Here is a 138,352-nt window from a genome sequence, read left to right as displayed (position 1 = left end):
AGGCAGGTTATTCCCATGGATTTTGCATGCTTTTCCCAGCGTTCTTTGGAGAATTTCCAGACAGGATATCAGTACCCCAGCTGCCCCTGCTTCAAAAACCTTGCTCTGGAAAGCTGCCATTCGGAGCTGTGGCCGGCAGAGATCCCCAAGGCTGCCAGTCTGAATAAAGGTGCAGGAGGAAGGAAAGCCCATTCTTTTCCTGGAAAAGACAGATCCTATCACCTTTATTCTGGGGATCCTCTATAAGGGCCTGACCCTGCATGGAGTTGTTGAGCACCCTCCATTCCCACAGACCCCAAAGAACTGAGGGTGCTCAGCACCTTGCAGGACTGGGCCCTAAATCAACTGCATATAATTTTCTTCTTTGCATCCTATCCTAACTTGTTGTGCCTCATGGCCGTGGAGCTGTTAAAACAGCTACCATGTCCCACTCCAGAGGTGGCTGCATCTTAGTGGTGGGTGAAGGGATTCCTGTACCTTGGGGCTCACCTCTTGGATGACAGGTGCTGGTGAAAGTAAGGCCCTGAGAAATGAAAGGCTTCTCCATGGGTCTGGTTCCCTCTCACCTGCACTGGTGTAAACTGGAAGCAAATCCAACAGGGACCAGGCTGCCCGCACACCTCTCTCCCCACAACCAAGGCTCTCAGTAGGCTTGTTTCAACGTCAACACCATGCTGTGTTGCCGCTGGGTCGCCCCTGGGCCTGCCCCAAAGAGCAGTGAGATCATCCTAAGTATCTCTGCTCACATCCATAGAGGAAACAGGAAAACAGGGGCTTCCCCAGTCCCAGAGCAGATACAGCACAATCACCCATTGTTTTAAACAAGTGAGGAAAAAATGAACCCTGCTGCACTATGCTTAAGAGGCAGGGATCTAGGAGAAGCTTTTTCCCACCCCCTGGGACATGTTCACAAGTAATAGGGGAGGGAGAATTCCGGAGGAGAACTGAACTCAAAGCGGCCAACCCCAAACTCGTCTGGCAGGGTGAGATCGGCCAGTGCTTTGCTGGCTCTCTGCTCCTCCAAAGCATTGCAGGGAAGCTGTGATGGGGAGGGAAGGGATGGCTTGTGTGTGTGTTATCCCCTCTCCAGCAGCGTGTGCATCTGATGTGAGGAGTGCCGCTTGCCCTGAGCAGAGATCCAGCAGAGTTGGAAGCTGCACATGGATCGAGGAGCTGGGACAGAATTGCTAACGGGATGGAGCAAGGAGACTCATGCCCAGGCTGGAGCTGAGCAGCTGGATTTTCACGCAAGAATAATTCATAATAAATGGAGTTTATGGCCACTATCCTGCAGCAGATCCCTGACGCCCCTGGAGTTACACAGCAATATAAACCAGAGAGAATGACAGCTCTGGCCCAGGGGGATTCATTCAATGTAACCCTTTCAGCCTCGGATGGTTAAAACTTTGGGGTCCTAGTGAAAATCAGGGAAAGACGAGATTCCGTAGATGGGCCCCAGGAGCTAGATTCACCTCTCCAGGCAGAGCGTGTGCTACGAGCAGCGCAGTTCCATGCATCCTGCCCAGCACAGGATGGAGGAGCACAGGGCCCCTCACCAGGAAGTCCCGTCTTTGGTGCTTTGGACAATGCTTTGGTTTCCTCTGAGGATCTCATTCATCATCCATCAGGATTTGTTGGAAGTTCCAATCTCCGGCCCTTTGTTCAGGCTCATTCTTCCCATTCCTCTGACATCCCCCAGCTCATTCCAAGCATCCCTGCTGAGCTCTGCCCAGGGCGTGACCCGAAGGCACCCATAACCCAGACAGCTGGCTGCAGGCATGGATCAGGGCTCAGAATTTCATCAGGCCAAGATCCAGAGGGGCTGGTTCTTACCCCAGCTTTGCGGTCCACCAACAGTGCCCTCAATATGAGCAGTAGCTAGAGTGAAGTGTAGAGCAAGCTGGGTCTAGGCAAGTTTCCCCCCCAACAGCTCTTCCAGTGCCCCCTGATCCTGATACACTATTCCAGCTCTGCCTGTGCCCCATAACCATGCCCTCCACACCTCAGTGCCACTAGGGAGATGTTCTTCTGCAGATGAGGTATAGAAGTGGGGTCCTGAAGGCTTGACTCTTCAAAAGTAATGCTTATACTGAGCCCTTCTATTGCACGCTGCATCCAGGCATCTCAGGGCTGTATCAACATCCCCATTTTACAGTGGGAGAAACTGAGGCAGGGAGCGGTGACTTCCCCAAGGTCACACAGTAAGTCAGTGGCAGAACTGGGAACTGAGCACAGATCTCCTGATTCCAGAGCCGGCGTATCCGAGCTCCTTGCGAAGCTTCAGCCAGAGACAAGCGGCTTCATTTCTTGTCTGAAACAATTACACAGCGAGCTGCTGAACAGCTGCCCTGTTCCACCCCCAGAGGTGGCTGCATTGCAGAGGCAGGGTCAGTCTCACCACCCCTTACCTAGCAACATCTCTGTGAGCTGGGACTAAGGTTTACAAAGTGCTCGGAAGATGAAACGTTCTATGTACAGGGGGTGCTGAGAGCCATTGAACCAAATTGCAAACCCTGGGTAGGATGGAAACCACCTGAAGCCAGGGGGTGCTGCAGCACCCTCAGCACCCGTAGTTCCAGCACCTATGTCTATGTACGTGTTAAAACCAGGCGATCACCAGTCTGCCCAGGGAGTCCCAGTTTCCCTGCTCTCCTGGGGCTCAGCCATAGCTGCTGTGAGCTGGAACTCCAGCTACCCATCATGCCAGCTGAGCTCTGGGTCTGTTTCACTGGCCTGCTCACGTCCAAATGAGCGTAAATGACTTCTAATGAGGTTAGGGGAGGCTAATTATTTTGTTTGGCCTGGAGAACAGGGAGCGGTGAGTTCATTCAGTTCTTGTGGGTGGCTGTAATCGCGTTAGAGCTGTGCGGGGCACATGGGGTCGATGGGCTATATCCAGAGAGGCGGGCCAGGGGCTAGCGCCTGCTACTGCTGTCGATTCCTTTCCCAAGGCAAATCAGCGTGACCTCCAGCAACTGCCTAGCACGGCCTGCAATAAGCAGAGCTAGCTCAGCAACCTCTGAGTCAGGCTGAGAACTCGGAGACGTGGAGGAATTCGGGGAGGGGACTCGGTGCTGGGCTATAATGGAGGTGACACAAAGGAACTTCAGTGACAGGGGTTTCCAGGCAGATGGGATGCAGTCAGAGCTTAGCAACAGGGATTCCTGGATGCTGTGATCTACTTCTTGTGATGCAGTCATCAGCGACAGGGATTCCCAGACGCTGCAGCGTACTGGCGGACGGTGGGAATACAGTCAGTGCCTTCGAGCCGGCAGTTCCTTCGTGCTGGGATACAGCAGTCAGTACCAGGCTGTCTCTGCCCTAGAGCGGCTCCCAGCCCCCTCTCTCCGAGGGGTGACGCGCCCCCATTGGAGGAAGGAGGTGTCAGCACAGTCGAAGCAGCCAGGTGCCACCTTCTTCCCTCCCTTTCCAACGGAAGGATGGTGCACGCCTGCCCCCCTGGGCCTGGGCCGCAGCTACAGTGACCCCGCATTTGCTAAAGGGGTTTTGGCACCCACACAGACTGGGGAGTGGCGATTCTGGCTCTAGCACTGCCTGATGTCAGGAGGGACAGGGAGACTGGGCTGTGGGCAGGAGATGTGGCCATGGAGGAGCTAGGCACAATGAGCAGAGGGTCCATCACGACTGGCTCCCAGAAGAAAGAGGTGGGAGGGGGAGGAGAGGTAAGGAGACAGGAGGGAAGCAGGTGCAGCGAGGGATGGGCTGACATGGTGCCTGCTCGTCCCAGGACAACTCGTCTCCCACTTCCCCAGCTCAGGGGCCTGAACAAGTCAGCGAATGAACCAACAGAGGCTGCCTCAGATTTTTGAAAAAATTGTTAGAAATCCAAACATGACCAGAAATGCTCAAAATATCTCCATGTATCCCCCTCCCATGGGGAGCCAGGCCCCCAGAGCGGGCGTGAGCCTTGAGGGAACGAGACACACACAGCCGGAGAGAACCCAGGGAGGACACACCCATGTACATGCACGCACCCCCCCGCAGAATGCCACACGCAGGAAGAGAAGGAGCACAGAAGGGGTGGAAAGAGGATGTGGGGAACGCAAGGTGAAAGCCTGAGCAGCAGAAGGGAACCCTGGGGAGGAGGAGAGTGGAGGATCCAGAGGGACGGGGGTGAGAGAGGGTAGGTTTTGCTGCTCCAGTAATTAAGACAATGATCCTGAAGGTGACCAGCATTAAAAAGCGCCCAGGAGTTAACTCCGCGCTGTTTGGGTTTGTTCAGGGGCTGGCACAAGGCCTGGGGCAAGTGGCAGTGCTGGCTAGTGAAATCCTGGAAGCAGCTAGTGAAGGGCAGAGTACTAGGACAGGACACTGCTCATTTGGACAAAGCATTTCGAGATTGGACTCGGCCCGTCACAAGCCCCTTTCCCCTTTAGGATGGCAAAACACTTCAACAGCCCGGGCACATTTTGGCACTATCCCCGTTCCATAGCTGGGTAAACAGAGGCACTGGAAGAGGTGGCAAGTCCTGCATCAAGGTGACCCAGCACCAGAGCCACAAATAGAACCCAGGAGTCCTGGCTTCCAGCCCCAGCTGTAACCACTAGCACTTCCCAGAGGTGAGAGAACCCAGGAGTCCCACCTCTCAGTCCTGGACATGAGTAGATTATGCTCCCTGTCAATATTACCAGCAATGCCTCCTAATGCCTGGTACCTCTTGGCCAGTCTAGGGAGTGGCAGTGCAGAGCAGCTCCTCGGGCTGAATAGCTGCGGCCCCCGGATTGCTCATAGCCAGGAGTGCAGCCAGCTCCATGGATAACTTTCCCATGGCTCATCCAGTTCGCTGCTTTCCCCTTCCTTAAAAAGCATTGGGCTCCAGGTCTCGCACACAGAGCTAACGGCTTGTCGTCACCGGCTCCAAAGCCTGAGGAGCCTGGAATGCGTCTCCCGGGAAGGCTCAGGCTCCGTTTGCAGTTTGCTGTGCAACCTCTGAACCTGCAGTGGGGAGCAGGGGAGTGTTGTGTTGGGAACCAGGGGCTGGAATGTCAGCACAGTCCCTTGGGGTGAGCCTCTGGCACAGCCAGGGTGGCATGGGGCTTATTTTGGATACTGGGGAATTAAAGTAAAAATATCCTTCCCAGCAGCCAATGCTGAGCCTCTGCTGCCAGACCCAGAGACCGTGGGTTCTTCTGACTGCAGGAGCAGTTGGAAGCTGGCCATAAATGTAATGCTTGTGATGAGAAGCTGATAACATTGGCTAGAGCCAGGCGATGCCGCAGGCAGGCAATGTGCAAGCTCCCCCGCTCCCCCCCCCCCCGCTCTGTAAATACACCTCAACCCCCACCTGCTATTATTCCAGTCCTGGGTCCTCCACACATCTCTGCCAGCGCACCTCAACCCTGACCTGAAGCCCCCCTTGGTAGTCCAGGCCTGGCCTTCCACGCACCCCAACACTCCTGCTATTTTTGCTTCTCTAATCTGTCACTTCCAGTTGTGCCCGACAGGGCAGGGATTCTGCGACAAGCACAGACCTCCCCTGTGACTAGGATGAGAACTCACTACACTCATGTCGCTGGTGATCTTAACAATACATTAAACCCAGCTCTCCTGAGGCACATGCCTGATGAGTTAACACCCCTTCTACCACCCCGATCCTGCCACCCTCTCCCTTTCTCCTTCAGCTGGCTGAGCACCACCCTCTCACAGAGGAGATCCAGAGATTGCAGCACGCTGCTGGGATGACAATACTGGTGCCATGTGATCAGATACCATGGTGATGGGCTTGGTGTGAGAACCTGAAGAGAACAGAATTCCAGCTGGTCATCAAGCCCTGGCAGTTACCCACTAGTTCTGCCCCAGTCCCTTAGGCTGGGGTCACATGTTGACCCCCATTACTGGAAATCCAGCTTCCCCACCAGTCACTTTGCAGGCCTCTGATCACTGTTCTGTTGGGTCCCCCAGCAACACCACCAGCCTGAAGTCCAGCAAACAATGCAGCCTCCAATTCTGCTTCATCTTAACCTACTGGCCATCCAGACAGGGACCCATAAGCTGCAGAGTCCTTCCCCCCAGCCCAGCAGGTTCTCAGACACTGATCCAAGACGAGAGCGGCCTCTGCGGCAGCTCCCCACCACCTCATCCTCTCTCTCTCCTTTGTTCAATCGCTCTGCAAACCTGCCCCGGAGCGGTCATTGAATACAAGGAGTCCTGAGTGGAGATCACCCTTGGGACCCCCCATAGCAAAACACCTGGCTCGCTGGCTTCCCTGCAGCCCCAGACACATCCTCCTGCACCGCCTGACATTACGAAGGCTGAAAATATTCCCAAGCACAGTGGGAACGGCGGCAGCTGCAAACCTGCCTGAGCGGCACACAGGCCACCGAGGGGCTGCGCACAGCAGGGCAGAGCCAGTGCCACGCTTCGGTGTTCCTAGAAGGACGAACTTTATAACTGTGTGGCACAGGGTTGAGGTCATGCTCCATAGAACAGTCCTGCCGCCAGCTGCCCTCAGATTGCAGGGGGCGGCTCAGACCAGCATGCAAGCTTCAAAGCTGACCTCCCCCTTTCTTTATGTGCATCTGCAGAGCTCCCCATTTCTCACCCCTCCCCAGGACAAACGCTTTCTAAACTGATGCCCATGCCAGCAGAGCTCCTGAACAGACCCCACAGTAACAAGCCATCACGCCCAGGCCTCATGAGCACCCCTGTCAACCACAATGTAAAGCAACTACGAGCTTCATTTTTAGAGACAAGCCTAAACCGTTATCCCAGATCCAAACATCCCCAGATTGTACAGATAGGGAAATTGATGCATGAGAAGAGGATGTAACTTGCCCCAAGATCAATCAGCATGTCAGCAACACAGCTGGGAGTAGAACCTAGGAGTCCTGACTCCCAGACCTGTGATAACCACTTGACTACACTGCTGCCCTTTAATTACCTGTGGCGCTTTGAAGCCCAGGGAGGCTCATGCGAACCAGCAACAGGTTCAGAGAAAGCTACCCTGGGGCAGTTGTCCCTGGTCATGGGGCTAAGCTTTGCTCTCTGGTTGTTTTGCATCAGCATCTTGCATACCCTCTAATCCTCAGCCGAGGATGCTACATAGGGTGACCAGGTGTCCCGTTTTTAAAGGGACAGTCCTGTTTTCTGGGACTTTTTCTTATATAGGACAGTGGGTGGGGGGTAATAGGAGCCTGTTTTTTCACAGTTGCTATCTGGTCACCCTAATGCTACAGGAGTAGGGCTTGTCAGAGCTCAGGGCAAGGGGAGGAAACGCAGGACAGCACGTTAACAAGCAGCCCTGAGCTCGGGGTATCTGGTTTTAGCAGGCCGAATACATTCTGTTAAATCTATTAAAACCTGGCTTCTCCCAGAGAGCCGGGGCTTTGGAGAAAGAGCACCTGTGTAAACAGAACACAAACAGCTCCTCATCATGGAAAAACCCAACCCCAGCAGTGCCATGGGACAGCCCAGGCAACACAGGGGTGAAAATCACAGGGTTGGAGTGATGGGGGCAGCTGCTAGAGGTTTGCACGGCAGGACAAAACTGAAGCCAAGAAATTATTCTAGCACATGACATCGGGTCGCAATTAACCCCTTAGTTTCCCTCTGCAACATTTCCCCTCCCCCACATATTTTGCACAGGGGAGGGGCAAGGAATTCAGGGGCGAGAGGTGAAGAATGTGGAGAGACGATGCAAAATGTTGCAACACACGGATTCCCCCCCCCACACCTCCCCAAGCTGTATTCCAGGATTTGTTGTTTTTTGCAAGCAAGATTTTGCAGGATATGAGAGGTTGCCTGTGTAGTTTGGGTTGGTTGGAGACCACCTGAGGCTGACCCCAGTCACAGCCATTTGAGAGGAACTTTGTCAGCATCGATCTGTATATGTTAAAAATAATAATTCCTTCTTGTGTTGAGATGATTAAAAGCAAAGCAATTTTAACGTCTGCTTTGCTTTCTTTCCAGTTCATGCTTGCTGCTCAACCACCACCCCTAACGAGAGGCAGAACGGGCTCTTGATAGGGGCAGTGGGCTGAGAATTGGGAAATCAGTCCCATTAGGATTTGTATTGCACTTGCAGTGATAAGGCAGAGGCTCAGGATGGCCAAGGTGAGAGGCCCGTGGTCCTGAGGCAGCCTGGTCTGGTACAATCAGGGGCACCTCTTCTGTGACACGGCCATATTATGGCCATTACATGTGCTGCCGGGATCTGTGGCTGGGGATCCCAGGGCAGGGTGGGGGAAGGCACCTCTCCTCAGGGAAGGGAATAAAGAGGGGTAGCTGCCCTTGTCTTGGGGGAAGTAAAGGCGGGCTTTGGGGGTGGGAATAAATGGGGTGCTGCCTTTACTCCCTAGGGGGAATAAACGAAGACCCAGGGGAATGGGTCTTCGACACTAGTGAGGCCTCATCTGGAGTACTGTGTCCAGTTTTGGGCCCCACACAACAAGAAGGATGTGGAAAAATTGGAAAGAGTCCAGCGGAGGGCAACAAAAATGATTAGGGGACTGGAACATATGAGTTATGAGGAGAGGCTGAGGGAACTGGGGATGTTTAGTCTAAGGAAGAGAAGAATGAGGGGGGATTTGATAGCTGCTTTCAACTACCTGAAAGGGGGTTCCAAAGAGGATGGATCTAGACTGTTCTCAGTGGTAGCAGATGACAGAACAAGGAGTAATCGTCTCAAGTCGCAGTGGGGGAGATTTAGGCTGGATATTAGGAAAAACTTTTGCACTAGGAGGTTGGTGAAACACTGGAATGCGTTACCTAGGGAGGTGGTGGAATCTCTTTCCTTAGATATTTTTAAGGTCAGGCTTGACAAAGCCCTGGCTGGGATGATTTAATTGGGGATCCGTCCTGCTTTGAGCAGGGGGTTGGACTAGATGACCTCCTCAGGTCCCGTCCAACCCGGAAAGTCTATGATTCTATGAATGGGAGGGAGGCACCATTCCCTACCCTTGGTGGGGGGGGGGGTGTACCCATGGGAATAGAGGGGAGTTGTGACCCAGGAACTGGCAGAGGGCACTGTGACGCTTCTCAGGGCAGCCAGGGCTGTGAGTCACCTTGTTGCCACCTGCCTCCAGTGTGTGGGGTTCTTGCCTGTGCCAGCTGGGTGTTAGCTCAAGCACGCTCCTCTGGGCTACACCAGTCGTGTCTTTGCCCTGTAGGTTGACAATCCGCATACCCTAGCCCATGACTCCTTTCAAAGTGACCCGCTATGGTGTCCAGCCTCTGATCACTGGATACCCACAAAAATCCCAGAGCCTTTGTTCCTAAAGAACAATGTACCCCAGTTTATTAGTTTTACCTTAGCCCACCCCACCTGTATCATATGCAGCACTTGAGTTCAATGATAAAACAAAAGGAAATTTATTTAAGAAAGAACAGAGATTCAAATATAAACCAGCATGAGAGATGGGAATACCTGGTTACATTTAAAGCAACATCATTTCACTCATTCTTGATCTAAAATTTAAACTTCTTTAGACAGGGGGAGAACTTGTTAGTTATCTCCCCCGAAGTTCTCCCCCATATCTTCAACCAAGCTTAGCTGAGACCCACTTTTTCCGAAACCAACTCACTGCCAGTTTACTTCCTAGGTGAAGGATCCCAAGGGGTGTCTCCCAAATACACAAGAACAGACCTTTGATGTTCACTTGAACATCAGGCTGTCCCACACACCCGCTATTTACCTCTTCCTGTTAAATTTCCTCGTTTGAAGATTTCACAGTCCTTCATTAATATTCGCCTCAGACTGTAGATGGAGGCCCATTGTGAACCACACAATACTTAATTTACACGTAAACAGCCAGTGTAGTTGTGGCCCTGTAGATCCCAGGATATTAGAGAGACTAGGTGGGTGAGGTGATATCTTTTATTGGACTAATTTCTGTTGGTGAGAGAGATAATCTTTTGAGCTTACACAGAGCTCTTAGATTCATAGATATTTAGGTCAGAAGGGACCATTATGATCATCTAGTCTGACCTCCTGCACAATGCAGGCCACAGAATCTCACCCACCCACTCCTGCGAAAAACCTCTCACCTATGTCTGAGCTATTGAAGTCCTCAAATCGTGGTTTAAAGACTTCAAGGAGCAGAGAATCCTGCAGCAAGTGACCCGTGCCCCACGCTACAGAGGAAGGCGAAAAACCTTCAGGGCCTCTTCCAATCTGCCCTGGAGGAAAATTCCTTCCCGACCCCAAATATGGCGATCAGCTAAACCCTGAGCATATGGACAAGATTCACCAGCCAGACACCCAGGAAAGAATTCTCTGTAGTAACTCAGATCCCACCCCATCTAACATCCCATTCTTCAGGTCTGGGAAAGGAACTCCTAGTGTCTCAGCAAACTGCAAGGGGGGAAACAGATTGTTTAGCAAAAGTAGTTAGCACATATTGTAAGGGACCATTCAAGGACCATTCCTTTTCCTGAAAGGATACCTGCATAATACTTTCAAAAGATGAGTTTGGGAGCTTAAATTCATTACTCAGCTAGACAACAAAAATCATGGACTGAACATAGACTCTGGATTTATGGCTTATTACAACCATCTGTAACCCACTAACCCCCTCTTTTTGTCCGATGACTGCGGGGGTTTTAACGGACCACTTCCCCTTGAATGAGATTAACAAGGCCTGGGACAGTCCAGTTTGGAAAAGAGACACCTGGGGGGAGTGGTGGTGGGGGATATGACAGAGGTCTATGCAATCATGCATGGTGTGTAATTTACTCCTTCACATAACACAAGAATCAGGGGTCACCCTATGAAATTAATAGGCAGCAGGGTTAAAACAAACAGAGGGCAGTACTTCTCACGACGCACGGTCAACCTGTGGAACTCACTGCCGGGGGACGTGCGACGGGCGTTAAGTACGGCTGGGTTCAAAAAGAGCACGAGGTAAGTTCAATGGCGGATGGGGTTCACCAAGGGCTAGGAGCCAAGATGCTCAGGGGTGCAAGCCCGTGCTCCGGGCGCCCCGAAGGGCCAGAAGCTGGGAGTGGACGACGGGGGCGGGACCCCGGGACAATCGCCCTGTTCTGGTCGGGGCAGCGGAAGCCTCTGGCCCCAGCCACGGCCTGCCGACTGGGCCCTGGGCTGGCTGCTCCATGGGCTGGCCCAGGATGGCCGGGGGTGCCCGACACCGGCCGGGGGCCACGGGAGGTGAGCCCAGGCTCCGCGGAGCTGCCGCGGGGACAGAGCCCGCCCCTCTGCCCAGGGTAGGGCGCTGTCCCTTTAAATCCTCAGCCCAGAGCGGGGGTCTTAGCCCCACCCACCCAGCCGGAGCCAGCATTAGCCAATCGCAGGAGCCTCGGGACCCATAGGCCACGCCCCTTCCGTCGGAACGTAAACAGCAACCCCCCCCCCCGGAGTTCTTCAAACAGCCCAATCAGAGCGCGAGGAGGGGCGGTTCTCGCTGCCCATTGGCCGGCGTCCGGCCCTGCCCACTCAAGATGGTGGCGCCCATCCGCGCGGTGGGAGCCCCGGGACGTGGATAAGACTCACCCCCCGCGGGGGGTGAGGGGGGAAGCGATCCGGGGTGCCCCCCCGTGGGAGAGCGGGGTGAGGAGCTGCTCCCCCCCCCGCCGCGGTGGGATGGAATCGCCCAGCCGGCACTCCCGCGCCCGCCCCGCAAGGTCGTCCCCCCCCCCAGTCAGAGGGCCCCCACCCCTGCGGGATTTCACCCCCCCACCTCTGCTGGGACCCCTGCCTGAGCGCCCCCCCCGCCTGGTAGCAGGGGAAACATCCCCCCCACCCCCACCCCCCGCAGCCAGGACCTTGAAACGCTAAAGTGACCCCCACCCCCCCAGGCACATTTACCCACCAGAGGATCCTCTTCTCCTCCAGCTGCCTGGCAGGACCCTCCCCACCCCCTGGGAACCATCCCCATCCCTTCCGCTTTTCCCATCAGAGCCTGACCCTTCTCTTTTCCTCCAACCCAGCTGCTGTAGTTCACGCCGGGACCTCCCTCGTCAGGGCGCGAGCCATGGATCTAGTGTTCCTGGTCGTCAACGGCGTAGGGATGGCCCTGGATTTCTTGAGCCTCCTGCTCGATGTGAACTTCTTCCTGGTCTCCACCTTGGTCTCCGTGCTGGTCTGGCTCATCACGTTCGTCTACAACTTGCCCAGTGCACTGGTGGCTGGTGTGATCCAGTGCTGGAACGGGACTTTGTTCTCCTTGGTGTACCTGGTGGAGGCGCTTTGCTGCCTGGCCCTGGGCTCTGTGCAAACGGTCACCGGCCTGTTCCGAGGCTTCTGCTCCAGCCTGGAGAGTCTGAAAGTGATCGGGAACCTGTTCTCGCACCTGGTCCTGAGAAGCAAGGAACTTGTGCACCGAGGGCTCTGGAATGTGGTTGGCTCTGGCCAGTCGCTCCTGAGGCAGGTATGCGAAGTGTTTACCATTGTCATGAGCCTCCTCGCCTACTTCGTTAACAGCATCATCAACATCTGCCTGATCGGCACCCAGAATCTGGTGCTGGCCCTGTGGGACTCCATCATCGGCCCTTTCCTAAGAGTCACAGACCTCCTCTCTGCTTTCCTTGCTCACATGTCTAGCAATGCCATTGCCATGTCCATTCTCGTGTGGTCACCCTGCCAGCTGGCATTCGAACTCCTAGAGTCCATGAGCAAACTCCTGGTTAATGTCTTCTTCCTGAATCTTTATGGCCTAGTGTTGCTGGCCCTAATTGTCACAGTCAGCATCTTAGTCCTCAACCCTGAGCTGACAAGGACGCTGGCAAACCATGTGTTGGGATACCTGAATACCTTGCCTTCCTACCACCGCCTGCGGAGGGACATGTGGCGCCTCTATCAGATTGTGCTCTTGTCACTGGGGATGGTCGTGAGCTCCCATGCTTGGCGTAGGGTAGCAGGCTGGGGTCTCCAAATGGCCAACTGGAATGGAGGAGGCAGAGCAACAAATCAACAGGTCAATCAAGAGGCACAAGGTGCAGAGGCCAACCAAGGCAGGCAAGGGGCAGCTGCAACCATTCATAGGCCAGTTGCTGTTGGAGGAGCTCATCAGGGAAGACCAGGGCTGCCTGGGGCCAATCAGCAGGGTGCAGGTGGTGCCCGTCAGGTGCAGCAGCCGGCAGCCAGAGGACATGGGGACCAACATGACACAAACGTTGAGCAAGGATCAAATGTGCAACCAGCCTCTGGTCGAAATGCCACAGCAGGGCAGCGCCTCCAGCCACCAGGCGAAGGACCAAGCACATCACGAGCCAAAGCTCTGAGGAAAGAGCAGCTGAATGCTTCGGAGGAGGACAGCGAGGATGTCGCTTTGGAGAATGACCCGTGGATGCTCCTGAAAGAACAAGAAGAACGTAAAAAATGCGTCATCTGCCAGGACCAAAGCAAGACAGTCTTGCTCCTGCCCTGCAGGCACTTGTGCCTCTGCCAACAATGCACCGAAATCCTACTGCAGCAGGCCATCTACCAGCGCAACTGCCCACTCTGCCGACAGATGATATTGCAGACTCTCGACGTGTACTTGTGAGTTCGGGGTGTCGCTTAATCTACATTCCACCGGGCTTACCCGGTGTGCCAGCCAGCACAGGAGAATCCTGGGACCCTGGCTTCACGATGGTGTTACTTTCTGTGTCAGGTACCCGGCAGTAGTTCAACGCTTTCTATGCCACCAGGAGTTTTCCAAAGAACCGAGAATGGTACTGAAACAGAGAGAACATTAGAAGCTTGGTTTCACTAATATTATGGTGTAACTTGCTTGTCACTGCCACTGGAAAGCACAGCAGCCGGTCTCAATAATGGACTGAAAGGTTTTGGCAGTTGAACATTCTGTATTTCAAGGACTTTTGCCCGGAGTGCAGAATCTTCCTCTGTTGGTTCATCATACAGAGTATCCAAAGCAAGGCTTGAAAAAGGCTCCAGACACTTCCTAGCAAAAGTCTGCTATGAAAGATGAAGGCTGTGCCCTGGTAAGAAACTCAGCTGTTAGGAAAAAGCAAACGCTGGAATTCCAACCCTGCTATTAGGAGCAAGGCAGGCTTGGCTAGTGACTGCCTGAAAATCTTGGCATTTCTCCTCTTCTCTCAGCTGTTGAGAGGGAGCTCTTCTTGTTCCCCCTTACCCTCCTGCTTTCTTGTAGGGGGGCAGGAAGGGAGTTGAGTGGCTGACAGCCTGCAGCAGCAGGTGAAATTGACACGTTCCTGGTCAGTTTCACAGCAAACTACAGTGCTGTCTTGTCAATTTCACACTGGTGCCCCAGGCTCACAGGTCCAGATTCTCAAAGATATTTAGGCCTCAAATGCCTATCAATTTCAATGGGAGCTGGGCACTTAAATACTTTTGAGGATCTCAGCTACAGCCCCTAGTGAGTGGGCAAGTGCATCTTTCAAGCCTGATCCAAAAGACTGGCTCGTGATCTCCACAGCAAGAGGCCTATTTGGCTTTTGGTTGCAGAAGCACACCCTGTGCAGTCTTCAATCATTTCTTCAGAAACTGTCACAGTATTTTGGATCCTGGTGCCATCTGGGGTCTTGATTTTTTCTTTTTCCCCTTCAAAAGCTGGTAATGCAGGGGGAAATTACTAGGCTGTGGGATTTTTCCAGCTCATTTTCCCCACTTCTCTCAGGGCCCCTCCTCCTCGAGAGAGACTCAAGTTAGAAGCCAAATGTTGCTACTGGGGAGAACACAAACTCTTCCCAGTTTAACTTACCATAGAGTTGAGTCAGCACCTCATTGGATACACTGGCATGTAATTAGCACAGATCACCTATGCAAGATAGCACATTCCAGACTCCTTGCACGGCTTTTCTTTTTTTTTTGGGAGGGGGGGTGTTTGAGTGGGGGAGAAGAAAGCTGACTCTTTTTTCCTTTTGAAGATTTTCTTCTCATGAATGTGGTGCTGTTTTAACAGCCCTGGAGACTGAAGGCCTCCATTTATCCACAGAACAGGTCCAGCTTGGGCAGCAGCAATGCAAGCATCCACATTTCACTGTACCTCCCTCCACACTCAGAGGGTCCCCTTTAGAAGGGACTTGATTCTCCGTGGCCTACTCAACCCATGGCCTTTACCGAGACTGCTCTAGAGCCATCCCGCTGTAACTGTCTTCACTGTCTCCCAGACTGGGTTGGAATTGAAGGAGTGCTCTCCGAGGGGGGAAGCTCCAAATCCCAATGCTGGACCGCGGAGACATGCAGACTCTGGGGAGCAAGTACTTTTCCATGTGGGATGAAGCTGTGATTGCACATATAGGGGTTGTAATTTAGAGTGGGATTATATAGTGTTGAGTTTTACCCACGGCCTGAAATGTGAAACATATCATGAGATCTCCTTTGCTTGTGCACCATCCCCTTGCAGTGAAACTTAGCAGTAGTCTCTGGACTGGGAGGTCTGGAGGGCCTGTCAACATTTTGCCAGTAAGCGTAATTCCAAGAGATCAGCGAGCTGACAAATACATATTTAAACTAAAACCCTCTCGTGTTCCCGGATGCTTGAGATGGGTTATAAGAGTGCCAGAATCAATTTAATTGTCAGTGCTTACATTGGAAAGAGTCCCTGGACCACAAGACAAGAGGCTGAGGGCTGTTTTTCTTCTCTCTCAAGCTAATAAATAATTGATAGTTGGTCTGACCCCAAATGATGCCCTGTATTAAGGCCAGAGAGCATTTGGGGAGGGTTGAATGAGTTTGTTTACACTGCAGAATTCTACTATGTCATAACGAGACGTGGGCTAGTCGGTGTGAATGTAACTGAATAGTTATAAGCACTTCGTGGGACGTTGTTACAGCCTCAGGGTGAAATGCTGGCTGTGCTGATGGCAATGGGAAAATTGACTTCAGTGGGTGCAGGATTTACCCCTGGTCTCGCTCCGGCGTTAGTATATGAGGCGGCCCCTGCATGGAGGCCAGAACCGAACAGTCCTACCAAGGGTGGGGCACTGTGCTGCCCTGCAGAGCACGGCACACAACAGCCTGTAGGAAGACCCCCCGTATTTGTGTGCTTGACGGTCTTAAGGAGGCTGATCCAGGCGTTGGCGGAGAGTTTCAGGGTGGAGTTTCACCTGGCAGATGAGTGTGAAGGGTGAGATGCAGAACCTGTGAGCTTCTAACCTCAAGCTGCAAGGGAGCAGTGCTGCTACTGGGCCACTGACACGTAAAATGATGCAGCTTTCACTTTCTGATCAATAAAAAAAAGAATCCTAGACAAGCATTTGAATGGCTGCTGTGTGATGCCGCTGGCAAGGGGATGAAAAATATCCTTCTCTGCCCTTTCTGAGCGCCTTACACTTGAAATCTAGGGTGACAAAAGCGAGATGTCACGGAATCAACTTCTGCCCTCGCTTGTAACCCATGCAGCCAGAGATACAATGTGGGCCCTGCCTATTCTGACACACAGCCAGGCTTGCAATCCTCATGTTTACAATCTCTTACTTTGCTATTTTAGAAAAAAATTTCCTTCCCCCCAGCTGCAGTCTGTTTCAAATGTTGCTTTCCTCTCCATCTGGCCAGTCCCTTTCATTTTCTGCCTCGCCTCCATTTTCAAACACTGCAGGGGGATGTTGAAATCCAAATGGAGAATTGTTTATTTTCTAAAAAGAAAAGGAGTACTTGTGGCACCTTAGAGACTAACAAGTTTATTTGAGCATAAGCTTTCGTGAGCTACAGCTCACTTCATCGGATGCTGTAGCTCACGAAAGCTTATGCTCAAGTAAATTGGTTAGTCTCTAAGGTGCCACAAGTACTCCTTTTCTTTTTTCAAATACAGACTAACACGGCTGCTACTCTGAAACCTGTTTATTTTCTGTGAATTCCCCTGGAAATGCTCTGATTGATTTGTAGAGTTTGTATAACCCACCCCCCAATCACCACAAGAGCGTCTCAAAGCTCAGCAGAATGGTGGCTGTGGGGCTGGGCCAAAGCTCTTTCCTGGTGGTACGTGTGTTCTGTCCCTTCAGAAAGTGCTCCAGGGCCTTAGTGCTGATGGGCTGGGGGGAAAGACCATGCCAAATAACAAAGCTCATAGCTGCATTGCTAAAATCCCAAGTGTATTTGTGGTATTATTCATGCCACAAATTGCACAGGCACAATTTAATACAGTAGCACGGGTCAGCTGGTGTAAATGGGCAGAGAGCTATGCCCAATTCAGCCTGAGGAGGATCTGGCCGAAGAGGCTTCTTAGGCTCTTGGGGAGGTGCAGCGTCCGTAACTGTACGTAATGCTTTCCACCTGCTCCAGCACAGATGAGGCTATTCCACTTCTTCCTAACCATCCCCCTTGGACGCTGGAGGCAGGCAGAGGCCTGCGCAGCGAACCCGGCCCTCTTGGTAAAGTTAGCCAGACCCTCCCCATTTGTGCCTTCGTAAAAAGCTGGCTCCCTCACGGCTGCTCTCTGGCTGCTCTGCTTCAGGGGTTTATTTTGAGCGATTGCTTTTCTAACGCAGTCCCCTGAGGGAGAGAGTTTTGTATCGGGCTTTCTGGGGGACTTCTCTTCCCAGAGCTCACTGCTGCTTCCCTTCCTATCCAGTCTTTTTTGATGTTTTAAAAGTCAGTCTCTCTGCCTTTTTAGGGGCTGTTATTTGCTGTCCAGAAAAGCTGTGTGTTTTAAGGTTAACTCTTTGCACTACTAACCTGACTCTGCACAGTAAAGTCTCCTTTGCAAAAACCAAACTGCCTATGGCCCTGTTCTTGGGAGTGCTCCGATTGGGGGAGGGCCATCTCCCCACAGGGATACTAGTGTTGAACTTCATTTCCGCTCATCTCTGGCCCACTGGAAAAGGGGGAAAGCCCTGCAGCCAGAGATTGCAGGCTCTAATCAGCAGGGAACCTGCAGCTTTAGCAGGAGAGTTCTGAGCAGAAACGACAAGGGTGAAGAACAGGGTAGGACGCGGTGGGGTGGGCAGAGGTGGCTGGGGGGAGCGTGTTCAGATCGTGCACACAACCAGAGAGGGTGAGGAGGGGACCCTTCAGGGGTGTGGTCAGGCCCTAGGCAGATATGGGGATGGTGTGTCAGGGGTGTGCTTGGGCGTAACACACAGTTAACCTTCAACTGGGGAAGCTTGGCCACTAGCATGCACAAGTGCAGCTATGGCTAGTGTCCCCCTTCGCCTCCCACTTCCCAGTTCTGTGAAACAAAACGAGCAGGCAGTAAAAACCGGCTGAGTTCTGGGTCAATATCCCTGCCCGCCAACCTCTTTCAGAGCCATGTTCTCTCACTCACTGGTATCTGTTATTTGTATATATGTTCTTCTTGCAACCAGATCAGGCCTTGGGCAGTGCGGAGAACCCAGCCAACAGGAAAGTTTCAGCGTTTACAGGTCAGCTGGGTTTTGAGTTATGCTGTACGGAAGGGAACAGAAAAAATCTGAAATTAATTCATTTTTTTCTCAGCAGGAAAAAGCTTTCCCCTCACCCTCTCATAATAATTAATAATATAATAAAATAGTGGTTAGATTTTGCTCTAGCTTTCCAAAGAGAAATCTCCCTTTGAGCTTAGCCCAAGCACGGAAAAGTTCAACCCCCACAGAAGGCTTTGCAGAAATTTCTGAGCATGCGGAGACATGTGGCTCAGCATAGACGCCACCTTATCTGATACTCTGGGGGGCCTTGGGCAAGTTGCTTCCCTTCTCAGTGCTTCAGCTTCTCCAGCTGTGAAATGTGGATGATGATCTGGACCTACCCCCCAAGGGTGGATGGGAGGCTAATTTATTCATGCCTGCAAAATGTGACACTCCAGGGTATCTCTAGGAGGCACTATAAGCGGAGAGAGAAGACCCAGAAAGGAGGATGTTTCACTTATTATATGTCTAGGTAACATTTCCTTGTAACAATATGGAAGCCACAACTATCTGGCTTCCTATCAATTATGCTTTGAGGTCTGTGAAAGTACAGTGGCTGTTTAAAGTGTTATCCTTCACGTCCTGTCCTGAGTTGCTGGACGGATATGCACGGGTAAGCACGCTGCTTTTCACCCCAGAGGTGGTTGCATATCCCTAGTGGATGAACTATTCTTGCATATAGTTTGGAGCCACGAAATGGGAAGGAGTTCTGGCTTCCAGTTCCCTGATCTAAATGCTCGACAACCCCAGTCCCAGAGTAAGGAACATAATCCAGGAGTCCTGAAGCTCAGACTCCTCCACTCTAGTCAATAGAAAACACCCCCTCCCAAAGCAAGGACTAGAACCAAGGAGTCCTGGCTCTCAGTGCCCACTCCAGCCACTATGAAGGTCTGCGTTCCTTTGGGAGATGGATGTCTCTAATGCTGCCTCATCTCTCTGCAGCCCTTGTGTGGGCGAACTCCCACCCCCACCTCTCGGCACGTACGCAGCACTTCCTAGCTCTGAATATTAGCTAACTCATCCCCTCACCCTCTTCTTCGCTGGGGAAACTGAGACATTGCAAGGTTCAGCCCCACATTTTCCAGGGTGCCCACCATTAGTCCGAAACATGATTTCCAGAGATAATCCATGCCCGCAGTGCCTAATGAATTCAGGTAGAAATGCAAGGTGTGGGGGTGCTCAGCACTTCTGCAAATTAGGCACCCCAAAATAGAGACCCCCACATTTGGAGGCCACTGTTGAAACCCTGAGCTTAAAGGGCTTGCCCAAGGCTACAAGGCTAATCCACAGCAGAGCAGGGATTAGAGCGGCTTTGCTGAGGATCTGGTTATCTGTGCAGATGCTACCAGTACCGACCTCCCGAGCCAGCCGAAGAGTTGTGGTAAGGAAACATGCCATGCTGGAACCTGGCGGTGCTCTCTCCACCTGCCCTGCAGCTGCTGCTGGCCTAGCAGAGGGAAGTTATTTTTTGGCTAATATTCCTGTAGCCCATTAAGACTCGTTATTACACGCAGCAGAGAGCTGGGTTCGGAAGGCCGGCTCTTCCCCTGGGAGCCATCAGGCCTGTGGTTTTACTTACTCCCTGGCTGTTACAGCAGGCAATTAACAGAAAAATGCAACTGTACATTCCCCGCCGCCCTGCTCCCAGCGAGTCTAGGCAGATCGCAGGGTTATTGATACCTGCACTCAACCTTTTCCCTTAATAACTCACCCATTAAGTGGCAGCTCCTGGACTCGCTGTTCTGGCTGCTGTTAAAAATGTACCTTCCAGCCGGCTTCGTGTTAGCACAGGGCTAGTGAAATATTCATGGGCTGAGAGCTGGAACTCGGACCAGCCGAGGGGTGGGAAAGTGACCCTGCACTGTGATCCCTCAGCGCAAACAACTGTCGTGGTTTGAGCAAATTCCAGCCAGCTCTCCTGTGCCCCTTTGGGACAGTGAGACCTAGGTTAGCCCGGGGGATTTGTCCCAATTCTAGCCACCACTGCAAACCCCAGCATGGGCAGGCAAAGCTGCTATAGACTGTCCGATTTGCAGTGGTGCAGCTTAACCCGGTTCCAATCATGCCTGAGCCTCCCTGGTGCAAATCAGGACTTACAACAGCTTTGCCTATCTGCACTGAGTGTTTCCCTGCTGGAGCTGTACAAGAGCCTGGAATCTCCAGCCTGGAGAAAGCCTTGGTCTGGTGGCACGTGGGGGAGATCTGTTTACACCCCCAGGTCAGATTGTTCAGTCCTTGGAGTCCATCCTACTCCATACAGGGCATGGGTTAGTGGCTTAAGCATCAGGCTTCACCGCCCACACCCTGGAACAATAGCAGCTGGGTCCTTTGTCCAGCGGAGGGGGAGGAACAGAATTCCAGGTAGCCCTGGAAAGTGTTTGGGTGGAACCCTTAAAAATCCAGGCTCTGTGCAGGCATTCACCAGCAAGTGGCATTTATGGTAGGAGTTGGGGTCTTTGGCTAAAATCCACCACCCTGCACTGTTTTAATGTGCGCTGGCCACCGGGCAACTCCCCAGAGGCGGTTGCATTTCAGCAGGGCATTGATCCCTGCGTGCATAGCAGGCAAAATACAATTAATCCCTCCCAAAGGGCTTCCCAGCCTCTGGCACACTCCTGCACCTGGAGGTGGATCCAGAGCAGCCTGGAGACTCTTCTCATCCTCTGGCCTGGCAGCTTCAGCCCCGCCAGACTGTGGGGTCCCGAGCAGCCAGTGCTGGCTCCGTGGCTTAGAGTGGGGATGAAGCAGATGGAAGGGAGATGAGCTGGGAGGGGAGATGCCCTCCTGACGGGAACACATGTGGGAGTTTGAGGCTGGGGAGCTGGACATCTCAGCCTGCACAGCCCAGAGCCTGGCAGAGCTGCCTGGTGCTCACGTGCAGCAAGGGGCCTGGATTGCATTAGTGGGGAGGGAAGGAGGAAGAGGCTGGAGACCAGAGGAGGCGGCATTGAGGTACTAACCAGGGGACTGGGTTACTCCTTGGGATCAGGCTTGGGTCTCTGGCCTATACCTGGCCGCAGTGGAGGGCCCCATGGGTGGACTGAGTTTGGCTGGTCTCAGTCCAGCTCCTGGCTTGCACAGCACAGAACCACCAACTCTGCTGGCACCAACGGTCTCAGAAGGGCCAAGGAGTGACTGGGCTGCTCATGCAGCCTCTTCCACCAGGGCTATGGTCACGGGTCCCAAGGAGGGGATAGTAATTACAAGCAAACTCCACCTGGACGAGCCGCAGCTCATCTGGCTCCCATTGCCTGGGCGGTAGCCCCTCTCTTGAGCAGTTTCTGCCTTGTCTGGGCAAGATGCCATGGGGTCTAATCGTGGCCCCAGCTTTAATGAGATGTTGATTTCCATGCTCCAGAGACGGCGGCAGTGTCGGGAGGACAGACAGATCCATCTGCTCTCACCCCCCTGCTGCCTTTCTCCACAAGGCAGGTTGTCTCGTGCCCAGTAGGGAGGCTGGCTAATGATGCTGTGGGCAGCAGATGACAAATGGCAACCACCGGGGACCTTGGCAGTCGTGGGCCTGAGGCGTAGGGAACGAGGCGGGGCAGGAATGTCGTGTGCATGGAAGCTCTTTGATGGCACCGTCTGGCATCCCGGAGAAGGCTCCTTCAGCTGTTGATGGGTCAGAACGGCGAGCCCAGATCCAGCCTCCTTCAGCTCGGGATGTGGGAATTCAGATCCTACATCTGGATCTGGCAAATGGCCTCCTTGCTGCAAATAGCAAAACCAAACCCTTAGATGCAAACTTGGGGGTGTCCAGAATCTGGATTCAGCACCTGCAGCTAACCCCATGTCTGCCTGGGGCTGTGAAGGCAGCAGCTGCTTTTCCACAGCGATGGGACCCAGGGCGGCTGCAAGTCGCCTGTTTTGAGGAGAGCTCTGAGCAGCTGAACCTCTAGGACAGGGGTCCCCAGCTCGGGGTCTCAGCCAGGTGTCAAGGGGTCACGGCCACCCTCACCTCCCCATATTGCTAAGGGGAAAGGGGATTTCCAGTGGGAGGGGAAGGAGGTTTGGGGGGGTCCCAGCATGGAAAAGGTTGAGTACCACTGCTCCAGGGGCTTCCCCACCCTTCCTGTTTGCCCACCCTCAGCCCAACCGCCCCCTGGAAGTGAGGTTCCCTCCCCCTGCACCATCCTCTGCAGCCCCCCCAGCCCAACGCAGCAGATGAGTTCAGCTGCAAAAGAGGCTCGTCCATCTCCAAGAGCAAGCAGCTCCTGCCATCGATCCGTGGATCCATTTAGCCCCCAGGTGGCTCCACTTACGGAAACAGATCAAACCCAGGCAGGCATAAGTCGTAAGTCCACTGCTGTCCTCAGGCCGCTTCCAGGAAGGAGGTGCTGCTGCCAGAGCATTCGGATACCTGAGGCTCTGGCTAACCAGTCCCAGCCTAGCTTCTAGGGGACCCGGGGCTCTGCAGTGAGCACCCAGCAGCCCCCTAACACTCTGCAACCATCCCCCACCTCAGCACCAACTGCTGTGCTGCAGCCCCAGAGCCGGAGGGAGGGAGGGTCGGAGGCCCGTGCTGGGGCACCTCTGTGGCAGCACCCCGTGCCCGTCACATCCGGTACATACTCACTCTTCTGTAGCACCCACCCCCTAGGCTCTCAAAGCACTTTACATTAACCCATGGAGTCCCAGAGTGCCCCTTCCCTCCTCCTGCAAGGCACTATCCCCATTTTACCCATGGGGAAACTGAGGCAGAGAGTGGTTAAGGCCAAGGTCGAATGGTGAGTCAGTGGAAGAACTGGGAATAGATCCCAGGAATCCTGAATCCTAATCTCCAGCTCTGACCACTAGACCCCACTCTCTGCCAGAGACAGGCCTCCCAGTGTCCACTCCACCCGCTCTAACTACTAGACTGCACTCCACCACAACGATCTATGTCAGACACATCCACTGGGAGGGGTCCATGGCCCTTGGGAGCACTGAAAGCTCTGGGTTAAGGAGGGTACCTGGCTGCTTCTCTGGGGGACCAGGGGCATCTTAAATGAACATGAAACTCAGAGGGGGTGAGCCCAAATCTGGGGGGAGCTGTGAAGTCTCATAGCCCATAGGTTCCTGGAGCTCTGGTTAAAGGTCTCCCCAGCTGGTGTGTGGCCCCCTCCCATGAGGGCACTCGGGGCTGGAGAGCTTAGCCCTGGGGTCCAGCCAGGATTTTCAAGCATGGTCACTGATTTTGGGTGCCCACCAAGAGAGCCTAGAGCTGCTGGGCTCCCTTCTGTCAGCGGGAGCTGCAGGGGCTCAGCACTTACTCAAGATCAGGCCCAGGGCATCTCAGCCTGGGCTCCCAACTGGAGTCAGCTGGAGTCAGTGGCCACTTTGGAAAGCGCCTGCCACACATAGGGACGAACTAGCCAGGGCAGCCCCAGGAGCAGCCTCTCCCAGGGGATTCAATGGGCACTCCATGCTGGTTCCCACTGAGGGGAATATCGGGCTAGAATTCCTTCAGTCATGCCTCTGGGCGGCCTGGGAGGCCGGCTGCAATCTCCAGCTCCGGAGCTTCCGGGCCAGGAGTCCACAGCTTCCCAGCCCCTTGCACAGGCCTTCATTGGAAGGAAGCCCTCTGTTTGTTCGTGCCAGCCTCAGCCCAGAGCTGGAGGAGACGCACCTCTGGGGAGAGAGGGCAGGTCCATCCCCCTGGCCTGCTCAGCCCTTGGCCCGCTCCTGACTCAGGCCCAGTTAGCGCCAGTGGTTCTGCGGCTGCTAGGAACTGGACTGAGACTTGCCCAGCTCATTCCACAGGGGAGAATGGCTCCCAGCCAGGCCTGGCCTCTGGCTCATTTCACACCAGCAGCTAGACGGAGTGGCTCCAAGCTCTTTTGCGGGGAGCAGCCGCCAAAGCCAGACTTGCTCTCGCTAATGCAGTGAGCCCTTGGTCCTGCTGCCAGGGCTACGCTGCTGAGGCCTTCACAGCAGCAGAGTTGCTCGGGTCCTGTGTTCCCTTTCCGGGAGCTTTGGTCAGGGGCAGCCCAGGGGTCCAGTGTGGGACCCCCAAGACCTGCCAGGCAGCCCACCAGCCTGTACCCACAGGTGTTGGCTGCAGGGATTCTAACAAGCAGCAATTTCTATGTCTCAGGACAGACATGAGCCAAATGGGACCCTGAGTGACACCCATTCCTGTGAGATCCTATGCGGCCCATGGGCCTGTGATGGGGTGTCCACTCCACACAAGGCCTGGCCACGTGGGCCAGTTACCAGCTCAGGCTGCACCAAGGAGCAGAGCAAGAATTAATTAGGGATGAGGCTCAGCTGGACAGGAACAGGAGGGGCCCATATAAAGCCCAGGAGCTTGCCTGCTGAAGGGGCCTGTAGCCTCTCAGGGTGAGGGAAGGAGAGGCAAGCTGTAGCTTAGGGATATAGCAGTATGGTTCAGAGCTGTGCAGATCCTGGCTGCTTGTTGTAGGGTCCTGGGCTGGAACCCAGCGTAGAGGGCTGGCCTGCCGCAGCGCGGTGGTGCTGTTAAGGGGCCGTGAAAGAGAAAACTGCCCGGGATGGTGGGTCCTGAGACACTTTGAGAATGTGCCCCTCCTGGCAGGGGAAACTACAGTGACGTGGGAAGGGGCAAGTCGTGAAGTGGGAGCAGTCAAGTCCTGAGAGAGCCAGCCCCAGAGGAGTGATGGAGTGCCCCCTGCAGGAAGGGGTTTTGACCCACAGAGCTCATCCCCAGATATGGCCAGAAGGAGGCGCTCTGGTGGTGAGTCAAGCACCCTGTGACACAGTCCCCAGTCAGATGCAGGTGGCCCTATTCCCTCTTGCTGTGGGTTGAGGTTGAAGCCTGCCCCAAAGGGGCCTTCGGTCACCTAGCAGGGGATGTTGTGCTCCTCAGCCTGGGCCCCAACTTCGGCTTAATCTGCAAACCCCCCTGGGACTCAGCTGGACAGTGGGAAGGGGATGTTCAGCCCATGGCAGCCCCTGCTATGAGGCATCTGACAAGTCCCCAGAGAGAGCTCTCCTCCCTGGGATGGCTCCAGGTGCTGTTGCCCCCTCTTCCCAGCCTTCCTCTCTGCAGACAGAGGTGATCTGCCAGCTAGCATAGCAGAGGGACACAGACCCCTGGCGTTCATAGCTGGGATGGGGAAGGGAGAGACACTATTTCTGCCAGTACCTCTTGCTGGGGGGCCCTGGGGGTGGAGCAGCAGAGCGCTCCCCTATGGGCAATGCCCCAGTGCCATTCCCTCCAGTGCCTTCTGCTGGGGGGGACCTGGGACTGCAGTGCTAGGAGCTCCCCAGCACTGTCTGGCAGGGTTCCCTCCAGCTCTTTAGGGCAGTGTGTGCTGGCCTGGGGCCTTGGGGAGGATCAGTGGGGAGGTAGGAAGTGCCCATACCCTGGATAATGATCCTAGCCCCTCTCCCTATAGGCAGCAGCCCTGGCTCCTCCCCGCCCCCCATCCGTTTGTCCTGCTGCCTAGCTCCCCTCTGGGCAGGTAACCAGAGCAGGGGTGGCTTATTTACCTTGGGCTAATATTTCCTTGAGGCGCATTCTGCCTCTTGGCTCATCACAGCCGGGGACTCTGGGAGGCTAAGAGGTGAGGCCAGGGGGCACCCTGTTGGGCTGGCCCTATGGGGGACCCTGGCCCAGGAGTGGGGGCTGCAGAACAGACCAGGCAGGGCACAGAATACGGCTTTTCTGGTTAGGAGGTTAGGGAAAGGACTGGGGGTAGAGGAGTCTTGGGCGGTGGAGACAGAACCCAGCAGGCTTGGCTCACAGTCACCGCTCTAAGCACTAACCCATGCTCCTTCCCAGACCCAGTGTATGCTCCCAGGCTGCTTTCAGAGCCTGCAGCTCAGGGACATGGAGGTGGTGCAGGGCATGGGGTGTCTGTCTATGCCCAGAGCCTCAGGACCTGCCTGTCCAGTGTCCGGCTGCCGTCACAGCTGGCCAGCACCCTCCACGCCCAACTTCTATCCTCAGCAGGGAGGAACATGTACCACCACCTTGCTGCCTTCTTCCCACTCCCGGGTCTCCTGCTCTTAGCCCCCGACCCCAGCCCTCTTCCCTGCAGACTGGCTCCTCGTCTGACCTTCCCCCCTGCCCAGCTTTCTGGGCCTCTCTCCTCCCCATGGGGCCCTGCTCCTCGTCCCCAGGCCACCTGGAAACCTACTGCTCCTGGATGTGCTCATGGGAGGAGAGGGGTGCCCTCTTGTGGAGCTCTGAGGCCATCAATGACCGCAGCAGGGCGTAGCATGGGAGATACACTAATAAGATTTTGTTAGGGTTTCCCCAATTCATCCTTATTCTCTAACTCTCCCCTCAACCAACCCCAAAATGTACCTGAACCCTCCACAATGGCAGCAGCAGAGCCAGGACCAGAATTCAGGAGTTGAGTTCTAACTTTCTCCTGCTCAGACCACCTTCAAATCCCAGAGTTGGGAGAGAACCCAGGAGTCCTGCCTCCCAGTGCCCCATTTCTAATCACTGCAACCCTTTGACTCCTTCCCATGACTGGAGATAGAACCCAGGAGTCCGATCTCCCACTCATTCTATCCACTTGGCCACACTCCCTTGTCACGTCCCCCTTCCCAGATCACACTGTCAATGCCCCATATTAGCAATTTCTCCCCTGCCCCCCAACACTGCTCCCCTCCCTGTTCTGTGGGCCTGGCTCGTTCCTGAGCCCGAGTGGCTTCTTGGGAGGGTCTTTTAAATGACAGAATCAAACTCTGCTTTTTCATGACGGGGGGCATGAAGCATTCAGTCTGGTACCTGGGCACTGCACACAGACGGCTGGGTGCTGTCCCCTGCAATGTTTTAATACTCACCATCTGTTGGGGCTCTCTAGCACCGCTTAGCTTGGCAGGTCATGTAAAGAGCCCACCACCTGAGCAGGGCAGGCAGGCGAGAGGGGGATGAAATGCATTGCCTCTTCCCATGCTCTGCTCCCTGTCTGGGCAGCCCTGATTCTCAGGCTTGTGACCCACATGAGCTCAGGCTGGATGAGCACAGCTGTCCTCTCGGGGAGATCTATGATGCCTGCTCCCTCCTGGGAGCTCACAGGGCCCAGACTCATTTGCTGTCCCCCTTCCATGCTCTCACAATGGGAAGCAGTCCCCAGCTGGGCGCGATCCAGTGGAATTTAGAAAAGTAGCACCAGGGCTATCTTGGACAGAAGCGCAGAGGGCTCTTCCTTCCCTTGCTAAAAATAGGGACCTTTTCCTGAGCCAGGTCACAACATTCACACTGGAAATCTGCAAGGGGAGAGAGGGAAGGGAAGTGAGACAGTGCTGCCTCAGCAACTCCTGCCCCCAGGGAAGCAGTGAGGGGAGCCAGGCGTCACTCTCCGGGGGAGCTCTGGAGTTCAGAGAATGAGGGCACTGTTCCAGCTCCGGATCTCAACGCACCTCCCAACTCCACTAATCCTCACGGCAGCCCTCGGAAGAGGGTGAGCCCCGGGGGGCAGAAGGGAAACTGAGGCATGGAGTGGCAAAACAACATGCCCAAAATGAGTCAATATCAGAGCTGGGACTAGAACCCGGGAGTCCTGACTTCCACACCTGGCAGGTTGCTCTGAGAGGCGCGTAAGGCGCTGGCTGATACGCCCTGTTGCTGTGCAGAATGTGGGGTGTGTCGTAGCCTGGCAGCGGGGCTGCTAATGAACAGAATCAGGAGCTAGGTGTGGGGAGGGATAGCTCAGTGGTTTGAGCATTGGCCTGCTAAACCCAGGGTTGTGAGTTCAATCCTTGAGGGGGCCATTTAGGGATCTGGGGCAAAAATTGGGGATTGGTCCTGCTTTGAGCAGGGGGTTGGACTAGATGACCTCCTGAGGTCCCTTCCAACCCTGATATTCTGCTGAATTGATGCTTTTGCCCAAGAACCCTCCCAATGTGGGGAGCTGGTGCCCCCTAGGGGAGAGAGGGCTCTGTGCATCTGCCCAAAACTGCGCCAGAGCCAACAAAGCACAAGGGCATGGCCTTGCCAGCTTGGGTGCAAGCAGGGACAGCCTTTGCCTGCAGGAGCAGGCAGCGTTGACAAAAGTGTCTGTAAATGGGGCTTGCTGCTGGTGTCCCTCTGTCCTGACACTCAGAAAAGAGCTGACATGCTAACACCCTAACCTACCTGGGAGAGAAGACACAGGAACTGGCCCTCACACACATACAAGGAAAGACACAAAAAAGCGGACACATGCGAATGCCCTGATGTGCATACAGGAGCCAACACAGGCTAACATGCACTAACATGCATACAAGAGAAGATCCTAACACACTTAGTCTTGCATACAAGAGAAAACACATGACACTCGGTCATGCATTCGTGAGCTGATAATACAGACATGCCCTGGTGAGCATACAGATGATGCACACAAACATGCCCTGACGGGCATACAACATGCTAACAAGCTTTGATGAATGTCCAAGAACCCAAACATATGATCGTGTCCCGACATGCGTTCCAGAGCAGACACGCTAACAAGCTGATGAACAGTTAAGAGCCCATTTATTGAGGGTTCACAGGGAGGTCATATACACTGTGAGAGCGACGTCTGGGTGGCATGAAAGCAGAGTGGTCCCTGCTCCTAGCACAGATGAGGTTGGGTGACTTAGCTGGCAAACCTACCGCCTGTCAACCCAGCTCCTGCTCCACGTCCCAGCCGTGGCCCTGTGCAGGGTGTGCTCGGAGCAGGTCCAGCGGGTACTGGAGTCAGGCCACACGTGGTGTCTGCTTGTCAAACGGCAGCGCTCAGTGGGAACAGGGTCCAGTCCATTGTAACCGGGTCCGCCTGGAGCTCCCACGTTGGCTTCAATGGGGTTTCTTTGTATCCCCATGGGTGTAAGTGGGAAGAAGATCCGGCCAGATCCTCAGCCGGCGTACAGTCTTGAAGCTCCGTAGAGGAGCTGTGTGATTTACAGCAGCTGAGGGTCTGGGTCTGTGCATTGGAAGCCCCTGAAGAGCCTGTTTTTGCTCACAGCAGGGAGGGTGCAGCAGGGAGTTCAGTGCCCACGGCGCACCCAGCCCTTGGCATCTCTGCTGAGATGGGGCGAGTGAGCCCCACAGACACTAGGGGGGTTGTGCCGTGGATGCTGCCCAGTCCCGCTGGGATGCAGCGCTCGCACCACAGGGAATATGCTTCAATACTAAATGGCTACGGGCAGCGACATACAATAACCACGCCCTTGCGTCTACATTGCACAGACAGCGCGTCCCTCAGGGAGCCAGGAGATGGGCTGGGCTGAGACCTCCCAAACTTCATGCACCAGTGATAATAGGAATACTTAGCTCTTATGCAGTACTAACTAATGAATCCTCACAGCGCCCCCCACCCCCCCGGGGTAGGGAAGCATCATTATCCCCACTGTACGCATTAGTGGGAAGCGTCAATGGTGAAGAACCCACCATGCTTAGGCCACTGGACCCTGATGCCTCTTGGGGGTCCCTCCCCAGGGGACGTGATGGGGTTTGGGCTGTGCGCCGCGGGGACGGCACTCAATCGCTCCCCCCGCCCCGGGCAGCCCGGGTCTCAGGCGAAGACAGCTGAGTTCTGCCAGTAGGTGTACACCAGGAAGCCGGTGAAGGTGCTGTCCGTCTTGATGCTGGAGTAGAAGCCGAAGTAGTCGCCCACCCCGACCTGAACCCACACCTCGTCCTCCGGCTCCAGGCGCACCAGGGCGCCGCCTGACAGCGACGTGGGCTTGGGCCAGTTGCCGTAGAACTGGAAGAAGGAGGCCACCGAATGGCCGTTCTTCATGATGTCAAACTGCAGGCTGGTGCGGTACACGGTGGCGTGGACAGCGAAGTAGTAGACGCCGGGGATCTCACAGGTGAACTTGCCCGTGTCCGCGTCATAGTGGCCCTGCTCATTGATCAGCACCACGTCGAAGCGGATGGGCTGGTCCGCCAGGGGTGGGCTGCGTGACTCCGAGCGCTTGGCGGTGAAGGCTGAGCGGGGAGCCACCGCGCACTCCCCCTGAGCCCCCTTCTCCCCAGTCAGACCATTCATGCCGGGGCTGCCGCTGTCCCCTCGGGGACCTGGGACTCCTGAGGGCGAGGAGAGAGAACATTACAGGGGGCAGGAGAGACGCCCAGTGCACTGGAGCCACTAATAACCAGCCAGCCCATCCATCTCTGGATCTAATTCGTGATACACCCATCACCATGGGATCTGTGCCCCTGGTTGCATGTCATGGATACCAAACAGAGCAGACAGGACCTACTCCCCCCTCACATCAACTACATGGCATCTTATTTATTCCCCCTCAAAGGATAAAGACTGAGACCCAGGGACTTTGCACCTGGTGCTTAGCCCCTTTGGATCTATCTGGTTGGCTGGTTAACCCAACTGGTCTAGTGCGGTAGCCATGGGTCTGCCACTGGATCCTCCTTCATGGGGAGCTGGGCTCCAGTCCCAGGTGCATTCCCCAGCAGGGAGGTCTCCTTACCGGGTTGCCCGATCTCTCCCTTCTCTCCCTGTGTCCCGGCCGCTCCGTCCCGGCCGTCACGTCCATCTCTGCCTGGAAGACCCTGGCTTCCGTGGCTGCCGGGCGTGCCTGGGATGCCAGGCTGCCCAGAGCACAGGCTTGGGATCTTGTTGTCCTCGATCTGGATGGAACTGGCGATCAGCCCGAAAAGGAAGAGGAGCTGCTTCATCTCAGCTGCCATGGAGGGGCTGGGAGCAGAGTGAACCATTATGTCTCTAGCAGGCTGAGAGGTGGAGGCCCTGGCTTGACAGCTCTGATTAGGGTCTGTGGGCTGTAGGTTCCCCTCACTCCACAGCAGCGCTCCGACTGAGCTTGGGTACCAGAGACGCTGGACACCGGACTTGATGGACCAGCGATCCAGCCCAGAAGGGAGGTATGGGTAGGCCACGAGCCCAGTCAGTCCAGTCCAATCTGCCCCTCACCAGGGTATCTGGGAATCATGGCATGACAGGAGGGAGGACAATGGGCTAAATGGGCCAGGTGTGTGTGTTGGGCTGGAAGGGGTGTGTGTGTGTGAGTTGTGTGGATAGTGTTCTGTGAGCTATGCGGTGGGTATGTGCATGGTGGGTTGTGAGCTGGATTGAGGGGTGTGTATGTGGTGAGTTGTGGGCTGTGAGCTGTGGGCTGGGTGTGTGGTTGTGGGCTGTGTGTCATGGGTTGTGAGCTGTGGGGTGTGTGGGTGGTTGTGGGCTGTGTGTCATGGGTTGTGAGCATGGGGCGTGTGGGTAGTTGTGAGATGTGGGTGGTTGTGGGCTGTGTGTGTCATGGGTTGTGAGCGTGGGGTGTGTGGGTGATTGTGAGCTGTGGGGTGTGTGAATGGTCGTGGGCTGTGGGGTGGATGGGTGGTTGTGGGCTGTATGTGTCATGGGTTATGAGTTGTGGGGTGTTTGGGTGGTTGTGGGGTGTGTGTGTCATGGGTTGTGAGCCGTGGGGTGTGTGGCTGGTTGTGGGCTGTGTGTGTCATGGGTTGTGAGCTGTGGGGGTTGTGGGTGGTTGTGGGCTGTGTGTGTCATGGGTTGTGAGCTGTGGGGTGTGAGTGGTTGTGGGCTGCGTCTGTCACTTGTTGTGAGCTGTAGGGCGTGTGGGTGGTTGTGAGCTGTGGCTTACGTGAGTGGTTGTGGGATATGGGGTGTGTGGGTGGTTGGGCGCTCTGTGTATCATGGGCTGTGGGGTGTGTGGCTGGTTGTGGGCTGTGTACCATGGGTTGTGAGTGTGGGGTGTGTGGGTGGTTGTGAGCTGTGGGGTTTGTGGGTGGTTGTGGGCTATGGGTGTCATGGGTTGTGAGCGTGGAGAGTGTGGGTGGTTGTGAGCTGTGTGGGTGGTTGTGAGAGTGGAGCGTGTGGGTGGTTGTGAGCTGTGGGGTGTGTGAGTGGTTGTGGGCTGTGTGTCATGGGTTGTGAGCGTGGAGTGTGTAGGGGGTTGTGAGCGTGGAGTGTGTAGGTGGTTGTGGGCTATGTGAGTCATGGGTTGTGGGCTGTGGGGTGTGTGAGTGGTTGTGGGATGTGTGTGTCATGGGTTGTGAACTTGGGGTGTGTGGGTGGTTGTGAACTTGGGGTGTGTGGTTGGTAGTGGGCTGTGTGTGTCATGGGTTGTGAGCGTGGAGTGTGTGGGTGGTTGTGAGCTGTGGGGTGTGTGAGTGGTTGTGGGCTGTGTGTCATGGGTTGTGAGCGTGGAGTGTGTGGGTGGCTGTGAGCTGTGGGGTGTGTGGTTGGTAGTGGGCTGTGTGTGTCCTGGGTTGTGAGTGTGGGGTATGTGGGTGCTTGTGGGCTGTGGTCAAGGATCCTGTCTCTATTTCCTGCCCTCTAGGGCGGGGGTTCTCAACATTTTCCTTTCTGAGCCCCCCACCCCCCGTACAACATGCTATAAAAACTCCCTGGCCCAGCTGTGCAGCCACACCTGGTTTTCTGCACAGAAAAGCCAGGGCCGGGGTTCAGGGGTAGCAAGCAGGATAATTGCCTGGGGCCCCACGCCACACAGGGCCCCGCAAAGCTAAGCTGCTCAAGCTTCGACTGCAGCTGCGGGTGGCAGAGCTCAGGGCCCCGGGCTCCAGCTCTGCACAGCGGGGCTTCGCCTTTCTGCCCTGGTCTCCGGGGAGTCTAACACTGGCCCTGCTTCGCGGCCCCCCAGATGGCCCCGGATTCCTGGTTGAGAACTGCTGCTTTAGGGGTCCCTCTGCCCCGCATGCTGCGCTCTTTCCCCAAGGGGGCTCCTGCTGTGCTGACGGTGACTCCCACGCTCCTAACTCTCCCTTCACACGGGGCGTGAGGCCAGGACCCTTCCAGACCCGTGAAAAAAACCCAGAAACTGGGCTTGTTTTTGGCTTAATTGGCTTGTGAGTTGCTTGGTGGCTAGTTTTTGGCTTGTAGCTTATCGCTTGTTGTAGCTTGTTGCTTCTTTTTTTTGATAGGCTCCCGGCAAGCAGGGGCAAGGAGGGGAGAGAGCCAGGGGTGCACAGAGGGCCCACCACAGTCCCTGACTCACACCGGGGGGCGGGGATCTAGAGTGTTGGGGTTCTTAGGGATTGGCTTGTTTTGGCCTTGTTTTGAAATGGGCTTAGCTTGATTTTTGGCTTATTGTGAAAGTCGGGGTGCTTATTTACAGCATGAAAGTTGGCAACTGTGGTCCCTTCCCGGCTCCATGGTGCGTTACCCAGGGGCTTCAGCACCGCACCCAGAGGCAGGGTAGCGCCTCTCCCCGCCCCCCAAGGCTGTGGAGTGTGGGGACACCCTCCCAGCTTCTGCAGCATTACCACCCTCCCAGCGGGTCCAGAACCCAGCCCTTCCCCCTGCCTGCAAGGCTAGTATTCCCCTCGCTCCCCCAAGCAGGGCTGCTATCCAACTCACTTCAGCATTGGCCTCCCCTGCATTGCCACATACAGGCCTCTCCCCAGCCTGGCTCGGAGCGCCCGGGTAAGCGGGGATCCACTGGGGAGCAGGTCTCTCCCCTTCCGGACTCCTGCAGGCCACTTTCTCCAAATAAAAGGGAAAGAAGGAAAACAGAGCCTGCCGCTGGAATGTGTCATGACTGGAGTTGGGACCCAGCCGAGCTCCCGGGCCTGGCCGAGTTGCTGAGGGAAATCCCATGGCCCGTCTGGCCGCATAGCTACACCATCAACTTTGTTAGGAGCAGCTGGAGCTGGTTAGCTTTACTTACTGTGTATCCCGGCTCTCTTGCTGCGCCGGCTTTGCGTCCCCTTGTCCTGTGAGCTCTTCCTGACCACTTTAGCTCCAAGGAAAGGCTGTCTCTCTCCCGCACCCCTTCCCCTCCTTGTGTCTCTCCTCCCAAACTCCAAAGGAAATCAGTGACTTTCAGAGCCAAGAGCTACAAGAGGAGGGGAAAAAAATCCCAGTGTCGGAAATGCTGTCACCAGTGGGAGGAGGGCGGGAGAGACAGAACCACAGACCTGACTCGAAAAACCCCTTGACTTAACACATCACCCTGCAGGAGCTGCTGAGGGAAAGAGGCAGAGAAAGAAAAGGAGAGAGGGGAATGGCAGAACAGGGAAAGACAGGAAAAGTGAGAGGAGGGTGAAGGAGGTGGGTCACATCCTCTAGTTCACCCGAGTAGCCATGAATATGTCAGCTCCCCCATTCTGGAAGCATCAGGCCAGTCTTTGTGCTGTGGGGAGTGCTGCCATACCAGAAACCGGCTGGTTCATTTTTGTGGTGCTTTCTCTGGGCGGAGCGGAGCCCAGTGACAGGGCTGGGGAAGGAGGGGGAATGCGAAACAAGCCGAAAACCGGCCTCTTGGAGGGGAGCACCGGGGTGTCTGGGCCAGGCAGGTGTTTTGTGGAAGGTCTTGGAGGAGGAGAGGCTGTGGGTGTGGCAGGTGGGAGCGAAGACCAAAGGGTGTGAGGGCTCCCGCAATTCAGTCCTGCTTAGGGACATCATGAGACACGAACTAAACCACACACCCACGGACGGGACACACTCCACGCACCGATTGTTACTGTATATGTCACACACGCGAGCAGCAAAGACCACATGGCATGCACAAACACTACCCACAGACGCACCTCTAAAGCCACGGACCACACGCACAGACCCCTAATACTGAGCCACGCACCCATCAGCACAACACACAAACGTGGGGTGCACACATGCATGTGGGGGTCACACCCTCGCTGGCACAACACACAAACACTCTCCCCTACTAATGTGAAACACCGGCCAAAGCCTTGTGGTTCCAGAGGCCGCGTGAGACCTTTTACTTGGCCTGGGCTCACATTTCTCTCCGTCAGCTCCCCAGGTCGCTGCAGGTTTCTCCTTGGACAGCAGGCGAGCCGGACGGACAGCAGCAACGCTGGGAGCCCAGCAAGGTCCCTGATCGCTTCCGCAGGCCGGAGTTTTCTGCCTGGAGGCTGGCTGTAAAGCCCCCGTGCTCCCCTTCACCCAGGGCCTGGGGCTCCCCAGCTCTAGGGTATGCTGAGCTCTGGGAGCTGGGGCTGAGCGTAGCAGGAGTCGGTGCAGCTGATCTGCGAGTGCCTGCAATCCCAGGGAATAGGCCACGGCCAGCTCTGCAGGTGGATACAGAGACGCAATGCTGCCAGCAGGCCGGGAACATGGAGGAAACCACCAGGGCAGCCAGTACAGGTGTGAGTGAAGCTCTCTCTCCCCCATCGCTGGAGCACGGGACACAGTGCCTGAGGCAGGCCTTTGAAAGCTTATTTAACTCATTTCAGCTCTGAGCGGAGCCCAAGCGGCTCTCGCCCCAGCTCTGCCTGCCATGGGGTTGGGGGAAGAGGTTCTCCGGCCAAGGAGAATTCCCTGGGGAAGCAGCCAGCTAAAGACCTGTGTGCCCAATGGGTTTGTGTCCCCATCACTGAAAAGCCCGGCTCACCCCTAGCAGAAATTAATGACAGCGAGACTCTGTCCTGGTCTAGTGCTTTCAGCCGTACACTGATCCTCACAACCCTCCTGGGAGGCAGGTCAACTTCAGCATCCTTGTTTTACAGGTGGGGAAACGGAGGCAGGGGACAGTCATGTGACTTCTCCAGACAGTCTGCAGCGGAGCTGGGAATAGACCCCTGAAGTCCCAGTCCCGCTCTAACTGCTCGGTCACACTGCCTCCTTTTGGCAATTGCAGCAGAGGCTAAGAACTGAATGGGCCACTCTCAGAGCTAGAGGCAGACCCTCCCGGTAGAGAAAACACACAACTGGGCATTGGGCTGAAACAGTCCATCTGCCTGATTTCCTGACACCAGTAACAATTCCTCCACTGCCCCCCAGAAGTAAATAGAGTGAAGAATTCTCTCTCCCCCTCCTGCGGACATGTGCAGCAGGTTTTACTCTGGTGGGCTTTTTTTTTTTTTTACAAAAAGCAGCTTAAATATTTTGAGAGTTGCGGATTGCAGGGGTTTGGGGCTTGTTTCCTTTGGAGGGTGCTTACTCGGGCTTTTTTGCAATAGGTGACTTCAACACGAGGCTATAGTTTAAATGTGGTTGTAGGCATGGTGAGCAGTTTCAGGGTGATACACTTCCTTAGAATTTGAGAATCCTCCTATCCCTGCTCCCGTTCAATGAAGAAAACACACCGAAAGACATGAACTTTGTGGCCCGCCCCTTGACACATCCTATGTTCGAATTTTTTGTCCCACACCAGGATATGCTCCAGCGATTCAATACGGGAATGTACCACACTGAGGCAACAGAGAGCATGGAGGATGGAAAGAGCAAGAATGACCTTTTTAAATCATGGAAGTGCACACACGTATTATTTTAATATTTTTAATGTGTAACTTAATGTGTGCAACAAAACTAGAACTGCAAAGGATGGAATTTGTAGAAACACCCCCCACAGTCCTCCCTCTGAACCGGGCAGGGCTTGTTTGGAAAGGTGGTGCTGCTTTTTTTCTCTCGTGAGACTTGGCAACAAGGCGTTATTGCAATATGCAAAGGCAGAATGAGGTTGTGAGCTGTAATGTAGCACAGGGGGTGCAGTCACGTCTTGGTGCCAGGGGTTCCTGGGAGCTGTGCACCAGCGGGGGGAGGGCGCGGTCACGTCTCGGTGCCAGGGGTTCCTGGGAGCTGTGCACCAGCGGGGGGAGGGCGCGGTCACGTCTCGGTGCCAGGGGTTCCTGGGAGCTGTGCGCTAGCGGGGGGGAGGGCGCGGTCACGTCTCGGTGCCAGGGGTTCCTGGGAGCTGTGCACCAGCGGGGGGAGGGCGCGGTCACGTCTCGGTGCCAGGGGTTCCTGGGAGCTGTGCACCAGCGGGGGGAGGGCGCGGTCACGTCTCGGTGCCAGGGGTTCCTGGGAGCTGTGCACCAGCGGGGGGAGGGCGCGGTCACATCTCGGTGCCAGGGGTTCCTGGGAGCTGTGCACCAGCGGGGGGAGGGCGCGGTCACGTCTCGGTGCCAGGGGTTCCTGGGAGCTGTGCACTAGCGGGGGGAGGGCGCGGTCACGTCTCGGTGCCAGGGGTTCCTGGGAGCTGTGCACCAGCGGGGGGAGGGCGCGGTCATGTCTCGGTGCCGGGGTTCCTGGGAGCTGTGCACCAGCGGGGGGAGGGCGCGGTCACGTCTCGGTGCCGGGGTTCCTGGGAGCTGTGCACCAGCGGGGGGAGGGTGCAGTCATGTCTCGGTGCCAGGGTTCCTGGGAGCTGTGCACCAGCGGGGGGAGGGTGCAGTCATGTCTCGGTGCCAGGGTTCCTGGGAGCTGTGCACCAGCGGGGGGAGGGCGCGGTCACATCTCGGTGCCAGGGATTCTCAGGTGCTGTGCTCTAGCAGAGGGAAGCCCTGCTCTGAGCCTATGCAGAGATAGCCCCTCTGTGCCCTTCCCAGCGGACATCCCAGGCCTGGTGAGTGGCAGTGCCAGCGTTCGAGATCACAGGGGTGGTGTTCAGCCAGCTGCACTGGCCTGCGGATCCTCCCAGTGGATGGGAAAACAGGATGTTGTCTTTGGTCAGGAGAAGCTTGTTTGTGGCTTTAAGGCACAGCCAGCCTTAGTGGAGTGGTCAGGAGTCAGGCCAGGAGTCCAAACCCAGCTGGCAGCTCCAGCTATGGCCTGCCCCTGCTCCAGAGCAGAATCCACCTTCCCCTTCTTCGGGAGTGGAGCCCCTTCCACCCTCTCCCCAGTTCTTCCCACCCTCTCCAGCTTGGGGAGGGGTTCAGTATTTACAGCTGAGGGAGAATACCCCCACTTTGCTCTGGGTGAGATGGGCCCAGACTGATGCACAGCCAGGAACCCCATCCCCACTCACCCCTGAAATGGGAGGGGTTCGGATAACAAAGGGGCCTAGATCCTATCTCCTTGGCTTTTGGATCTCCCAAACAACCCCCCCGCTCCTCCCCTCCCTGCAGCCCAGCCCAGCCCTGTTATGAGCCCTACCAAATTCCCGGCCATGAAAAATGCATCATGGACTGTGAAATCTGGTCTTTTATGAGCTTTTACCCTGTACCATACAGATTTCAGGGCGGGAGACCAGTGTTTCTCAAATTGGGGGTCCTGACCCAAAAGGGAGTTGCGTGGTATTGTCACCTTACTTCTCCACTGCCTTCAGAGCTGGCTGGCCGGAGAGCGGCAGCTGTTGGGGGGAGCCCAGCTCTGAAGGCAGCGCCCCACCAGCAGCAGCATGTACCATACCAGGCCACCCTGACTTCTGCACTGCTGCTGACAGCGGCTCTGTCTTCAGCGCTGGGCTCTCAGCCAGCAGCTGCCCCTCTCCAGCTGCCCAGCTCTGAAGGCAGCACCGCCGAAGTAAGGGTAGCCGTACCGCAACCCCCCCTACAATAACCTTGTGACCCCCCCCCTTTTTGGGTCAGAGCCCTACAATTACAACACCATGACATTTCAGATTTAAATAGCTGAAATAATGAAATTTACGATTTTTAAAATCCTATGACAGTGAAATTGACCAAAATGGACTGTGAATTTGGTAGCGCCCTAGCTATGAGCCGTATCTGCTTCAGAGAGACAAGGGCTCCTGCTCTCACTCCCCAGCTCCTTGTCCAAGGACCCCTTAGGTCTCGGTTCCCAGTGACCCCTTCCAGTGATTCCACCCAGCCCAGGCATATTCCAGTGCTTAGAGCAGGGGATTCATACATGGGCTTCCCGTGGGTTCTGCTCCTGGCCTTGCCCCTGACCTGCAGGCAAATAATTTCCCCTCTCTGTGCCTCAGTTTCCCCAGTGCTGACCTGGGGGTAATATTGACCTGCCCCCCCAGGAGAGTGTGAAGCCAAATTATTATTTGAAAGGTTGTAGTTGCAAAATGCTGCAGCTGTTTATTAGACACACAGAGTCGTGCCAAGGGCATTGGAGCCCACGCTGCTCTTCTGGCCAGCACCCCAGGCACTGCCAGCCAAGTCAAGTGGAACACAGTGCACTGGGCCTTGCCTTAGCCTGTGAGTCTGCGTGGTGAGCTGATTAACTCTTTACCCTGTGTACAAGTGGCATTCGGGTAAGGTGGAAAGACAGCTGTCCAGTGCCAGAACTGGGCCAAGGAACTGAAGTGTGCCAATGGGTGCTATGTCTTAAGCTGCCGTGGCATTGGGGAAGTAGCCCTCCAGCCCCCTATTGCCCAGATGAGATGTCAAGTTAGAGGCTCGGGCACCGGAAGGTTTGTAAAACAAAGTGTGATGCTGGGGTAGGTGCCATTTCTTAAGGTGTTTTTTGTCATTCATCTACCTAGGTACTTCCATGGCCCCCGCCATCACAACAGGGCCCCATGTAGCTATGCTTTTATCCTTACAACCCCCTGGTTGTTAGGGAAGTAGCATTGTCTCCATTTTACAGATGGGGAAACTGAGTCACAGAAGGATTTGTTTTTTCTTTTCCCTTGGTCATGCAGGGGGTGTAGGACGGGGTGTATCGGAGGATGTGGTGGGTGGCAAGGCACGAGCCAGCGGACCCTTTGACACCACTGCAGGACTGGGGAGATGGGCCCAGGCATTGCTGTGGCTATGCAGTGTGGGGACCCCAGCAACCAGTCACTCGCATTCTGGGCACTTAGGGCCAGCCCTGGTGGCTCCCACAGGGGACTGTTATGGGGAATACCATGGGGAGTTATGGGGCAGCAGGCTCCCAGTCTCAGGGTGGGTGGTTTCTTCTCCAGCACCTTTATTTGGGGCTCCTGGGCCCACAGGCTCTCCCCGTGTCCTCAGGTCCCTGAAGGGAAACGCGTTGGAAGGGGAGGGCATAGCTCAGAGAAGGGTTCGAGTCCCCACCCGCCCCAAAGCCAGACAGGTCACGTCTCTGGCCTGGCTGGGGCGGGAAGTGCCAGCCCCACCCTTCCACTCGCCGGGCCCCACCTCCCCCTCACGGCTTGAAGCACTCCACGGGGTCGCTGGAGTCGGGGAGGACGTTGCAGTTGATGGGCCAGAGGATGCTGAGGAGGACGAGGGCTTGCTGGCAGCGCTGCTCCGCCGTCAGGCACACGGAGCGGCAGGGCTGCAGGACGCCCCCGTCCGGCGTGCACTTGGGCACGAAGAGGCTGCAGATCAGCAGGCGCAGGTGCTGGTAGCAGGAGAGCCCCATCAGGGTCTGCAGGGAGAGAGCGAGGCAGTGAGCACTACAAGGCCTGGGGTACCGATGGGGGCGGCTTCCCCGTTTATGGGTGCATTACCCCCTGGGCACTCTACACCGCTGGCACCTGATGTCCCCACCTTCCACCCAAAGCAAATTCTCCACCCAGCCTGCTTGCTTCCCACTGGGTTTCCCTTCCCGCCCAGCTGACACCCCCCCGGCCGGGCAGCACAGTCTCCCCCACGGCCCCCTGTGCTGGGCTCACCTTGTAGTCTCGGAGCATGGTGGCTGCTTCCTGCTGGTCTGGGATGGTCAGCCAGATGTTGGGGAAGGAGGTGGTGTTGTAGCTGAGACCCAAGCACACCTCCACTTGGATCTGCTGGCAGGAGGACTCTGCAGGGGAGAGGGCAGGTGATACAGGTGGCAGCTCTGAGCTGGGGGGGTGCACTGGCTAGGACGTGCAAAGAACGTTTGCAGGGCCCATGGGCTCCAAAATCTGGATCCTAGCCCAGCAGGTGCCTCAGAGTTGGTGGTCACATTAGTGTGTACGGACAGAGGTTCCCTGGGTGCAGAGCTGAGGCCTACCAAACTCATTCCACCTGTGACCTGAACCGGCTGAGGGAAACTGGAGGATAAAGTCCCCCCACCCCATAAGCCAAGTATTGGTCATTGCAGGAGCTTGGTTGGGCTAGGGGTTGTCACTCACCAAAGGAGGGGGGTGAGACACTAGTGCAGTTGAATTCATCGCTCCCATCCGGGCAGTCATGCCAGCCGTCACACACCGACTCCCGCGCCTGGCACTCCCCGTTTCTGCAGGAGAACTCCAAGGGGCTGCATGTTTCTTGGCGGATGAGCGAGAAAGATGTCGGAATGAGCGGATACTCGTCTGAGTACAGGGATGGGGCCTACATGCGATGGGCTGCAGTGTAACTATAGTCACCATGGTGACCCGGCGCTTGCAGACCCAACCGGACACACACGAGCAGTCAGCGACTGTAATTACAACGGGAAGCGGTGCCCAACTCCAGTGTAGCTACAATGTAACCATGGTCACTGGATCACAGACCCAACTGGACAGCGCTATCGTACTGTGACTAGAGCGAGTGTCCACGGGCCAGGATAGCTACAGTGGTATCAATTCACCACTTCCCGTACAGATGGGAACTGGGGCTCGCTGGGCCTCAGTTCCCATCTGCAGAACAGCACTGCTTCACTGGGGTGTGCACGGACAAATGCACTGAGGAGGAGCAAAGGTCCCCTGGGAAATACCTTGGAAAGAGGAAGCGGGGGAAAGGCAGACCTGGAGGGTGGAGGAGTGGACTCTCCTGACAGACACTGCTAAGATTTCTGGGCACTGCTGCTTTCTGTTTACCCCAGTGATTCCCCGGGGATGGGGCTAGGGAGGCGATCGCATTGTTCTCCCTTCGTAACAGCAATCAGCTACTTACTGGGCAGCAACAGGGAAATGACAGGGTGTCAGGCTATTCCCTTGGTAAACCCCCCAAGGCAGTTCCCCTCCTAGAAAAAAACGACCCTGTGATCAGCCTGTCTGAGGAGGTCTCTGTCCCCTTCTCAGGGAGGTGTGGGGAGATGGGATGATCCCACAGCTGGGGAGGCAGACCAACGGCCGAGATCCATGCTGCTTTCACCACATGTGATGCCCAGCTCCGTGCCAGCGATGAACCCACAGCTGAGCAGCACCCTGGCAGAGAGTGCACATGGGTCAGCTTGGCACCAGGACATGCCACTCAGAGATGGGCGACCCTGCCACCCAGCTGGAGGAAGACCGAGGGTGCGTTTCAGACCCAGGGACCTACTTTCCGTGGCGTTCCGGGCACGGTAGGTGGCAAAGAACCCGTCCTCCGCCACGTCCTCGTCTGCCATGAACAGGACGGTCATGACGTGTCGTGAGGAGGTCAGGACGGGCGGCAACTGGGAGCCACAGAACCTGCCGGGAGAGGAAATGTGATGGGAACGAGGGGGCTGAGGAGCAGGGGAGAGAGACCGGGGGGAGAGAGAGATGGAGAAAAAGAGGGGAGTGAGACAGAGAGGGAAAAGAAGAGAGGAGCAGAGATGGGGATGGGAATGGACGGTGTGTAGGAAGTTGTGACCGTGCCAAATGCCTCCAGAGACTTTTGCCCCCTCCCTGTGCAGCCCGTCTTCTTGCTGTGTGCAGAATATTGGCTAGTACCTTGGGAAGGCATTGATGCCTAGTGGATAAAGTACTGGACTGGCACTTGGGAGCCCTGGGTGCCCTTTCCCAGCTGTGCCACCGGCCTGCCTTGGGTAAGTCACTTCCCCACTGTGCGAAATGGAGAGAGTAAAACCGACTTGCTTCGTACAGCACCTGGAGATGTATGGCTGACAGGCAGCTAAGGCTGGGTCTGGGAGGGGCAGGACCTGGGTCTCTCCAGTGCTGGGGATGGGGGCATTCAGTCGGGTAGGAGAGAGGTTCCTCTTTCCCCCCAGGAGGTGGCTCTGCAAGGCAGCCCTGCTCAGGGAGTTCTGCCCCCCTCCCCTTCCCTCAATCTCCTGCCCCCCAGCGGCAAATCGCCGAGCTGCGGGCACCTGTACCTGCCCAGGAGGCTGAGGGCGTCCGTGCCTGCGCTGTCGTGCACCTCCACAAAGTCAAAGGTGCAGTCCTCCTGCGACTCCAAGCTGAAGTTGTGGAACTGCAGATCGATCACATGGCCCATGGGCACGGCGATCTGCCAGAGACACAGCTGGAAGAGACCGATGCCAGTAAGCCTGTGCCAGACATCCCTGCCCCGTGTCTGGATGGGGAACTGCCAGCTGGGCACAGACCGGGTGGGATGGCGTGGGAATTATTTCATGATATTTTGTATGAAGCGTGTGTGTGCCTCAGTTTCCCCTATGTGGTGTAATGTTAAGTAGGTGGTGCGAAAAGCTTGTTTTCTCTTTGCAGAGACCCAGAGATCCGGGTGTGTCTGACGCCTTGCTGCCTGCGGCCCCAGGCCCATGGAGAGTCCCAGAAGACAACAGCCACTCCAACTGGATGGACATTGGGCACCTAGCAACTAATGACCATGGATGCCAGCAGGGTGTGACCAGCAGGGGAACAAGGACAAAGGATCGAGGAGGGGCCGGGTGGGGTTGCTAAATGGGGGCTGCTGGAAATGGGGGAGACGTTCTTGGACTGGGATGAAAGAGGGGTCAGAGGGCTCTGGGCCGGACGCAGATGCTCTACGCTGTAACTTTCTGTTCCCTGTGCTAACCAAGGGCTGTCTACACTGTGTTCCAGACATCTAATAAACCCTGTTGCTGTTACAATTCTGGCTGAGTCACTGCAGTTTAAGGAAGTTGGGGGTGGGGGGGTACATGGATCCCTTTGGGTGCACACAGCTCCTGCAGGCGGACTCGCTGCAGGGAGCTCACGGTGGGAAGCAGGGGTGGTGAAGGCTCCGAGGTTCGGTCCCCGGAGTCGGGGAAGGCAAGTGGCTCACCCTCGTGAAAGAGTGTGACCCTAAGGGGGCTGGCACACTGAAGGGCTCCTCCCAGGGACTGTTCCAGAGCCGCACGAGAGCACCAGACCTGATCCTTGACACCGGGCATTAAACCACTGCCCACCTCTGGATGGAGGAGCTGCCAGGGTGGCCCAGACTGGGGCATTTCTGGCTCTTCCTGGTGTTCTGGACACAGTGGGGGACCCCATCCCTCTGTGGCTTGAACAGCACAGGGCCAACCTGACCACTCCACCTCTCTGGCCCTCCATAGCCCTGGTTCTCCTTTCTGATGCCAACAGCTGCATGGCAGAGGTTGGCCCTTGTCCTCTTGTGCCAGCTGGGCCACATGACACACCTCCCCGTAGCCTCCACTGCTTAGCACTCTTGCTGCCCCCAGCCCCTGGCTCCTCCCTCACCTGCTGATGCGGGTACGGCTGGGGGTGGCTTGGGGTGGAGAACTGCCCCTCCAAGCTGGTCAGCGACCCACCGCATTCTGGAACAAGACAGACACCATGGGGTCGGATCTCTGCTCTTACCCAGCTGTGACTGGTGCATGCTGGTTATTCTGCCGCCAGCCCTGTGACCCATGGGCTCTCCCCATCCCACCCCCGGCCCGGCACCCCTGGTGCTGTCTGACTCAGTCCTGGCTTTGCAGGGCTCCCCGCACCCTGCAGCATCCGGGCAAGAACATTTCAGCTTGTCCCTGCTGAGGGATTTGCTCTGGCCCCGCGTAGTCTGTTAGAGATCCCCCCACCCCACTCAGCCCCCAACGCATGGACTTTTCCTCCCATGGCTCTGACCAGGCCCCTCAGTCCTGACGCATGGCATCCCCTCTTTTTCCAGTCCTGGATCCCACCCACTTCTGCCAATGCCCCTCAACCGTTACGTGCACCGTCCCCGTGCTGTCCCAGGCCTGGGCTCCCACACTTCACCAACGCCCTGTCAGCCTGGCCTGCCTGCCAGCCCTGCAATGTCCCTTGGTCTGGACCCCCAACACCCCATTGCAACTCCAGTCCAGGGCCCCACCCAGCGCTGCTGCTGCCCCTCACGTTGGCCCAGGCCTGCCCCCCCCGCCCCGGCCCAGCCCCTGTGTGGCCGAACCGTGCCGGAGGCCACCCGGCTGCCCGTGCCTTTGCGTCTTGAGCTGCAGTTGGCTTCGTCGCTCTTGTCCGTGCAGTCGTGGAAGCCGTCACAGACAAGGCCCGGGTGGAGGCAGAGCCCCTGGTCGCAGAAAAACTCATCCCAGGCACAGCTCTCTAGGACAGACAGATGGACGAGAAAGAGGGGTGGCTGCTGAAAGCAGGAGCCAGCGGCTGGGCGAGGGCCTAGGAACCTGGCAATGCCCCTTGGTCAGCAGCTCCCTGCCCAGGGCCAGTGCCCCACTGCCTGTGGGTTCACAGATCTGAAGGCCAGAAGGGACCACTCTGATCAGCTGTATAACAGAGCCTCCCCCCGCCCTTGGAAGCTGCCCACAGGTGCCCAGGGCTCGGGGTGGCCCTGCATCAGAGGGCCCCTGCTGCCCTGGGAGGGTGAAGCCCCAGGGGTTGGGGTGGTTGTGTGTGGGGGGGCCGCACTCACTGTCACTGGGCATGATGGCACGGTAGTGGGCGGTGAACCCCAGGGCACCCACGCTGTTGTCCGAGACGAAGGTGACGCGCAGCCGGTTGGAGTTGGTGTTGATTGTCGGGGGCGCCACGTCCCCACAAAACCTGCAGAGAGCAGCAAGCATGTGCAACCGGTGCCCCCTGCCCCAGAGACCCTGGCAAGTGGGGCAGGGAGCAGAGGCAGGCACCTGCCCATTAACCCCTTGAGCCCATATGGCTGGGATGGCCTGGATCCTGTGGTGGGGGGAGGCTGGATCTGCCAGGGTGCCCTCGGAGCAGCAGGGGAGCACAGGACAGCCCTGCTGGGCTCCCTCCACTCCGTTCCTGCTGCGCTGCTCTGGGGGGAGAGACCCACAGGGCCAGGGCAGGGGGCATTTTTGGGCTTATGGGCATGTCAGTGCTGGCTGGAGGCAGGAAGGGTGGACAAGCTTCTGTCTCACAGCTCTGCCAGTACCCATCAATCCTGACCCAGAACCCTCTGCCATGCCAGCCCTGGGATGCCATGTCCTCCCGCCCCCCAGCTCTCCCAGTGCCCCTCAAGCCTGACTCACAGCCCCCTGCCATACCACCCATGGGACACCCTGGCCTTCCCAGGCTCCCACCCACCTCTGCCAGTGCCCCTCAGTCCTGATCCACAGCCCCCTGCCATACCAGCCATGGGACACCCTGTCCTGCCCCCCAGCTCTGCCAGTGCCCCTCAAGCCTGACCCAGAACCCCCTGCCATACATCCCTGGTCACCCTGTCCCCCCACAGCTCTGCCAGTGCCCCTCAGTCCTGATCCACAGCCTCCTGCGCTGGGCTCCTGTGATGACATGTACAAAGTCCGCACTGGATAAGAAGGGGTTAAGCTCTGGGCCTAGGTGGAGGCACCTGCAAAGCCTGCCCAGCTGGAGGCAAGGTATAAAAGGGAGGCAGCGGGACTAAGGCAGATTTCTGGGCTGGGGAAATGCTACCAGTACAGACCTGACCAAGGTTGCACAGCAGAGACTGGAGAGACCCAGTGAGCAGGTCAGAAGCTTTGTGGTTCTTTAACTTCCTCTGGGGAAAGGGGCTGTTGGTAGGAAGTGACCGGGGGGGGGTGGCTGCTTAGCACCCTAAGGTGCAGAACCTGGCTGCCCACCATTGGGCCCTGTATGGGAGCCTGGTGGAAAGGGTGGGCCTGGGCTCCTCTATGCACTCCAAAAGATGGGCCACCCAGAGGAGTCTTCTCCTTGGGGGAAAATCCAACTGGGGGAGCCCCTGACTAGCCAAGGGCTTAGAGCCTGTGTCCCCCAAGCTATGGGGAAAGCCCTGAAGCCTCTGTGGGTGCTGGAAGACTTCTCTGTGACTGGTGTCTCTTTGGGGACCCCCTGGAAAGGGTAGCCTGGATTGTGACCCAGCAGGGGAGCCACAGAAGAGGGGTGCCTCCCCCCACCTCAAGACAGAATTGTGACTGACAAGGGGATGTCGGGGAGGGAGACCACTTGCTACAGCCCTGCTTGAGTGCCAGGCAGCCCTGGGGGTGAGTGCCCCTCTCCACCCCACCCCCTGCTTTACCAGCACACCTGCCCTGGACCTTCTGCAGGCCCAGCTAGGCTGGGGCCTGGCCTGAGCAGAGGGTGCTGTTTGCTCTGGCAAGTTGCCCACCCTGGCAGATGAGAATCCAGAGCACCCACCCTCTGCAACTGACAAACCCATGGCCCAAAAGCTGAGGATCTGGTGGCTGATCTGAGCCTGGATGGGTGGGGCTATTGGGAGGGGGGTCTGTGATTCACCCAGCCTGGCAATGGGGTCCCTACCTGGATGTCCCTCCCCAAGGGGAGCTGCTGGCTGCTCCCAGCTCCTCGTACAGCTCCACCCTGTCGAAGAGGCACCATCTCGTGCCTTCCAGGCTGAGTGACTCGATCTTTAGCTGGATGGCCAGCCCGTCCTCCACCTGGATGCGCCAGACGCACAGGGTGTTGGGTGGGTAGGGGGCAGGGTACCTGGGGGAGCTGAGGGAGCCCTCGGGGCCCTTCAGGGTCCCCCCACAGGCTGCACAGGGAGACAAGACACATTGGAGAGGGAAGATTACAGTGGGTTGAGTTAAGAAGGGGTTCTTTCTCCATATCACCCCAGGATGGGGGGTGCTGTGGGGTGGGTGGGGCTCACTCTCTGTGCCCCCAGCCGTGGATGGGGGGTCCCCTCTCTGTGTTCCCAGCCTGGGTGGGGAGCTATGGGGTGGGTGGGGCCCCTTTCTGTGCCCCTAGCCCTGGGGCTCAATGCTTACCCTAGTCAGGGATGGGGATCCCCTCTGCTCTTAGCTGCTCTCCCCACTGCTCCCCCTTACTGGGATTAACATGGGGCTAGTCAGGGAGGTGAGGAGGGGGGCTGTGAATGTGGCTCCCTGTGGTCTCCCCGGACAATGGGGTCTCGGTTTGGGGTCTGATGCCCTCCTACGCTCAGTAGGGTTGGGGGTAGATCTCTGGGTCCCCTGGCCTGGGGAGAGGCTCTGCGAGGCCCCAGGTACTCACAGGGCTCTGGTGTAGTAGCTGGGGGCGGGTCTCTCTGTGGCTCGGTGGCGCCAGCGGGTGCTGTGGTGGTGGTGTGGTGGTGGTGGGCAGATGCCGTTGCAGAGGAGGGTCCGGCTGAGTGTGAGGACTGCAGCTCTGCTTCCACAGGGAGAGCCAAGAGTGGGGGTCAGCCACTGGAACTGGGGTCTCTGGGCAGGCAGCTGGGACTCTCTCCCAGGGATCAGACACTGTGGGGGGGGGGGGAGGCCTGGCCTGCAGCTCTCTCCCCTGCTTGGCACCCCAGATCGGGGGAGGGAGGGGAGCGGGGGCTCAGAGCTAGGTGTTTGGGGGCTGGGGAGTTTCTTCCCTCCACCCCAAGCTCAGTGGATTTCAGGCTGTCAGTGATTCCAGCTGGAGGGAGGACCAGGTGGGGCCAGGGTCTTGATGGGGTAGCAGTAGCTAACCCTTATTCCATTCCCGCAGGTGTGCTCCCAGCCCCACTCACTGCCCTGACCCGGGGGGGGAAGAGAGGGGGGTGTAAGCATGCTGGGCCCCCCACACCTGCTGTCCATCCACATGCCCCAGCTGCCCCTGCCCTGGTACTCACGGGAGATGATGATCCCCAGCAGCAAGGTGAGTAGCAGCAAGAGCAATGCACTCATCAGTGCTACGCAAAGCCAGGAGAACTTGCAGTCGGGCCTGTGCTTCCTGCCAGCCCTGCCCCAGAGCCGCTGGCCTGCGGGGGGAGCTGTGTGCACAGCGAGGGGTCACTGGTGAGCATGGCTGGGGGGGCCCCTCCTTCCCAGAGCCCTAGGGGAGAGGTCTGTGGGGCACCCAGCCCTGCCAGTGCTAAGTGCAGTGGGACAGGACCCCCAAGGCTGGAAGAACTGGGGAGGGGACCCTGTGGGGATACACCCGGCTCTGGGTACGAGCACAGGACCCCTGAAGCCATTCTTGGGATGCCCAATATTCCGGCCCTGGCAGCCAGTGGGCGCTGTGTTGGGTAGGACCTGTGGGTCACTGCTCACCCTCCGGTGCTTGTGGGTATACAAAGTGCAGCTGGAGGGCACTGGAACAAGCTGCTGTGGGGCACAGGACCAGCTCCTTGGGGTACACCGAGTACAGGGGGCCCCGCTTGAGGGCACTGGTGTGACCGTGGTGGCCCCCTGCCAGCCAGTACTGTGTGGTGCATGACTCCCTTGGGGAGGACCCTAGGGTCTGCTGGGCCCATCTCCTCCAGGCAGAGGGAGATCCCCTGCCTTTCCTCCCTGCTCCCCTCAGGGCCTGCCCACTCAGAAGGGCCCACTGGTGCTAGGACCCCCAGGGGGCTGGTACCGAGGCCATCCCAGGGGGATCCAGTGCTGCTCCCGTTCTCCCCCGCCATCTGGTGCGGAGTGGGGGGTGCACAGCCAGCCCCCTCGCTCTCAGGCTCGAAGATGGGATTGCAAAACTCCGTCTGCAAGACACAGAGCAGGTGGCTAAGGGGCTGGTGTGGCTATGGTGGGGGTGGGGCGTGTGGGGCAGCAGGGAGGTGAACAGTGCTTTGTGGGGTGGGGAACATGGGGCATGCTGGGCTGTTCATTAATGGGAGTCAGTGCCTTGCTGGGGGGTGGGTGTGAGCAAGGGGGCCAGCCCTGGGTGCTGGGAACAGGTGCACATGGCAGGGAGGGGTCAGTGCTGGGGAGAAGGAGGTATGGTGGGAGTGGGAAGTGAGGTCCTCCCCACACAAGGCAGAGCAGGTTAAATTAGGTCAATTAACCTCATAGGCTGCCCCAGGAGGAGAGCCAGGGCTCAGTAAAGCTGAGTGGAAGATGACCTTCAGGTGGGGTGGTCTAAAGGGAAGAAGCTGAGAGCAGAAGGGGCTGCTGGGGAAGCAGTTGCTTGCTGGGGGAGGGAGTTTGGGCAGGAATGTGGGGTGCATAGGAAGGAGTCCAAGGAGTGCTGGAGCCTGGGAGCAAGCAGACAGTGGCTGCTGGGCAAAGCGTTCCAGGGCTGGAACCTGGGGTCGTGGGCAGGCCTGGTTCCCTTCCCTGCTGCTGAGAAAGTGGCCCAGGGCCTGGCTGTGGTGCAGAAGGACTGTCTGGAATGGCAGGTGGGACAGTGGATCCAGGAGGGGAGGACAGTACAGTGACCTGGCCAGGGCGCGGAGCCACAGAGGAAGCCACGCGAGCCCTGGAGAGCGAGGTGGGATGCAGCATGAGCAGCTGTCGGTTATGGGGAGCATCAGACCTGAAAGGAGCAAGACTCCAAACATGCCCCAATGGTGAGTGAATCCCATGATGGGGGTCTGTACCAGGCATCGGGGGAGGGGGACTGCATGGTATTGAGGGTGAGCTGGGGGAAGCACATGGCACTGAGGGGTCAGGGCTTGGGAGGTGACACCAGCAGCAGGAGCTCTGGGCCAAGCGGGTTCAGGGCCAAGACCCCACACAGCTCCCTCCCCAGTGGCACCTGCTGCCACCTGTACCTTACTCTGCTCCAGCCTGTCGGGGCACAGTGTGATTTCAGTGAAGTCCTTCATCGCTGGGGGTGATTCCTGGCAGGATCTGGCTAGAATTGCTCCCCTGGTGCATTCCCCGCCCTCCGGATCTGGTGGGCCCTGGCCTCCTCCCTTGGCCCCTCTGCCATCGGCATGGCTGCTCCTGATCACTGCGACAGCACAAAGCGGCTCCTGAGAGGTGCGACTGGGGTTTGATCCTTCCCCTGGGACATCCACGTGGCTATTGCAGAGCACTCAGAGCTCTGGGTGAGCTCAGTCTGCCTGCTGCGGGGAATGTAAATGGCCAGGCTGGCTGCTTTAGCTGGTACCAAAGGTTGGAAGCCAAGGAATGGCTGTACTGGACTCCAGGGGGAGGGGGCTGGGAAAGCCACATGGGAGTGAAAGAATTTTAAAAGCATTAAAAACCAGCCCAAGCCCCAACCCCTCCTCCCACCTTAATCCAACTCAGCTGAGGATGCTGAGGTCAAGTCCCCTGGCATGGCAAACAGGAGTCTTAAAGGGACAGCACTGTTGAGCTGGCTTGGTTGGACTGGTGCTCCCCAGGAGCTGAGGACCCTAGTGGCTCAGGCAGCTAGATCTGGGATGCATGGAGGGGTCCCCCATCAAGTTGATGAGATGACCTGCCCTGCTTCCCCTGGGCTATGTGGTGCTGTGGGTAGGTAAGCGGCTGTCATGCTCCACCCCAGAAGTGGCTACATTGTGGCGTTGGCGGTGGTGGAAAGCACCCCTGTATTCACACCCTACATGCCACTGCACAAAATAGGCCTTGTGAGGGATCATTTGAAAACTAATAACTTGCTGGTTGATAACTTAATGTAAAGTTATGAAATCCCCTGTACAATGGCACATGTTCAAAATGCCACAGTCCTGCCTAGGCAAAGGTGTTAGACTGGTCTGGTCTGGCCCAAAGAAGGGAATGTGTTTACTTGTGTGCAAATTGAGGGAAGCAGGGTCCTCAAAACTGCAGGGGGAGGAGACAGTGGAACTAAAAGTTCTGTTCCCTGCCAACAAGAAGGGAAAGGTGCATGAAGCCTCTTTGCCCACCAGACTCCATGTTGCCTTCCTCACAGCTTGCATAAACTTTGCTTTGAGGCGTAACCTTCAGTAGGACCCACTCCTAAGGTTCCCTGGACTATAAAGGGGTAGAGAACCCCAAGTAATCTCTTTTGCCTAAGACCACCAGGGCCCCTGCACCTTTGGGCCTCTGGGACAGAGCCTGACCCAGGAAAGGGACAGTCCCCATCTTGTTGGAAGGCTGCGGGTGAGACCATCTCAAACCAAGCTTTGGACCAAAACTTGTTAGATTGTTAGACTTTTAGATGCGTGTTCACTCTTCTTCGCTTGTAGCTAGTTTCACCTCTTCTACTTGAATTCACTTAATCCTACCTTTGTTTTGTTTTTGATTCTAATCTAAAACAATCCAGTGCTGTGTGTAAACCAAACTGTTTGTTAACTCCAGTTAAAGCAACAAACTGAATGTTGACTCTTTACAGGGGCAACAAACATGAAGATCTGAACTGTTCAGGAGAGGGCAGGTCAGTGCAGAACACATCTTTGGGGAAAGCTGGGACTGGGAGTGTGCTGGAGTCACCCCAAGAGGAGTAACCAAGGCTGCTGAAAGCCAGAGTCTTGCTGGACCAGGCTGCAGCTCTATGTGGACGCTTGTGGTGTGACTAGGGGTCTGGTTGTGAGGGGTGCAGGGTGGGAGTTACAGCAGCAAAGCTGTGAGGCACCCAGGGTTACAGGGCATGTGATGACCCAACCCCTCACTGGTCTGGACTGCACCCCAGAGTGGGACAGTAAGGTATGCTGATGTAGTACATTCCTGAGGAGCGTCTCCAAGCCCCTGGCTTACATTGCTCTATGAAGCCTTAGCCATCCTTGAGGTGCACAGAACAGTGTCTATGGAGTTTTCTGTAATTGTATGTGGCCAATGTGTGCCTCAGTTTCCCCTTTATTTTTCATGGTTACTGGAGTTGGGGGGGAGATGGTCTCTCAGGGCAGGCTGAGACATAAGCATGGATGATGCCTAGCTGTCTGAACCTGAATGGGTCCTTAAAGGACTGGCGGAGGCTGACACCCTATCGATGGAGAATCTGAGAGGACAATGGCAAACCCTGTCACCAGGACATGGACACCTGGCAACCAATGCCCCAGAGGGAGATGGATTTCCCCACCTCTCTGCAGGGAAGCTGGGCAGAATCCCCCAGCTCAAGAACCAAGGATTGGGAAGGTGTAAAGGGGGGGAATAAAAGTTGTCTTCTAGAGGGCAGTTAAGTGCTCACCAGGGATCTGAGGAAGGAGATGATGGAGCTTGGAAAGGGGGGTATGCTACAGTTTGGCTGGGCTCTGGGCTAACCTGAAGGACCTTGAAGACTCTGGGCTAACCTAAGGACTTGCTGTGTTCCCGTTGACAAATAAACTTACTGTTTTGACCATGCTACTTGAGTCATTGCAAAGGCTGGGTGAGGTACATTAGGGGGTGAGGGGGGTCTCCAAGTCTCTCCAGGAGCATCTCTCAGTTGGCCTTGCTGAATACAGTGCCCGCTGTGAAGGAGTGCTGGTGCCCCAGAGATTCAGTCAAAGGAGGGGGTGAGGCTGCATAGCCTATTCTCTGCAGGAAAAGTGAGACCCCTTGGGGGTCTGTCCCCCCAAAAGGGGTTCCAGATAGAGACTGTTCCAAAGCTGGGGGTGGAGCACAGATCCTGTGGAGCTATTAGTAGGTCAGTGCTATTATCCCTGCATTGCAGGGGGGAAACTGAGGCATACATAGAAAATGTTAGGCCCTGAAAAAACCTAGATAAGTTCCCCCCAAGGTGCTGCAGTTAGGAGCCAATGTCCCCTTTTGAAAAGTGCCTTTGGAGCCATTGGCTTCCAAGGAGTGTTCTGCTCCTAAGTCACTTGCATGCTTTTGAAAATGATTCTCCTAGTGGCCATCACTGGGGCATCTGTGCACCTGCTTTGCCCAAGGTAATGCAGCCAGTTGGTGGCCAAGCCAGAAGTAGAACTCAGCAGTCCCACATCCTAGCCCTCTCCTTGGTTGCACTGGTGTTAGTGGGTGGGAATTCAAGTCCACCTCTTCTTTTATGCTTGTCTGATGGGTGCTGCCTGGAACCAAGCTGCAGGGTCAAGGACATCTTATGAGAGTGGGTGCCTGGGGTAGGGAGATGGAGCTGGGGCCTTCTCCCATGGTCTTGAGTCCCTCCCAAGACATGATCCTGGCCCTCAAGCTGCTTTTGCTCCCCTGGACAGAGGCCCCTTAGGGGCTCATGTGTGGAGTATTCATGAGATCTCCAGCGGTGGCCCCACCTGTGGCCTGGAGGCAGCAGGGCTGTCACTGTCCCAGGGGGTCTCAGGTCCTGCACTTCCAGTGGGTTTGTTAGGGGGTGAATGTGTCTGGGGGAGGAGCCTGGTTCTCCACCCCACAGCAGCTGGTGAGCATTCCCTTGCTCCCTCCAGGGCTGAGGGGAGCTCTCTGTCCAGGCCTTGGCCTGTCCCCCGTGCCTGCTTGCTGTGGGTGGCAGTTTCTGTCTAGAAATCTACCGTAGCCCCACTCTGAGCAGCTAGAGTGCTGCCTGGCCCAGCTCTCTTATGGCGTCCCCGAACTAAGGGCATTACTGATGCCACCAGTGCCCCATGGGCCTGCAGGGAAGGGGGCTGGAGCTGGATGTGGAGTGAGCGAATTCCCCTGGCTGTGTTTACCGTTGGCTGGGCTGGGTGCAGCGTTTCCCTAGTGCCTGGCGCCAGGGCCCAGCCAGTCACATTCCTGCAGCCCCTCAAGGCGAAGCTGTTTCTCTGTTACTAAGCAGTGGAGAAAGGGCTCATTGTGCAGGAGCTTTGGGGAGAGCTGAGCTGCAGGGGGAGAGCCCAGTACTTAGGGCTCCCAAGACTGGGGCGTGTTAATGGGTGGCGCGGGGGAGGGTTTACAGCAAAAGGCTTTGCTCTGGGCCTGGATCTCTGCTTCTCTAGCCAGCCCTGGGTCCATTTTGCAGTGGTGTCATAGTTCTCATTCTGTTTCATGCTGCACAAGCCAGGCTCCAGGGGGGCTGCAGGAGAAACTTGCTGCCTGCCTCAGGCCCAGCTTAAATGGTGGTCCCAGCTTGCTTTAGGCCCTGCTGTCCTGCTCTGGGGGGCAATGGGAATCTCATAAGCCCTCTGGGCAGCCAAGAGCTGTGCCCTGGCACAGAGGCCGGCTCTATCTAGCCCACTGCCACCAGTGAGTAGCCAGCGGCAGGAGGAACCCCCTAGCTGGCTGGGCTAACCTGGCCCGGGGGTGGGTTTCCACAGCTCATGCCCTTGAGCTGCAGCATTAGGCTGGGAGGAGTGCGGCCTGTCCTGCAGCGTTAGCTTGGGACGCACACAGCAAGGCAAAGCCTGGGGGTGGTGTTCAAGCTAAAATTTATTCCTGTACAAGTCTCCCTTGTACTCTATACTCTTCCGCTCACCTTGCTTACACAGTAAACAAGCAGTAACCAAACCAGCAACTCTGCTCTGCTCAGCCTCCCCCCAGCTGCTGTCTGGGCTGCTCCTGCAGCCACTCTTCCCCTGCAGCAGGTGCCCCCAGCCATGTTGAAAGGGGCCCTGGCTAAGCAGTTGGAAAATGTCCCTTTCAATCTAACAGTGTCAGTCCTCTTGGACCTGTTCTTGGGGCGGGACGCAGGCAAAGCAGCAAGGCTGCCCTGGCCGTGCAGTGCCAAGAACAGGCAAGGGGCACAATTCAACAGGGCTGTGGGGGCATCTCTGAGCGTGCCAGGGGCTAGCTCAGCTGTAGGGTCTGGTGGGATGCTCTGAATGTGGCTGGGGGGGAAGGGAGGAAGAGAATAAATTAGAGAAAAGACTAAAAAGGCCATTGAGATTCCCTGGCCAGTCCAGGGGAAGCCCAGTGGGGCTGGCTTCACGCCTCTGTGGGAGGGAGAGGCTGCTGCTCACCATTCCCAACTGCTCAGAGACCCCCCCCCCCAAAAAAAAAGCTGGCTCTCAAAGCTGCTGGCCCTCATGGCATAGGCTGGGCATGCCCCAGAGGATTATGGGAACATTACTTCAGCTCACATGCCCCTCCCTGCTCCCAAAACATTTTAAGGCACGGTTGTACAGCAGGCTGGTAAACCCACCCAAAGCGAGTCTCTCCCCCATCCCCGATGCTCCGAGCAAGGAGGCCCCCTAGGAAACCAGTGTGGGTACTGTGGACTGACAAGTCAATTAAAAATGAACTCAAGAGTATCCCCCCAAAGTGCTGAGAGGCAGAACAGTCACTCCAGGACCTGTCCTGGGCTCCCCGTGCACCGCCGGCCGTCATCCATGCAAACCCGGTCATAGACTGGCCAGGGAGTTTCAAATCAATAATTCACTGCCACGACTGCTCTATGGGCAGAGCCACCAGCCAAGTTGCCTCGGGCTATTGGAGAAGGGTGGCGGGCTATTAGTCCGGTTCGGAGGAGCAGCCCCTGGCTGCAGCGAGCAGGGTGGGGCCGAGCTGGAGAGCAGGTGCGGTGTTTCCATAGTGCAATTCAAGATGGGGTTCCCAAGCAGCAGGCTCCAAATGGTGTGGTTGCACCAGGATGAGATGGAGGCCCTCTTGGGTCCCCAAACCCCACTCGTGTCTGCCCCGGGGTGGAAGGGGGTGGTTGCTTGGAGTTAATGGGACAGGCAGGCTTCTGCGCCCCTTGGCATTTATTACACACTAAAGAAAAGAGCAAAATAAGCTAAGAATCCAATCCCCGCCCCTAACAGCAGGAATCGTCCAAACTGTCCAGCCCCCTCTGTGCCGGCATCCTCTCCGCTGTCTGTGCCGCCGGTTGGTCTGAGGCTCCACTTGTCTTCAGCCTCCGCCGCAATGGGCCCACGGGCAGGAGAAATCTATCCCCCACCCCCGGCCAGGGTGCTGGCCCCATTTTAGGGGTGGTTTCTCTTGCGTCTTGTGTTGTTTTTTAAAAAACGAACCGATTAATAGAAATCTCCGCCAGAGTCGTGGCCGTCCTGGGTCTTCCCGTCTCGGCGTGGCCATGCCATGCTCCCAGGGGGCCGAGCGGGGGGGCAGGAGCTACATGCGGGAAGACGGGCTGGCCAGCTCGTAGAAGAGCAGGTAGGCGTCGCTGCTGCGCACGTGGCTGGAGGACATCGGGGTGACGCTGTAGGGAGAGAGTGGCGGTCACGGCACAGGAAGGGAAGCTACCCCCATAGCAGCCCCCAGTCACCCCACAGCTACAGAGCTACCCCCACAACACCCAGAGCCTGTGCAGACCCCAGTCACCCCACATCTACAGATCTCCCCCAACAACACCCAGAGCCCGTGCAGCTCCCAGTCACCCCACATCTACAGAGCTACCTCCACAACCACCCTAGCCTGTGCAGTCCACAGTCACCCCACATCTACCTAGCTACCCCCACACTACCCAGAGCCCATATAGCCCCCAGTCACCCCACATCTACAGATCTCCCCTGACAACTCCCAGAGCCCGTGCAGTCCCCAGTCACCTCACATCTACAGATCTCCCCCAACACCCATTCCCCATGCAGCCCCCAGTTACCCCACTGTGACGTTGCACTCCATATGATTTTATGAAAATATGCTAATGAGTGTGAATCTAATGTAACTGGAATACACTTCATGCAAAAGGTCTCTTGTAAGGTATCATTACAAAGCTTATAATCTACTGAGTGTGGTCATCCTATTTGTATGAATATATCATTCCTGTATCTGAAACTAGGAATATAAAACATAACTCTGAGGTCCTATTGTAGTTATGCAAAGTGTGGGCCATTAATGGTGGTTTAGAATCTTGATGGGTTCCATCAGCTAGGACAATTGACTGCAGATGGCTCTGTTTACTTGCATGCCTTCCTGTGAGTCAGGCTGGGAAGAATGAAGGCTTGGGGGTCTCACGGGACATGTGACCATGTCACCTGGTACTGGAATCCATCTTAAACCTGGTGCTTTTCCATTTAGAAGAAGGGGTGGGGACCCAAAGAGACAAAAGATTCCCGCCTTGTGCCAAAGGTATAGAAGGGGGTGGAACAGAACAAAGGGGGCTGCAGTCATGAGAAATCCCCTAGTTACTACCTGAGTTGGAACAAGGCTGTACCGGGGAAAGGACTGGGCCCAGACTAAAGAGGAGTCTAGTCTGTGAAAGAAGCTTACTGGAACATCTCTGAGGGTGAGGTTTCATCTGTAATCAGTTTCTTAATGTATTCTTCTTAGACTTGCGTGTTTTGCTTTATTTTGCTTGGTGACTTACTTTATTGTCTGTTATTACTTGGAACCACTTAAATCCTACTTGTTATACTTAATAAAATCACTTTTGTTTATTAATTAACCCAGAGTAAGCCATGAATTCCTGGAGGAGCAAACAGCTGTGCATATCTCTCTATCAGTGTTATAGAGGGTGGACAATTTATGAGTTTACCCTGTATAAGCTTTATACAGAGTAAAACAGATTTTCTGGGGTTTGGATCCCACTGGGAACTGGGTATCTGGGTGCTAGAGACAGGAGCCCTTCTTAAGATGTTTTTAGTTAAGTCTGCAGCTTTTGGGGGACGTGGTTCAGACCTGGGTCTGTGTTTGCAGCAGGCTGGCGTGTCTGGCTCAACAAGACAGGGTACTGAAGTCCCAAGCTGCCAAGGAAAAGGGGCTCAGGGGTAGTCTCAGCACATCAGGTGGCAGTCCCAAGGGAGTTTCTCTGACCCAACCTGTCACAGTGGCGTAGTCAAGCAGGATCTGTGCACAGCTGATTGCTTTGAAATGCTGGTAGTGATTTTAAGTGAGGTTTAAGTGTGTTGGCTGGAGAACAGACAAAGTGATTACCGGTTAGTTATTTTCTGTTTGCTTATTTTGGGTAATGGAAATAGGGACAGAAAAGTAAGCAAAATAAGTAAGAGTGAAGATCAGAAGAAGCTAGAACTGCACAAGTTGCAAATTGCCCAGAAAGGCAGAACACTGGGTGCTGGGAAAACGGGCTCACAGGTAGTCTCAGCACATCAGGTGGCAGTCCCAAGGGGGTCCCTGTGACCGAACCCATCACACCCACATCTACAGATCTCCCCCCACATCACCCAGAGCCTGTGCAGCTCCCATTCACCCCACATCTACAGATCTCCCCCAACACCCATTGCCCGCGCAGCCCCCAGTTACCCCACATCTACAGAGCTACCCCCACAACCCTCCTAGCCTGTGCAGCCCCCAGTTACCCCACATCTGCAGATCTCCCCCACAACACTCATTGCCCATGCAGCCCTCAGTCACCTCAATCCACAGAGCTGCCCCCCACATCAGCCCACAATACCCATCCACCTCCCCACATGCCCATACAGACCCCTGGCCACATGGGAAGTGGGACGGGTGCCTGGGATGCCAAGTGCCAGGATTACCGGGAGTCGTTGAAAGTGTGCCACTCGCCAGACACTGGGCTCTTGCAGTAGGCTGTGTAGTGCCCTCCCATGGTGGTCCCGGAGTGATTTGAGATGGCATACAGGTTGTAAATGGCATGATCTGTAGGGGTGAGGCAGAGCAGAGCAAACCCAGCAATTAGCGAGGGTAGGGTCCAGCGTGCCCATCCGGACCCCTGCTGCTGGAATCCCCTGCCGGGCTGGTACTGTGCCCTTGGGATTCCACTAGCAAGGCACAAAGAGCAAGACCCCAAGGACTGGGCAGAAGAATGGGGGAGGGGGTGAGCCAGGACTCCTGGGTTCTATTCTCCGCTTGGGGAGGGAGAGTGGTCTTGAGTGAGCAAGTGATTGGGGGAGCCAGGATGCCTCAGTTCTGTTCTTAGCTCTGCCACTGGCTTAGTGCATGGCTTTGTGTGTGTGTCACGTCCTGTGCCTCAGTTTCCACACCTGAAATACAAGGCTAACGATACAGACATGTCCCTCGGGGACTGGGGAATTCGTCCACCACTGTCTGGTTCCCTCGAGGGTGTGGGGTAGAGGGGTGCAGCAAGGCAGAGCGTGCCGTGCAGCCTCTGCTGGGGCAGGACACAGTCCTGGGGAGACAGAACGTACCCACGCCCTGTCTGTGGGATGAGTGCACTGGCAACCAAGGACACGCAGCTAGTGGGGAGAGCTCCCTTGGGGTGGCTGATCAGCCACCAAGCTCGCTGTGCCAGGGCCCGATTCGAGGTGGCTGCAGCACGGGGAAGGTGTGCAGGCTGAAGTCTGTTGGGGATGACTGAGCTTGGGTGGCAATTGCTGGGCTGATGAGGCAATGGGATGGGTAAGTGGGAGGATCTAAGTGGGAGGGAGAAGAAACGGGAGAAGTTTAGAGGGGCAGCCTGGGTGGAGGAGAGGTGGCTGTGGGGAAGTCTGCTTTGCTGGCAGGCTGCAACCCACTCTCTTGACCTTGGTAAGTGAAGAATAAATCCGCACAGGGAGGAAGGGTCACGACTGGGTATGTGTCTGATCAAGGGCCAGGCCGGGCAGTGTTACACACTGGTTAGCGACAGGGGTGCTCCGTGACATGCCCCTGACGCCCAGTGGGATGCCGTGAGGGACGCTGCCCCAGCCCTGCCCCATCAGCTACGGGCATGTTGTCTCCCTGTGCCAGCGCACCCAGCCCCCGCTTTGCTCCAGGGCACTCACTGCAGCTCTGTGCGGCAAACTCCCGCAGGTCCAGGTCCTTCAGCTGGAAGCTGATGAAGGTGGTGAGCTTGCTGGTTCGTATCCTGGCCTCGGAGAAGCGCTTCAGATCTGGGGGGGTGGAGTCAAGGAAAGGGGGCAGGGCCAGGACAGATGGATGGGAGGGAAGCATGGGAGGAGATGTGCACAGAGCCCTTTGCCCTCTTGCGGATGGGCCCCGGTCTTCCTCTGGTATGTCCCATTCAGCAGAAGCTGGATCTGCTAATGCCTGGGGGTACGAGGTGACTCCCACCCATATCCCTTTGCCCCAAGACCCCCCACCCTCCCGCCCCATGGTATATGCCGCCTAGGTGCAGGGAGCTCCGGGGAGACTGATGGATACGAAGCACCAGGATCTTTGGAAACCTCTGGACGCTGAACTTCTTTGTGCACCTTGTCCTGGTTTTGCAACGACAGCATGTCTGGGGGAGACAAACCAGGATTAGAGGGGGATCCTGATAGCATCACCGGGGGGCTGAACCCAGGAGCCCTGGGCCGGGCCCGAGTGTGCTACCCGCAGGGGAACTTCAGCAAATAGGCCCACCGTCTAGCGGAAATGGGGCACAGCGGAAGCAAATCCAAGCCTATTCCTGAGCCAAGATGGTGCCCACCTTGAGGGCAGGCGGCCTCGTTCCCATGGGGTTGGGATGCGGGACCAACTGCTACAGCAAAACTGTGATGTGGGCAAATGGCGCAGTGCCGAAGGGTGATGATCTCTGTACCGCACCTCCTTATCCCTAAACAGCAGTCTGCCTGTCCATCTGTCCCTGCCCGTCCATCCCTTCCTCCCACTGTTTCCCCACCCATCCCTCCCTCACTGGCTTCTCGTCTCCATCCAGCACGTCCTCCTTGGTGAAGAGCCGCAGGCAGTCCAACAGGGTCACCTCGCCGTAGCTCTTCTGTGGGGAGCAAAGAGTGAGGGTCAGAGCATGCCCGGGCAGGCAGGATGGGGGGACGCTGAGCAGCAGGTGGGGGAGGGGGCATTACCTTGGCGATGGGCAGGGACAGGTCCCAGAAGGGGTCGAAGGCCGTGGAGCAGTAACCACACTCGCTGCAGGTCAGGGAGCTCTTCAGCTGCCCAACGAAGAGATCTGGGGTGGGGTGGGAACGAGAGGGGGTGAGAGATGCCCAAGGCACTGCATGACCCAGCCCTCACCCGGCAGGGCTCTGACCATCACAGCAACTGTGTCTTCTACTGATCTATCCATTTGTGTACTGGATGTATGGGGTCTGAGCCAGCTGCCTGCCCTCCGCTCCATAGACACTGCAATTCCCCTGCCCGCCTCCACTTCACTCCCTGGGCCTTGCTATCCTTCCATCCACTCCCTGCCCCCATGTCCTCCCCTCCCCGTACCCAGGCACTCACCTCCGATCCGGCTATCCTCCCTCTCCTGGTACTTCTGCCACATCTGCCTCCCTTTTTCATCGTCACTGCAGGGGACAAAGAAGAGACAGAGTGTGTGAGATGCCTGCCAGGGCCAGCGCCCCACCAAGCCCTGAGCTGCTTTGCAGTCTGCAGGCGGAAGCATGCCAATTAGGAGGGAGATGCCGGGAGCATGCTCTGCCCCCTTTACGGTCACTGGTCCAGGACTGATGCTGGAAAAGCTTCTCTGGTCCTGAACTCCACTACCGTGCCAGTGGGTCTCAAACCCTTAAAAGCATGGCATGCTGAGGGCCTTCGGGCTTTGCATTTAGTCCACTTGAATTTTAGTCCGACACCGCTGGAGCACTTGATGGCTCGCGAGTTGAGTGACTTAAGAGACCAGAGCCGTACCCCCATACATCAAGCCTGGGGACTCCATACATTTGGGATCTGTGACGTGCTAATTCCAGGGCTAGCAATGCTAAACCCTACAGACATCACAGCAGGCAGGTGTGCAGAATGCCGGGCTGTTACAGGGCTGCCGGCTCCCCCGAGCTTGGAACGCGTGGGAAGAAGGGATCCCCTCACATTAGCAGGGCTTTCTTTTTTCTTTTCTTTTTCTTTTCTTTTCTGGAGGGGACAGTTACCTGCCCAGTTTGGGATCTGCTGGTGATTTTCCTTCCCTGTGGCTCGTTTATTAGGCCCCAATCTCCCCTCTGCACCTGCAGCCCCCGTCTCCCCCCAGGCCTCATCACAGTTGGGTTCTGGTGTCCTGGGTGTTTGCTGCCAATTTGGTCCAGCCACCACCAATCTGAACTTGCTCAGAATCACCCCAAAGAGAGAGCTGGCCAAGGCAGGCCCCTGGGGTTGGGTTTAGCTGGTGAAAAACACCTCTGGGACTCCTTCTCCAGTTCCAGGCTGGGCGTGAGCCAGCTGGCAGGGAGCGTGGCTCCCTGGCGATGATGGATGGATGCTGCTCTGCAGAGGCAGCGTGCGAGAGGCACTAGTCTGTGCCGTGGGCGTGGCTCTCTCCTCACGCGCACCGCCTACTTACGGCAGGTGGTCCAGGTTGTCCAGGTTGGATCTGGGCCGCACTAGCACCTGGTTCACCTCGCTGTGGAGCCCATCGAGGAGGAAGCGCAGGAATTCCTGAGCGTCCTGCTGGCTGGAGTGGACAAGGAAGGGTAAGGAACCACTCCCTGGGCTCCACAAGCCCCCCACCCCCCGTCTAGCCTAGGCTGTGGCAGAGCCTTACTTGTAGCCGACAAAGCGGGGTGCGTATCTCTGGATCTGGGTCTTGAATTCCGAGGGGCTCACCACTTCGTTGGGGGACGAGGTCCAGAGCAGCTGGATCAGCTTTGCGAACTCTGCCAAGAGAGAGTGCAAACGAGGGTTACCAGGGCCTGCAGCTTGCTCCAGCCCAATCCCCCAGGTCCCTGGGGGCGTGTTCAGAACCGCAGCCCCGTCTACCGGCGGCTCTCCTCTGAGGGGGACTGTCCAGCTTCTTACTCCGCTGATCTGCTCCCAGCGCATATTCATGGCCAGATCTGCTGAGCAGAGGAGCAGCAGGAAACCTGGTCTGCTCTGCCTGGCCAGGGTCTCACGGAGGGAGCTGAAGCCTACACCTTGGGTATCAGCGGCAGAGCTGGCAAACCTGGAGGAGGAGTCGTCAGCCAGTCAGATTTAAAAAGGGGTCTTATGAATGAGTCAGCGAGAAACATTTTGTTGCCACATGTTAGATCTGGTGGTCATCAGCAGGGTGTTTGTAGCTGCTGGGAGTGGTGCAGTTATTCTATATCATGTCATGTTGAAACCTTAACCTGAAAAAATCATAAAATCACCAAAAAGGCCACAACTTGGAGAAACATGGTCTATTTTTTACCAAAATTTGGCAGAAAGCTTCTAAATTCAATTGCCTACGAACTATGTACTTAAAATAGTACTGTTGCGGAAAGTTTGGGGAATATTTAGCCCCTGGTGATATATTTTATGCATTTTCCCATACTTGTCTGCCTTTGGTTAAAGCAAAAGTCTGTAGTCACACGACAGTATGAGCTTGTTTGTATCATGTAATACATCAAAATATCTGTCATTATTTGTAGGGTGGACTGATTGGAGAAGACTTTCTGTCTGCTATTTTATGACTATTGGCTACTGCGCAATGATTTCTGCACCAGCAACTGATGTAAATACAGCGTACACCAGGATGAAATATTTTCAGGATATGTTCCACTCTCTGGGCCAAGACTGGACTTATGACGTGTATGATGAAGCAATGTATTGCAAAGCACAGTTGATTAAATGGAGGAATCGAACCGAATTTGACAGTGACCCCTCTGAGATGGGAGGCGTGCATCGTACAGTGAATTTCCTGGGTGACATAGGCAGTGTGATACAGGAAAGTGGGTTTGAAGACCTCCTTGTGGAAGCAAGCATCGATGGTGCTTCAGTCATCAGCCATGCTGTAGGAGCGAGAGCACATAACCGTGGTGTTAGAATCCAGAAACCTATGAAGGAAGCAATGAATCATTTGAAATGGGTGGCACTGGGCGATTCCATGAACAATGATGTTCTCCCAGGAGATGAGAAGAGACGCATCTTGGAGAAAGCTTGACCTTGCACGGAAGCATTTGAAGATGTGGACAAGGCACACAGAGAAAAGAGTGTGGAAGCACAGAATGCTCTGGCAGACGTCACGAACAGAACCCAGTCACTCCACCAGCTCATGGACACTTACGTTACCCAAGGGAAAAACTGTTGAGATACATTTCTGCTCTGGGAAAACTATGTAATGGATGTTGCCCAACTCCTGAGGGATACACTGCAGCAAAGAGAGGAGATAACAAGTCCTTGTCGCTTGAGACACTGGCAGAGATGATTGCACTTGAATTGCAGTGTGGTCATATGAACTATGCTAGATGGGGTTGTGTAAATGTAGCAGAAGCCAGATATATGTCCCATGCCAGCTGACAGTCAGGGTACAGAATACCAGACTGCTCCATGGCCATGTCATGCCATATACCACAGAAGCATGTGGCAATCACTCAACGAGGACTGTGAGAAGCATCTGCATCTTTGCACAAAAGATAAGGCGCTGACCAAGTGTTACCAGACTACACATTTTACGTTATTCGCAGTGATGTGTTTTCCCCGAGATATCTGAGAGACAAGGCAGGTGAGGTAATATCTTTTACTGGACTATGGTGAAAGAGACAAGCTTTCGAACACCAAGAAAACTTGGTCCAATCAAAGATATTACTTCACACACCTTGCCTCTGCACATTGTAAGGCAGCTGTAACATCTACACAAGGCAGATGTGTGGAATGCAGCCTTCAGCAGCAGATCTCCACAAAGAAGTGACCACAAAGGGCATGGCTACAGATGAAACTGCTGTCCAAGATATTATAAAACTTGTGACTGAAAGTATGACAAAACCTTTATGCACTGAACCTGGAACAAGCCCAGACCACAGGCAGCTACTTGTGAACACTGCAACATCTACTGTGACCCCACCTGAAACTGAAGAAAGTTTGCTTGATCACAGAGAACGGCACACAAGAAATGAAACAGTTTGTAACCAGGAGGCTGCAAAGGGGTGAAGGAGACGTCTTTGAGCCCATAAAAAGGCACAATCTCAAATCATTTGATAATCGCAACAAAACTACTGATCAAAAGAAGAAGCAGACCTGGGAACGGACATGTGTTGTATGTTGTCAAACATTCATGCTGTCAGTAGAAGTGACTCTACTTCAGCTTTCGGTGGCACGGCAGAAAGAGCTGGCTGACGACAGCCGCTGAGCTGGAGAGAGAAGAGAAACCAAAGAGGTCTTTTCTCCCTTTTAAGGTTCCACAGTAGTTCATCTGCCATTGATGGGCCTTCTCTGTTGGGCAGGACATCACACCTTCTGCACACCAGCATTTCACACGACCCGATGTCTTTCTCCTCATTCGTGATTTACAGTTACCAAGGATTACAATGCAAACACTTAAATATTACCTTATACCATTGGGTACAGATATTATAAGCGAGATTAATGCATGCAGCAATTTACAAACGTTTTATAAAATCTAAACACATTCTTACACTTCTAATGTCTGTTTTAACAATATTATCACACAGGTGAGTCAGATGGGTTCCAGCCAGGTATTTGTCAGTGTTCAGGTGAGACCGAGGGGCCTTGGCATAAGCTGTCACCTGGTCTCTCAGTGTCTATTCTGCATTGCCCACCCAGATCTCAGGGCTTGCGGCATTCACAAAGCACACCCATTCACACCTCTGTTGGACTTAGTGATGTCTGTTGTATGAATGCCAGAGCATCCCCACTGTCAGCAATCCCTCTTCTCCACTGGTCTCAGGACTACATGCCCCTGGCATGCCTGTTCTCAGCTCCCTTACCTCCCAGTGCTCTTTGCTTGTAATATGGACCAAGTATACTCTGTCTCCGCTCCCCTCTGTATCAGCACTGTGGACCAGACCCACAAAGGGGGTATAGATGTGGCAATCTCACCATTGCCCTGGCTTCCAGATGCCTAGAAAATCATTGGAACAACAATGGGATTCCCAATGCCTGAGTTAGGGGCTTGGGCTCTGTCTTGGAGGAAGGGGCAGAGACAGGTACCAAAGAATGGGATACATAAAAACAAGAATGACAGGCACAGAACTGCCGAAGCTAGCCACTGGGACATGCCAAGAAGAGGGGCGGTGCTAAGCCCTGACCCTTTTAGGCAGCTTGGGACCGAGATACATTTGTGATCTGCAGCCAGGAACCCCTCCTGGAGTAAGCTGACTTAGGTGCATGAACCATTTTGTGTCAGATTGATATGTACCTGCCGAAGATCACACAAAACAGAGTTGAGCAGGGGGGAAGGAGGCACAGGCCTTCTGTGTAGCTTTTAGTGCAATGATTAGGGTCCTCACAAGGGCTGTGGGGGACCCTGCTGCAAATCGCCCTTGTGCCTGTGCTAAGAAGAGATTTGGACAGGTGGCAAATGCAGCCCTGGTGGGTGTTCCCAGATCTTTGGAGTTCTGTGATTGGGGGTGGGGTGGGGTGGGGTGGGGATGCCTCTCTCTTGCCTGTGGAAGCTGTTCCACTTTAATTAAATGGTATTTGGGCCTCAGGCTGACCCAGTTCCCTCTGTAGGCTGATGGCTAGACAGTGCGCCTTGGGTGGGGGAGATGTGAGTTCAAACCTCCCTGGGTAGCGTTGTGGGTGCCTCCTTTCTTGCCTTTCAAAGCTGTTCCACTTGAATTAAATGGTATTTGGGCCTCTCTTTACCACAACTCCCTCGGTAGGTTGATGGTCGCAGTGTGTGCCTGGAGTGCGTGAGATGTCGGTTCGAATCTCCCCTGGATCTTTCTCTATTAGCGAGGGGGTTGCCCGCCTTCTTCTTGCCCATTGAAGCTGTTCCACTTTAGTTAAATGGGCTCTGGGCCGGCCTCACAGCTACCCTCACTCTCTAGTCCAGTGGTTAGGATACTCGCCTGGGTTGGGGGAGATCCTGGTTCAAATCCCCCAGCTGCCCGTTCAGCAGGGATTTGCACAGGGATTTCCTGCCTCCTAGGCGACCGTCCTTTGGGTGGGCCATCCTTGTCCGAAGCCCCTCTCTTTCTCAAGAGGCCGTTGTCTTCTTGGGACGGAGAGGGGATTCGGACAGGGATCGCTTGCCAGTGACTCTCCCCAGGAGGTGGCGGCCCCCAGTTCACACCCCTCAAAAGAGCAGGGGAGTGCCCTGGGGTCTGCCACAACCTGGGCGTGTATCCTGATCACGGTGGACAAGAGTGAGAGGGGGGTTTTACTGTAGAGCAGCATTTCCTCTTTAATAAAAAGAGCAAGAGGCCCTGTGTCGGGCCTCTTGCTGAGCTAGGAGGGGCCTCCTCTCCCCCACCAGAGGCCCTCCTGTCCCGCCGAGCGGGGATGCGAACCAGGGTCTCCCGCAATCCAAGCGAGCGCCCTAACCCCCGTACCATAGAGGGACTTGAGAGCTTAACTCGCCCCGGTTAATATATAGTTAAAGTGGAAGGCTGGAGCAGTAAGAAATTGAGCCTCCCCCTTCTGTCTCAAGCGACACCCAGGGGAGTTGAACCAGGAGCACACACACGCCAGGTGAGCACCTTAACCCCCATACCATAGAGGGCTTGGAGAGTTTTCTTTGCTCCGGTTAATATATAGTGAAAGTGGAAGGCTGGAGCGGTAAGAAATTGAGCCTCCCCCTCCTGTCTCAAGGAGACAGCCAGGGGAGTTGAACCAGGAGCACACACACACACCAGGTGAGCACCTTAACCCCCATACCATAGAGGGCTTGGAGAGTTTTCTTTGCTCCGGTTAATATATAGTGAAAGTGGAAGGCTGGAGCAGTAAGAAATTGAGCCTCCCCCTCCTGTCTCAAGCGACACCCAGGGGAGTTGAACCAGGAGCACACACACGCCAGGTGAGCACCTTAACCCCCATACCATAGAGGGCTGGGAGAGTTTTCTTTGCTCCGGTTAATATATAGTGAAAGTGGAAGGCTGGAGCGGTAAGAAATTGAGCCTCCCCCTCCTGTCTCAAGCGACACCCAGGGGAGTTGAACCAGGAGCACACACACACCAGGTGAGCACCTTAACCCCCATACCATAGAGGGCTTGGAGAGCTTTGTTTGCCCCGGTTAATATATAGTGAAAGTGGAACACTTGCGGGGCAAGAGATTAAGCTCCCAAGCTTTGATCTCAACAAACAGAAAGGGGGCTTGAACCAGCAGCTCACTACTTCTGGGGCACGGAGCCCAACCACAGGACTACCCAGGGAGTCACAGGGAGCTGTTTTCCCAATTCTCATGTAATATGTACTGAAAGTGGCCCACCTGCAACAGAAAAGCCTGAGGGAGAGCCCACATCCCACTACTTCCCAGGCAGACACTTAGGCCATTTGGTTGAGAGGCAAGTGCTCAACTCCCTTCTCTTTAAGAAGAAGAAGAAGAAGAAAAAGAAAAAGAAAGGGGATGGGAACCACCAACCTCCCACATGCTAGTCACAGAGTCCAACCACTGGACCACCCAACTCTGCTGGCTCTGCCTTTGCCCCAGTGAATAATGTAACCGAACGTGGCCCTCCCGCAACAGAAAAGACCGAGAGAGCCCCCACAGGGGAAAACCTCCGAGCCCAGCACTTAGGCCATTCACCTGAGAGGCAGGAGATCAAAGTTCAAATCCCTTCTCAGCAAGAAGAAAGGGGCTTTGAACCCACAGCCTCCCACTTGCTGGACACACACCACACCCGTCAGACTACAGCGGGCTGCTGGGTGGGCTGCTGGCCCCATGAATATGTCATGTAAGTGGAACAGCTTCAGCAGGAAAAAAAAGGCACAGGGGCCCAAGCGCCCCAGGAGAATCCCTCTTAGTCCAGAAGCTGGATACTCACTTGAGAACAGGGAGATGGCTGTTTGTTTAAGTCCTTCCTCAGCAAGCTGGGGGAGGAGTTGAACCAGCATCACCCACACACTGGGTAAGTGCCCAAACCACTGGACTACAGAGGGATTCATGCTGCAAGGCTGGCCAGTTACCACTTCATGAAAGTAGCACAGCCCCGACAAGCTACAACGAGCAAGGCTCCTCAGGCGGTCCTTTACTTCAGTATTGGGGCTCACGCTTGAGAGACTGCAGAGCCCTCTTCAACTCCCCGGCGCCCATCAGGCGGGGAGAAGGAAATAGACCCAGGTCTTCCCCTCCCAGGTACCGCCCTCTGCTTGCCAGCCACAGCCAGGAACCCCTCAGGTGACTTAGCGTGAGCTGCTTAGGGACCATTTAGCGTCAGCTGGTTAGGGACCGGCCCAACGCCCCACAAACCAGCCCAGGGGACGGAGGCGGAGGCCCCCTCGTGAAATTTTTAACCTAGTGGTTTGGGGCCTCGCCTGTGAGGGAGGTTGGTGGCGGGGGGCGGGGGGGCGGCGTGCATCAGGTTCAGCTGGGAAAAAAGGGACAGTTAAGGTTGGATCTGACAGAGGGCTAGCCAGTCATGACTGAGGTGGAGAATGGGAATCGGGACGTGTTATTTACCCCTTCATGCAACGCAAGAACCAGGGGTCTCCCGCTGAAATGAGCAGGCAGCAGGTTTAACCCAAACCAAAGGCAGTATTTGGCCCCGCAACGCACGCTCATCCTGTGGAACTGGTTGCCAGTGGAGGTGGGGGGGGCCAAAACTGTAAGTGGGTTCGAAAAGAAAGACTGAGAAAGTTTGTGGCGATTGGGTCCATCCGTGGCTATTAGCCAAGACGGTCAGGGATGCAGCCCCGTGGTCCGGGCGTCCTTCGCCCGCTGACGGCCAGCTGCTGAAAGGGAGGGGGGTGGGAGGCGACGGGATGGATCACATGAGAGTTGCCATCTTCTGTTCATTGCCTTTGAAGCAGCCGGCATTGGCCACTGTCGGAAGGCAGGACAGCGGGCTAGCTTGGCCACGGGTCTGATGCATTATGGCCATTCACGTTCTTAACTCTCCCCACTGCCGGACGAGCACAAGGGATTTGCGAAGGGCTCACCTACCGCCCGGGTGAGTGCCCTAGTCATTGGGCCCTAGGCTACAGTGACGGGAGCACTCTCACTTGAAGCTGTTACACTTTAATTGAAGGGCCCTGAGCCCAGTTAAAGGCTGCGGCTCCCCCTCTGATTCCGTGGTTAGGCTTCAGAGAGGGGCTAGGAAGCTGGCTCGTTCAAATCCCCCTTCTCCCTGCTGGGAAGGTTGTGGGGGGCTTTGACGAGCGCTGCCCTACAGGCTGTCTGTGTTCTGCGGTTCCGTAGCTCCAGTGGTGGGGGTCTCGTGATCCCTTCCTCTTGCCCATGAAGCTGTTCAACTTTAATGAAATATTATTTGGGCCAGCCAGTTCAGCAGCTTCCTGTGTAGTCCAGTGGCTACGCTACTGGTCTGGCTTGTGGGCGCTGTGGGTTCCAATCCTCCCTTTGTCTCTTGCGAAAACCTTTGAGACGAGATGGCTGGTGGTCCTGGATTGAATCTGTGGCGTCCCTTGCTTTTTGGCCCGAAGAAGGTGTTCCACGTTAATTAACTATTGTTCAGGCAAAGCGCCCGGCACCGCTCCTTCCGCGGTCCGGTGGTTGGGCTCCATGTGGGTGCTGTGGGTTCAATTCCCCAGGTCTGCTGATGCTGAAAAGAGCTTGAGATGAGCGTTTAAGACAGGCCTGGTCGGTCTTTGGGTACTGCCGGAGAGGGGCTGCTTCTCTCTTGCCTGTGGAAGCTGTTCCATTTTAATTAAATGGTATTTGGGCCTCAGGCTGACCCAGTTCCCTCTGTAGGCTGATGGCTAGACTGTGCGCTTTGGGTGGGGGAGATGTGAGTTCAAATCTCCCCTGGTGCGTGGGTGGCCATCTTTCTGGGGGTGCCTCCTTTCTTGCCTTTCAAAGCTGTTCCACTTGAATTAAATGGTATTTGGGCCTTTCTTTACCACAACTCCCTCGGTAGGTTGATGGTCGCAGTGTGTGCCTGGAGTGCGTGAGATGTCGGTTCGAATCTCCCCTGGATCTTTCTCTATTAGCGAGGGGGTTGCCCGCCTTCTTCTTGCCCATTGAAGCTGTTCCACTTTAGTTAAATGGGCTCTGGGCCGGCCTCACAGCTACCCTCACTCTCTAGTCCAGTGGTTAGGATACTCGCCTGGGTTGGGGGAGATCCTGGTTCAAATCCCCCAGCTGCCCGTTCAGCAGGGATTTGCACAGGGATTTCCTGCCTCCTAGGCGACCGTCCTTTGGGTGGGCCATCCTTGTCCGAAGCCCCTCTCTTTCTCAAGAGGCCGTTGTCTTCTTGGGACGGAGAGGGGATTCGGACAGGGATCGCTTGCCAGTGACTCTCCCCAGGAGGTGGCGGCCCCCAGTTCACACCCCTCAAAAGAGCAGGGGAGTGCCCTGGGGTCTGCCACAACCTGGGCGTGTATCCTGATCACGGTGGACAAGAGTGAGAGGGGGGTTTTACTGTAGAGCAGCATTTCCTCTTTAATAAAAAGAGCAAGAGGCCCTGTGTCGGGCCTCTTGCTGAGCTAGGAGGGGCCTCCTCTCCCCCACCAGAGGCCCTCCTGTCCCGCCGAGCGGGGATGCGAACCAGGGTCTCCCGCAATCCAAGCGAGCGCCCTAACCCCCGTACCATAGAGGGCTTGGAGAGTTTTCTTTGCTCCGGTTAATATATAGTGAAAGTGGAAGGCTGGAGCGGTAAGAAATTGAGCCTCCCCCTCCTGTCTCAAGCGACACCCAGGGGAGTTGAACCAGGAGCACACACACGCCAGGTGAGCACCTTAGCCCCCATACCATAGAGGGCTTGGAGAGTTTTCTTTGCTCCGGTTAATATATAGTGAAAGTGGAAGGCTGGAGCAGTAAGAAATTGAGCCTCCCCCTCCTGTCTCAAGCGACAGCCAGGGGAGTTGAACCAGGAGCACACACATGCCAGGTGAGCACCTTAACCCCCATACCATAGAGGGCTTGGAGAGTTTTCTTTGCTCCGTTTAATATATAGTGAAAGTGGAAGGCTGGAGTGGTAAGAAATTGAGCCGCCCGCTGCCATCTCAATCGACACCCAGGGGAGTTGAACCGGAAGCACACACATGCCAGGTGAGCACCTTAACCCCTGTACCATAGAGGGCTTGGAGAGTTTTCTTTGCTCCGGTTAATATATAGTGAAAGTGGAACACTTGCGGGGCAAGAGATTAAGCTCCCAAGCCTTGATCTCAACAAACAGAAAGGGGGCTTGAACCAGCAGCTTAGTGCTTCTGGGGCACGGAGCCCGACCACAGGACTACCCAGGGAGTCACAGGGAGGTGTTTTCCCAATTCTCATGTAATATGTACTGAAAGCGGCCCCCCTGCAACAGAAAAGCCTGAGGGAGCCCCCATATGCCACTACCTCCTCATCAGGCACTTCGGCCTTTCAATTGAGATTTATGTCATGTAAGGTTTTGCAGCAGTGGCAGCCTGTGTCGCATTTGTATCTTCACTGTAATGTGGTACAAAGAAGGCGCTCTGGAGATCGTGGGCTACAGGTTGTTTGCTAAGAAGAACAAAACAAGTGAGAAACTGCTCCCATCAGTGGCCTCCTTCAGGCAGCACCTGAAAAGTGCAAATTATCAGCTCACATGGAATCATGCAACAAGTTCAGTATCTTCAAGTGCCCCCTGTTACTCTCGGATGGGTGACAGACAGCACGGGTCGTCTCGTCCCTGCCATGGTGGTGGTGCTGCCTGCTCCAGAAGCCGCCCTGCCTGCCCTTTGCGCAGCGGGGCGGTGAGCGTGCCCCTGCGACGAGGAGATGTGACTGCCGCAGGGAAGATTTGCTGTGCTCCCCTGCATGCAGCTGTGACAGGGACGAGTGCAGCAGCAGAGTATTGAACTCAGCAGAGACCCTCGGGGCGAGCAGAAATGTTTCAACTGTCTGCATACTACTGAGACTATGTTTGTGAGTAAATATAGCTCGAAGGGGTGCTGCATTAGACCTTCAATAGCCCATTGTTAGATGTAGAGGTTACACTGAGAGCACATGCCTATACTTTGTTATTCACAGGATATATTCATACAAGACACTCCAGAGCCCTTCTGCAAAGTGTCCTTACTGTTTCTAAGGCGTTCACATGCATTGTCATTGTATTCAGTGATAGTAAGAAGATAACAATAGTTGCATCTGTGTGCTTTAGACATATGTCTCCGGTTGAGCAGACAACATCAAAATATATGTTTTATATTTAGGGGGTCGAGGTGTTGTTATCTGTGTAACTTATAAAAATAGCAGACAGAAAAACATTTCCCCAATCAGTCCATTCTATAAATAATGACAAATATTTTGATGTATTACACGGTACAAACAAACTCACGCTGTCCTGTGACTACAGACTTTTGCTTTAACCACAGGCAAACAAGTACAGGGAAATGCATACAATATATCACCTGGGGCTAAATATGTCCCAGACTTTCCAAAACAGTGCTATTTTGAGCGCATAGAAGTTTTCTGACAATTTTGGGCAAAATTAGACTGTTTCTTCGTGTTATGGCTGTTTTGGTGATTTTTCCGTATTGGATGCCTTGGAACCTTTAAACATCACGTGATACAGAAAAACGACACCATTTCCAGCATCTGCAAGCATCCTGCTGATGACCACCAGCTATGTGACTCACATGTGGTAGGAACAATTTTCTTCTCCTTGATGGGTTTACCCCTTAGTGCCCCAAATGGGTCCGGGCAGGTAGACTAGTGATGGTGTGGCAAAGGGGTCACCGAGGGCAAGGGCTGGCAGGGGATGTGAGAAGAAAAAAGCCAGCATGACTCTCGCATCCCAGGGAGAGTTTTGCAGGAAAATCTTCTTGTGCCCATGTGACACAGAGCCAGAGGCCCAAGAGGCCGGGAGCCCCGTTCAGACAGGGTCACTCGCCGGAGGGGAGCTGCACTAAAAGGCCAAGCTGTAGGCACCGGCTCGGCCCCCAATCTTCCAAAGGGACGGGCCAGGTGGAGCACTGGTATCTCCCAGCCCTGGCTGTGGGCAGCTGGCTCCCCTTACCTGCCATCAGCGCGGTGTGCATGCGGCTGTTGCTGTTGAGGTCCCGCACGTACTGGTTCTGCAAGCAGTAGTCCCGGAGCTCCTTCGTGTTGCTCAGACACTGCAGGATCGAGTTCATGAAACACTGCAGGGGAGGCAGAAGAGAAACTATGGCAACAGGAGACAGGACAATCCCAGCTGTGGGGGAGATCCCTGGAAAAGGGGCACCAGTACCAGGGGGCTGGGAAAGCCCACCTCAACCTGGTGTGTCAGGCCACATCACTGGAGGGCACTGGAGAGATGGATCATCTCATCTGATCTATGTCTCTAGAGCAGGGGCTCTTAGCCTTCTTCAGATGGGGGAGACTGCTCATTAGAACAGAAATGTCTGGGGATCCCCCCTCAAAGAGGGGGGTTGTAACTTTGCTGGACCTGTCTGCAGCCCCCAGGCTGAGAACCCAGGCAGTCTGTGCCATGCAAACCGGGGAGATGTGAGGGAGTTTGTTGGAGGGAGAAAGAATAAAATCAGCATGGTCTGGAAAGGCCACGTGGCTAATACCGACACTACTTCTGGCTCCTCCCGCTCACCTGCATCCAGACAAAGAACACAACCAAGGATGCTTCTACTTAGGTCCTGGTGTGGATTTGCAGAGACTGAGGCCTGCATTTCCCAGTCATAGAAAGCCGGGGGGGACCATCCTGTGTGAGAGGTGTCCCTTGGTAAAATCTCTCAGGAAGCAGGTGGGAGAGCTACTGGAGGAGGTGGCTAGGCTGAGGCGCATCCATGAAACAGGAAGAATTCATTGAAAACATGCACAGGGAGACCCGCAAGGCAGAGGAAGCAATCCAGCTGCAGAGGACTGCAATAGTGCCACTGGGGGAGGAGGAAATGGCTCTTGAACAGAGGGGAGGCTGGCTGCTGGCTAGTTCTGGCAGTGCTCCACCCCTGCTCCCAACCCACTGTCCATAGAGAGCAAAAACCAGTACGCTGCCCTGGTAATGAGGGTTGAGGAATCTCCCCCAAAGGTGGAGGAGGAGAAGCCATGACTCTGAGCAGATCGGCAGTGAGCACATGGGTTCTGGCAGTGAGGGTGAAGGAGTTGGGGGTGCAGGCGGTGTTCTCGTCAATCCTTCCAGTCAAGGGTAGGGGCCCGGGCAGAGACAGGCATGTCCTGGAGGTGAATGCACAGCTGCACAGTCATTGTGCTGCCAGGAAGGCTTCCACTTCCTCAGCGGTGGGATGATGGTAGCCGGGCAGCCACCCAGCTCCGGTTTAGAAGGGGTTAAAAGCCAGCCCTTAGGGAGGGCTGAGACTCAATCAGAGAAGGCTGCGAGGCAGCCAATCAGGGCCAGGCTGGGCCCTATAAAAGAGCTGCAGGGCAAGTGGGCAGTCAGTCTCTCTCTAGCTTTAGAGAGAGGTGGACCTGGCTGGCTGAAAGAGTACCTTGGACAGAGCAGTGCTGGGTTGTGCAGGCCTGGTGCCCTCCCAGGCTAAGGCTGGACAGGAAGGTACTGGGACTGCAGGGAAAGGCAGCAGATCCAACCCCCTTGCCAATGATGAGTGGCCATCACAGACTGCACTTTGCCCCTGGTGAGAGGGGGCTAGATGAGGACTGGCAGTAGACACTGAGACAAGGTGGGTATAGGGGATTGGGGTTCCCCTGGGAAGGGAGACCCAGAGAGTGGGGGCACTGCTGTGGGCAGCACCCCAAGGGACAGGGGCCTAAGGCAGGAGGGACACTGGCCAGCAGGAGGTGCTCCAGGGTTGAAAGAGCTAATTCCCAAGGTAACCAGCAGTAGGCACTGTACTGGTGAGTGCTTGATCTGTTGCAATGCTGTTCTGAGAAGGACTGCTGAGTTGAGATGGGGCCCAGTATCTTTGGATACAGACCGGCTAACCTAGTGAGGTGGGCTTTAAACTAGGCTCAGGGGGCAGGAGACAAAAGCCCCCAGGCAAGTCCAAAACCTAGAGACCAGGTGAAGGGTCAGAATTTGGGCAGAACATAGGCAATCACAGCAGGGACAAAGGACAAGAGGGGAAATAGAATGAATCTCTTATCGGTCTCTATGATAAAGAAAGATTTATGGTGATTAAACAGGAAGAACTAGAAATAATAATGAATTATCACATTTATGACCAAATAGGCATCATGAACTAGGGTGGGAAAATTCATGAGTGGAATATTGGTAGAGAAGGGTACAGCTTAAGGAAGGACAGGCAGGGAAAAAAGGGAGGTGGTGTTGCCTTGTATATCAAAGATATCTAGATTTCTCTGAGGTTGAGATAGAAGTGGGAGGCAGACCTGTCTCTGGGTAAGGACAAAAAGGGTAAAAACCAAGGCGATGTCATGGCAGGGGTCTATTTTAGACCACCTAACCAGGAAGAATAGGTGCATGAGGCCTTGTTAAAAGAAACTAACAATCATCCAAACCACAGGAGTTGGCGGTGATGGGGGACTTCAGCTACCCAGATGCCTGCTGGGGAAAATGAAACAGCAGGGCACAGATTATGCAACAAGTTCTTGGAATGCATTGGTGTTAAGGGTTTATTGTAGAAAGCTGGCTCCTCCCTATTAGACAAAATCAAAAGTGGAAGGCAGCTTGGGTGAAAGTGATCATGAAATGATAAGAGTTCATGATTCTAAGGCAGGGGTGGGCAAACTTTTTGGCCCAAGGGCCACATCTGGGTGGGGAAATTGCTTGCAGGGCCATGAATGTAGGGCTGGGGTTGGGGTGTGGGAGGGTGTACAAGAAGGGGCTCAGGGCAAGCGATTGGGGCAGAGGAGGGGTGCAGGGTGTACAAGGGGACTCAGGGAAGGGGGTGGGGTGCACAGTGCAGGGAGGGGTCTGGGATGGGGCTCAGGGCAGGGGGTTGGGGTGCAGGAGGGCTTCGGGTTCTGGCTTGGCACTGCTTACCTGGAGCAGCTCTGGGAACACAGCAAGGCTAAGGCAGGGTCCCTGCCTGCCCTGGTCCTGACCCCATGCCGCTCCGGGAAGCAGCTGGCACCATGTCCCTGTGGCCCCTAGGAAAGGGGGGGGGGGGCAGGGCTGAGCATGCTGCCCTTGCCTGTGGGTACCTCCCCCGAAGCTCCCATTGGCTGCAGTTTCCCGTTCCTGGCCAATGGGAGCTTCCAGGGAGGTACCCACAGGCAAGGGCAGTGCACAGAGCTCTCTTCTCTCTCCTCCCCCTCCCCCCCCGGGATGTGGTGCTGACTGCTTCTGGGAGCAGCGCAGGGTCCGCAGCGCCATAGGGGTGGCCATCCCGTGAGCTGGATCCAAAGCCCTGAGGGGCCGGATCCGACCCACAGGCCATAGTTTGCCCACCCCTGTCCTAAGGAATGGTAGGAGGGAAAAAACAGCAGAATAAAGACAATTGACTTCAAGAAGGTAGACTTTAGCAAACTTGGAGAATTGGTAGGTAAGATTCCATGGGAAGCAAGTCTAAAGGGAGAGTTTAGCAGAGTTGGCAGTTTTTAAAAAGACCTATTATTAAGGGCACAAGTGCAAACTATCCCCATGCGTAGGAAAGATAGGAAGTATGGCAAGAGACTACCCTGGCTTAACCAGGAGATCTTCTATGACCAGAAAATTCAAAAAAGCATCATACAAAAAGTGCAAACTAGGTCAAATTATGAAGGATGAATATAAAAAACACAAGCATGTAGGGACAAAATTAGAAAGCCAAGGCACAAAATGAGATTAAACTAGCAAGGGACATAAAAGATAACAAAACATTTTACAAATTGATTAAAACAGTGGTTTTAGACTGCCTAAGATTTCCAAAGGGGTCTGCACCTCAACTCAAAAATTTTAGGGGTCTGCAATTGAAAAAAGGTTGAAACCTCTTGCTTGTAAAGCAGTGGGAAGACCAAGGAAAGGGTAGGCCCATTACTCAGTGAGGAGGGAAAGGCAATAACAGTAAACTCAGCAGTGGCTGAAGTGTTAAATGCCCTTTTTGTTTCAGTTTTCATCAAAACAGTGAGCAGAGATTGGCCAACATAGTGAACATCAGTGTACATGGAGTAGGCTCTGAGGCTAAAATAGGGTAAGAACTAGTTAAGTTAAAATAGGGTAAGAACTAACTTAAACAAGTTAGACTGGCTTTTTTGCAGGTAGGCAGTCCTAATGAAATACATTCTAGAATACTTAAGGAACTGGCTGAAGGGATCTCTGAGCAATGAGCAATTAGCAATTTGAGATCTCATGGACAGGAGACATCCCAGAAGACTGGAAAAGCAAATGTAGTACCTATGTAAAAAATGGGGGGGGGAGGACGACAACTTGGGGAATTATAGATCACTTGTCTTAAATTTAGTACTTATAAAGATAATGGAGCAAATCAATGTGTCCATATCTAGAAAAGGTAATGGCCAACATAGATTTGTCAAGAACAAATGTCAAACCAACTACTATCCTTCTTTGACAGGGTAACAAGCCTTGTGGATGCGGGGAAACAGGAGGTGTGATAAAGCTTCTCCCAAACAAACTAGGGAAATATAGCTCAGATGAACCTGCTAGAAGGTTTGTGCACAACACATGAGGAGACGAGTTAGCAATGGTTCACAGTCAAGCTAGAAGGGTATACTGAGCAGGGTCCCGCAGGGGATCAGTGCAGGGTCCAGTTCTAATCAAGATCTTCATAAATGATTTGGAAAATGGCATAGAGAGTACACTTATAAAGTTCCCAGTTGATACCAAGCTGGGAGGAGCTGCAAGCCCTTTGGAGGACAGGATTCAAATTCAAAATGATCTGGAGAAATGGTCTGAAATAGGTGCCCTACTCAGCACTGTTAAGGCCTCAACTGGAGTATTGTGTCCAGGTCTAGGTACCACATTTCAGGAAAGATGCAGACAAATTGGAGGAAGTCCAGAGGAGAGCAACAAAAATGTTTAAATGTCCAGAAAAGTTGACTTAACAGGAAAGATGGGGGGGGGGGGGGATTGAGTTTTTCTCTTCTCAAAGAGAAGACTGAGGGGAGAGAGAAGTATATAAGACTCTTATAAAGAGGAGGGTGATGACTTCTTGTCCTGTCTTTAGTGGGTACAGAGAAGAAGCAATGGGCTCAAATTGCAGCAAGGGAGATTTAGGTTAGACATTAGGAAAAGCATTCTGACAGGGTAGTTAAGACTGGAACAAATTACCTAGGGAGGCTGTGGAATCTCCATCATTGGAGGCTTTGAAGAGCAGGTTAGACATACACCTGTGAGGGATGATAATACTTAGTCCTGCCTCAGCACAGGGGAATGGACTAGAGACCTATCAAGGTCCCTTCCAGTTCTACATGTCTAAGATTTCTATTCTCGTGGCATCTCAGCACCACACAGCAGCTGGCTCCAAGCCACACTGAGGCAGCAGGAGCAGAAAGCTGCTCCCATCTGATAGCGGCTGGGTGCTCTGGGATTGGTGGAGCAGTTCCATGTGAATGGGTGTCCACATGCCAACACCTTCCTGCACCTGTTGGCAGCCTCAGCAGAGGGCCCTGCTGCCCTGGTACTGCAGAGCATCAGATGGGCAAGTGACAGATACCTGGCCCGACTCAGGAGTGGGATGTGGGAAGTGAGGGTACCCATCTATACATGGTGAGTGCTGCTTGTACAGCTGGAGAACTTACAGCAAGCTCTCTGTAAGAAAAATGACTGAATGCTGGGGATGGGGCAGGGCCCTTTCACCCAGGTGTGGCCCCATCACCACCTCTAAAGCCAATTAAACAGGGCTGAGAGCCAGGCACACCCAGCACCACAGCTGGGCAATCAGCATGGGGTGGCTTTACTACAGGCCCCAGATCAAATTAATGATGCAGCACCTAGCACCTGCTGATGAGACACAGGGGAAGGAAGTTTCCAAACATGCCCTTCCCCTGGGGTTAATGCCTCCCCAGCAGTGAGAAGGCAAAGCACTGAAAGCAGGCACCAGGGTGCTCAGCCCCTTGGGATGGGTGCAGGGCATCCTGGGGCTGTCAGCCCATTGGGGTGGGTGCTAGGGATCCCTGGGATCTCTGCCCCTGTTGGTAGGTACTGGGTATTCCCAGACTCTCAGCTCGTGGGTGGGGGACTGCCTGCTGTCACTTTGGGTTCCTCTTTCTGTGGTGTGGAAGTGAGGGGCAGGCTCAGCGCTGGGGGATCTGCTCAGCGAGGCTGCTGCCGGAAATGGTTACAGAAGAGCTGTGCGGTGGGTGGAGCAGGCTGGGGGATGGCTGGCAGAACCAGGAAGGGAGTTCCTAGCATTAGCACAGTCTTTCCTGAGCAGAAACTGAGAAGGCCCTCTGTGGATCGGGTGCATGAGTCAGGGTGGTGGGGTGGGGCTGGGTGCCAGCCCCTTGGGTAATACAGGTCAGGGAAGGGCAGCAGCAGCTAGGCGTGAGTGATGGTGACTGGGTGCAGGAGCCTGACAAACCAGTCCAGCATTCAGGGCTCCCTAGTGGTGCAGCAGTCACATCAGGGACCATGTCTCCAGGGTGACCCCTGTGAGCATGTGGGGATGGGGCATGGTGCGAGGGGACCACTACCCTGGGAGGGAGCCCAGCAGAGATGCGGGGAAGGGACTCACCGTGTTTCCAAGGTTACGGAGGCCAGTCAGACCCTGCACTGTCTTGGAGTTCTGAAAAGAGAGAGCACCAGGGGCAGATCAATGACAGGGCTTGGGCGGCTCTCAGGCAGTCAGTCTAAAACCCTTGGCAGACAGTGGGGAGCAGTGACCAGACAGCTGGGGGGCCATACCCTCTGTAACCCTTTCTGCCCATCTGAGCATCCATGTGAAGATCTAGGCTAGGAGTAAACCAACAGAAGCCTTCTCCAGATGCTCATAGACTTCTGCATCTCCACAGCCTCCCCGGGCACAGGCCAGTGTCACTATGTACATGTTACAAATGGGGAAACTGAGGCACCAGGCAGGGTAGACACCTGGCCATGGCCAGGTAGAACTGGGAAGGAAACCAGGAATCCTGACTTCTTGTTCTTTGCTCAGGGTACACCTCCCATTTAAAACAATACTTCAAAGAGCACCTTTTGCTGAGTCTGGGGAGCATCCTTGGCACCCACACTTCCACCCTCAAGGTGGGACTTTAGCCCTCATGGCAGCATGACTGATGTTTTTGACTTGAACTGGGACCGTACAGAACATTGTTGCAACCAAGGCCCTGTAGTAGCCCCAAATCTTTTATAAAGGGGATAAAAGGAGGTGTCTAAGACAAGGTTATGATTATGCTATGTGTGCATGTATCATTTTTGTATTTAAAGATGTAAGTATTGGCTCTATACTGTCTGTATTTCAAACTTAGCTATGCTTCTGGGTGACACCCCAGACAAGTTGGTGTCAGCTCTGCCTAGCCTGCTTGATGGCCCATTAAGGACCATCAGCTGTACAACTAACCCACTGAGAGGAGGCAGACACGCCTTGCGACTCAGCAAGGTGCGCAGGGACCTGCCTATGGACACAACTCTGAGGTTTTTCCAGGCCATGGGATGGACAGCTTGTCTTTGGGACACAGACCACATGGCAAGAGACTAAAAAAGCTGCTGCAGCTCCTCCATCTGGTCTTCAATCCTGCTTCCTACCTCTGGAGGGACTTAGCTACAAACAGAACCTCTAAACAAAGGACTGATGACCCATCCCAGCTGTGGATGTTCTCCAGAGCCTTGATTTGAACCTGCAGTTTATTCCATCATTGTTATAAGCCTGAACCAAGAACTTTGCCATGACTGTATGTCATTGATTTCATTTAACCAATTCTAGCTCTTGTCTGTAGCTTTTCCCTTTTATGAATAAACCTTTAGATTCTAAAGGATTGGCAACAGCGTGATTTGTGGATAAGATCTGATTTGTATATTGACCTGGGGCTTGGTCCTTTAGGATCAAGAGAACCTTTTTTCTCTTACTGGGTTATTGGTTTTCATAACCATCTGTCCCCATAACAAGTGGCACTGGTGGTGACACTGGGAAACTGGAGTGTCTAAGGGAATTGCTTGTGTGACTGGTTTTACCCCACTGGCTAACCACAAGTTCTCACTGTCTAGATGGTTTGGCTTGCCTTACAGGTGGAAAAACCCCAACCTTGGGCTGTAACTGCCCTGCTTTAAGCAATTTGTCCTGAATTGGCACTCAGTTGGGTCCCACCAGAACCAGCATTGTTACAATGACCTGGGCCCTGCCTCCTAGTGGTCATTGGGATCCAAGTGCCAAACTCCCCAGGGGACCATGTGAGTAGAGGAGCCTGGCTGAGTGAGCAGTGTCTCTATCCTTCTCTTCCCCTTTCTCCCCAATGGCTGGTGAACATACAGGGTAAAAGCCTACTACTTCTACCTCCTAATGGAGTTACTCCTTCAACTCAGAGGCTGTGCATTTGGACCTACATTCATTCCCAGCTAACAGTATGGGTGAGTGGTTGATACATGAACACTGAGGATGTTAACTGCCCCAATGGTCCTGCAGAGACCCCCCAGGAGAAACATTCCAGCCTGCAGTGGGATGAGTGGGGTAAGCCATGAAAGGTAGAGCATCCGCCCTCCCCTTAAAAGCCCTGCCATACCACAATTCACCCCCATGCACATGCAGACTACTGCGGCTACAACTGGTGGAGAGGGGTCAGAACTGGAAGCGGGGGCTTGGTGGGGCTCAGATTAAATGGGACCTGACTCCTCTGCTCAGAGGAGCATGGCCAAGCTGAGCTCAGCTGCAGCTTCCCCTGAGCACTCAGCCTTTCCCCAACCCTTGGGAACCAGGAGCGGAAGGGGCCTGTGAGAAGAACAGTGCTGCCCTGCAGGGCCCATCTTGCCCTGCCTCCAGCTTAGCGCTGCCTGGGTGAGGGGCAGGGAAAGTCAAGTTTTCTCCCTGGAGCTCATTAATTCAGGATTCCTCAGACCCTTGCTGCAAGGGCACAGTCCAGAGATTCCTCCAGGCACAAAGCCAGGCCCAGCTGCAGATGGGCCTTGGGCTCAAAGTCCCAGCAGCCTTTCCTCTGCTGTCTCCCACCCCCTTAGCACCAAGAGCTCCTGGAAGCAGAGCTCTGTATGCCAGAGGCAAAGGCAATCCCCACACAGCTGATCTCTGGCCCCTGGATTTCCAATTGAGTGCATCCTTGGAGGCCAGGATGGGGGTGGCTGGAACATACTACCGTCCAAAGAGATCCCCTTTCTAGTGAGGAAGGATGGCCCAGTGGTTAGACACAGGTTCCCAGCTCTGCATCAAACTCCTGGTGTGACCTTGAGCAGGTCCCTGGGGGTGGGGCCACACTATGGCAGGGAGTTAGCCCCCCCACTCTGTGTCCACATTGCAGCAGGGAGCAAGAGAGTTAAAGTGGGATTCCTTGGTCCTGACCAGGCTGTTGCTGAAGGACCAGTGAGTACAGTGGCACAAAGAAGCCCAAGAGGAGGAACTTAAATAGCAACCAGCCTGTGCCATCACTGCCTTTCTTATTGGTTAACAGCTGTCATCCTATGAGACCCAATAGGAAGTATGCCCCTGAAAGTAACAGCAAGGGGGTGGGGGTCCCAGCCTGCTCAGCCCCTGCAGCGTAGCCGGATGAGGGGATGGGAAGCTAGGACTCCTGGGAAACTCTTGCTGCACCCTGCATACTGGAGCTGAGCCATAACCCCCCTGGGACTGACCCCACACATCATGTAGGAGACAAACTCCTTGTGGCCAAGAAGCAGTGCAGCTGGCACTAACAGAGGGCATCCGTGCCCAGAGAGCTGTGGGCGGGATGCCCATTGCCTGTAATGCTGAATTAGAATGTGAAACCAGCTTCCTGTCACTACTTTCACCCACCCAGCCTGAACTGGGTGCCCTGTTCAGGCAGCCGGAAGAGCCCCACTCAGCATGAAATGCTCCAGCTGGGTGAGCATCAGGCAACCAGACCTTTGGACTATCCGGCTAAAGTACACTTGCTGAACTGCAGCCCAGCCAACTCTGCCACTCTCCCTGCTGCCCAGAGGGACAGCGCTGTGAGCTTCCTCATGGCAGTGCCCTGACCCTATCAGCTAGGAAAGGGCCATGTGAGTTTGCTCCAACTGGTAGGTCTCCAGTAGCATGAGCTCCCTTTTGACAATACCCCGTCACCCCCAGCTGGAGCAGAAAGGCAGCTCTTGCAGAGACAAGTGACAGACTCCAGCAGCTGGGCAAGTTCAAACTGACATGCATCCTGACCATCTTACCAGAAAGAACAAGAGAGCAGGGGCGGGCAGAGAAACAGGCTGTGCTGGGACCAGGAGCCAAACCCATGGGAGCAGAGAACTATGGGATCGAACAGATGAAACAGACATGGCAGGGAAAGGACTTGAACAAGGCACTAGAGTCAGTTGCAGAACTGGGGATAGAACCCAGGAGTCCTGATCCCCCATACTGCACTGTAAGTGCTAGATACCACTCCTTCCTGGGGCAGAGGCTAGAATCAGGAGCCCAGACTCCCATCCCTGTGCTCTCACCGCTAGCCCAGCCTGCCCCTGCAGGCAGGAGGAGAGCTGGGAGCCTGCGCGTGTGAGGTGGCGGAAGGCTGGGCTATGACTCTGTAGCTCTCCAGACACCAGCAGCATGCAGTACCCAGGGGGTTAAGGAAGAGACTCTCACCCCCCACCCCATGTGAAGCTTAATGTCAGTGACGTTACCCCCCCAAGCAGTGAGAGCACTGTGCCAGCAGCTCCAAAATAGCAGCGGCTGGTGCGTGTGTGGGAGGCCCCAGCAACAGCCCAAAATAACCCAGCTACAATTACACATGCTGCTTAGTGACAGCGCAGGCGTCACAAGCCAAGTCCCCTTGGGGAGCGGGGCCAGGTCACCCTTGCAGGCTGCCCATATGCAGTCCCTGCCCACTGCCCTTCAGGCCCTGCCCTGCTCACAACCAGGGCGCGTGGGCAGGTGACGGTGGATCCAAATCTGATCTGAGAACAGCAGGATCCTCCTCAGCACAGAGTCACCTCGCCAGGGCTCCAGCAGTGCCATTGCTGCCAGCTGGGGGCCCCCAGTGATGTGAACTTCCCCACAGCAGTGCCCTGTCACTGCCAGCTAGGGGGCTGCAGTGATGTAATTCTCCCCACAGCAGTGCCCTGCCGGTCCCAGGCACTCCTCACCCTGGCTCCAACCCTCTTTAGACACTTTAACCATTTCTCTTTCAGGGCAACTCCTGCTCTGGCCCTGAAGCACCCAGCAAAGCCAAGAGCCCCTCGCGATTAGGCCCCAGTGATGGGCTGTCTAGTGAAGACACCACTACAGCTGGAGAAGCGAGGAATACCCATGTCTGGGCTCACCCCTCCCTTTGTCCCTGGTGGATTGGACTGGCTGGCTGTCCCCTCCCTCCCACTGCTGAGAGTGAGCTGAAGTCAACACCTGCTAAGTAGCATGATAAATGGGGACAAGCCCCAGGGCAGAATCCACCTGGGATCTTGCCAGAGGCCTGCTGTGCGGCTACTGTGCAGGGAAGCACCAACAGGCGCTTCTTGCTACTTCAGAACTGAATGCTGATAAATTGGTGCAGCCAATCTAACTCGCGCCTGAATCAGCTGCAGGAGACAGGCCACGACATTGCCTGACACCAGTATGCAGCCTCCTGGCTGCTCTCCTCAGGTAGCCTCCAAACCCTGTGAGCTTCCCCTCAGCAGTGCCCTGACTCAGTGGGAGCTGGGCACCTGGTGAAGAGCCCAGAAAGCAGTGACTGATCTGGCAGATAGTTATGGAAAAACTGACAAGTGGCCTCCTGGATTATCATACAGGAGAGAGGAGGTGAGGGGAATGAGCGAAGGGAGCGAGGCATGCATGCTGGCTGCCTCAGGTCATTGTAACGCTGCAGGAATTTGGCTGGGTCTGTGCCCTTATCAAAGGGGACTGATGCAAGTGGCAGGGACAGGGGATCTCCCATCCTACAGCCACCAGGGCCATATAATCACCTAGGTGGAGTGGCCGGGCCTGGACGTGTGCTCTGGGGAGGAGCTCAGGGGGTGACAGCCCAGGGGGAGCACAGACGGAGCTCATTTATCAGCTAGGGTGTCTAGGCTGCTGGAAGAGCCCCCTGCCTGGCCGGGCCTCTCCCCACAGTCCGCTGAGGCCCACTTTCCTCCCATCAAGGTGCACTCCCCATAAAGTCCCTCCTGGCTCCAACTACGGACCATCCCCGGTTGCTGCCCAGGAATTTGTCTCCCTGAAATCACGTGGGCTGGCTTTGGCCAGCTTTCTCTCCCCTGGCTCTGCCCCTCAGCACAGGGGCTGGTGAGGCGGGCCGTGGGTGCAGAGGACGAGGAGGGAATGACCAGCAGAGAAGGCTGGAAGGACAGGGCGAGGGGAGCAGGCTGCGGCTCTGGTTGGGGTTGCATAGGGATGGTTCTCTCCTGCTCTTGAGCTCTCCTTTGGGGCCCTGACATACTCCCAGCTTCCCCAGCCGCACGGGCTGAAGCTTGCTCCTCTAGTGCAGACTCAGGAACCAAGAGCGCCCTGGGAGGCGAGCCGAGCCGAGTGCTGCTCCCCGGCCATGGACAGGGAGCTCGCACAAGGCGAGCGGCACTCGCACTGGCACGGGAGTAGCCAGCAGCCTCTCCCCCCACTCCCCACAGTGCCTCCTGCTGGGGAAAGGCCAGGACCAGAGTAGCTGGGAGCTCCCCTCCACAGCCCACACTGCTGCCCATTCTGTACTGGGAGACAGACCGCAGATGGAGCTGGAGTAGCTAATGTCCGTGTGCTGCGAGAGGGCAGCTTGCGGGAGATCAGCCGTGCCCCCGGAGTCCTGACCTGTGGCCCCCTTGGGCAGAGGCTTGACACTGCTGGGGAGTGATGGTACAGCATGCGCTCCTCCCCCATGATTTGATGCTGGCTAATCCCCCTCCCCGGCCCTGGCCTTTATTTAGGACATGGGCACGGCCCGGACGGGTGAAATCGAAGTGAGGGGCATGGACAGCAAAGGCAGAACCCAAGATGCCCCCGTGCAGGGTTCACTGGACTGGAGAGATCAGCCAGGACTGGCTCCCGTCTCTTGGCTGCAGGACACTCCCCCCGCCCCCACCCCGGTCTCTTTAGCCCCTCGGGTTTCCCTGCTGGAGCAGAACAGCGGGCACAGCGGCCCCAGCAGCACACGGGGAGCCACAGCGATGGAGCCACACCAGGGCAGGCGACTCTTACATAAGTTCCTGCAGCCTCACACCCCCTTTGCTCTCTCCATTCATCCCATCTAACCGAGGAGTGAACCTGCCCGGAGCCTCGGGGGCTACGGGTCCTGGCCAGAGGGGCCCCCGGGGTGCCCAGAGGGACTCCTCACACAATGGACCAATGTCAGCCCTGGTTACACTTCACATGTATGGCCCAGGATTCTGCTTGTATGAAAGGGGACACTGAGGCACAGGGAAGGGGAAGAGACGTGGCCAAGGTCACACAGTGAGTCAGAGCTGGGAAAAGACTCCAGGAGTCCGGACTCTCACTCCCTCCCTGCTCTGGCCACTAGACCCCACTCCCTTCCCAGAGCCAGGGACAGAACCCAGGAGTCCTGACTCCCAGTTCCTCCGTGCACTAGCCATGAGACAATACTTCCTCTCCCAACAAAAGCCAGAGAAAACTGACAAATTCTTTTCTGACAAACTAGCCTGCAGCCGTCACAAACCCACAGCAGGGCTGATGTCCCAGCACAATAGACCCTCGCCCCCCTGACAGCACCCTCCCTCCGGGTCAGCCTTGAGCCGGGACCGGTCTGGGGAGGGCAAGGGCAGCTACAGGTGCATTAGTGTTAGAAGAAGGTCTGGGCCCTTTGGGATCAGCTGCAGGTGCACAGAGGTTCTCCTCCCAGGCTACCTGTTGCTGTCACAGGTAAGGCCCAGAGGTGCAGCCCTGCTCCTTGCCGCGCTAGGCAAGCGAGTATCCCCACCCCGTTATGGGGTAGGGGCAGGCTGGGACACAGAACACAGCGAGTCTGGGGCAGAGCCGGGAAAAGAACCCAGGTGTCCTGGCAGGAGCCTGCTGGTCTCACTACTAGTCCACCCTGTCTCTCACCCACACAACAGACCCGGCATGGGCAGCCAACAGAGCCTAGGCTCTGGGTGGCCGACCCAGCATGGCCAGCGCACCACCTGGGGGCAGGTGCAGGAGGGGGCGCCCTGACCCCGACAGCATTTAACACCATGCCAAGCAGGGGCATTGCCGGCAGCCTCCCCCATCCCCTGCCAAAGCTAAGGTGCAGGGCAGTGCCCGGGGGGGGGGGACGCAGGCCACCCCCAAAGATAGGACAACACAGGGCGGGCAGGGGGGGTCTCTCTACCTTGGTCTTGTTGAGAAGGAGCCCCACGAAGGTGGAGACCACCAGGGATCCCGGCACGGAGGTCCTGCTGGGGCGCAGCTCCTTGTGCAAGCCGGGGAAAGCGGGGGGCTCCTCGGGCACGGTGACGGTGTAGGAATTCCGCATGCTGCCCGGCTCCCGGAGTCAGAGCCCGGGCATCGGCGCGGCGGGGGGGGGGGGCAGCTTCGGGGAGATCCCCCGGTGTCCCGGGCGTGGAAAGTTTGTGCTGCAGCCAGGGGCGCTGGCTTGGCCACGGATCAGCACGGCCAGGGCCAGGGACCTGCCTGCCCCCCCCTCAGCTCGGCGCTCTTCTCCCCGGCTCCCGGCGGCTTGCAAACTCCGCTGGCCCGCCGGCCCCGCCCAGCCCGGCCCCCGCCGCTCCGTGCAAGCCGAGCTGCTGACGGCACCGGGCGGGCTCTGACATCAAGACGGGGGAGGCGCATCCAGCTGGCTCCGGCGGCCCCCACGGGACGGGAAGGGGTAGCCGAGGGGGGCACGCGTGGGGCGGCTCTGCAGGGCTGCAGCAGCCCTGTCGCGCCCCGGGATTGAGGGTGAACGGGCTCCAGGCTGCGGAAAGCTTCTCCGGCCGCCCGAAAGCCCTGCCCAGCGCGCTGAGCACTATTGGCTCCTTGTCCCTCTGTCTCCAGCGCCTCGCTCCTGTTTTCGCCTTTGATCCGAAGCTCTCCGGGGCAGGGACTGTCTTTTTGTTCCGGGTTTGTACAGCCCCTAGCACGAGCTGGGTCACAACTGGAGCGCCTAGGCGCTACCGTCATGGAAAGACACACTGAACTGGTTTAAACCAGCGGCTTTCAACCTTTCCAGATTACTGGACCCCTTTCAGGAGTCTGATTTGTCTTGTGTAGCCCCAAGCCTCACCTCCCTTAAAAACAGGTTTCAGAGTAGCAGCCGTGTTGGTCTGTATTTGCAAAAAGAAAAGGAGGACTTGTGGCACCTTAGAGGCTAACCAATTTATTTGCATCCGATGAAGTGAGCTGTAGCTCGCGAAAGCTCATGCTCAAATAAATTGGTTAGTCTCTAAGGTGCCACAAGTCCTCCTTTTCTCCCTTAAAAACTAATTGCTTACAAAATCAGAGCTAAAAATACAAGAGTGTCACAGCACACTAGTACTGAAAAATGGCTTGCGTTCTCATGTCTACCCTATACTTACAAAACAAATCAACTGGAATATAAATATTGTACTTACATTTCAGTGTACAGTGTATAGAGCCGCGTAAACAAGTCATTGTCTGTAGGAAATTTTAGTTTGTACTGACTCTTGTGGTGCTTTTTCTGTAGCCTGTTGTAAAACTAGGCAAATCTCTAGATAAGTTGATGTACCCCCAGAAGAGCTCTGAGAACCTCTACGGGTACTGTACCCCTGGCTGAGAACCACTGGCTTAAACCAGGGCAACTCTGAGAATTAAATAGACTAGCATCTGACTTAGAGCAATTTTGCCAGGGTTAGTAAACATAGTTTTCTGACACGGGAAAGTGACCCCAATATAACTTAAAATGCGAGACTTTAAACCATTTTGTTAGCCTGGTGCCAAGGGCCATGTAGATCGTATTAGGATTTAAATGAGGCTTAGTGCAGTTTAGTTTATGTCCGTTAGCAATAAAAGAAGCCCCTCTTCTATTGAACACCCAGCTTTCTGCACTAGTTTAATTGGACAGGTTGAAAAGCTGATTCAGGACAGTCCGGTGCAACTTTTCCATGCAGAGGAGTCTTGCAAGGAGCAAGTTAAAGTGACAGAATGGATATAAGAGTGGCCACACAGAGGTTTGTATCCATTTTCAAACCAGTGCAACTTGTGTGTGGAGACAAGCCCACAGGGGGTATAGTTCTGCTCTTGGGGGACTCCTGTTTTAGGGCTTGGCAATGCTCGGACAGCTGGTTGTGCTAACAGAGACTCATGAGATGGAGCTGAACTGCTATTTCTCAGTACATTTTTGGTCTCCATATTTTTTGTAATTATTTTCTAATTTTCTTTCTTTTTTCCGCACTAGTAGGAAACAAAACCCAACCCGAATCCTCACGCTATTTATTCCCTTTTTAACGGTCACCGAACCTGTGATTCAGAAATAAAACTGTAATATTGTCTCCAGCATGTCCATGTACTACTGTCCTCTGCTGGATTAAATCAGAACTGCACAGCTGTGTGCCATAGGCCCAATACTGCTTATAGTGAATGGGGATTCTCCTTCGGCTCAGAAAGATGGGCCTGGGCTAGCGGGAGGAATGGGGTTCCATCTTGACTGCTACTGTGCACTTCCAACTGGCCACAGATTTGCTACATTTAGCACTTGTGCAAAATAGGGCTCAATCCTGAAGCTGTTACTCAAGCAAAACTGCCCCAGGCCCTAATGGGAGCTCTGGCTAAGCAAAAACAAAAGGTGCAAGCTCTCCTCTAATCTGTGTATAAGGAGCCCATCACTATGGTATCCCACGAGAGCCGACTGTGAGGCAGGTAAATATTATTAGCCCCATTTCCAATCTGGGGAAACTGAGGCACAGGGAGGAGCAGTGACTTGCCTGAGTTTCTGCAGCGAAGGCAGTAGCAGAGCTGGGCAGAGAACCCAGGTGTTCAGACTGCGGGGGCATGTTCAGGAACACAGCTCTCTCAATCACAGTAATACAGTTCTGTGTTACTCTGTTAACTGACCAACTGCCAGGCGGGTGGGCTGATAGATAGCACAAGGGGCTGCATTTACATAAGAGCGCCATGGATCAGGTGTCTTTACCTTCTGTTCTGGGTAAATTTCCATTATTAGCCTCAGCATGTTTTCCTCCTGGGTATTTGGAAGAACAGATTGACAGTTTTTGCCCAGCACTAACTGGCTTCCAAGCCTCCAGCTGACACTAAGCAGCGTGGCTCACGTGAGCGGCCCAAGTCCAGCACGCGGGCCGGCCTCCTAATAACCACACTGGGTGAAGCACAGAAGTCACCCCCCTCCAATTACCCCACTCCAGGAGTCAGGGATAGGAGAGGCCCAGGGTGGTAGTTATTTTAATGCTAATTGCTCCAAAACCAAGGTAGCCTCCTCCATCCCCAGATTGAGGCTTCTGCAGAAATGTTCTGGGGGAGCTAACTATAGGTTGGAGGATGAGAGGAGGGCACTATTTCTGGCAGCTTTAAAAATACCCAAGGCAGCGCCTTGCAGTGTTCATCTGCAGGGGACTTAGATTTCCTCATCGAAGTGTGACAGTCATTTAATTTAACACTGTGTGTATATACACACACACAGTATACTGTACACAGACACATACGCAACATGGACACAAATGCCTACCCTCGCTCCCAACTCAAAGCCGACAGTGTATACACACACACACACACACACACACACACACACAGTGCATACGCAAAGGCCTGCACTCCGCACCCCCTGTACGTAGGCTTGGCAGAATTCAATTATTTTTACATCATTTCAGTGGTACTGTCAGTTTCTTTTTAAACTTCTAAAATTTTGTATCTGTTTCAATTGTCAAAGTTGTGGGAAATTATGGGGAGGGGAACAATAAGTATTCTATGACAGTCGACGCTGGGTTTCAGAAAACCTGTCCATTTCAATGACTATAGATTGAAATTTATTTTCATCAGTTTGTGGGTGTGTGGTGAAATCAATGTTTGCCAACAAAAATCTAATCCTTCCAAGCTTAAGTATACTGTCTACACCCCCCACCACCACATGTACACATGCAGTGTACACACATTCATATGCATAGTATATAGACACTCACCCTATATACACACAAACTGCCTACACAGGAAGACGCACACAAACAAAAGTGTACACTGTATACATACACGCACGCTGTATAAACAGATGCACACCAAATCACCGGGAAGACCAGGTCAAACCCAACCATGCAACGTGAAAGCCAGACTCCGAAGGATTCCTGTGACAGAGGGTCCAGCCTAGCAGGACTGTCCGTGCAGCGTGACAGCAAAGCTGGAGCGGACCCACACTAATACAAACTGGCAGATCACGCATCAGACATGGAAAATGGGAGATGGCGCAAAGCCAGAGAAGAGTGACCATGCAACCAACGAGCCAGGGGTGAGATCCGAAGAGAGGAGGCAGGGGTGCTACATGGCGGAGCTGCCTGTCACCTGCTCAGGTGAGTGCAGAGCGGGAGACGAACCCCAGACACCCTGAGATGGCTTGTGCAGGGAGAAGAGTCAGTGGAAGCTCCAATCACTCCCACGGCAGCTGGTTCACCCTCAAACTCCCCGGCGACGTCCCCATGAGGGCATCAGGGTATGTGTGTGGGGGGGGGGCGGGGGAGGGATGGCAGATATTTTCCAAGCAGCCCCAGAAAGCAGGGGGCACATAAGCCCCAGCTTTGCCCTCCAGGCCATGCTCGGAGGGTCAGCCAGTTGGCTCTCAGCCACCCTAGTGTTTTCTCTGCTCTCCCAAGGGCAGAGGATTTGCCTGGTAGTGCCAAGCCCGCCCTCCCCCTGGCCAGCTCAGGCCTCCCGCTCTAGATGCTCTTGCCTCTCTTGTGTTACGCAGGTGCAGAGAGCACTGACCCCCAAGTTGGGCCGGAGTCACCCACCAGAACTGGGGGGAGCCAGGCAGGGCGCCCCCAACGGAGCTCTGGGAACCATTCTGGGCTGGTGGTGCCCAGGGGCCAGGCTGCTCCAGCTCAGCAGGTCCCACAGCATGACAGGGGTCATTATGGGATGGAGCGCCTGGGGGTGAATCCTTTACCCTCCTGGCCCCAACTCACACTGTGCAAACTCACGCTCCCAGGCAGCTTCCCACGCTGCCGGCAGCTCTGCAATGAGCCATCAGCTGCGGCGACAGCCCAAGGCCAGAACCAAGGGGCGCAACCCACCCCCTTCCCCAGAGCTTGGGGCCGGTTCCCCTCCAGACCCAGGTCCAAATGGACCCATCTCCCATCTTAGCAATGCAAAGAACAAGTCAGTAAAGAGACACCACAAACCTGGCTCAGGGGCTGGGGAATAGGACATGTGCCCTTTCCCCTCTAGCGGGCACCAGCTCCAATCTGGTTACAGGTGGAGAGGACTGGTTGGCTTGGGCGAGTGGGGCATGGGATACGGGACCCTTCCCCTCCAGGGCACTGGTGCCAGTCGCAGCTGAAAGTTGTTACTCATTGCAGGGGACAACCTGTGCCGAGCAGAGCGGCCGCTGCATCCCCACAGTTTCATGCTGTCCCATCCCCCCCACCCTCAGGGGGTACATGAGGGTTTGCCATGTCCCTCGCTGCCAGTGGGGTAACAGGAGCCAGGGCCATAAGCACACAGGTGTGGCGGCTGCCGGAATCCAGAGAAAGGCCCCTGCGACTCAGCTGACGACAGGCTTCCCGGAAGCCGGGTTATTGATCGAACGCAGCTGGGCTGTGTGTGATCCCAGAGGGGAGCCGAACCCACAGCCCCAGGAGCTGTCGCAGGGGGCAAGACGGGGCGGGCAACATGCTGACCCCATCGTCCCCACTCTCCCGGGGCCCTGGTGCAGCTCCCAAGCAGTGACCTTCCCAGGAGAGGATGCCAAGAGCCAGCTGGCAGTAAAAGGCCAATGGGTTCAGGCACTGGCTGCAGGCCAGTCCCAGGAGCTGATTGGGACGGAAGCGTGAGCAGCTGGCGGCAAGTTTATGGGTGGCTGCAGCCACCGGATACTCAGCTCACCTGATGTTCTGGGCAGTTAATGGGGCCGCACAAGTCCGGGAGCTCTACCAGCACAGCTGGGAAGCAAAAGGTGCCCTGCCCTCCGGGGGAGCGGACTGACTGCCTTGCCCTTTCACCCGAGACTCCCAGAGCGCTGAAAGGATGTTCCTTCAAGAAGCTTCACAGCTGGGGCCAGGTTGCTGTCCCCAGTGGCAAGGTAAACGGAGGCACGGAGCACTGCAATCACATGGTCAGGGGCAGAGATCAAGACTAGAACTTAGGAGTCCATACTGCTTTACCACTGGACAACACTCCTTTCCAGAAACAAGAACAGGATCTGGGAGCCCTGACTCCCATGCCTCCTGCTCTAGCCATTAGGCCACACTCCCCTTCCATCGCCAGGAACTGAACCCAGGAGTCCTGACTCCCAGATTCTTGCTCTAATAACTCCTGTGATCTTTGCTTTCCACCACCCAACATCCTAAGTAGCCCAGGCTGAGGTTGAGGGGGAAACAACCCAGGGCCCGTTTAGCCAAGGGAGTGCAGTTTCAAAGACGCGACGGCTCCAAAGTGACCGCAGGTAACCAGCGTGACCCACGCCTCCCGGTTAATGGAGCAGAACCGATCGGAAACCTGGGCCGGCAGCCTCTCCTATCCCTCTCCACAAGCCGCTTCCGGCGCTTTGTGTTTGTGGTTTAATTATTATTTATGATTTTGCTTCTTGGCTCGGAAAAAAAAATAAGACCGGAAAACAGAAGAGAACATTAAACTATCAGTGAGCACTATAACCTCCGGCCAGGACAGCTGCCTCCACACTGCACCTCCTGATCACCCCCCGCCCCGATTAGTACCATCTACACTGCCATCATGCCTACGCCCCAAAACCTAGAGCAGGGCTACAGCTGGGCACAACTTCCGATCAAAACTTTTTTGGGTGAAAAATGCAGATTTGGGTCGACCGAAACAGTTCACAACTTTGTGTCGATTTCGGGATGTTGTTGCCGGGGGGGGGAGGAGGGGGGGAGGAGGGGTGGGGAGGGAGGAAGAAAAAAACAGTGGGGAAAAAGATTCCCAAAAAACCAAAGTGTTTTGACCTTTCAATTCAAAACGACCTTCACTTTATATATATATAAATAAATAAAAACGGGGATGGGGGGGGAATAAAGCCCAACATCAACATTTAAAAAAAAATGTTTTTTGATTCACGGAAAATGTCATTTTCGATTTAACTTGAAACAATTCCCCCCCTGGTTTTTCAGACTTGCCAGCGAACAGAAAAATCCATTGCTCATACAGCTCTAACCAAAAGCTTTGCTGCTCTGGAGAGGCTCTGACTCATCGCCGGAGGTGGGCCAGGGTCCGGCTAAGGTCACCATTAAGAACGTACTACGTGTTTTGTTCTAACCCAGTAAACACTAAGGCACTGCCTGGGAAAAGCCGATTGGGATCACAGAGTGGGAGAAAAGGGTGCTCAGGACCAGGGTGACAGAGGGAGTCCCTGGATCAGGATGGATTGTGACAGGCATCTGGGGCGAGCCCAGGGCACAGGAAGGAGCCTGAAGACAGACTTCTCCTGCCCACCATGCCCGTGTACATGAAAAAGCAGACGTAATCCCATTCCAGGCTCCGGGGAGGAGGTGGGAACAGCCTACCTGCAAAGCGCAGCAAATGGGGAATGACACTGCCTGCAGAGGACATCTGATGGGGGGCCTGCGGGGGACCCAGTCAGGCCTCTGAAACCCCCCCACCCCAGTAAATGATCCCCCACAGGGAGGGGAGAGGCCCCCACAGCTGCCGGATTGTGTCACACACTGCATAGACGGTGGTTGCAGGCGTGAGGCCTAGGGTCCCGAGAGACAGGTCGGTCAGTGCCACATGTAATCCATACCCCATTGCTAGGAGGGGAACCCAGAGCCCGAGTGCAGCCCACTGAGTCAGGAGTTCAAACTTCCCTGACCCTCTGTTCTAGCCATCAGGCTGGGTGCTGCAGCCTAGCGGACACCCCAATGCTGCTGTGCGGGAGATGTGTTTGGAATGAGGGGGGGTGGGGGAACGACACCTACTCCTCCCCACACCAGCCATGAATGTAGTGGGAGCTACAGGACTGCCAGGAGAGAGGGAGAGCTGGGTGCGTGCGGTGACAGATCAGACAGACGCTGCTCCTGACTCTCTGCTACCTTGTCTTGTCACTGGCACCTGTGCAGAGCAGGTCCAGAACAAAGCCACCCTGCCTGGGCCCCCATGTGCCAGTGTCAGCAATTACATGGAGCTGGTAGACCCAGACCCAAGTGCTCTGCAAAGCATCCAGCCCCAAGAGCAGCTGCGCTCTCCCACCCCCCGGCAGACGGACCGTGTGTGGCCAGCCACGTGTTGGAGCCTGCAGGGAGGCGACTAGAGCCCGGCGTCAGGATTTGCCTTCCCCGCAACTTGGCCAGTGGCTCCTCCCAGCGCTGGTCGTGTCCGGCTGCACCCCCTCCCATCCTGCCCCACAGCTGAGACTGGAGTTCTGAACTGTTCCCAGCTACACGGCGGTGGGGGAGATGGGACAGGAGAGGATAAATAATCGGCTTTTATGCTCTCAAGGGCCTCACAGGTGATAAACGCAAGGATCCCTCACCTACTGTTGAATGCAGCTGTCTCTGGGGTGGACCACGGAAGGCGGGCACGCAGGGATTTTGGCCAAGAAGCACCGGGCAAACCTGTGGCTCTCACACAAAGCTGCACCAGGGAGGAGCAGGGCTTTGACGTGCTGGCCCCAGAGTCCTGCGCAGGGAGGGGACTGTGTGTGATTCCCTGGGGAGGAGAAGGGCCAAGCTGGCCCTGCCAGGGTTCACCCCTGTGGTTCCAGAGATGCTGGGGAAGCCGTCCCCTCTGGGAGAAAGGGCAGTAAGAAAGAGGGTAAGAGCTGAAATAAGAGAGAAAGTAATGGTGGGAAAGTCAGACACAGAGACGGCAGGATTAAGGAGGGGTTAAGCCTGTTATGTAATGTCCCTGGTGGGGACCTGCCAGCGAGGGCTGGAGAGAACCTGCCCCAACTCCGCTCCCCAAGCCAGGCTCCTGCACATGGCAAGACAGGGTCAGTCTGGGAGGGGAAGGAAAGAGCTGGGGAGGGGGGGTCTCTCCTATTTCTGTGCATGCCAGGGAAATGCACAGATCAGTGCAGGCACCCCTTGCCCTCGAGCAAGGCTCAGCCTCAGCCTGAGGCAGGGAAAGGGCTGAGCCCAGCTGAGCATGGTGCCAGTGGGCAACACTGCAGGGGAGACTGGCCCTGGCAAGCTGCAGCCCTGCACGCTGGGGTGTGAGCTAGTGTTGGTGTGCGGGGCAGGGCTGTACACGCGGTTGCTTATGCGAATGCCTCAGCCAGTGCCCGCAGTGCAATGCCTGGACGAAAGAAATCAACAGCCTGAAAACCCTCCTCTTGCCACTCAGGGGTAGACCACCAGGCAGGAAAAGGGGAGTCCCCCAGACTCCTGACCGCTCTCGTCCACTTCCAAGCCTCAAGGACTGGGGCAGGACAGCACAAACCTGGGTTTGCATCTGTGCAGGGCAAGAGCACTTCAGCGTCCCCACCTGCCTGACCAGGGATGTATTGGGGGCTGCTGGAGGCCCCACAGAGGAGACAATTCCTGGATACAGCTGGGCATTTTCAGGCAGCTTCCCCAGTCCTGCCCCCGCCCAGATCAGCCCTGGAGCCCAGACACTCTCGTACTCAGCCATGACCTGACGCCTACGGCTGCCCCATCCCATGGTGTAAGACAGCCTTGGGGCAGGGGGACGAGCCGACGTCCCAGCAGCAAGAGGGCTCTGAACATCCCAGGCAGGGGACTGAGCCACCTGGCTGCAGACTCACCCACCAGGACTCTGAAACCTGACCCCCTTGGCACTGCAGCCCCACGGACCGGCCCTGAGCTTGCCTGACTCCTGCCTTGCCCCGCCGCAGCCAGTTCCTTCCTGGTTGGTTGTATAACCACTCGGTGGAGATCAGGCCCAGAGTCTCCACTGAGCTGCTCCAAGGCCCCAGGGGCATGCACACCAGGGTTAAACACCTCAGAACACTTCCAGTGGACAAATAGCCACTGACATCAGCCAGTGGCCTCTCAGGATGGACTAACCCACGGGGGCATTGGCTAGCAGCCCTCCGTGTAGGTCCCAGTCACATCACAGCCTCAGTACTGTACGTGCCTCCCCTACGGGGGATAAGCTAAGCACTAAGGCCCAGAAACCAGTGGGATTGGGAGCCTCAATACCTTTGAGGATCTGGGCCCAAGTGCTTAGGGTCAGGGAGCTGGAGCAAAGCGGGTCCTCATCTCTCCCCCGGCCCAGCTGGTGGTGGCCGATGTCGAAGGCTGATCTCTGTGGAGCCCGGGCAGCTCCTGTCTTCCTACTGGGGCAATTTTTGGTGCCTGTTACCACTGCCAGGGGCCGGGAGCCGCACCTGCTGTGGCAGGCTTTTGCCTGGTATCTGCAGTGAGAGAACAGGAGGGATGTGGTTGATGGGGCCGCCCCAAGCAGCTGGATTTTGTTACTGCTCTACCCAAAGCAATTTCCCCTCAAATACAGATGTGATCCCCGAGTTTAGAGCCCTGGCCCAGCCGCTGGAATTTAGGGCAGGGTGGGGGCCAGGGGTGCACAAGATTCCCCCCTCCCCACACAGCTGATTCTCAGGATCTCTCTCCACTTGTCCAGCTCCTTCTACAAACCCACAGTGAGAAAACAGAGCCCCCTGGGCAAGGGGGGCAGAACTTGTATGAAAGCAAAGCAGCTTGAAGCCAGTCACCGTCTCTTAGCCCAATCCCAAGGCCCAACGGCAAGTCCCAGGCCTAGGGCCCTTTACTCAGCCAGTCTCGCTTCCATTGGGGAGGAAGGGCAGAGAGGGACAGAAAAAGCGACCAAGGGGCTGAGACGAGATCTTGGAATGAAATCCAAGTGGAAAATTACCAGTCTGGTCCCATGTGCTCACATGATGGGCTGTAGGCATGGGAGGCTCAACCCTGGGCTGGGGCTTTGGTGACCCGACATCTCTGATCTGTACCCAGGGTATTAAATGCCCCACTGCCCGCTTCACAGTTCACCAGAAACCAGCAGCCAGGGAAATGCCAGAGAAGGCTGCTGCTCCCTCCCTGGCTAAAAAGCCCCTTGCCTAATGGTGCCACTGAATGGATCCATTGTCCCATACAGCCCAGGGCATCCAGCCGAGGCATCTCAGCAGAGAGGAAAGGGACTGGATGTTCCCAGTGACAGTCACATGGGAACAGATCCGTCGAGAGAAATTTGGGTCTCTGGTACATCATGTTTGCTTCCTATTTCACTTAATTTACATGCACGTTACAGAGGTTTGGGGGCCCCAGTACAACAGTCCGCCCATTCTCCCTCTCATCAGCTCTGCATGGGAACCCTGTTTTCTGGCCCAGGTGCCCAGCCCCACGGCCTCTGGGATAAATAGGGCGCAGGAAGCTCCAACATGGCACAGCTGGGAGGGGTGCGGTTGGGTTCTGGGAACAGGACCGTGTCCCCATCTTGCACTGTACAGTAACTGGCACACACCAAACCAGCCGCCCCAGATGGGCGTCTCCAGCTGCAAGCGCTGCCCGGTCCGTGTCACTGGAGCGCCTTTTACAAGCAGGGCTGATTTGGGTGATTCGTGACAGCAAAGAACGGACTGGGCGGGGGCCAGAGGCAGCGGGTGCAGGTGTGGTGCAAATGTCTCACATGCAGTCCTGCCCGGCTGCATCTCCTGCCACGCCAGCCCTTGGCGTCCCACGCACAGCTCTGCCAATACCCCTCCCTCCTGACCTGCCCTCTCCCCAGCCTGCTGTGACCACCGCTCCAGAGCCAGCGGTCTAGGCTTCCCGAACACCCAGAAACTGGCAGCACAGACCCGCTACCGGTGGGATGATGAAGGGGTTGCTGCAATGGCACAAGGATGCAGCATCAGGGGAGCTGATGCCCCCTCTGGCAGCAGCAGAAGGGGATGGGTTTGACCCCCCAGCTGTCCCAGGGCAGCCACAGTGCGAGGATGTCTGGCTGGACTGGGTCCCTGGAACAGGACTCCCGGGAGAACCCAGCCCTGCACAGCCTAGGCCAGAGGGGGAGGCTTGGAAGCCAAAGGGTGAGCTGGCTACGCAGCTCAGTGCCCCTAATTAGGTCTCTGTGTCCATCTCGCATTCTCTCCCAGGCTCCAATCCCCAGAGTTTACATAACAGGTATAATTGTTTAATATCAGCTTTGGCACGCGCGCACACACAAACACACACACGCAGCATGTCAACAGGCAGCTGAGAAGCGCTCAGGGCACGCCTAGAAATCTCTTGGGAGTATGTCACGGCAAGAACCCACGGCCCCCTCTCTGTCCTGCCACCTCCCAGGGATCTGTGCACAGGGGGGGTGAGTGAAGCTGGGGCTCAGGGGAGGATCCGCGGGATTCTCTCCATTCCGATAGCAGACCCTAAGGCACCAGGGGCTGCCAGAAACTAGCCACCCCGACCAGGATCTGGGCCGCGTGTGACGAGCTAACAGGTTTCATGTGTAGCACCTGGCCAGCAAGAAGCAGGTGCCCTATTACAGATCACAGCTGCCCCAAGCACGCTCTGTGCCCTGGGACGGAGCCCACAGACCTCAGGTCCCACCCCTGCAGCCATGGGCTGAGTCCTTCCCGTGGGTGATGAGAACCAGATCAAAGGATTGAAGGGGGTGGGGGCATTGGCACTTCCCCCACCCCCACTTCCACCTGTGCCCCCGGGTACAAACCCCTCCTCATTGTGAGTGAGCAAGGGATGCTGTGAGCAGACCCCAGCCCGAAACCTCACTGGGATGAGCCAATCCTGCCCATTCCCTCTACTATTGGAGGGGAAAAGACACATGAGGGGGCTTGGGTGGTTTAAAGCCCAAAGGCACTGCAAATCCAGCCCACCCCTCTCCCGAGGGAATGTGAATCTGGGGGTGCAGCTTGGGATCAGGGACTTCCCATCCTGCCCCCCCCGCCGCCGCCCCATAGACAGGGTAGCTCAGTTTCTATGCACCACCCATTCAGTCCTTAGCCTCACTGCCCAGACTGCCAGTAAGGGGGCCGGGCAGTGCCAGCAGTGAGGTGGTTTCAGTGATGGGAACTCGACCGAGCTGATGACTTCACAGCACACGGGGGTGTTTGTGCGGTATCTTTGCACCATTTGATAATTCCACCTAGCTCTTCTTGAGCACGCTCATCAGCAGCTCTCAACGCGCTTTACCACAGGGGTCGGTATCATTCTTCCCAAGGCACGGAGAGGTTCAAGTGACTTGCCCAAGGTCTCCCAGCAGGCCAGCGACAGAGCTGAGAATAGAAGCTGGGTCTCTCCTGAGCCCCAGTGTTCCACCCACGAAGGCACAACACCCACCTGAGCCAGGCCGGCTGGAGACCGCAGTTCACAGAGACCCAGGGTGGATCAGCCATGGGCAGCGGGATGTTTTGTTCCAGCCCCATCAGCGAGTCCAGCCGGGCTCACACCCACTCGGCCGCATGCCTGTGGGGCTGCATCACCCCGAGTTGCCCCCACCCAGCTATAGGCTGAGCTACAGCTCAGGGGGGGCATGCACAGCATTTGGCTCCAGGTGTGGCTTCTCCTCAGTGTCTGTGGGGCTCAGGTTTGGGGGGTGGGGAACAGCTGTGAAGCTTGGATCAGGAGGTGGATTTGGTTCAGGCTGCTCTATTCTTGGGCCTCCTCCCAACACTTCACCTGCTCTTCCACCTGTGCCCCATGGGCAGCCTCTCTCCTCCCTGTCCCTGCTCCCCATCAGCAGCCCTACGAGGTTACTTGCCCCCCGCCCCCAAAACAGGAGATCCCCGCACCGAGCCGGCAGCACCTACCGAGGGGTCCCTGGCTGGGGAGTCTGTCCGGCTCTCACTCCTCTCCCATGGCTGGCTGGGGCAGCGGCTGTTGGGCCGGAGCATAGGGGTGAGCACTTCTTGGGTGGGACTGCGGGAGCAGCCGGGGGTGCGGTTGCCCTTCCTGCTGCAGGACTCCAGGTACTCCTTGACGTAATCGGAGCGGCTGGCGGCCTGATACAGGCTCTGCAGGGCACAGAGCTCCTGGCGGTTGCGGGCGAGGAGTGGGGTGTGGGTGGGTGAGTCCAGGCGGTAGGGTTCGGAGGTGTGCAGCCCGGCGAACTCCCGCGCCAGGTCCGAGTGGCTGCTGGACTTCTTGCGGCTGAGCGTGGACGGTGTCGCCATGTAGCTGGTGGGGCTGCTGGTGGGGCTGGTGTAGGCGTAGCACGCTCCCCCGCTCAGGCCCCCGCTGCCCAGAGGCCTGGCCAGCATGCGGCCATAGCCCGGGCTCAGCCTGATGCTGGACTCTGGGCACAGCGCCAGACGGCCCGCATCGTAGCTACTGGTCGGGGAGGTGCCCGAGGTCCGCAGCCGGCTGGAGGGCAGATAGCTGCTGGGGGGGCTCGGCTTGAAGCTGACCTTGTCCTTGTCCGGGTAAGAGGCGACAAAGCTAGAGCCATAGGAAGAGTAGGAGCCGTAGCTGGTGGGGGATTTACTGTAGGAGGAGGCGGGGTAGCGGGAGGTGTCTCCATAGCGCTTCAGCGGGGAGGAAAGCTGGGACATCCTGGAGACTGGGGCTCTGGGGGCACCGCTGGTGGCATTGACTGCAAAGCAAGAGCACAGTGGGCACCTTGAGTCCCTGCCCCAATGAGCACCGCCCCAACACGCTGCACACACCCTGCCCCAGGCTTGGAAGCTGCCCTGGGGACAGACAGGGGCTAGAGACCTGGAATCCCCCCCTCCCCCACATATTGAGAAAAGGCTGGAGACCCCCTTATGTGCCAGCATTCGGGGCAGGAGACCCCTGCTATGGGAGCCTGGAGGTGACTTGGCCAATGTAGCTGTGGGAGACTTAAAATCTCTGGATGGGAGAGACAAACATCCCTCTCCAACTGCCTGGGAGAAAACCCCCTGAGCCGGTCACCGGAGGGGCTGGGATGCACAGGGGCAAGGCCCAGCAGGCCCCACAGCGGGGACGCACCAGCTGGTTCGAGCCCTGTGCTGGATATGGCTAAATCCTATGCACAGCAGCGCGGGCCCACTCCATGGCAGCGGGACCTGGCTGTGTGAAGCCAAGTCCATCAGGCGCCCCGTATCCTGAGGGCTGGCAAGGGTAGGAGCATGGGGTAGGCTCAGGAGTGGCACAGCTGGGTTCTAGAGCGGGTTATGGCGGGTGGGATGGAAAGAGGGATGTACTTGTGTGGGGGCAGACAGCAGAGAGGGGCCAATAGGGGGTTGGGATCCAATCCAAACCAAGCCCCCTTCCTAAGTCCCCAGTGCTGGGGTGGGGCAGGCGCTCAGCACAGAGGGCGAGTGGAGCAGACTGAGCCACGCAGTCCCCACAAACATGAAACCCACTGACCCCACGGCAGGGAAGGAACCACCTTTGTATGGGGCTGCATTTTAGACCCACTTTGCGCTGGGGCCAACAGCGACCCAACGTGCAGGGCAGGGTCACCCACTCAGAGGATGATGAACTAGGTGACGCCATAATGCCCCAGGCCCTTTATGTAACCTGCAGCAGGTCAGGGAGCATGTGTGTGCGTGCACACATCTGTCTGCGTGTCACTGTGTGTGTGGAATTCCTTCCTGACCTCATTCGACAGTCCATTTAAGCCTTGGAGCATGAGTGTGGCTGACAGATTTATGGCTTCTCATGTTATCATTAGCCCAGGACAGCTCAGCCTTCCCCGCTCCCCTCTCCAGTACAGCCACAGAACGTGACTCGATATCCTCTGAGGCTTAGAGCTGACACAACCACTCATTACATTCACTGATCCCAACCAGGTTCAAATCCAGCCTGGCGGGGTGGTGACCGAGAGCTGGTCCCGGCTGACAGCCATTCCGTAGCCACATGGGAAATGAGTTTGTCAGGTCTCAGTCCAGCTCCCAGGGGGACATAGCGCACCACCAGAAATGCTGCTCACTGACCCTAGGTGGGCGGACTCAGCAGAGAAACTAAGGACTGAATGGGTCGTGAACCCCCCTCTCATTCCCAACCCATCCCTAGCTTTGAGGTTCCCCCCAGAATCTGTCACCAAGACCCCAATAGGTCGGGAGAGATGGTGGGGAAATTCCTGGGATGCTTGGCAGCACCCCCACCCCGATTCCGGAGCACTCACTCTGCCCCACCCACACAGGGGAGGAGGGGACAGAGGGCGGGCAAGGATCTCACACATGCTGGGGATGCTCTGTCCTCTCAATTAGACTCAAACCCAGCGACCACTTGCCACAGGGGGTGCTGCAGAGACGCGAGCGAGTGACAGGGACAGATGGCAGCAGAGAGCAGGAGCCTAAACAGAAAGCAAGGGCCCTGGATTCTCTGCGGCTTTGTTTACAGCAGCCAGTGCCCTGCACCGCACAAGGCAGAGGGGCCTGCTTCTGCCCAGGTGAGCAGAGCTCAGGGTAGGAGAGGTCACCCTGTGCTCTTCTCCGTAGAAAGTTTCGGGAGCAGGGAGAGATTTTCCCAGCACGTCCTCAGAGCCCCACAACTCAAAATGTTTTCGGAGTAACAGTAATAACAGTGCCTTGCTTTACCGAGCTGGGATTATTCAGAGATGCTTCTAACTCACAATGCTTGGATCTGAATCTCTCCCAAAGTTGAGGGAGGTTTGGGATGTCAGGCACATCTCTAGTGTTATCACCTTTCCGCAGATGGGGAAACTGAGGCATGCAGAAGGGCAGGGACCCGGTCATCTGCTGGGTGGGATGCTGGCAACGACCTCCTCCTGGGGCAAAGGCTCGTATGCCAAGGCTCCCGGAGCCCTGAGAAGATGAAAGGGTGTCATACACCCGCCAAGAGTCATTACTGCCAGCCTGGCAGAGAGATGAGAGGCAGCCCACAATCCATGCCGCCCGCCCTCCCTCTCCATGGCACTGGTTTCACAGCTGGGGTGTGTGTGTTTGGGGGAAATGTGACTGAAAGGGAGGGTGCTTTCTCCTCCCTGTCCCATGGAGGGGCAGGACAGGTGCGGCTGGGATCTGCGGGAATGGAAAGAGATAAGGGAGAGAGAGCTGGGAGAGAGAGAAAAGAGCAGGGAGGAAGAAGAAAGTGCGGGAGGTTCAGGGCTGGAGTTGTGAGCCTGTTCCCCAGTGCGAGGACTTGCGGGCTGGAGCCACTCAGCCCAAGCTCTCTGCTCCGCTGCATCTGACCCTGCTGAGACCTAGCTGCTCCCATCAATAATTTAGCACCACGCACAAACTGCAGGCTGGAGCCAGCAGCCGGGGCCAGTTCCCCTGCCTCTCCCCACCCGCCTGAGTGAGCCAACCTGAGCGGGTTTGTATGGGGGATGATTTCATCAGCTCAGACCATCCTCCCACCCAGGCCTGCCCTGGGGCATTGGTATTCCAGAGACAGAGTCCTGGGGCTATTCAGCAGCTGCCAGCTCCACTCTCCAGCAGCTGTGCCATGCAGCCGAGCTGGCTGGAGATGCCATCCCAGCCTAAGTGGCCAGAGGCCTGCAGGAGAGCAGTAGGACGGGCGTGCTGAGCTGGGGGGAAGGGTGCTACTGGGCTGACCTGGAAGCCAGCCTGGAGAGTGCAGAGCTAGGCGGTGATGGCCAAGCCCCAGCTGCTGCAGCAGCTCCATGGACAAGGCAGCTCTCAGGTACGGGAAGTTTTTGCCACTGTGGAAGCCAAGGGTCTAGCTAGGACTGTGCATTAGCATCATGGGAAGCTCAGTCTGCAGCCCTCTTGGGGATGGCAGGGGGCTGCACCTCCAGGGGGCACCAAGCACCAGCCGGGGCTGCCCTGTCCCAAGGATCTGGCCAGCTATGCTCATCTCTGGCCTCAGCATCGGGCTCCATCCACAAGCCAGCAGAGAGCAAAGAGGAGCTCGGATCAGTCCTGAGCAGAATGCCTCCACTGGGCCCAGAAAGCGCAGGGTCCCATGGAAAGGCAGGGACTGGGTCCCCCTCCTCCCATGGCTCCCCAAGCACTGCACAGACAGGAGCCCCATTCTACGCATGGCGAAATGCAGGGAAGTGACTTGCCCACGCCCACCCAACGAGTCAGTGGCCGAGCCGGGAATAGAACCCAGGAGTCCCGAGTCCCAGTACCTAAAAGCACACTATACACCGCGGTCAGGTGGGAAGAGGCCGTGTAGGTGTGAATGTCACATGTGCCAGGGGCTCTCTCCCCAGGGCACCCCCTGGGCCTGCCCACGTTCACCCCATCAGCTGCCCAGAGATATAAACAGATCCAGCAGGTCATGAATGGCCAGTCGTAGAAGCCGAGGAACTTACAACTAGCAGCGAGGAAGGGGCCCCTGGGCCCAGGCTGGAGTATGGCCAGCACAAGACCCCCCCTCACAAGCCCACCAGTGGCACTCGGGCCCCTCCAGAGGAGACACCCACGACAAACACCATCCAAGACTTGGGTAAAAGTCCTGCCTAGCTCAGCCAATCGGCTTCACCCCCTAGACAAGCTGGGGCTGCCTCGCAAACAGGCCCTAACCGGGTGGGAACTTTGCTCCTGGAATGGATCCATTGGGTCAGAAAGCGGCTGGCACAGGGCCCAGGGGGACATTACACCAGACGGGGCTCTGGCTGGTCCCCAACCGGCTCCAGGGATTTACGTGGTGGTTGGGAGGCAGAGGGAACTCCCAGGACGTCTCCTCCAGCCCTGTCACTCCCTCTCTTTGCTTGTTTTCCTTCCCTTGCAGGACAGCGGCTCACATGGCTCAGAGTCTCTAGTCACCAGGGAAACCACCCTCATTCAAAGCCCTTTCAAGGCGAGCTCTCCACACACCTGGACATGCTCCAACCTGACGCGCTTGCGGCAGGGGACAAGCACAGACATGCTGTCCTCTGCTCGGCCGCGGGACGTGGCCCACACCCCTCATAAGCCCCAAGCTTGCGCAGCACCTCGTCTCGGGGATCTCAAAGCACTTTGCAAAGCCGTTCATTTGGGGTGCTCCCCCATGCCCAGGAAAGGAGTAAGTTGCTCTCACACCCCTTGCACGGGCAGCCAACGAGGCCCAGGGAAGTGAGGTCACCGGCCTGGGGACACACAGCAAGTCACTGACGAAGCAGACTCTAGAGCTTAGGAGGCTCTAACCACTACAGCACACTCCTTCTCGGAGGCAGGGGTAGAATCCACGAGTCCGGACGCTAAACTCCGTGCTCTCACCACTAGACAGCCCTCCCCCACTCAGAGCCAGAAACAGAAGTCCCGGCTCTGTGCCCTAACCACCAGGCCCCAAGGCCTCCCACGTACAGCTACATGAAAGACACCTTGTCTCTCTAGCCAAACCACTCATGGGGGAGAAACTCACCCAAGCTTCTGCACCGAAACTCCCAACCTTGCCCAGCAGATGCCTCCATCCCTCCCAAGCCTGGTCAGTTGGTGAGGTCATCCCCTGAGCAAGTGCTGTGGAGAGACCTCGGGAAGCCACACTCCATTTAAGGCACCCTGCACAAGCTCGGCCCTCACGACCATGTGTGTGGGTGTGTCCCTACACCCAGCGGCGTAGGGGAGCACCGTCTCGCTCACCTGGCCTGGTCCCAAGGGGCGGGGCCATTCCGTTGGGAATTGAGAGAGTCTCAAGCTTCAAAATTCATCTCTAGATTCCGAGCTCCCTCAAATTCTGGGGTGTCTAGGTCCACTTGCGATTATGGCTCACCCCTTCTGCAGCATTTGGGTCCCTGCCCAGGAATCAGCACTAGCCAGTCCCTAACCCTGCATCCCAGGCAGTATGAGATTCAGCCCCGGAGGCCACATCTCCAAGTGCACACTCACCCTACCCCGCTGCACCCCCCCAAGGCAGGGTTTCGACCGAACAGAGCTGCACCCTTCAGCCCCACCGCCGCTGAGAATATGCACTCCGGATTTTCCACTGGCAGCCGAGTGAAACTGAGCCGGGGCCGGGTGTGAAATTGGAGTCAGCCGGAGGGAACGTTACAGATCCACAGGGAGATGAGCCATTTCACCTGCTGTGCTAACCTAGTTCACTTGCTCCCTTGGTCTGGGCTCAGCAACGCCACAGGGAACTGCCAGTCACCAGCGAGATGAGTTTCCCAGCCTCAGCCCAAGCAGCCACGGAACACAGACCCTTACAGACCCAGGAGCACCCCGTAGTCAGCCCCTGCACACAGGCCTGCAGCAGGCTGGTCTGGCACACGGAACCACTTCAGATCCAGTCCAGAACTAGCCCCACTTGTGGAAACACTTCACCTCCGATCCGGGAATTTACCTGAGATCCTCATCCCCATAGTAAATTGTCTGAGGGACCTAGCTGCTCTAACCCAGAACCTTTGGTGAGCTGTGAAGCTCCATCCAGGTGCACTGGCCCCCTGGCAAGGTTGCCAGCTCTCTTGACTTCCTGCTCTTTCCACGCAGTAGTCATCCCAGAGTCAGTAGGAAACTATTTATGAGCAAAAGCAAGCCCAGGTGCACAAACCTGTTAGGCAAGCAGGCCGCAGGGTGAATAATCCCCCTGCAGGCAAATACTCCAGTGAGACGCCTGGCTCTTCCCTGCCAGAGCTCAGCCCCTTTACCAGGAGCAGCAGGAGGCCAGATGGGCTGGGCTTCCCAGCTGAAGCCTTCATCTGCATAGTGGAGATTTTGCTTCGAGGAATGCAGGGATGGCTACAAAGATGCCAGCTGCACCTGACAGAGGGGCACCGGCACAAGGATCTGGTACCATCTAAATGCCATGAGAACCCCCTGCTCCCTGTCCAGGCCGTGGGAGCCCAGCATAGACCCCCACCTGCTCCCTGGCCAGGCCGTGGAAGCCCAGCATGGAGCCAGCTCAGATTTTGCAGGGCTGAACCCAGAACAGACTCCTCAGTGCACCACCGGTATAGGCCCTGGCACAGATCCGTGCAAGGCAGGGACTGTCTGGCCATGGGCTAAGCTTCCAACGACTGCATCATTCGCTCTTCCCTGCTGCGCCCATATCTCCGACATCCATTTCCGCCTCTAGCCCCTTCCGTTTCGAAAGCCCCTTTCATGCCAGAGACCCTGCCAAACTCTCGCAACTCTGCCAAAGCCCATGGACGTGCATAGGGATAAACGAGGGGTAGGATTTACCCCTTCGGCATGCCAAGGTCACTTCCCTTGCCCTTAAAAAGCAGCCACCTCTGGGGTGGAACAAGCAGCTGACCTACAACAGAGAAACTGCTTTTAGAAAGAACACACTATGCCTTTGAAATGAAAGGGGTAGGGGGCTGTGAGAGTATGGGGCTGTGAGGAGAGGGATTCAGGGGAGACCAGGATGGATTATTACCCAATGACACAGGCTAACACCTCAAGGCTTGCCAAATGTGCCAGGAGATCTTAGCAGATCAGAGGGACCAGCTCCCTAAGGTTACTCTTCATGGGAAAGTTTTCTGTGTGCAGGAAAGAAAGTCCTGCCCCATAGGACCTCTTCTACCCACCCTACCCCAGGAGGGTCCCTGGGCTGCTTACCGTCTAGGACTGCCACCTTTACAAGAACTGCCTTCCCTGTGGGATTCACAGGACCACGTCACACCATCCTGGTGCCCAGGGCTGCAAGAGACAAGCCGAGCGCACCATGAGAGCCGGGAGAGGAGAGCCGAGGTGCAAGAAACCGTGTGGCTCTCTCCAGTGGCAGCGCTGCCCTTGCACGTACAGCACCTCTCAGCAGACACCGGTGACTCAGCCTTCCACCGCCCCCGCGAGGCAGGGACACCCCGTCACTAGCCCCATTGTGCAGCTGGGGAAGTGGAGGCACAGAAAGATGAAGCATCTGGGCTAAGCTCACAGGGCGAGTCGGTGGCAGGGCTGGGACAAAGAACCCAGGAGTCCTGGCTTCACATCTACCGCTTCCACCACCCTGCTCACTCTCCGGTCTATGTTAAAGCTCTAGGGGAGACTAGAGAGCCAGGGCACAGATCCTGCCTCCTTCCATCGCCCCAGACCGCCCCCTTCTCCCCATTACCTTCCATTGTCTCCACATGGGACAAGGATGTGATGAAATGGGACTGTTCTTAATGGTTCCTCTGAATGGTGTGGGGGTGCCTCAGTTTCCCCTAGGCAGTTCTTAAGTATCTAGGGGGTGGGATAAGGGTGTGTGATCATTGCAGAGCCCTAGAGGGCAGGTGTGTGCAGGGGTCTGGACACAGAGAAGGGCCGACACCCTGTTTCCTGGCAACTTGTGGCCTGGCCCTTCCCCCCTGCAAGGTGAGAGCTAAAGGGGTTGGAGAAGAAAGGAATCAGGTGACCTCCTGGCCCGGGAAAGGGACAAAGCCCAGAGGAGGAGGGACTGGAGAGAGTTTCAGTTTGGGGCTGGCTGGGGACATGGAGTGAAGTGCAGACGGGGTTGTCTGGCTCACGGCCCCCAAAACGGACCCGGCTGAGGGGTCCTGTTCTCTGCACCTACAAGCTCTGTTTTAGACCATGTTCCTGTCGTCTAATAAACCTCTGTTTTACTGACTGGCTGAGAGTCCCGTCTGACTGCGAAGTTGGGGGGCAGGACCCTCTGGCTTCCCCAGGACCCCGCCTGGGTGGACTCGCTGTGGGAAGCGCACGGAGGGGCAGAGGAGGCTGACTGCTCCGAGGTCAGACCCAGGAAGGTGGAAGCCGTGTGAGCTGTGTGTCCTGCAGACAGGCTGCTCACAGAAAGGAGACTGCCCCAGAGTCCTGCCTGGCTTCGTGGGGAGCAGTTCCAGAGCATCGCCTGGGGACTCCGGGACAAAGGACATGTGGGACGGGGAGGGGAGGCTGTGCAAGTCTCCCCCTGCAGCGGGGGAGACTCTCTAGGTACCACGCACAATGCAGACGACAGTCCCTTCCATGAGGACTTTGTCCAGGCCAAGGAGACCCCTTCTGGACACCAGCCAGCTGACGCTGGGTCAGTCAGACTGGTAGCTAGAGAGAACCGCAGGGTCTGCCTGCGTCCAGCAGCTGAAGCCCCTTTATACTATTGTCATTACACCAGAACATCCCACAAGGGAGCCTTCCTAAGCCCTGTCCAGGAAAGCTCAGGTCAGCCCCAGCCTGTTCCTCCACCCAGACTGGGGGCTGAGCTCCCCCTGGGAGTCCCGTGACCCCAGCCCCTGTCGATGAGGGGCCTGGAGACTACTTCCAGGGCAGAGGAATGGGGGAGCCAAACACTGGCCTCTCCTTGGAGCAGAGCTGGCCAGCTGGGCCTGACACAGAGGTGACCCTGCGGTCTTTGCAAACCTGCAGCATTGGAATGCAGCAGCCAGAGGGAAAACAAATACCCACAGCAGCTCATCTCAGAGGAGCTGCAGGGCAGGCCCCCAGAGGGGCAGCGCCTGGGCCAAATGTCTGCACAAGCCCTGGAGACTGCACTCCCCCTTCAGAGGGGCCCCTCCCTGGCAGGCTGAGGAGCATCAGTAGCCCACTGCAGGACAGCCTTCCTTTTGGGATGAGTTGTTTAGTGCCTGGAGGGGGGCGGGAAGGAGCAGGGAGTCCCCCAGACCAAGCCAGGGGTATGTTATGCCAACAATTCCTCCAGCTGGTTTGATTTGTCCACTCTAAGGGTGGCCCCAGAAACCTCCTCCCAAGATCAGCGTGGAACCTAGCCCGGCTGGCGAGAGTTGCCAAAGGGATGCAGTTTGTCAACAGATAAGAGAACACGCTTAAACCCTCCCACGCTCCCTGCCAACAGCCCACGCCCAGCCCTCCGCCTGCAGGGCTCCAGGGGGAACGGCAGTGACGCCAACAGGCTGCAAGTGATTTTGGTAGTGGGGCAAGTGACAGCCCTGGACTCCGGTCAGCCACAGAACAGGGACAAGGTGAGTAGCAACGGGGCAGGCTTCCCACCTATGCCCCTCCGGCCTGCCCTAGAAATAGGTGCTAGAGCCCAGCTCAATTCCATGCTTTGTCTTCTCTCTCTGGCCCCCATCACTCACGACAGCGTCTGAGCACCTCACCATCTGCACTGCATGTAACCTCACCACACCCCTAGTGAGGGCGGGCAAGTGCTGTGATCCCGATTGTACAGATGATGACAATACCCAGCTCTTGTCAGCCGTAGCTCTCCAAGCGCTTTACAAAGGCGGTCGGTATCATTATCCCCATTTAACTGATGGGCAAACTGAGGAACCAGCAGGGGAAGTGGCTTACCCAAGGTCACCCAGCAGGCCAGCAGCAGAGCTGGGATTAGACCCAGGTCTCCCGAGTCCTGGTCCAGTGCCCTACCCACAAGGCAACACTGCTGAGTAAGTGACTTGTCCAGAGTCACCCAGAAAGTCTATGGTGTAGCAGGGAACTGAATCTGGGTCTCCCAAGTGCCAGGCTAGTGCCCTACTCATTGACCACCCTTCCTCTGTTGTAGATGCTAATGAGCATCCATTGCAACCGTGGCTGTCAGCACAGGGACTTGCCCACTGAGAACAAGGCAGAGACCCACCAACTCTCTTCACATGTGTCACCTAACAGCTGGCAGTTGGTGTTAACTCTGGCAACCTGAGCTGGATCTGAGTTGCTGACGACCTGCCTGCCCCCCGCCACATCACCCTAGCACCCAGCAACCTGGTAAAATCCAAGTTATGAAGCCCCCGGCGCGGCCTCGGTTAAAAGTGGCGGAATGATGGAAGAGAAAAAACCTGCTGGCGAAGAGCTCCCTGGACAGCTGATGGGAGCAAACAAGAACATGAGCGGAGTCGATTATTCGCCCACCACGTGCTTCAAGATCTACGGAGGAAGAGCTCGGTATTACCACCATCGGCCGGACGCTTGATTGACTGACAAAGCTCAAGACTTCAGTTACAGCTAGCGAAGTTAAAGGAAAAGGACCAAATTGGCGATGTGGATAGAACATGGCCAGAAAGGCTGATCCCGGCCCCAGGTCCCCAGATCTTAGCTTCCAGACAACGGAGGCACTTTGCTAAGTCCACCCTGAAGTTTCTCAGCTTGTATTTTACCCTCCCTCCCGGGACCCTCTAACCCTGTCCTCGAGTTTCCCAGCAGCTCCATACGCACCTGCGTGTGGGGCAGCAAGACTGAAGGGTAGCGGCTTGTCATGGGGTGACGCCCTGGCTGCTCGGATGGGGTCACCTCAGCGTCCGCAAGGCACTTGCCCTACAACAGAAGCGAAGGAGAAAAAAGGGATTGCAAATAAACAGTAGCGACTAACCTGTTAGCAGCCGTCCAGGCTGTCTCAGAGCCAGGCTTCTCCAGCGGGCATGGGGGGGGGCAAAGTGGGGAGGGATCTGGGTGAAATGGCCGGAGGGGCAGAGCCTAAAGGCTGGGGCTGTGTAATCCACTGCAGAAATTCTCGGCTCAGGTTACCGGCTAGATAAATATAGTGTCTTATCTGACCTCACAGGGAGCTGGAGCCCTCCTCTCACATTCCAGCAGCGGGGAGGCTTAAAGGGGCAGCCGGCAGAGCGCAGCCAGAGGGGTTCTCATGTGTCATGGAGGCAGGGCCAGAAGAGGGGTGCTACAGGGAGGAGAGGGGGGAAAGGGTGGCGTTCTGGGGCAATGGGAGAAGTAGAGGCTTTGAGGGTAGGAAAAATGGAGGTTTGGGAGGCGAAGAGAGATGGTGGTAAGGGGTCGAAAGGGAAAGGGGGTTCTGGAGCAGGGGAAGGGAAGAGGGGATCAGGTGTGAGGGGGAAACTGCAGAAGGGGGTTCTCGGCAAAGGGAAGAGAGGGGCTGGGCTGTTACAGGGGGAGGGAGGGGCTGGGGCCAAGGGAGGGGAGATAGGATTCCTGGAGATAAGAGGGAATGCCCCACAAGGCTCTGGGGCACCCCAGAGATGCTGCTCTCTGGCCCCCAGTCCAGCCCCCAACTGGTGGGAGGAGAAGCAGCATCCTCCCAAGGGAAGCAGTGGACTTCTCTCCCTGGGGAGTGGAGGAGAGAACACAGGCGGGACAGATCTCAGCCACGGTCCCATTGCACGCCTGGCAGGCCCCCTCATCCCACAGTGCTGAGTGGGTACAGGAACTGACACAGAACAGATGCCTGGTGGAGACAGTTAGGAGGAGCCCAGACAATGCAGAGCCCTACGCTGACTTCAAGGGGCAGGGAGTCTGCATGGCACCTATGGGTGCCTCTGGGATCCTCTGACCAGCTATGAGAGTGCCACCCCCTGGCCATTGGTCATGGGAGCTGTCTCGGCCCTGCTCTACCTGGCAGCGGTGGGACAGCCCACTTGGGGGACAGAGATAGGGCCAAGGAAGCCATTCACCCTTCTGCCCCTTGAGGGCTCTTCAGGGTGAGGGATGCAGGGGCTCCACGGACACAGAAGAGCTGGGGAGGTGCCTTGCAAGAAAATCCAGGGTTAAATTCACCCTAGCTTAACTCCACCCTAAGTCAGCTCCATGTGTGAATTGGGTCCAGCTGAGTCTACTCCAGAGCATTGGAAGGCAATGACTCAGTCCCCACCTCTTATGAGTAACGAGGCAGGATGCAATTAAGCCACCACTTCCCTCCCTTCCCTGCTCATCTGTATGTCACAGCCCAGGCATGGCTGTGGGAAAACACTTGGGCCAGTTTTATCCCTGGTGTAACCTCAGGAAGGTCAACGGGATGAGGCCAGGGATCTATTTGGTGCTTTGGTACACCTGGTGCTTTATCCCACACTCAGCCAGCCTCCAGCAGCAGCCACTACCAGAGCCAGATCCTTCTTTGCGAAATCCTGAAGCCAGGTGGGCACCTGAAGACTGGATCCCCAGTCTCACTCCTTGAGATGGACAACCCCCCTCCCCCCAGAATAACCCAAATCTTCAGGTTATTTTCAAAGCAGCTCCACCTTGAGCAGGGAAAATGTATTCCTCCTCCCAGTGTGTTCAGAGAGCCTCGTCTCTCTGGACCCAGCCAGCTTGGCAGCCCTGGGGCCGCTGGCAGGATGGCCCCACTCCCCACAGCCTGGGGTAGGAAGCTGGAGGATCCGGGTCCAGCCCTCCCAGCAACACATCTTCCTGGGGGCCACAGGGAGCATTTGCATGGTGTGCACACGCACACACACGGCGTGTTGGCATGGTACAAGCGCTCACACGCGGCGAGGCACAAGTGCTCACGCAGGGGGAATGCAGGCATGGCTCAGGCACACAGATCACAGGTGGCACTCATCTCGGGTCAGGAGGAATGACGCAGATCAGGTACATGCTCCCACACCTCCCCTGCCCCATAGCCCACGCAGGCACTGCCTTATTGTTTGGCACCCCCTAGGTCCCCCAGGTGGAGCCAGGCACACCTAGATCTCCCCAGTCGGGCTGGCACTGATGGGAGCAGCCCTGGCACATTCTCCTGACTCCCACCCAAGCCTGTGGGAGGAGGGGCAGGTATGGGACACACCCCTACCACAGAGATGACTCTGGCAGGGGGGGAAGTGGGAGAAAAGAGACATTTTCTCAGTTAGGCCCAAGCCCCACACCCTCCACTTATACAGAGCCCAGTCAGGGGCTGGCATGACCCACAAGGTGCTGGGCCTGCTCAGGTGGTTTTCAGGGCAGGGGATGGGGGGGGGTCATTCACACAGCCAGAACACCGGTGGGAAGTAGAGGGCATTGTCCCACTGCCTGGGGGGCAGGGAACCCTTACAGACACAGAGCCTTATTCTGCCCAGGGGGGCCAGGCACCCCCTAGATCCCCCCCCAGGTGGGGCTGGCACTGCTCGAGGGGGGGGCAGGCACTCCCTAGATCCCCTCCCCAGGTGGGGCTGGCACTGCTCGGGGGGGGCAGGCACCCCCTAGATCCCCTCCCCAGGTGGGGCTGGCACTGCTCGGGGGGGGCAGGCACCCCCTAGATCCCCTCCCCAGGTGGAGCTGGCACTGCTCGGGGGGGGCAGGCACCCCCTAGATCCCCTCCCCAGGTGGGGCTGGCACTGCTCGGGGGGGGGCAGGCACCCCCTAGATCCCCTCCCCAGGTGGGGCTGGCACTGCTCGGGGGGGGCAGGCACCCCCTAGATCTCCTCCCCAGGTGGGGCTGGCACTGCTCGGGGGGGGGCAGGCACCCCCTAGATCCCCCCCAGGTGGGGCTGGCACTGCTCGGGGGGGGGCAGGCACCCCCTAGATCCCCTCCCCCAGGTGGGGCTGGCACCGCCCAGGGGGGCCGGGCATCCCCCGCACACACGGAGCCCCGGGGGGCTGGCCGGGCGCGCCTCCCGCACTCACCGGGCTCTCGGGTGGGGATGAGCCGGAGCCGGCCGCTTCCGTGGAGCAGCTGGGGGCCCGGCCGAGCCTGATGTCACAATCCGGGCGCAGCTGACGCGGGGCGGGGAGGCTGCAGCTGCCGGGCGGCGTCCCTCGCCCAACTCGCCCCGCGCGGCAGCGCGCAGGTGGGGCCGGGGCCAGGGCCGGGACCCGCGGGGGGACAGTCAGCCCCTGGTGCTCCGCGTCCCCTGGAGCGGGGTGCGGTAGATTCCAGACCCTGGACCCCCGGGTTTCCCTCCCACCCACGGCTCTGCGGGAGAGGAGTGTGGGGCAAGGTACTCGGGCCCTGGGTGCTGCTCCCTATAGGCTGGGGGGAGATCCCAACTCCTGGAGCTCTGGTCCCCTCACGGGGCTGCATCCCAGCCCTTGGGCGCTGCCCCTATAGGCTAAGGGAGACAGGAGAGGAGGTTTCAGAGTAGCAGCCGTGTTAGTCTGTATCCACAAAAAGAACAGGAGGACTTGTGGCACCTTAGAGATGAACAAATTTATTTGAGCATAAGCTTTCGTGGGCTACAGCTCACTTCATCGCATGCAGAAGAGGAGATCCCCGTCCCTGGGTGCTGCTCTGGGTCCCCCTGTAGGCAGGGGATAGTCCCAGCCCCTGCCGGGGTGTGTGTGTGTGGGTCGCCCCCAGGGGACCCCCTGTGCCATTCTACCAGCCCGAGCCCTCCAGCTCTAGGGCCCAGGTGGGGCTGGCAGCGGGAGCGCCAAGGGGCTGAGTTCTGGAGCTTCCCAGCCTGAGAAAAAACAGTGCTGGGAGCGAAGCTGTCCCGCACCCCCTCTTCCTCGCTTTCCAGACAGGGCGTGCATCGCTCCCTTTCATCCCCCCTGCTACTCGGAGCATGTTGGGCCCGCGGGGCTAGCCCTGGGAGCTGGGCCAGTTCCAGAGCACAAACCCACCCGCCGGTGTGAGAGACGATTTTCTTGTAGCAGTACAGACGCTAGGACACACAGCTAAGCAGTTCAGATTGTCTCCACTAGAGGGCAGGCTGCCCCCAGCCAGCTGTGAGGGCTGGCCCTTACGAAAGCAAATTCAAAGCCCTTGAAATCAGTGCTGAAATAAAGAGGCAGGCAGCTGCGAATCCAACACACGACCGAGGGATTTATTGTGCAGACAGAGGCTCTTTTGTTGTTCTTCCCCCTTCCCCTTGAACAGCATTTCTCCTACACCAAACTGTGGAAACACTACAAATGTTCACAAAACAAGACTAGGACATGCCAGTGTGGGTTGGCTGGGTCTGACACCCCCCCCCCCCACCCCACATTGCATTCCCCGTCAGGTCACGGCTGGCTGGTGGGAGATGTACACGGAGAGATACCTGAGCAGTACATCTGGGTGGGGTAGTGCACTGCACAGTGGACAAGCAGGGCGCGGGGTGTCTCGGAAGAAAGCAGCTCACCTTAGCCAGCCACCGGGGCTCTTGACACTGCAGAGGCCTCAAGCTCAGCACACACAATCGGAGAGAGGGGCACGTTAGGATTATCTGGGGCCTGACCCCATCCCCACCTCCAATCACCATTAGCCCTTCCAGTTCCACCAAGTGAGCTCCCAGTTCTTGCCCTGGTCAGTTCTGATGCTTATGATCTTGGCTTCCCATTGTCTCACCTGTGTGGCAGGGGGCTCAGTGGGACCTCTGCTCCCCAGTCCCACAGAGGTTGTTTTAGCCCACCCCTGGGTGAGATGCCTTTGGTGCTCCGAGAGAGCTATGTAATACCCTCTGCCATCTAGCCTGCCCCTGCTAGGTAGGTGGGCTCAGGAGAGTTTCTGCCCTGGTAAGTCCTGGGGCATCGATCCCCAGCTTGCTGGAGGGAAGACCTGGTCCAGACCCTGTCCCAAGCTGGGGATGCTCTCTCAGCTTGGGGTCATTTTGTGGTTTGTGGTGCATTAGCTCCCCCTACAGCTAACCACCATCCAAAGGAAACACCTGCCTAGGCCCTTTAGGCTCCTAATGAGAGGCAAGGCCGTGTTAAGGGACAGGCCTGCACCTGAGTCTGTTAACCTGCAAGGGAGGAAGGCTGCAGTGGGAGCAGGACTGGGCTGAAGGAGGAAACCATGGTCCAGTCAAGGAGTGGAGCCAGGCACGCTGGTCTTGCTAGTGCCTTGAGTCAAACCCAAAGGGTGGCATGCAGGGATGAGAGCCTGTGACTTGAGGGCAGCCCCAGCTCCTGCAATCTCCCCCTGATCCCCAGTGGGAGACAGCTGTATGTGTTAATGGGGGTATGTGCCCAGAGCAGCTTTGACTGGGGCCAGAGTGAGAGGTGGCAGCTGCCTAGGCCCCCTTCCCTATCGGTATATTTCCTCTCTCCCCCAGGATGGTGACTTCTTCTCTGGGAGCGAGCTGTCCTAGTTCTAGGATTGGCAGTCAGGAAAAGACTGGCTCCTTTAAGAGCTAAGGACACTCTCCCAGAGTACAGGATCCCCCCGTGACATGAGTGTCTCTTCACCCCCCACATGCTGGGGAGGAAGGAATATGCAGCTGCTATCTGGATCTCCGCCCAGGGGACCACAGCCTGGAGATCACGCCAAGCAGTGCAACTGACAGGCACTAACTCAGCAAGGGGTCTCCCTTCACAGCACACAACTGTCTTCACTGAGCAGGGTGAGCTAATGCCTAGGGAGCTCTAGGCCTCGGCACACTGACGACTTTAAAGGGCTACAGCCTCAGTTTCTTAGTTCAGGATTAATAAAAAAAAACCCAAACAAACCCCAAAACAACCAACTCCTATAGTAACTGCCATCCCCTGATCTTACGGTGAGGACATGAGCCCAGCAGAGCGTGGATGAGTGATGGGCAAGTGTTCTTATGCAGGGCTGCAGATGAGCCTCTGTCCTAAAAACCTTCTGCACCCCTTGCTATTTCAGTGCTGTGCCCCCCCCAGCTCTCTATCCCTGCACCTCAAATGTGAGACCTTCAGCACCCTTTGCTGTCTCCGTAGTAGGGTGTCCTTGTTGTTCTCAGCCCCAAGACTGATCTGTTTCAGTGCTGGCCCTTTCCTATGCAGGTGAAGCAGTCATACCAATGATCATGGCTTTGTGCAATACGGAAGTGTTGGCTGCCAAAGAACAGGCTGAGAGCCCACCAAATTCATCTCACCAGGCAGGATTCAAACCCAGCTCCCCAGAGGTGAAAGCTAGTGCACCGTACTCTATCCCAAAGCTTCCCATTTGCCTGATGTTGCCTAGGTCAGGACAAGTCTTTACACTGGGCAACCCCGCGTTGCTGAGTGAACGTCTGTTCTCCAGGCTGGGGTGGTGGCCAGGACTCCCCAGTTGGTCCTCTAACTCTTTGACCCTCTCTCTTTTACCAGAGTCAGGTCTGGGGGGCCTGCTGGCTTTCCCGCCTTGAAAGACAAAAAATGGGACAAGAAAAGCTGCTCCCTCGAGGCTACAGATCCCCCTGCCACCGGGGCAAACAAAAACAAAACTTGCTATGGAAGAAGCTGCACCATCTAGCAGAGTGCGAGGGAATGCCGCCATGCGTCGGATCCTTTAATACTGCTTAATACCCCCACCCCAGCCCCCAGCGTGTTTCGGACATGTGGTGTGATGGCGTGGCAGCGCGGGCTCGGTAGATATACAGATATAGACAGAGATATACACAGAGAGAGATTTCCTTGGTTTCAAATCGTTCATCGTCTTCTCTTGCAAAGGGCCACGTTTGGGCGGTGGGGCTCAGCTGGGCGGTTCGATCACTCCTTCCCTTCACAGGGACACGAAGTCCACAGCTTGCAGGAGCGGCAGGGACAGGAGCAGGAGCAGCAGCCACGAGGTGTTCTGAATCAAGAGGCTGACGCCAGCACATTTCTCCAGCTTGTCTGCCAGGGCAGGGGGAGGGGAAAGAGAGAAGAGGCAAAAATGAGATCCCTGGGGAAAGAGGACTGATGGGGTGCTGGGAGCCGGCACACCTGGGTTCCCTTCCCGGCTCTGCCACGGACCAGCTGGGTGACCTTGGGCAAGTCACTTCCCCTCCATGTGCCTCTATTTGCCCTCCCACTCTGTGTCTTGTCTAGCGAGACTGCAAGTTCTTTGGGGCAAGGAAGCACTTCCCACTGTATCTGCCCAGTGCCTGGCACAAGGGGGATTCTGACCTTGACTGGGACCTCTAGGTCCTACTCCAGTACAAACGAGAATGATCAAGTCAGTGCTCCATCCACTCCCCTGTCCTCTCTCTGACAATGGCCAGCACTAGCTGCTTCAAAAGCGGGCAGAAAGAACCCCTAGGGGACAACTAGGCAAGATCCTGCCCATAGGGAAGTACCTTCCTGACCCCAGGCCGAGAGGTGGGGTGTGGGGTGCTTTGTGGCGCTCTGGGGTGGGAAGAGTCCTCTCTCCAGCGGAAAGCTGACAGACGCTATGTTCCAGGTGGACAGCCTTGGAGGCTGGAGTCCCCTCCCTACAGAACAGCCACAGGATGGGCAGAGGTCGGGCTAGTTTCCCCTAATGCTACCCTGCTGATCTGTCCTGGGGGCCAATTAATACCAACTATGATGGGTTCTTTTGGGTGACATTAGCAACTGTCCACTGAGACTCACCAAACTCAGCATACGTGTGGGCCACCGAGCAGCCAGCAGATGGAGACAGTTCTACAGATCTGAGCTAGGTTTGAACAGGCAGCCGGAAGGCACAAGGCTCCGATCTGGCCCATTCCCCAGCGCAGGGCTGGCCTTAAGATTTGCAGGGACCAGTGGGAAGCTGGATGGGTGGGTGCCTCTGACAGACGCCTGCAAAAGGCACAGAGCACTGGAGGGTGAGAAGGGTTTGGCTCCAGGCAAGGATGTGTGCGTGAGGAGGGGTGACTCCGTTGCTGGCCCTGCCCTGGCTGCAGTTGGTTGGAAAGTACATACAGGCCTTTATCTAAGAGGAGCATTGGGCAAAGGGCTCAAATGGTCAGAGGGCATCAGGTGGGCCTGTGAGAATCAGTGCCCCTTGTGTACTGGAGCCTTGGCCCATCAGTAGTAGAGCCTGGAGGACAGAGGGTGGTGCACCGTGCTAGGTCAGCGAGAAGCCTGGGGTGGTAGGGTCCCCTCCCCTGCCCACCTTTGATGACGGTGATGTTCCTTATCTGGTTGCCGGTGTAGTCACCAGTGATCTTCAGCTCGCAGATGTAGGTGCCCTCGTCTGCGGTGGTGAAGTCGAACAGCTGCAGGCACAACAGGTCCTTTGACAGGGTGACATTGGATCGTGCCTTGAGGCTGTTCTCGGGGACGTTCAAGGTGGTCTGGATCACACGCTTCCTGTTGTCCTTGAACATGCTGAACTCGTAGGTCAGGGGGTTGGCGGTCTTGTTTTCGTAGCGGCAGTCCACGCGCAGGTTCTGGCCCAGCAAGCAGGCGCTCAGTTCCTTGATCTTCTGGCAATGGGCAGCCTGCAGCACTGGGACAGGCCAACAGGGTCAGGGGAGGTGGAGCGGGGCTGGCGGGGGGGAGGGAGGTGAAGGCAGGAGCACCCCTGCAGCTACCCCTTGCTCCAGTGCATGCAGCAGTAAATCCACATGCTATGGAGACACGGCACAGTTCCTGGCTAAATCACACGCACACAGGGCTAGAGAAGCCAAGACCTGCTGCTAGCAAAATGAGGGCTGAGCTACTGGAGACTCTCCGTTCGCCTGCAGCAGTAGTTTGGCTTTTAACCACTGTGGTTGTGCTGCTAGTGAGTCAGCTCTCTCCCCACAAAGCCAGTGCATTCCACGGTGGGGTCACTGCAAAGTAGGACAGATAATAGCACCCCCCGCCCCCGTGTCCCCGGTAGGGGAGGAGGAGGATTCAGCTGGCCTGGCTTTCTCTGGAGTGAAGCATTTATTTAGAAGCTTACGTCTGGTCTCTCCAGCTAGCGCCACTTATGGCGCACGGCCACTAGATGGCAGCATCATTGCACCCCTGGGCCCCTACCTGTCAGGAGGACAGCGACGCTGATGGTGGGATTCATCTTTCCGCCCGCTGTGCTGGGGCCGTCAGCGGTGGAGAACGGCGAGGGGGGCCTGAGCAGGAGGAGAACATGCTGGTTAGTGGCCCGACAGGGATCTGTGCGACCCTACGTGCACACCCACAGACAGGCGCGTGACCACGCCCGGGCGTGCCCATAAATGCATACGCAGGCTGTTTGCCAAGCAGAAGAGGGCACTGTACAGTCTGGGGGCAGAGTTAGAGACATTCTGCGCTGACACCAGCAGGAAGGTCACCCAGTCTGGAGAGGTCTAGATCCCAGTCAGCGGGATACTTTTTTTTGCAAGACCAGCAGCAGGGGCATGCACAAAGGGGGGAGCAAGCAGGGGCAACCCCTCCCCCCCAGTAATCATCAGGGGCACAGAATTCCAGCCCGGGGCCACGGTGGTGGAGAAAGTGAGCTCCTTCCACCCCAGGGCGGCAGGGAGGAAAGCGAGGGCCTGTGGGAGCCGGGGAAGGAAGAGCAAGCTCCTGCTGTGAGGGGTGGGGGCACAGGATGTGTCCCCGCAAAAGGGGTCAAAGTTAAATTTCTGTGCACGCCCCTGACCAGCAGCGAGGAAATACCAGACTGATTCATTCACCCTGAGTGCTCCGTGGAATTCTTAACTATCTGATTTTCTTCCACCCAGAGAACAGCCCCATCTGTGCAGTCTTTGCATAAAAGGGCTTCCTGCAAAGTACAGCTTCCACAGGGCAGGGACCGCTCAAGTCTCATTTAGTCCCCAGGACACTGGTCCTTCTGACGCCTTTGACTTTCTGCTGCCCCTACGCATTCGATAGACTCTGCTTACCTCTGGCAACTCCCAGAGATATCCTGACCCACCCTAGGCACCAAATCCTACTCCCGCCCGAAGTGCAAATGAATCCCAGGGGTATGTGTGTGGTGGATCAGCGCCTAAACGGGGCACAGATTGGCCCTGGGCGGCCGCATTTGGGCTCCTTACAGTCCCTGCTCCTCTCTTAGGCTACTGTCTTCAATGCAGCGATATCTCTGCTTAGCCTAGGTCCAGGGAGAGCCGCCACTGCGCCGCCCACAGCAGCTGTGTGAGCAGCCGATGAGTGGGCCAAACTCTAATTAGAAGCAGCGTCTCCCTTGCATGGGGACAGGACTCAAGCTGTGGATAACACTGAAGTCAGTGTTGCAATGAGGACAAGCCCCTAGCCTCACTCATCTTTTCCAGACCCCTCTGCACAAAGGTGGATTAGTGGTTTGTGGGGCCCTGAGCCGGAGCAAGTGGGGGCCCATCCCCACTCCTTCCACCTGCATTCCCCCCTCCCACCACTCTGGCTGGGGAGCAGGGGCTTGCCCTGCCCGCCGGTCCTGCTGGGGACGGGGGTTGGGGCGCAGCGGCTTGCCTGTCAGGTCCGCAGCCCGCCGCTTTCCACTGCGGCACTGTCACAGGAGGAGCTGCTAAGAGATCGAGAGGCTGAGAGGAGGCGGGGGATGCGAAGGGAGCGTGTCTGGGCTGCGTTGGGGGCCGGCAGCCCTAGAAATGTGTGTGTGGCAGAGATGGGGAGAAGGGGGCTGTTTACCGGTGGGTGAGAGTGTGACAGAAAAGGGATGTGGGTGCAAAGGGTGTGGCTGTGTGTGCTTGCGGGGGGCAGGGCAGGAATGGAGCAGTCCTGACCCAGCTCCCCAGGGCCTGGAGAATGTAGGCAGCTCTTCCCCGCTTCCCATGTTGGTTTGAGTAAGGCCCAAGCTCAAGATATGTGTGTGTGGGTGCGTGTGTGTGTGGGGGGGAGTCCATTCACAGACACCCTCCCCGGTTTGCAGCCCCCGATCTGGAAACATGCAATGTTCCTTGATTTAAAAACCAGACAACTCCCCCGACCCCTTCTCATTTAGAAAAGAAAAAAAATTGTTTAAGTATAAAAATTCTCCTTATTCCTTCCACCAGCAGCCATATCCTGAGCATGTGCAGCAAGGTCCCTCTGCTTCCCCTCCCCACCCCCGGGGGCCTGAAAACATCCCCCCACTCCAATGAACCCAGCCCCAGGGACTCCATAGCGTGGGGACCACAGATGTCTTTGCTCCTACAGCATCTGTCATCAGCAGCTCTCCAGGTTTTCTACTGCGGAGCGTAGGTATCACCTGCCCCATTACACAGAGAGGGGATGTAACCACCAAGGTTACATGGCCAGTCAGCAGCCAGGCCAGGAAAAGAACCCAGGAGTCCTTGCTCCCAGTGCCCTCCTAATTGCTAGCCATTCCCTGCCAGAGCTGGGAAGAGAACCCAGGAGTTCTAGCCACTAGTGCTCCTGCTCCAACCTCAGCCACCACCCTGATGGGCGTGGTAACAAAAACTGCTGACTCCAGCCCTGCCCACACCCACCTGACACATCCTGAGCCCCGCACGGGGAGAGGCTGGGCTGGGTGCTGATGGCCCACGGGCTGTAGCAGGGGAGCACAGAGCTCAGATTCCGGCAGGTAAGTAAACCAATTTCCAATGTCAGTGAACTCTTGACATGAGGACTGGCCTTATTAGGCAACCTCCTGCCCAGCAACTGGCCTCTGCTCGCCAAAATATTGACACCCCCCCCCATCGCCCATGGGGCAGCCTGAACTGAACCCCAGCGGCAGAGAGACTGCACATGGGCTGGCCCCCGGAAGATCTGCCATGGGGCGTGTGCAGGGATGGCCACCGGCTTGGCTGAGCGGACGACCCCAGGAACCTCGATGGTTGCAAGTTGAATGCAATGTGTCCTCTGGCCCCCCCATGGCTGTCCCCGCTCCTGGGGGGTTCTAGTGACCCCCAAGTGAGTGTGCTGCTGATTACAGGGCCTGGTTTATTTTTATTTCTGTTCCAGCGTTTTCAGCGCCCCCCAGGCTGTGCTTTCTGGGATCCTGTCTGCTCTTGTCTCATCCGGCGTGGGAGCAGGGAGTCGAGTCACCAGAGGGGAGGAGGTGGAGAGGAAAGAAAGGATGGGGGAGGAGGAAGGCAGCAGGGGTGGGCTGAGAGGGGCACGGGGCAGAGAGGCGGGGAAGGGGTTCCCTGTCTCATCCCGAGCCCCTCCCAGAATCTGCTCCCACGCCCTGATCTGCAGCCAGACCATCCACCCCCCCCCCACCCCACCCTGCTGGGTCACCCTCTATCTCCCTCATTCTACCGGCTGCTCCCCCCCCATACCAACGCCCCAGTATTTTGCAGTCATGCCCCCTTTTCCCGGCGCGTCGCTGCAGCCTGCCAGAGCCACTGCACCGTTCTGCGGCGCAGCCTGCGGCGCCGGGACTGCGGAGCGGCTGGGCTTTGCACTGGTGCACGGCCACGGCTCGCCACTGCAGCCCTGGGCGCTCTGGGAGCATCCGCAGCGCCGCACGACCAGCTGGGGTCCCCGCAGCACTGCCTGAGCTCGCAGGGCTGCTGCAGAGCTGGGGGGGCGAGGGGAGGGCACCAATGCAATTATTTACCCCGCCGGGAGCCTGCCCCGGCTCCACTCTCTCTGCTCCCTGCAGGAGCTGGGGGAAAAGGCAAAGGAAGCCGCTGCACTGGGCCAGGAACCCCGTCCCCAGCAGGCTGGAGAGAGGGCGGGGCGGGGCAGGCAAAAGCTGGCGAGCAAGACAATCAGACGGCCACAGGGCTGCGTCTCTGCAGAGCATCCAGCCCCCTGCCCCGATTCCCCGGCTCTCCATCACCGCCCCCAGCTCCCTGCGCCTCTCGGCTGCGATCCTGCCGAGCGGCTGCTGCACTGTCTCGCCCCCTGCCCACCTCCTCGTTCCCCCAGCTCAGACCCCAGGCTGCGTCCCCCGCTCCGGGCTGCCCGGGCCAGGGGACCCCAGCGGCCCCGCATCCTCACCTGCCCGGGCGCTGCGCTCAGTCTCCGCCCGCTCCTGCTCCTGCTCCTGCTTCTCCTCCTGCGCCGCTCTGCTCTGGTGCGCGCTGCGCCTGCAGTTTGGGGTAGGGAGGCGCCGGCGGCCCCGCGAATCAGGAGTGGGGCTGCCTGCCCAGCTCCACCCCCTGCAAGCCCCTGCAGTGGGGACGGCCCTGCCCTCTGCAGTCCGGCTGCTTCCCAAGGCCTGTTGTCAGCGCCTGGCAGGCTCACAGCCTGGGCTAGTGGGGGCCAGGCGGGCCCTGGCTGGGGGCCAGGTGCAGAGGAAAGAGCCCTTCGAGCCCATCTGCCCCGTAGCCCCGGCACGGCCGAGATGCCAAGAGGGCGTTAATGGCACCCACTGCACCCACGGTGGTGATCGCTGGGTGCCTGGGGCGGTTAGGGACATGGGAGCCCACGTTGCTACCCTCCAGGGGCATCCCGCACATGGGAGGTCCCAGGTGCACCCCCTGACGCACCCCGCATTCCACCCCCCTGTGCAACGAGGGCCCTGCTGCCGGCGTCTCTTTTGTGCAAACAGCCTCCTGCTGGCATCAGGGGGTGGGAGGTGGGGCACTCAGGATCAGGGCCCAAACCCATCCCGGCTGGACGGGCTGAAGACCCTGCGCCCCAGGACTGGAAGCAGATGTGAACACGGCAGGGGAACCGTTGCACAAACCACCGCCTAAGCCGGCCCCGCCCGCTGGGACACGACTTAGGGCAGCAACGACTAACCGCGGAGATGAGGCTGACTGGGCTGAGGGCCCCATGCCCTCTGGCCCAGGCACGCGCGGACAGATAGGAGGGACTGCTCCGGCCTGGCGCCAGCACCTGGGCCACGGAAACCCCAAGAAAGGGAGCGGGGAAGCGACCCTCATGGCTGGAGTCCCACTGCCTTGCACCTTGAGTTGTCAGTTTCTGCTGTGCACAGGGAGCCTCAGACCCTCCCCTCACAGCAAGGCCGGGGGAAGGCCAAGCCATGGGCTGGTGTTTGACAGGTGGCAATGAGGGGACAAAGCGTAAGGCAAGGGCCATGCAGCACCGAGCCACGTTCGCTGCAGACCCAGATCGGGCAGGGCAACAGCTAGCACCGACTGTAATTTTGTCACATCCCTCCCTCTACCCCCACCCACAACATTGTGCCACTCCCCCTGCCCCCAGATATACACCCACACCCGCGGCCATACACAGACTTGGATGAAGCCCCAGCCACCTCCCAGTTCAGTTTTGGCCCCATTTTTGCAAATGAGGGGCTCCCTTTGTGGTGACGTTTCCCTGGTTTCCATGGAAATGTTAATCTTCCCTGGCGCAAAAATGTCAACAGCGTGGGAGTCATCTCACTCCACTCCCACAGGCGGACTGGTCTGATGGGAAAAGAGAGGCCTGTTTTCACTCCCAAACAGGGCCCAGACTCCCTGCTGGGCTGTTTGCACAAGCCAGCCAGTGCAAAAGCAGCTGACACCTCCCTCCTGCATCGAGGAGTGCTTAGATGACGCAGGGCTTCTGTAGCCCTCGCCAGTAGCGACTGGAAGAAAATAGAGTAGCCCTGAGACTGCTCTACTTGACAGGGGCCGGGTTGGATGGCCCCAGCGCCGGGGATGCTAGGAGGACGCCAAGCTGACACAGACTTTGCCTCCGCCCTAGCCATCGGTCACTGGGACACGGCTGCAGCAGCACCGGCGCACCCCTCGTGTACGCAGGCAAGCGGCAGTTTGCACCCATGGAGCACGTGCTAACGCAGTCAAGGTGAGCAACACACCTTTGCACTGCGAACAGCCCAGGCTCAACCCTGGGCCGGGCCCTTGGGCTTGAGCATAAACTGGTGAAATGCCCCAAGTTCTTGGCAAGGCTGAAGCGAAGGCCCAGCAACCTCACAGGCCCAGGAGCTCAGATGCCGCTGGGACTATTGCACCTTGGCCTTGTGCCTATTCTTAGGCGGCGCACACGCCTCCAGATCGGCCCTGCCCCCAAAGGGCCCCCTGAACAAGCTCCTGAACAGCTCTGTGCTGTGACGATTGATACAGAAGTCAGATTCTGTTCTAGCAAAGGCCAGTCCCCCGGCACTGTCCAAGCACTGAGGTTTTGCTAGCTGGCTGGGCAGCAGGATTTTGCTAGATCTACAGAATCTTATCCACAGCTGCGCTCTCACAGGGCAGCCTGGTTTCCTAGAGGTGGGGTGGGGGCCGTAAAGCTCGCTGGCGAGAGCACAGCTGTGAAACAGGAGAGGGGACATTGAAAGATGTTGTTGGACTCTCTATCCCCTGGAGGGGAGTCTGAAATGCAAACAGAGGAGAGCCAGAGCTCTCCCGGCTGGGCGGAGCGGCTGACCCAAGGCTTTAATGGAGGCCCAGCGCTGTGTGAAAGACACACAGAGACACATCAGAATGCAAACACACCGCATACCACACAGAGGCACAGTGCTGTATAACACCCGGCGACACTTTTCAGGGTTGCCTGAGGGGCCTGGGGTGAATTAGGACCACCTGCTCCCAGGAAGAGGGGCACTGTCTGTGCCCACCAGGGGAAACTACTGGTGCTGTGCTCTGGGCTCCACCAGCCCTGCTCTCTCCCAAGGCAAGTGAGCAATTTACACCCCGCTTTGTTACGCTCCAGTGGCCTGGCCCTTGTCTTCTGGACACCCCCTGTCTTCTGGACACCCCCAGGGAACAGTGAGCTATCTCCTCCAGGGAAGCAGTGCCCCCCACGTCACTGGTTTCACCGCAGCCCATCACTCTCTTTAGCACAAGGCACTCAGACATGCCTATGGTAAAACCAAACAAGTCTATTTCAGAGTGTGTCAGAGCTTCAAATACAAGCAAGTGTAAGGGTTTGGAAACACAAGGTTACAGGTAAAAATATACAAAGTGCAATCGATAGCCTGTACTTCTTAGTGAGTTATTTTCCCATCTAATAAGGTATTTCTCACCCAATGGTCAGTCCTTGCAGTGCTTCCCCAGGGGCAATCCACCTTTCATGAGCCTCTCCTGCTGCCAGCGTCTCCTCCATAATGAGCAACATCCTCTGCCCCATCTTCTTCCTTTGTACACTTACAGACTACTGTTCCCTAGCCCAGAGGGGTCCCCTATTCTCTTGGGGGGTCTTTTTTCCTTGTACAGGCTGAAGCTTGCATCTGGTCCAGCCACTAAACACAAGATGTGGCTGGCTCCCCAGATGTTGATTGTTTGGAACACAGTGTCCCACTTAACATAGCTCTGGAATCGTTTCCCCGTACGAGCATTGTCTGGTCATTGGAGATCAGCTAGTTCCTAGCTTTGGGCAGAGACCACATGTGACCCCCATTGGTGAACTGCTGAGAAGATGGTTGGACACAGGGAACACGCCTGCCTGGGCATCTTTGTGTCACACAAATCCAGAACCCATTTCACACACAGCAACATGCACAGAGAAAAACAACAGACCCACATCAACGTGATGTAAACACACACCAACACAATAGACAAACCCTACATGCACATTACTGTAAGACACCAACACAAAAAACCACAATTCCGCACACAAACAGTAGCCTATAACAAACACACACAATTTAACACACCGAGCAGCACAACACACAGCAACGCCAATACACGCATGCGATGAAAAGCGCTCGGTGACTTCTAGCCAGGAGTGAGTGTGCAGTTTCTGGGCAGCGTTATCCGTTTTTAATCAGTGCCTTTCCTTCCTGTGGGTTTTGCAGCCACTTGGACATTAAGCTCTTACAGAAGTTTATAGGCTGGAGTCTTTACTGCAGATCAGAAGCTGGCTCCCTTCCATACATCACAGAGCAGCAGCCACCCCAGCCCTCCTGGACACATTTGATGAAGAGGGTAGGACTGCTTGTTAGAGTGAGCAGATACATTGCAATCACTGGCCCCCCAAGCTGCTCTATGGAGGTAGCACATAGAGGGAAGGGAGGAGAGAGGGCAGAAGGTGTGCTCAGCAGTTGTCTCTTCTCTCAAGCCAGCAAAGGAATCTCATGATCCAGGCTAGCCCAAGACAGCTGGGCAGACGTGAAGCTGTAGAGGTGAGGATAAAATGGGGGGAGATCACGTCTCCATGAAGGGGCTGGGGATGGAGGGATATCCCCTAGACACTAGGCAAAGGAGAATGACACGAAGGAAAAGCAGAGAGCTGGCGCAGCCCTCCCCAACCTGAAGTCTGCTGGAGTGATACCTAAGGCGAGAATGCACTCAGAATGTGACAGACCTACAGACAGAAGGGTAGCCAGGGCGGCACAGAAGACCCATAGACAGAGAGGTGGGGCAGGGCGGCACGGACAGACCTACAGACACAGGGGTGGGGCAGCGCGACGCAGCCAGACAGACATTCTAGGAGACCAGTTCAGCTCGAACGCCCCAAATCCCTTGCCCTAACAGAGACCCTACCAGACAGATGCCCCCATCACAACACCCCCTCCCGTGCCCCCATGCTGGCAGGCTCAGCAGAGGCAGGTGAACAAGCAGGCTGTGGAGTCAGACCCCCCTCTCAGCCCTTCCATGTCTCAGTGGAGGTATGTACAGGGTAGGGCAGAGAGCTCACGCTGCCCAGGGAGACCTGCTCTGTGGACAGAAGAATTCCCGTGCCAGGATGCCCTGTTGGGCTCCTTTCCCAGCAGTCGATTCCCTGGAGATAAACTCAAAGCAAGAGCATGAAGTGGCACTGAGCCCCCAGCCCCTGGGGAGCCCCCTGCCCAGCACGGCTGTCGCGGTGGCAAGAATGGTGTGGCTGCATTGCAGTGCTGTGGGAAAGGGAGGGCTCAGGCATTGCCCCGTCAGCTGGGGCTATGGAGCAAGGAGCCAGGCCTGCCCAAGCCACAGCGTCCACCTCGGCATCTTACTAAAGCCAGCTGCCCGCTTTGCTCCCCGCACTGCTCCCTCCTCCTGCTGCACCCAGCCAGCCCACCTATCGGGCGCTCTAATGAAGCTAAAGCTAATGGAAACCCTTGGCATCCTCTCCGCTCAGCATGCAGCCATAACCCGCCACAGCCTTCCCGTCACAGGCAGCCAAGTAGTTACCGGACCAAGGTGCTGAGCTCCTCAGGGACTGAGCAAAGAGGCCGGTTCGAGTATCAGGTAACGGAGCCAGAGATTGCAGCTCGTACCCATGCCAGTTAAAATCCCCATCCCCCACTCAGCACTGCAGCCTCCTCCACCAGTCCTTGGGCCCTCCGTGGGAGTCTCCCTTGGCCCCCAGAGCAGGAATGGGTGGGGTTCAGATGTGCTGGGTTTCTGGATTCCGTGTGCGGTGCTAGCCTGCATCCAGGAGCCTTCCTGCCCATCGAAAACAAAGCTGCTTAGCTGTGGGGAAGCCATGCTCTCAACTGGGGATATAAAAACCAGCCAGGAGACTGGCTTGGCCCTATAGACACTATACAGACCTCGGCCCACATTCTGCAATGAAATGCAGTCCCTTGGCATTGCAGCACCCCTCCCCCTGGTTCTCACTCCAGTTCTTCCAGATTTTCAGCATGTTTCTTGCTGGACACATCAAATTTAAAACCAGTGAGAGGTGCCAGCGCCTGGGGGCCGCACTGTGTATTCCTGGCCCCTGTGGTCGTACTGGCCTGTAACCATCTCGCTTCAAAGGGAACAGAGCTAGGAAGACTGTTGGGTCTCTCACCTCCATAAAGACTATCAGTTCCCACGGGCAACAGGACTCTTTCTTTCTTTGTGCTGTGCTGCCATGTTCCACCCCAGAGCTGGCTGCATCTCGATGCTGGGGAGAGAGCCACAGAAACAAAAGATTATAAACATTTGCTGAGTAACCCTTCCAGCACAAGGGCAGGAGGAGGTAGGCAGGCTGGGGATAATGCAGAAGGAATGGATGAGGGAGAGTAGAGGACGAAGAACGGACAGACAGGAGGAAAGAGAGGAATGGCAGGGGATGAAGAGTCCATGGTGCACTCTCTCTGGAGCGGCACTGGAAGGGCCCCGTGATGAGCTGCAGTCACTGGAGCACACACAGTGGTTCCCTTTAGAAGCCAGACAACTGCTCCTCACACTTGGGTTTGCATCATCACCAGCTCCCGGGTTTGCTCATCTCGACAATTGTGAGCACAGACAAAGGCGGCATTTAACTGGGGAGAGAGATTCCCCCTGTTCCATGCCTTCCACTTGGCCAATCACCCACCCATGCCTTGGCTCAGTCCCCTGACGCCTGCCTCACGAGAGGCAGCCTGGGCCTCCCCTCCCAATCCCCTGCTCTGCCCCACAGATGTCCCCTCCTCCCAAGGGCACATGGGGCTGTGCTGCGAGGGAGAGGGGTATTCCTTCCTGCCCTATGCAACAATCCACATGCCCTGAAGCATGAGATCTGATTACCTGGATAGTCTGGAGCACCGCAGAGGTTAGTGAACATAATTACTTGTAGCCTGAACAATTATTACACTTAAAAGATTCTGTATTCAGATGAAACATGCACTTGTCACAGCTAAAAGGTTCTTTTTCTAGGTGGTTACTTCAAGTTAATTGAGAAGATGAAATGGGGTGAAACACACCCAGAAACTGTATTTAATACAGACAACTACAATTGAAATCATAGGCAAGGCTCAATAGCCATGCCAATGAGAATAGGATAAGCACAGTGTAGCGGTTTCCTGAATTGTTCATACTTACCGTCTTGCACTGTGCATACTTACAACTTATGGAGACGGCTGGAAACAGAGATGGAAGGGAAAGTAAGTGGAGCCCATCAGAAAGGAGGTCCTGATTCAGTTTAAACCATCTGGGAAACCAGATGAATCCAAAGAAATGGGAACCATATTTAATTCTTTACCGTGATTATAGTTGTTGGGATTTCATAGAATATCAGAATCATAGAATATCAGGGTTGGAAGGGACCCCAGAAGGTCATCTAGTCCAACCCAGAAGGTCATCTAGTCCATTCCCCCCACCTCTTTCCACTCCACTTCCCAAGAACTCAGCTTGACTCCAGACTGTCACTCAGGGTATCTTTTTTTGACATACAGCAACACTGCGCTGAATTGATCAGACTCAAACGCAGGGGGATGGATGCAAGGTACATCACAGCTCCAAGGAAACCCAGATATCCTCTTCCTTTATGTACATTTACACACCTCATTGCATTTACTAGCCATCGCATCATACCTTTTAGGATTGGCTTGGGTACGTAGCAGGGACCAAGGCCTGTACCGCTAGCTCTGTCCACGGACTGTCTGTGATGGTCTCCCTTGTTATCTAGTTCCTAGTCAACCATTCCCTGGGTGGTTTCCTTCTTACACCTGCCTCAGATGTTGTCTTTCAAGCCTACTGACCTATTTACATAATTTGTTTAGCACAAAAGTCCAGTTTCCAACCTGCTGATTCATTGACCTCCCTAATCCTATTGTCCAAAGGATGAGGCTTCCACCCCCACGTGTTAATGACTCCCGTCAGGCCAGGCCTCAGCTACAAAAAGGCCATTAGTTGCCCTGATCCATATATGGCCTTTCGGGTTTCCATGACTAAGCATCAAGCGTTGATATTCATGATTTACATCACTTCTTTCTTAACCATCCCTACACGTAAGCACAGCCTAACCACACAGAGACGGCATAGCAACCTCGTTGCAAAAGCCCCCCCTCCCAGCCCCCGCTTTGCAGAATCCTGCGGTGTACTATTCCCGTTTGTCTCTCAAATGAAAATGCAAAATAGCTGATCTGTGGTTATCGCCTTAGGCCAACGGTGCTCAGCTAAATCCCAGCCTTTAGCCTAACTACGCCCATGAAGCTTTCACCGAATAGAACAGGCCCTTAACCACAGCAAGCTGAATAATCCTTTGACTTGTGTTTGCCTGCTTGCCCCCCATTCATGTGCCAAGCTCATTAGCAACACGCCCTTCAGTCTTATGCTCTGATAACGGCATCTGACCTCTAGCAAGCATACAATTACCCAGAAGACAGGGTCATAAAATCAGGTGGGGAACGGCGGGGGGGGGGGGGAGGGGGGTCAACATACTTGTCTAGCTGCCCCTGCTGTGCGGTTCTGAATCCCGCCAGCCAGCCACGCACGCCATCACCTCCCTCACCACTTTGCCGGACACCCCCTTTGCTGCAGTGGGACTTAGAAGCTACTTATTCCCTTGGTGATTCCTCCTGCTAAATAACCACCGGTGTCTAGGCCCTAAGGGAGTCTTTCAAAGTGATTGCCGGTCAGGTTTCCCCAGCCACTGTGGTTTGCTCCTATAGGAGGAAGCTCTACTTGTTAGACAGGACAGCTGGCCTTGTGGCTAATTACTAGGACTCCGGAAACCTAGCTTCAACCCCCAGCTCTGCCACAGATCCCCTCTGTGACTTTGTCAAGTCACATAATCAATCTGGGCATCAGTTTCCCCATCTGTAAAATGGAGAGAATCCTTCCCTACCTGCACCTCTTCTTGTCTATTTGGACTTTTTGCTCCCCAGGGCAGGGACTGTCTTTTATCATGTGTTTGTACAGCACCAGGTGCAGTTAGGCCCTGATCGTGGGTTGGTATTTCTAAATGGCACCATAATATAGAAAATCAATCAAAGTTTCTTCATAGACACTTTGTCCAATCCGCTCTTGCCGTGCGCTGCCAGACTGCCATAGGTTTAACAAATAAACACAGGATTTTAACTGTTAGATGTTATTGCGCGGGCCCATTTTCTGCCTTTATGCCCGCACAAATCTGGAGTAACTGCAGGTGCTGGGCCAGAGTCCTCAGCCAGTGGCGCTATGCTGATGTGCAGTCGATGAGGATCTAGCCCAGGGGAGTAACTGCATTTACACTGGGTAACGGCGAGCAGACTCTGGCGCCTGACTCCTGCCCCTTGCTAAGAAGCCCATTCCCCGTGGTCACTAGCCTCTCCTTAAAATCCTTCTAAGGCAGCTTCTCTTTGCATTTTAAACCTATGCCCCCTAGTTCTGCCCATGCAATAAACCCGACCAGTGGAGAGCTGGGAGTACAACCCTGGTCTCCTGACTCCCACCCCAGTGCCTATCCAATAGGCCACACTGCCTCTCTGCAAACAGCTCAGCATGTGCATTTGGTAGAACACCTACTTCAAACAGGCTGCTGTTGGGGAACGTTAAGAGCCATCACTGCACATAACCAGCCCCTGGCATCAGGCCACATCCTGCGCTGGTGTAAATGAAGTCAGTGGGGGTCACACCAATTTACACCAGCTGAAGATTTGACCCCACATGCGGCTCCTGATTCTGCTCATGTCAGCCTTACCCCGGGGGTAACTCCAGGAGCCTGAACAGAGCTACTCCTGGTTTATATCAGTACAGCCGAGGGTGTGTCTACATTGGGGCTGGGGGTGTCATTTCCAGCTAAAGGAGATGTACCTGCACCGCACTAGCTCTGGTTGAACTAGTGCATTAAAAATAGAAGGGTAGCCACAGCGGCACGAGTGGTGGGACGGGTTGGCCGCCTCGAATGGGGGCCTAGAGTCTTGGCCGGGTCTGTGATCAGGATGGCTAGTCCCTCTAGCCACTGGGGCTACACTTCTATTTTTAGCCTGCTAGCTTGATCACTGCTAGCCTAGGTATGTCTCCTCCAGCTGGAATGGCACCCCCAGCCGCAGGGTAGAGCCTTCAATCAGGGCCTGGATCTCTGTGCGGGAAGACCCTGATGCCCCGAGTCCTTGCCTGACACTGCAGTCCTTCTGCAGCCCATGAATGTGGCTGTTCTGCAGAGTCCTCTAATGAACGAGCCCGCTCGGCCCATGTCTCATTAACAGGCAGCTAATAAAATTTTCTGCGTGGCACCACAATGAAAGCTAAGTGCCAGGCAGATTCTGCTCAGGCAGGCAGTAACCACAGATTCATTATTTTAATGTATTCACTTGCAGCACTAGGACAGATAAATACCTGGCTAGGGCTTGCAGGGAGCAGAGGAAACACTCCCTCAAAGGCCCAATCCTTCTCCGGCTGGCATTGGTGAGGCCCGATTGCCCAATGCCTCACACCTTGGGGAGTTCATCCCACCAGTTCCGGGCTCGCTGAGGGAATCACTGGGTGAAGTCCTCCAGCCTGTGTTATGCAGGCCAGACTAGCTGACCCGGGTGGTCCCTTCTGGCCTTAAAAATCTATGAAGCCTTTCCATCTCTGCAAAGTGAGTAGAGACCAAGACCAGGTGGTATTCACCCAAGAGTTCTGAAGGAACTCAAACATGCAATTGCAGAATTATTGACTGCTGTATGTAACCTATTGCTTAATCAGCTTCTGTACCAGATGACTGGAGGATAGCTAACGTGATGCCAATTTTTGAAAAAGGTTCCAGAGGTTATCCTGGCAATTACAGGCCAATAAGCCTAACTTCAGTACCAGGCAAACAGGTTGAAACTATAGTAAAGAACAGAATTACCTGACACATAGATGAACACAATTTGTTGGGGAAGAGTCAACAGGCCTTTTGTAAATGGAAATCATGCTTCACCAATCTATTAGAATTCTTTGAGGGGGTCAACAAACATGTGGACAAGGGAGGTCCAGTGGACATAGTGTACTCGGACTTTCAGAAAGCCCTTGACAAGGTTACACATTCAAGGCTCTTAACAAAATAAGCAGTCATGGATAAGAGGGAAGGTTCTTTCATGGGTTCTGGTCTCCCATGTTTAAGAAGGATGAATTCAAACTGGAACAGGAATGGAGAAGGGCTACTAGGATGATCTGAGGAATGGAAAACCTGTCTTATGAAAGGAGACTCAAAGACCTTAGCTTGTTTAGCCTAACCAAAAGAAGGCTGAGGGGAGATATGATTGCTCTCTATAAGTAATCAGAGGGATAAATACCAGGGAGGGAGAGGAATTATTTAAGCTCAGCACCAATATAGACACAAGTACAAATGGATATAAACTGGCCATCAGGAAGTTTAGACTTGAAATTAGATGAAGGTCTCTAACCATCAGAGAAGTGAAGTTCTGGAACAGCCTTCCAAGGGGAGCAGTGGGGGCAAAAGACATATCTGGCTCCAAGACTAAGCTTGATAAGTTTATGGAGGGGATGGTATGATGGGATAGCCAAATTTTGGCAATTAATTGATCTTTGACTATTAGCGATAAATATGCCCAATGGCCTGTGATGGGATGTTAGATGGGGTGGGATCTGAGTTACTGCAGAGAATTCTTTCCTGCGTGTCTGGCTGGTGAGTCTTGCCCACATGCTCAGGGTCTAGCTGATCGCCATATTTGGGGTCTGGAAGGAATTTTCCTTCAGGGCAGATTGGCAGAGGTCCTGGGGGTTCTTCATCTTCCTCTGCAGCGTGGGGCACGGGTCACTTGCTGGAGGATTCTCTGCACCTTGAAGTCTTTAAACCACAATTTGAGGACTTCAGTAGCTCAGACAGAGGTTAGGGGTTTGTTACAGGAGTGGGTGGGTGAGATTCTGTGGCCTGTGTCGTGCAGGAGGTCAGACTAGACGACTATAGTGGTCCCTTCTGACCTTAAAGTCTATGATTCTATGGGTCAGTAACTGGTTAAAAGATAGGAAACAAAGGGTAGGAATAAATTGTCAGTTTTCACAGTGGAAAAAGGTAAATAGCGGGGTCCTCCAAGGATCTGCACTGGGACCTGTGCTATTCAACATATTCATGAATGATCTGGGAAAAGGGGTAAACAGTGAGGTGGCAAAGTTTGCAGATTATATAAAATTAATCAAGATAATTAAGTCCAAAGCAGACTGCAAAGAGTTACAAAGGGAGCTCACAAAACTGGATGACCGGGCAACAAAATGGCAGCTGAAATTCAATGCTGAATTGTAAATGCAAAGTCATGCACATTGGAAAACACAATCCCAACCATGCATACAAAATGATGGGGTTTAAATTAGCTGTTACCATTCAAGAAAAATCTTGGAGTCCTTGTGGAGAGTTCTCTGAAAACAGCTGCTCAATGTGCAGCAGCAGGCAAAAAAGCGAACAGAATGTTAGGAACCATTTGGAAAGGGATAGACAATAAACCAGAAAATATCGTAATACCACTATATAAATCCTTGGTACGCCTACACCTCAAATACTGTGTGCAGTTCTGGTCACTCTACCTCAAAAAAGATATTTGAGAATTGGAGAAAATGCAGAGAAGGGCAACAAAAATGATTAAGGATACGGAACAGCTTCATCTGAGGAGAGATTAAAAAGAGTCGGACTGGTCACCTTGGAAGAGACAGGACTGGGGGCAGGGCATATGACAGAGGTCTGTGAAATCGTGACGCGTGTGGAGCAAGTGAATAGGGAAGGGTTATTTACTCCGTCACATAACACACGAACCACGGGTCACTCCATGAAATTAATAGGCACCAGGTTTAAAACAAACCGAAGGAAGTATTTTGTCACACAGCGCACAGTCAACCTGTGGAACTCATTGCCAAGGGATGTTGTGAACGGCAGAAGTATAACTGGGCTCAAAAAGGAATTAGATAAGTTAATGGCGGATAGGTCCATCAATGGCTATTAGCTAAGACAGTCAGGGAAGCAACCCTATGCTCTGGGTGTCCCTAAACCTCTGACTAACAGAAGCTGGGACTGGATGACTCAATAATTGTTGTGTTCTGTTCCCTCCCCCTGAAGCATCTGGCATCGGCAACTGTTGGAAGACAGGATACTGGGCAAGAGGGACCACTAGTCTGACTCACCATGGCCATTCGTATGTTCTTATGTTAATACCCAAAGAATCCCACTCATTAATATAACCATACATCATAAAAGCTACCCACAAAATAATTGCTCTTACACTAAAAGGTAACATAATTAAGGCTGTGAGTTTGTTATGGAGGTCACGGATTCCGTAGCTTTCCGTGATGTCTGTGACTTCTACAGTGGCTGGTGCGGCTGGCCCGGAGGCAGCTCAAGCAGCCCCTGGGCCAGCTGCACCGGCCGCTGCTGGGGAAGTCTCGGGCCACCGTGCTCCCCTCCCACAGCAGCAGCAGGAGTTTAGGTGTGGGAGGGGGCTCAGGGCTGGGGGTTGGGGCACGGGAGTGGGTGAGAGTTGGTTCTGGGCAGCGCTTACTGGTGACACATCCCTCCCTCGGCT

The 138,352-nt window shown here is 56.0% G+C and overlaps 5 protein-coding genes and 1 long non-coding RNA gene across 10 annotated transcripts; 2 read left to right on the top strand and 4 right to left on the bottom strand.

The window, feature by feature from the left end:
• Positions 1-11,904: 11,904 nt before the first annotated feature.
• RNF26 (ring finger protein 26) lies at positions 11,905-16,546 on the top strand. The gene has a single exon (XM_074936818.1). It carries the CDS (start codon positions 11,949-11,951, stop codon positions 13,458-13,460), a length of 1,512 nt encoding a protein of 503 aa, XP_074792919.1. The 5' UTR covers positions 11,905-11,948; the 3' UTR covers positions 13,461-16,546.
• Positions 16,547-28,741: 12,195 nt separating this feature from the next.
• On the bottom strand, positions 28,742-34,107 carry C1QTNF5 (C1q and TNF related 5). The gene is made up of 3 exons (XM_074936819.1): positions 33,829-34,107; positions 30,637-30,863; positions 28,742-30,235 (listed from the first exon to the last, which is right to left on the bottom strand). Exons 2-3 carry the CDS (start codon positions 30,854-30,856, stop codon positions 29,718-29,720), a joined length of 738 nt encoding a protein of 245 aa, XP_074792920.1. The 5' UTR covers positions 30,857-30,863; positions 33,829-34,107; the 3' UTR covers positions 28,742-29,717.
• A 5,466-nt stretch (positions 34,108-39,573) lies between these two features.
• Positions 39,574-50,535, bottom strand: MFRP (membrane frizzled-related protein). Of its 4 annotated transcripts, none has more exons than XM_074936808.1 (13): positions 50,138-50,535; positions 49,006-49,126; positions 48,278-48,418; positions 47,692-47,826; positions 46,978-47,212; positions 45,173-45,303; positions 44,725-44,850; positions 44,011-44,087; positions 42,705-42,853; positions 41,948-42,078; positions 40,837-40,971; positions 40,396-40,523; positions 39,574-40,148 (listed from the first exon to the last, which is right to left on the bottom strand). In XM_074936808.1, exons 1-13 carry the CDS (start codon positions 50,189-50,191, stop codon positions 39,924-39,926), a joined length of 1,788 nt encoding a protein of 595 aa, XP_074792909.1. In that variant the 5' UTR covers positions 50,192-50,535; the 3' UTR covers positions 39,574-39,923. The 4 variants fall into 4 exon arrangements, with proteins under 4 accessions (XP_074792909.1, XP_074792910.1, XP_074792913.1 ...); XM_074936809.1 differs by having other exon boundaries at positions 50,143-50,535; XM_074936812.1 differs by lacking the exon at positions 49,006-49,126.
• On the top strand, positions 49,589-65,176 carry LOC141976042 (uncharacterized). Its single transcript, XR_012636051.1, has 3 exons — positions 49,589-49,933; positions 51,664-51,705; positions 63,242-65,176. It is a non-coding gene; the product is annotated as an uncharacterized LOC141976042 (long non-coding RNA).
• On the bottom strand, positions 54,557-112,647 carry USP2 (ubiquitin specific peptidase 2). 2 transcript variants are annotated; one of them, XM_074936813.1, is made up of 14 exons: positions 112,592-112,647; positions 108,934-109,014; positions 101,347-102,128; positions 80,178-80,228; positions 73,652-73,775; positions 62,395-62,506; positions 62,194-62,304; positions 61,143-61,207; positions 60,764-60,867; positions 60,595-60,675; positions 60,120-60,198; positions 59,741-59,848; positions 58,535-58,655; positions 54,557-56,298 (listed from the first exon to the last, which is right to left on the bottom strand). In XM_074936813.1, the coding sequence occupies exons 3-14, from the start codon at positions 102,085-102,087 to the stop codon at positions 56,211-56,213; spliced, it is 1,785 nt and encodes a 594-aa protein (XP_074792914.1). In that variant the 5' UTR covers positions 102,088-102,128; positions 108,934-109,014; positions 112,592-112,647; the 3' UTR covers positions 54,557-56,210. The 2 variants fall into 2 exon arrangements, with proteins under 2 accessions (XP_074792914.1, XP_074792915.1); XM_074936814.1 differs by lacking the exons at positions 101,347-102,128; positions 108,934-109,014; positions 112,592-112,647 and adding an exon at positions 87,853-88,199.
• Positions 112,648-116,693: 4,046 nt separating this feature from the next.
• THY1 (Thy-1 cell surface antigen) lies at positions 116,694-125,500 on the bottom strand. The gene is made up of 4 exons (XM_074936862.1): positions 125,350-125,500; positions 121,501-121,589; positions 120,650-120,985; positions 116,694-119,427 (listed from the first exon to the last, which is right to left on the bottom strand). The coding sequence occupies exons 2-4, from the start codon at positions 121,535-121,537 to the stop codon at positions 119,315-119,317; spliced, it is 486 nt and encodes a 161-aa protein (XP_074792963.1). The 5' UTR covers positions 121,538-121,589; positions 125,350-125,500; the 3' UTR covers positions 116,694-119,314.
• Positions 125,501-138,352: the final 12,852 nt, after the last annotated feature.

Source organism: Natator depressus, chromosome 22, assembly GCF_965152275.1.
Source record: "Natator depressus isolate rNatDep1 chromosome 22, rNatDep2.hap1, whole genome shotgun sequence".
NCBI classification, from domain to species: domain Eukaryota; kingdom Metazoa; phylum Chordata; order Testudines; family Cheloniidae; genus Natator; species Natator depressus.
Note: the sequence above shows the minus strand (reverse complement) of the source record. Positions and strands in the feature narration are given on the sequence as shown.

What these genes read in the sequence shown, in the direction of transcription:
- RNF26 (XM_074936818.1), top strand. Translation starts at nt 11,949, where the DNA reads ATGGATCTAGTGTTCCTGGTCGTCAACGGCGTAGGGATGGCCCTGGAT.
- MFRP (XM_074936808.1), bottom strand. Translation starts at nt 50,191, where the DNA reads ATGAAGGACTTCACTGAAATCACACTGTGCCCCGACAGGCTGGAGCAG. An exon ending in GCTGGGGATCATCATCTCCC is followed by an intron (nt 47,827 to 48,277) that starts GTGAGTACCAGG and finishes CTGTGGAAGCAG; the next exon opens with AGCTGCAGTCCTCACACTCA. An exon ending in CCTTGGGGAGGGACATCCAG is followed by an intron (nt 45,304 to 46,977) that starts GTAGGGACCCCA and finishes TGCTCTCTGCAG; the next exon opens with GTTTTGTGGGGACGTGGCGC.
- C1QTNF5 (XM_074936819.1), bottom strand. Translation starts at nt 30,856, where the DNA reads ATGGCAGCTGAGATGAAGCAGCTCCTCTTCCTTTTCGGGCTGATCGCC. An exon ending in GGGAGAGATCGGGCAACCCG is followed by an intron (nt 30,236 to 30,636) that starts GTAAGGAGACCT and finishes CCTCGCCCTCAG; the next exon opens with GAGTCCCAGGTCCCCGAGGG.
- THY1 (XM_074936862.1), bottom strand. Translation starts at nt 121,537, where the DNA reads ATGAATCCCACCATCAGCGTCGCTGTCCTCCTGACAG. An exon ending in CGTCGCTGTCCTCCTGACAG is followed by an intron (nt 120,986 to 121,500) that starts GTAGGGGCCCAG and finishes GGCCTGTCCCAG; the next exon opens with TGCTGCAGGCTGCCCATTGC. An exon ending in GAACATCACCGTCATCAAAG is followed by an intron (nt 119,428 to 120,649) that starts GTGGGCAGGGGA and finishes CTGCCCTGGCAG; the next exon opens with ACAAGCTGGAGAAATGTGCT.
- USP2 (XM_074936813.1), bottom strand. Translation starts at nt 102,087, where the DNA reads ATGTCCCAGCTTTCCTCCCCGCTGAAGCGCTATGGAGACACCTCCCGC. An exon ending in CCCCGCTTTGTCGGCTACAA is followed by an intron (nt 62,305 to 62,394) that starts GTAAGGCTCTGC and finishes TGTCCACTCCAG; the next exon opens with CCAGCAGGACGCTCAGGAAT. An exon ending in TGTCCCTGCCCATCGCCAAG is followed by an intron (nt 60,676 to 60,763) that starts GTAATGCCCCCT and finishes TGCTCCCCACAG; the next exon opens with AAGAGCTACGGCGAGGTGAC.